The 144,179-nt window shown below is 39.5% G+C and overlaps 5 protein-coding genes across 5 annotated transcripts; 1 reads left to right on the forward strand and 4 right to left on the reverse strand.

The window, feature by feature from the left end:
• Nucleotides 1–241: 241 nt before the first annotated feature.
• Nucleotides 242–38,587, reverse strand: LOC144667350 (uncharacterized). Its single transcript, XM_078528738.1, is given in 12 exon segments — nt 242–316; nt 952–1,539; nt 1,570–3,270; nt 3,272–3,720; nt 4,624–4,629; nt 16,649–16,711; nt 16,833–19,091; nt 19,094–19,568; nt 19,571–20,558; nt 34,532–35,898; nt 36,019–37,264; nt 38,543–38,587. Coding segments are annotated over 11 exon segments (9,168 nt in total). The 5' UTR covers nt 37,216–37,264; nt 38,543–38,587.
• A 3,258-nt stretch (nt 38,588–41,845) lies between these two features.
• On the forward strand, nt 41,846–80,111 carry LOC144628883 (mediator of RNA polymerase II transcription subunit 1-like). Its single transcript, XM_078486994.1, has 21 exons — nt 41,846–41,975; nt 43,033–43,163; nt 44,865–45,004; nt 63,508–63,568; nt 63,797–63,859; nt 64,365–64,393; nt 64,709–64,780; nt 65,288–65,362; nt 66,912–66,979; nt 67,437–67,526; nt 68,366–68,492; nt 69,133–69,263; nt 70,317–70,369; nt 71,327–71,380; nt 71,710–71,850; nt 72,196–72,268; nt 73,227–73,325; nt 74,959–75,064; nt 75,377–76,299; nt 77,951–78,052; nt 79,003–80,111. The coding sequence occupies exons 1-21, from the start codon at nt 41,858–41,860 to the stop codon at nt 79,167–79,169; spliced, it is 2,823 nt and encodes a 940-aa protein (XP_078343120.1). The 5' UTR covers nt 41,846–41,857; the 3' UTR covers nt 79,170–80,111.
• Nucleotides 80,112–80,498: 387 nt separating this feature from the next.
• On the reverse strand, nt 80,499–93,449 carry LOC144628880 (peregrin-like). The gene is given in 11 exon segments (XM_078486990.1): nt 80,499–81,657; nt 82,412–82,551; nt 83,267–83,894; nt 83,896–84,214; nt 84,588–84,683; nt 85,097–85,198; nt 86,079–86,385; nt 87,133–87,261; nt 87,889–88,023; nt 88,811–88,970; nt 90,919–93,449. Coding segments are annotated over 11 exon segments (3,876 nt in total). The 5' UTR covers nt 92,460–93,449; the 3' UTR covers nt 80,499–81,338.
• A 3,124-nt stretch (nt 93,450–96,573) lies between these two features.
• Nucleotides 96,574–117,425, reverse strand: LOC144628885 (coatomer subunit gamma-2-like). The gene is made up of 27 exons (XM_078486995.1): nt 117,299–117,425; nt 117,160–117,212; nt 116,983–117,063; nt 115,934–116,005; nt 115,480–115,559; nt 114,683–114,707; nt 114,330–114,380; nt 112,603–112,695; nt 111,538–111,624; nt 108,924–109,040; nt 108,634–108,674; nt 108,373–108,427; nt 106,487–106,565; nt 105,861–106,039; nt 105,190–105,290; nt 104,419–104,491; nt 104,204–104,282; nt 103,802–103,966; nt 103,410–103,485; nt 102,698–102,801; nt 101,890–102,033; nt 101,045–101,116; nt 100,270–100,412; nt 99,462–99,633; nt 99,038–99,135; nt 98,060–98,198; nt 96,574–97,316 (listed from the first exon to the last, which is right to left on the reverse strand). Exons 1-27 carry the CDS (start codon nt 117,336–117,338, stop codon nt 97,087–97,089), a joined length of 2,649 nt encoding a protein of 882 aa, XP_078343121.1. The 5' UTR covers nt 117,339–117,425; the 3' UTR covers nt 96,574–97,086.
• A 19,547-nt stretch (nt 117,426–136,972) lies between these two features.
• LOC144628905 (uncharacterized) lies at nt 136,973–141,197 on the reverse strand. Its single transcript, XM_078487023.1, has 2 exons — nt 141,084–141,197; nt 136,973–138,449 (listed from the first exon to the last, which is right to left on the reverse strand). Exons 1-2 carry the CDS (start codon nt 141,151–141,153, stop codon nt 137,770–137,772), a joined length of 750 nt encoding a protein of 249 aa, XP_078343149.1. The 5' UTR covers nt 141,154–141,197; the 3' UTR covers nt 136,973–137,769.
• Between the last annotated feature and the right edge of the window lie 2,982 nt (nt 141,198–144,179).

Raw genomic sequence — 144,179 nt, forward strand, 5'->3', positions numbered from 1 at the left:
AGATTAAGGCCCGATTTTTGGATATACGAGAATAAAATGTCCAGTTACTGCCCCTCGCCGGGTTAACTTAACCTCCTATAACATTTTACCTTAAAACTACACGTGTCTCGCGCTTTCGATTCTTACAATATATTTTTGATTATTTAAAAAAAAATCATATTAGAAAATCAATTTGAATTCATAAAAGCTAAAAGACTATATGGACGTAAATGAAAATCAACGCTGTTTTTGTTACTTAACATTAATCGCAGAAAATCCTCAGCTCAATGCTTGAGTTTGTCTTCAATGGAATCCTCCAATGATTAGGTCTTTTTTTCTACAACACCAAAAAAGACAAACCATAATTTAAGTAAATTGATCGTAAAAATTACCTAACATAGTGCAAGAAATTTTCCTTTAGTCTTTTTAGAAATTAAAACAGTGCAAGTTCCAATGTTTCATCCCAGCTAGTAGTGCTGCCTAGCCAACAATATCCAAAACTACAAATGTAAGATGGCCCAAAAAGCGGACTGATTACTAGGGGCTATATCACGCAATTTTAGGCAATTTTGGCACTGCCCAACTGGTCATTGAATTACCGGAAAAATCACAATAACGGCTTGAAACTGTAAAAGAATTCAAAAGAAACACAGAAAGGCCAAAAGGGGGCATGGATGGGCAAAACCTCGCAAAGATTGAAACGGATTGCATTCGGGTAAACTTGAAAAACACCGGCCCGACTTTTTTCAAGTTTATCTCAATTTGTATGAAAGTGTCATTTACAATGCTCAAAAATCATCGTTGTTTGTTATGTGGCCGTGATTTTGCCAATAAAAAACTTTTCCTCAGCCAATTTGAAGTTTAGAGCTCTTAATTAACGAAAAAATATAGAATTACCTTAAAAACCATGACCTAGCCCGTTTAAGTACAACACTGTTTTGCTGAAATTTTGATTTCGCTACTTAAACTTACTTGTTTTCCAAAGTCAAATGTCACGTTATCTCCAATCAGCATAAACGGTGCCCACTCAGAAACCTCGGGAGTGTTGTTACCTCTCCACCACTTCTTATCTCTCATCCACTTCATGGCCCTGTAAAGTGATTCACTGGCGCTTTCCCCACGAACGAGGTGATGGTAGAAACAGCTCATGAACTGCTTTGTTGCACTGTCTTCTAAGGCCCACAGTGCCACCAACACTGAGCGTGCTCCGGATCCTAAGAACGCGCGAGCAATTCCAACAGCTCCCTCGGCCTTAATTTGTCCACGGCCACTGTGACAACAACTTAGTACTACCAGTTTAGCTCGCAGTTGAACTTTTGAAATGTCAGACATTTGCAAAAGGTAGTTGTCTTCTTGTGGAATCTCGGAAGTAGAGCCTGGAGGGGCAAGCGCAATTTCTCCTCTTTCAGCACTACCATGTGCAGCAATATGTATCAGACTCACTGAAGCTATCCTTTGAAGTACTGCCTGCTTCGTTGCGTGCTCTCCTATCAAAGGCTGAACGCCCAGCAGTCGTCCAATCATCTCTGCTTCCTTTCTTGCACCAGGCAATGGCACAAACTTTCTATTGAGACTTCCGCAGTAAATCACCTCACCAACATCAGGATCCCCCACTATCAGAGCACCAGTCTGACTGTGATAGTCTGCGGGACTCTCCTGAATGAGCTTGAGAGTCGTCAACGAAGGAATGACGCGGATCCTGAAGGACTCTGATAAAAATTTCCCATTTCCATCGAGTAAAGCTGGGAATGGAACACGGTACAAGTTGCGATCGGGAACAATGATGATTTCAGGCTCTTCAAGTAAGTCGGACACAGGATTGATGAGCATTTCGTGGAACAAAGTTAAACTCGGTTCGGGATTTTCCTCACCCTTTGCATCCCGCAAAGCTGCGTGGCTTTCCTCCTGAGAAGAATCAGATTCAGCCTGCTCGATGTCATTTAAAGATCGATCTTCGCAGACCTCCTCGGGTAAAATACCAAAGCTGCGGAAACTTTTAGCCATGATAGCAAAAAATTCATCCAAATTTTTAGCTGGCTGTGCTAATCTCTTGTGAAGAGTGTTTTTATGATCCACTCTCATTTTTCGGAAAGAAACGACTCCGCTTGTATTGACAATAAACAAAGACACTCTGCAACAATGATACGAAATGTACAGACAAGTGCAGTTGTTTTGTGCCGTCATGACATTTTCAATGCCACTCCATGATTGCGGGTTAGGCGATATATGTGTTTCAGCAGAATACTGAGTTGCCATCAAGTCTGCTAGGGCTCTAGCCCGTCCCATTTCTACAACATAGAGAGAACAGTTAGGATTTCCATCATCACAGAACAATTCACTGAGCTTCTCGTAGGGAAAAACATGCATATCTGCAAAGGATATGTTGATTTCATCGTTCCCTGTATTAAAACCTCGCAAATCTTCGCATTTTTCAATACTTCGCAAGAGGTAGCGATAAGCTTCCTGGAAATTTTTTTGCGCTAGCTTCATCACTGTAAGACTACAATAACAACGAAACTCAGTTTCACTGTGTCTAATATCTTTGCTTAATTGAAGTGCCTTCCCAAGATATTCTTCGGCCATGAGGTATTTACGGAGCTTGGTAAACACTTCACCTAGACACAGGTAAATTGCTGCTTCTTGGGTTCTGTTTCCAATTTCAATTGTGATTGCAAGTGCTTTTTTATAGTATTCTTCAGCCTTTACATTATCACCAAGAGATTCCGAAAAACTTCCTAGGTTTCTGTAAGTTATTGCTTCTCCGGCTCTATCACCAGTTTTCATACTGATCGCCAGTGCTTTCTCGTGATATTGTTTACTCTTTCTATATTGTTTAAGAGAATTAAACACAGTTCCCAGGTTTCCGTAATTTATTGCTACCTCCTTTCTGTCACCAATTTCCTTTTTTATCGCCAGCGCTTTCTCATGAAATTCTTTAGCCTTGACTTTGTCGCCGAGAGAATGAAACAAAGTTCCCAGGCTTGTGTAAATTACTGCTTCCATCTTTCTGTCACCAATTTCCTTGTTGATCGCCAGGCTTTTCTCATAAAATTCTTTGGCCTTGACATAGTCACCGAGAGATTGAAACACAGTTCCCAGTTTCCCGTAATTTGTTGCTTCTCCCGCTCTGTCACCAATTTCCATGTTGATCGCAAGTGCTTTCTCGAGATACTCTTTAGCCTTGACATAGTCACCGAGAGATTGAAACACAGTTCCTAAGTTTCCGTAACTTGCTGCTTCTCCTGCTCTGTCACCAATTTCCATGTGAATTGCAAGTGCTTTCTCGAGATATTTCTTTGGCCTTGGAATAGTCTCCGAGAGATTTAAACGCAGTTCCTAGGTTTCCGTAATTTGTTGCTTCTCCTGCTCTGTCAGAAATTTCCATTGTGATCGCAAGTGCTTTCTCATAAAATTCTTTGGCCTTGACATAGTCACCGAGAGAATGAAACACAGCTCCCAGGTTCTGGTAATTTATTCCTTCTTGCGCTCTGTCACCAATTTCCATGTTGATCGCCAGTGCTTTCTCATAAAATTCTTTGGCCTTGACATAATCACCGAGAGACCGAAACACAGTTCCCAGGCTTCCGTAACCTGATGCTTCTCCATCTCTGTCATCAATTTCCATGTTGATCGCCAGTGCTTTCTCATAAAATTCTTTGGCCTTGACATAGTCACCGAGAGAGTGAAACACATTTCCCAGGTGTCCGTAACTTGCTGCTTCTCCTTTTTTGTTCCCAGTTTCTCTCATTATAGTGATTGCTCTCTCATAAAGTTCTTTTGCCTCAATGTACTTATTTTGACTTGAATATACCTGTGCCAGGTGTACGCTGAAGTATCCTTCTCGGACAGTATCACCATGCTCACAGTAAATGACGAGAAGTTTCCTGCCATATATTATTGCATTTGTGTTATCGTGGATACGACAGTACGCGGTGAACATTGTGTGATAGATTCTTCTATAAATTAATTTGCCAAATTGCTTTTCTATACTCAGCGCTTTATTACTCAGCAAAACCAAGCTTTCCTTGCACAACTCGATAGCTTTTAGAGCACAACCGGTGTTGAGAAGGAAGGTGACAATAGCCAAGGCTATACCGATGACATTCATGATTTCTTCTATGTTGTTCATGACGCCTTCTTCAATCTGTGAATGCCAGACTGGTATAACTGAAAAAAAAAAATGAAGCTCCATGGATAGTGCTTTTTACTGAACTTTGCAATACAATGTTTCCGTTGTGATAAGCAGCAGGAATAGTAATCGTAGGATGGCCCGTATAAGTGCAAGGTGAATATCTTATTCACAACAAAATATGTTCCATGCACAATAAATTTTCTTTAGGCAGAACAAAATGAACTCACAGCAATATCTCATATCAATATAAAATAATTATAAACTCGCAGCAAAACCTATTAACTCACGTAGGGACAGGAAAATCAGTTCACGGCTAAAGAAAATCGACTCTCAGGCAAAAGAGTAACAACACGGCAAAAGAAAATTAACTTGCGGTAAAGAAGAGCATCTCGCGGATCAAAACACTGATCAACTCACGGTAATTTGAAAATCGACTCACGGCAAAATAAAATCAACAACGGCGGAAAAAACCGAAAAACATTGTCAACTGGCAATAAAGACGCACGAGGGACGGGTTGCTACATCCTGTCCCTGGGACATGTCCCCGTCACATTTTCTTGTGTGAGAATTGGCGTCCCCTTGTGCGAACAGTACATGATTTTGTCGCTGTGCATGTGACATGTCCCTGCATATGACCTCTCGTATGCAGGCAACTTAAGGTCGCGCAGGACCCTTGCAATCATTAGTATTTATTTATTTAAAGAGTATGCACGAACTTCAGGACGACTGAAGCCGACACGAAACGATATATTAATGAGAATGGTTGTTTTTAAACTCTTTTGTACAAGTAATTACTAGTAATTGTTCTCAGCTTTGTGCCACGTGCGCTGGAACATAGGAAATTATCATAATTAGATTCACAGCTTTGAATATATCACACGTTGTTGTAAACATTGACTTGGAAGGTCTTCGGAAGCGGAAAATCCTGCAATTTTGTGTCCAAGTTTTCTCCGCCGATATAGAATTTCAAGAGTTGATTCGCGAGGAACATAAACTTGGTGTACTCTATTGTGCTCTGGCTAGAGCGTATTTTTAAATTTCCTTCTCAAAATGAAGATAGCACGTTTCAAAGTTTAGATTTCACATTTTTACTCTCTTAGAAGCCATTAACTTGTAGCAGTTTTTGAAATCGAAAATTTCGTTCTAGTGGGAGCACAAAAGAAGTTACGATTTATCACTAGGCTATATAATCATTTAATCTGGTGCGCTGTGCTAGCTGAAAACTTGGACACAAAAGCGCATTATCTTCAGCTAAACTTTTAAGGGCTTGTAACATCACAGACAACATTTAAAAAGTAGACCTTTTTTTCCTGTGCGGAGCACCGCTAGATTTTGTCTATAAAATATTATTCCTTGATGACCAACACGCACACCGATTACCGAATTTGCGTTCAGGCCTTTAGAGCCTATTTTATTTTACTTAAAATTATTTCTCGTGGTAATAGTTGTTTCAATGTTTTTGTTCTTTGGCTTTTTAGTTTTGTTTGTATATCATATACTGCTTCCACCTTATGCAAATTCTACCAGATTCATCAAATACCATCTGAAAATGCTAAATTCTTTCTTACACCTTTGCAAATTTATAACCATTCAACAACTATGACGAATCAACCTACTTTTCCTATCTACAAATCCCCAAGAGGAATGTTGTCAAAGGTACATCATGTTTTCTGGTCTTCAAAAGATGCCATTGTTACTTTTTCTTTGGAATATTCACACTAAACCTGAAATGTCTCTCTCTTAATGTAAGAGGGCTAAATAAATCGATAAAAAGACGCTCCATCTTTAGGTGGCTTCACAAACAAAATAAGGATGTTATCTTTCTTCAGGAAACGTACAGCTCCAACGAAACCGCTAAAATCTGGGAAACAGAATGGGGCGGAAAAGTTCTTTTTAATCATGGAACATATCACAGCAGAGGAGTAATGATCCTATTTAACCCCAAATTAGATTACCAAATTGACGAGGTAGTCCGAGATAAAAACGGAAGGTTTCTTAGCACAAAGATCACTCTTGATGATTGTCAAATCGTTTTAACCAATGTTTACGCTCCAAACGACACTAACCAACAAGTTCTCTTTTTTAAGGAGATTCAAAAATCTCTCAGCAAGTTCGCGCAAGAGAAATTTATTATTGGTGGTGATTTTAACTGCGCTCTTTCACCAAGTGACAAAGAAGGAGGGAATCCTACTTCAAAAAAACAATCCGTCATTAAAGAAATCGATAATTTATGTCACCTTTACAGTTTGTGTGACATTTGGCGCTCCTTAAATCCGACTGCAAAACAATTTACATGGAGAAACAAGTCTTTTAAGGTCCAGTGTCGCCTAGATTACTTTCTAATATCGAAAGAGCTTAGTAGCACTACAATCAAATGTGATATTTTGTACGCTCCAAATACAGACCATTCTGCGATACAATTACATCTATTAAGCGAAGAGTTGAAACAACAAAAGGGACCTGGCTTTTGGAAATTTAACTCTTCCCTTCTTGAAGATAAGCAATACGTTTCTGACTTGCGCAAAAACTTAACAAACTTCATAGAAAAGTACCGAGACGTTGAAGACTTAGGCCTAAAATGGGATCTTGTCAAAATGGAAATTAGAGGTTTTACTGTCAAATTTTCAAAAATCAAAGCAAGAAGAAGACGAGATGAAGAAGTTTTCCTCCAAAAGAAAATCAACGAATTATTTACAAAGGCCGAAAAGAATAGAAACAACAGGCCAATAATTTGTGAACTTAATTCTACTCGAGCTCGTCTAGAAAAAATAATGGCACTTAAAACTCGCGGCACCATCATCAGGAGTCGCGCAAGATGGCATGAACAAGGAGAACGCAACAACAAATATTTTTTAAACCTTGAAAAAAGAAACCACTCCAGAAAGTTAGTCTCTAAACTGAAGCTACCGAACGATTCTGTCATAACTAACCAGTTTGACATTTTAGAAGAACAAAGTAAATTTTATAAATCGCTATATACCTCGCAACACGCGGAAAATGTTAAGAAACCGGAAGAGGGCGTTTTCTTTAATCCCAGCAACATCTCAGCTTTATCGGACCATGAACAGGCTCTATGTGAAGGTTTGATTACAGAAAATGAGGCTTTCAAAGCACTCAAAGAATTTGCAGCAGCCAAAACTCCGGGTACCGATGGTCTGTCGACTGAATTTTTAAAATTTTTCTGGCCTGAGCTTAAATCTCTAATTGTTGAAAGTTTTAATTATGCTTTTCTTAACGGTTCCTTGTCGATATCCCAACGACGAGGTATAATTTCGCTTATTCCCAAAAAAAATAAAGACAAAACCATCCTTGAGAACCTAAGACCAATATCTCTTTTAAACGTTGATTACAAAATTCTCACTAAAGTTTTGGCTAATCGTTTAGAAAAGGTATTACCTAAAATAATAAATCCCGACCAAACCGGTTATGTGAAAGGGCGATACATTGGAGAAAATATCAGATTGATCCAAGATTTGATGTTCCATTTGGATAAAGAAAATTCGCCTGGCATCGCCGTTTTTGTCGATTTCCGGAAAGCCTTCGACACAATTGAGTGGAACTACCTGGAGAAGGCTCTCACACTCTTTAACTTTGGGCCCGATTTCCTACAATGGTTCAAGACTGTATATTCAAATATTTCTAGCTGTATTCTCAACAATGGTCACGCTTCTCACTTCTTTTCTTTAACTCGTGGAGTGAGACAAGGCTGTCCAATATCAGGCCTTCTTTTTGTTATTGGTCTTGATCTTCTCGCAAGAGCCATCAAAAATCACGATCTTATTAAAGGAATTACAATAAGAAACCATGAAATAAAAACCACCATGTATGCAGATGACACCACAGTCTTTCTTAGCGATACAGAATCTGTTCCCCATTTACTCGAACTGCTAAACCAATTTAAGGTTGTCTCCGGCCTAGAAGTCAATTCCACCAAAACCGAAGCTATGTGGCTCGGCAAATGGAAAAATAGATGTGATACACCTTTCAATTTTAAATGGCCCGTCGACCCGATCTGCGCTTTAGGCGTCTTCTTTTCCTACGACACCACAAAAGCGGATAAGCTTAACTTCGACGAAAAGTTGCGAAGTATGGAAAAAGTTTTGAATATTTGGAAAAATAGGAAACTGACTTTAATTGGCAGAATAAATATCGTTAAAACTCTAGCCTTATCCAAATTAATTTTCAACAGCTCTAACCTCAGTTTACCAAAGGACTTGCCTGACACGATCAACAACATGATTTTTAATTTTATTTGGGAAGGTAAACCTCCCAAAATAAAGAAAACTACAGTCATAGGACAAAAAAACAAAGGCGGCCTAAAAATGATTGACTTTAAGGTAATGGAAACCGCTTTAAAAATCTCATGGATTAACAGGATACACCAAAACTCTTCCTCCTCCTGGAAAATTCTCATTGAACATTTCTTTAGGCAACATGGCGGCCTTTCTTTCCTATTAAACTGCAGATACAATTCAAGGCAACTTGATCTAAACAATGCACCACCCTTTTACCAAGTGATATTAAAGCATTGGCAGGAAAACAAACATATTATCTCAGAAGACAATATTAAACGGCAAAATGAAATTATATGGAATAATAAAAACATCTTAATAAACAAACACATGATCTATTTAAAACAATGGCACCAAAGCGGCATTACCTTTATTAGCGACTTGCTTGATGATGATTTTGGTTTCTTATCGCATACCACATTTCAACAAACTTTTCAGCTGAAAATCCCGTTCACAACTTATTATGGTCTAATAAACGCAATTCCACCAAGCTGGAGATGCGAAATCAAAGCAGCAAAAGACCAATTTGAAAACGAAAATGCGTCGCAAGAATCCCCTTTACGCAATATTATTAACACCCGTTCTGTTTATGCAGCTATTACGGATCATTACTTCCAACCTCCAACTGCTGAACAAAGACTTCTACGGTATGGTTTCTCCCAAGAAAGCCTAAAAAATGTTTACAACTTCCCTTTTGCAATTACAATCGAAACAAAGCTTCAAATCTTTCAATATAAAATCATCCATAATATACTTCCTACCAGGTATTCGCTTTTTCGTATGAATTTATGCGACTCTGAAACTTGTCATTTATGTAAAACGCAGCCGCAAACATTGCCTCATCTACTCTACCGATGTCCAAAAATTTCTAATTTCTGGACTGCATTTCAAAAGTGGTGGTCCGAAAAACAACAAAATACAATTACTCTTTCAGAACGCGATATCCTTTACGGCTGGCATGACAACGCCATACAAACAAAAGATATTTTAAATTACATATCACTTGTAGCTAAGTATTATATCTTTTGTACGACCCAAGACTGCGATGATGTACCTTTTGACGGCTTTCCTCCTTTTCTAAAAAACAGATTGGATACTCTACAACATATTGCAGTTAGAAATAAAACTATTAACAATTTCGAATTAAAGTGGAAAGACTTTATGTAAGCTTATTTCCTTGTTTATTTATTTTATATTTTTTCATTTACTTTATTTTCCTATGTACCTGTACCTTTATTTTCATATGTAAATTGTAACAGTTTATAAACTACGTAACTTAATTGTAACTTACGTCTGCTCTTTTTTTTTTTCTTACACTGTAACATTTGTACAATGTTAAAATGGCAATAAAGATATTAAAAAAAAAAAAAAAAAAAAAACATCACAGACAACGGTCATCTCTCAGTAAAAGGACAATCATGATGTAATTCCATCATCCCGGAGTATCCTTATTAAATTTTAGAGGAATCGATATTCAAAATATAGTGAATTAAAGCTTTACAAGATAGTACTCCAACAAGAAATTTGGCTAATGAATATATTAATGAGCAAGGGTCCTGCGCGACCTTAAATAAATCAAGAAGCACTTGTTTCTATGTGAAGTACTAGAAATTTAAAAGCGATACATTCATTATGAGCGAACTAGGAGTTGAATTTTTCAACTTGTACTGTGCATTTAACTGTATCGCACAATTGACAAAATGTTGCATGAATGTACGAGTCATTTTGCATGGCTTAACGAAATTTGATTAAATTGCAACTTCGTTTAAGTCACTGTGGCCAGGTCACGGAAAAGGCTCTAAATCTTGAAAATAAAATGGCCAATTTTTACAAGTTTGTTGCTCGTAATAATCCATCTTTTAAGATTAAAATCTTCCTCAGTTGTAAATTAGTCGTTAACCTGCATCTTTGTTTACTTTCGGTATATTGTTTTGGTGTTTTTTTTTGCTTTAGAAAAATCAGTTATTTTGAGGTTTCTTCCAATTTGAAACAAATTTTGTACATCAGAAAATGATGACTTAAAATATGGTAACAAAGCTCGTTTTAACGCTGGAGTGTGTGGATATTAACTGATCACGCGTAAAATAAGCTATTACAGTACCACGAGGTTCTAAGAACTACGAACAAATTTCACTAGTAATTTACAATAGTTAGTTTCATGTAAATATCTCTTGGATAAAAAAAATGACCTAGTTATTTGAAATTAAAAACTTTATACAAGGCATAAAAGCTTTACTCACCACGCTAACGTCAGTTGAAACGAACGGACTGATAAAGACCAACACGTATTCCTCAGCTTGTGTATAGAATGAGATTTACTGTGTACGCAGGCTGCTAAAAAACCGGATATCCGTAAATCTTAAACTGAAACAGACGTTCCTCTGGGTAGTTAGAAAATGAAATTTTGTAGTTAGATTTCATTTTAGATTTTTCATTTTCCAAAAACACTGAAATTTTGAGAATCATTTTTTTTAACCTGTATCACGGTTTGGTTTTGTTGTGTCGAGATCGGCAAATTCATTTTTTCCTTTCGGCTTTTTTACGCCAATGATCGGCGTTTGTTAGAGACTAGTCGATGTTGAATATGTAAACATATTCTGCTCTGGCTGCGCGTAGTTTCAAATCAAGCTCAACAAAGCGCTGTCTCTCTGAGGAAAAACAATTGGGAAGATCATGCTTGGGTTGTACATCCAGAAAGAAGCGAAACTCCCGGCTGCGAAATTTGAAATATTTGTCTTGAATATTGTTTTTGTCAAACCCGCGGCGTTTCGAACAAACGCGACGGAATTTTAGGCCGATGACAGTTTTCTTAAAAATAAAAGAAAAAGATGTTCAACAAAGATCACACGTGGGTGCTGGAACTCCAGTTATCAGTTTAAGCCCCAATATCGACATACAAATTCTCCTCACTGATCCCTATACATTAGCTCAAAGTGTTAGTTGAGAGAATTTGTTAAAAGATCAATGCAATTTGTATTTAGTGATCATTTTATTAATTCTCATAATCATTTTTTCATCACGTCCTGAAAACTGAGGAGCAATCATTTTAAAAAACGCGTCCTTTCTTAGCTGACAGTAAAAATTTTGACCACTTCTCAACTATCAGATAAAACTCAACCAGAGGCAGGGAAAAGTCGGAAAAACGATTTTAGAAGATGTTAAAGATTTTTTACTGCCACGAAATAAGTCACAACAACCCGTTTTATTTTTACTTTAATTATTACTTTTGAAACATTGACCCTAAGCAACAAGTCTATTCGGAAAGGCCGAGTTGATTACAACCGAAACATTTTAATACTATGCAATCTTTTATTTTCTCGTGAACATCATAATAAGGTTTAATTTGAAAACGTTTGTTCTATTACTTGTTTGCAAAAAATACAAGCTAAAATATAAACTAGAAACTGTCTTTTTTTATATTTCAATTTCGTAGGAAAATGAATGACCCTATCTATGATCATGTATTTCAAGACATTCCGAGGAAACAGGTTGTCACGTGACGTCGTGCTGTAAACACTTGTCTTGCCAACTCAGTTTGTAAGCAATTACAAGATAGAAATACTAAGTTTTATAGAATAGAGAGTGACATAGATTCTCACAGGATTTAGCCTGTGAACAGCAGACTGTTCTTCTCAAGAAAATCGATAAGGGGCATCTGTGAGTTAATCGTGTTATGTACAGCGTCTAACGTGACACGCAGAGTCAACAAAGAAAATTGCTGTCTGCACGCGACCCTCCCTTAAGTGTTTGATTTTGCTGGGCTATTCCTTGTAGGTATATTAGAGTTTGCCCCCGCAGCAGAGTTTAGCGGCGTTTGCCCGCGCAGACAAAAAATCCTACGTGCGGCCCTGCTGCTGGAGGTACTGAACCCTTTGACAGCTAAATCTGAAAGTAACGGGTGTTGTTACGTTGGGAATTTCTACGGTATGTGACTGATGTATGGAACTTGTGACGGTATGTGACTGATGTATGGAACTTGTGACGGTATGTGACTGATGTATGGAACTTGTGACGGTATGTGACTGATGTATGGAACTTGTGACGGTATGTGACTGATGTATGGAACTTGTGACGGTATGTGACTGATGTATGGAACTTGTGACGGTGATGCAAGAAAAGATATTTTAGTTCAATAGATTACTTTAGTTAGGTATTTTTATATTTTATTTTTATATTTTAGCATAGTGATTGTAAAGCGCTATGAAAGATTAGCTAAATAGCGCTATAGAAATGATGATGATGATGCGCTACAGAAGTGTACCAAACTCATGCCTTCAGCTACTTTTTTCACATTTTTATTGGCTCTTCATTACACAACTTAAACAATTACTACGTAGATATCAGATATTGAAGCTAGCAAAACATCAGAATAAAAAAGCAAAAATCTTTACCCACAGAAAAGAATTACAATTTTGTTTTAAAACCTGCATTCGTCTATGTATAATTTTGTCTAATTAAATCTAAACTTTTCACTCTTTTTAAAGCAGCTGCAACAATACTGCGCTAAATAAACAAGAAAAGGTCGCCACTTCCTGTAATGTGTAGCTTCTCTTTTGTTTTGTTTTTTTTCAGTTTTAATTAGTTCTATTTTGTATAGCTCTAAGTTTTAGTAACATCAAGCTCCCGGGAGGGGGAATCCCATATGAAAGAGAAGAGAAATCGATGGAAAAATTTGAATTAAACCCCTAAAGGAGATCAATTTAGGCGTGGTTCAAGAAGTCTTTTACCCCTAAGAGATATCCTTTTTCATGTCTGATCGCTCTAGAGCACTAACATATTGTGACGGCGTTTTCTAATTTCTATTTTCTAGTCAACCCTGAATGAGACCTCGACGGCTAAAAATATTGGTGTTCTGTTCTAAGCATCATAAGTGAGGCGGAAATCCCTAATTTGTATCCCTAAGTCAGACAACAGGCAGTCCTTTTCATATGAGAGTCCATCCTCTGGGTCGAGCTCTGCCCATCCTCGGAGACCCAGGGGCAGTTAGTAGAGGCGACGGCCAGCTTATCGGGACGACGGGATTTTAACTTTCGCCCGAAAATCCCGTCGTCCCGAAAATCCCGTCGTCCCGATAAGCTGCCCGTCGCCCCCACTAACTGCCCCTGGGTTTCCGAGGATGAGCTCCGCCTAACTTAACATCAACAATAATAAACAACTTGTTTCTTACAATATAAAAATTCAATTGCGGCCTAAAACTACTGCACGCTAAAAATCCGAGCTTTCGGCGATCCACGGAATCGTCCTGATGATTGATGATTCCGTGGATCGGCGAAAGCTCGAATGTTTAGCGTACAGTAGTTTTAGGCCGCAATTGAATTTTTTAATTGTATTTTCAATGCTACTGATTATATAACCTGTTCCTTGTAGTAAATATATAATAATAATAAACTTATTATTTTCGACCTTATGTGTCCAGCTAAATCTTTTCTAAACAATAAAAATTGCAATAAAAAATTCTCGCAACTCGAGATGCAGACTGGCGCCCAGTCGCTATTTGTATGTTTTTGTGCGAGCGAAAGCTGGATACGAGAGCAGATTAAGGCGCGTGTGGAACAATGGGAAGATAAGAAGGGAAAATAGCATCCATTATCCCTTGCCGAGAATCCTGGTGTGTCTCAATCCACCCTCGTATCCAATCTTCTCTAGCACCAAAAAGACATAAATAGAGATTGGTACAGGTGAGTGCGTTTCCTCTCTCCCCCCCTCCCCCCCTTTAGACATTTTCCAAGGTGCTCGTTTTCACATTTGAGACGGTTATAAATACACGGATCGGCTCAGATACCGTACACGTTTTAAGAACCGGACAGAAATGGCTCCACCTCCCCCCTCTCCCCCCCCCCCCCAAAAAAAGTGACTTCTTCGAATGTAGCGATAGGTGCCTCTCCGAGCTAATAAGGTAGGCTTTTTGGTTCATTGTTATCCGTATTACTTGTCCGGTCTCGAAGGCCCAATTGTTGGATTTACGAGAATAAAAGGTTCAGGTTAGGAACCGTTACTGTCCCTGTCCGGGTTAACGTAACCTCCTAACATTTACCTTAAAACCTCACGTGTCTCACGCTTTCGATTCTTACAAGATGGTTTCGAAATCATCGTAAAAAAAATCAGTTTGAATTAATAAACCCTAAAGATTATAAAAAAATGAAAATCAACGCTTTTCTGTACTTTACACTGTAATCGCAGACGTTCCTTCGCGCAATGCTTGATTTCGTCTCCACGAAGTCCTCATTTTAGCTTAGCTCTTCTTTTCCTACAACACCAAAAAATACAAATCAGAATTTAAGGAAATTGACCGAAAAAATTGCCTTTCGAATTCCATAAAGTAAAAGCAGTGAAATTTCCGATCTGTCATCCGAGCTGGTAGTAATGTCATGAGGCCTACACACGTCTACATATTTGGACTTGCAGCACTGTCCAAACCTTTAAATGTAAGATAGCCCAAACAGAGGACTGAACTGGACTAACAAGTTTGAAAAGACTGCATTTGTTTCATGAAGTTGTTTTTAAATAGATAAGAAACTTCCGAAAGATGTCACTTTGCTTTCTAGGCAGATCACAAGAATAGGCGATCTGATTACTTTACAAAAAAGAGTTTTGGCTTAAAAAATGTCCCAACAATATGAATTCTATAAAATCAGTACAGTGAGATTTTGGTCCCAACTCTGTGCCATTTACTTAAACCAAAAAAATCATAAAATGGTTTCTTCGCTATTTTGAACTTACTTTTCTTCTGAAGTCAAATGTCACGTTATCGCCAATCAGCATAAACGGTGCCCACTCGGAAACGTCTGGAATGTTGTTACCTCTCCACCACTTCTTATCTCTCATCCACTTCATGGCCCTGTGAAGTGATTCACTTGCGCTTTCTCCACGAACAAGGTGATGGTAGAAACAGCTCATGAACTGCTTGGTTGCAGGGTCTTTCAAACCCCACAGTGCCACCAACACTGACCGTGCACCGGATCCTAAGAACGCGCGAGCGATTCCAACGGCTCCCTCGGCCCTAATTTGTCCCCGGCCACTGTAACAACAACTCAGTACTACCAGTTTAGCTCGCAGTTGAACTTTTAAAATGTCAGACATTTTCAAAAGGTATTCGTCTTCTTGTGGAATCTCGGAAGTACAGCCTGAAGGCGCAAGGGCAATTTCTCCTCGTTCAACATTACCATGTGCAGCAAAATGTATCAGACTCTCTGAAGCTATCCTTTGAAGTACTGCTTGCTTCGTTGCGTGCTGTCCTAACAAAGGCTGAACGCCCAGCAGTCGTCCAATCATCTCTGCTTCCTTTCTTGCACCAGGCAATGGTACAAACCTTCTATTGAGTCTTCCTTCGTAAATCACATCAACCAACATCAGGATCCCCCACTATCAGAGCACCGGTCTGACTGTGATAGTCTGCGGGACTATCCTGGATAAGCTTGAGAGTCGTCAACGAAGGAATGACGCGGATCCTAAAGGACTCTGATAAAAATTTCCCATTTCCATCGAGTAAAGCTGCGAATGGAACACGGTACAAGTTGCGATCAGGAACAATGATGATTTCAGGCTCTTCAAGTAAGTCGGACACAGGTTTGATGAGCATTTCGTGAAACAAAGTTAAACTCGGTTCGGGATCCCTATCTTTCCATCTCGCAAAGCTGCGTGGTGTTTCTGCGTTGCGGCTCAGTCTTTCGTCTCCAACTCCCGGCGAAGTGGAAACGTTTAGCCATGAAAGCAAAAAATCCATCCAAATTTTCAGCTGGCTGTGCTAATCTGCGGTGAAGAGTGTTTTTATCCACTGTCATTTTTTGCAAAGAAATTACTCCGCTTGTGTTAAGAATCCACAAAAGCACACTTTGAGCATGATAAGAAATGTACAGACAAGTGCAGTTTCTTTCCTTCTTGATGACATTTTCAATGCTAATCCATGATTGGGGGTTAGCTGATAAGTGTGTTTCAGCAGAGTACCGAGTTGCCATCAAGTCTGCTAGCGCTCTAGCCCGTCCCAGCTCAACAACATACAAAGCCTTGTTAGGACTTCCAGCGTCATAAAGCAATTCACTGAGTCTTTTGTAGGGAAAAGCATGCATGTCTACAAAGGATATGCTTATTTGATCATTGTCTGCATTAAAACCTCGCAAATCTTCGCATCTTTTAATACTGCGAAAGAGGTAGTAAAGAGCTTCCTATGACTTTTCTTGCGATAGCTTCACCAATGCAAGATAATAGTAACATTGAAACTCAGCTTCACCGTGTCTTATTTCTTTACTTATCGAAAGTGCCTTCTCAAGATATTCTTCAGCTGTGAGGTATTCACGGTGCGAGTCAAACACTCTTCCCAGTTGCAGGTAATTAGCTGCTTCTCCTTCTCTGTCACCAATTTCAATTGCGAGCGCAAGTGCTTTTTCATAGTACATTTGCGCCTCGATTTTACCACCAAGAGATCGATGGACATATTCCAAGGTCTCTGTAAATTGCTGCTTCTCCGGCTTTGTCGCCAATGTCAATCTTGATCACTAGTGCTTTTTTCAGATTATCGCGGCTACGCTTTCTATACTTTTTTAGACCAAGATACACATTTCCCAGGTGTCCGTAAATTGTTGCTTCTCCTGCTCTGTCGCCAATTTCCAAATCGATCGCAAGTGCTTTTTCGAGACATTCTTTAGCCTTGGTATATTCACCGAGAGATTGAAACATAACTCCGAGGTTTCTGTAATTGCCAGCCTCTCCTGCTTTGTCACCAATTTCTCTTCTGATCACAAGTGCTTTCTCGAGGTATTCTTTAGCCTTGATATAGTCACAGAGAGAGTTAAATAATTTTCCTAGGTTTCCGTAAGATGTTGCTTCCCCCGCTTTGTCACTAATTTCAATTTGAATTGCAAGTGCCTTTCCGAGATATTCTCTAGCCTTGAAATATTCGCCGAGACATCGAAACACATTTCCCAGCTCTCCGTAATATACTGCTTCTGCTGCTCTGTTACCAATTTCCATGTCAATCGCAAGTGCTTTCTCGAGATATTCTTTAGCCTTGACATAGTCACTAAGAGATTGGAGTACAGTCCCCAGGTTCCCGTAACATGTTGCTTCTCCCGCTCTGTCACCAATTTCCATTTTGACTGCAAGTGCTTTCTGAAGATATTCCATAGCTTTGACATAGTCACCAAGAGACTGAAATACAATTCCAAGGTTCCCGTGAAGTGTTGATTCTGCCGCTTTGTCACCAGTTTCAATTCTGATCACAAGGGCCTTTTCATAATATTCTTTAGCCTTGACATATTCGCCAACAGATCGAAACACAGTTCCTAGGTTTTCGTAAACCGCTGCTTCTCCTACTCTGTCACCAGTTTCCATTTGGATCACAAGTGCTTTCTTGAGATATTCTTTAGCCTTGTCATAGTCACTGAGAGATTGAAAAACATTTCCCATGTTTCCGTAACATACTGCTTCTCCTGCTCTGTCACCAATTTCCATTTGGATCGCAAGTGCTTTCTCGAGATATTCTTTATCCTTGACATATTCACCGAGAGAATGAAACACAGTTCCCAGGTTTGTGTAACATGCTGCTTCTCCTGCTCTGTCGCCAAGTTCCATTTGGATCGCCACTGCTTTCTCTAGATATTTTTTAGCCTTGTCATATTCGCCGAGAGATCGAAACACATTTCCTAGGTTTCCATAACATGTTGCTTCTCCTGCTCTGTCACCAATTTCAATTTTGTTTCCAAGTGCTTTTTCGAGATATTCTTTAGCCTTGACATATTCACCGAGAGACTGAAACACGGTTCCAAGCTTTCCCTGAATTGTGCCTTCTTCCGCTTTATCACCAATTTCCGTTGTGATGTCAAGTGCTTTCTCGAGATACTCTTTAGCCTTGACATTGCTGCCGATAGATTGAAACACAGTTGCCATGTTTCTGCGATTTGCCGCTTCTCCTGCTCTGTCGCCAATTTTCACGTGGGTCGCAAGCGATTTTTCGAGATATTCTTTAGCGTTGACATAGTCACCGACAGATTCGAACACAGTTCCTAGGTTTCCGTGATTTGCTGCTTCCCCCGCTCTGTCGCCAATTTCCATGTTAATCGAAAGCGCTTTCTCGAGATATTTTTTGGCGTTGATATAGTCACCGAGAGATTTAAACACAATTCCTAAGTTTCCGTAATTTGCTGCTTCCCCGGCTCTGTTACCAATTTCCTTGTTGATCGCAAGTGCTTTCTGTAGATATTCTTTAGCTTTGACAAAATCATTCAGAGATTTAAAGACAGTTCCTAGGTTTCCGTAATCTGCTGCTTCTCCTGCTCTGGCACCGATTTCCATGTTGATCATAAGTGCTTTCTCGAGATATTCTTTAGACTTCACATATTCACTGAGAGATTTAAACACACTTCCTAGGTTTCCGTAACATGTTGCTTTTTCTGCTCTGTCACCAATTTCCATGTTGATCGCAAGTGCTTTCTGGAGATATTCTTTAGCCTTGACAAAGTTACTGAGAGATCGAAACACAGTTCCTAGGTTTGTGTAACATGTAGCTTCTCCTGCTCTGTCACCAATTGCCAAGTTGATTGCAAGTGCTTTCTCGAGATATTCGTTAGCCTTGTCATAGTCACTGAGAGATCGAAACACAACTCCTAGGTTTGTGTAACATGCTGCTTCTCCTGCCCGGTCACCAATTTCTTTTTCAATTGCAAGTGCCTTCTCGAAATACTCTTGTGGGGAAATTGAAACACTATTCCCAGGTTTCTGTAACATGCTGCTTCTGCTGATCTGTCCCCATTGTCCATGTTGATCGTAAGTGATTTCTCGAGATACTCTTTAGCCTTGACATAGTCACCGAGAGATTGAAACACAGTTCCTAAGTTTCCGTAATTTGTTGCTTCTCCTGCTCTGTCACCAATTTCCATGTTGATCGCAAGTGCTTTCTCGAGATACTCTTTAGCCTTGACATAGTCACCGAGAGATTGAAACACAGTTCCTAAGTTTCCGTAACTTGCTGCTTCTCCTGCTCTGTCACCAATTTCCATGTGAATTTCAAGTGCTTTCTCGAGATATTTCTTTGCCTTGGAATAGTCTCCGAGAGATTTAAACGCAGTTCCTAGGTTTCCGTAACATGCTGCTTCTCCTGTTCTGTCACCATTTTCCATTCTGATCACAAGTGCTTTCTCGAGATATTCTTTAGCCTTGACATAGTTACCGAGGGGGGAGATTGAAACACAGTTCCTAGGCTTCCGTAACATGTTGCTTCTCCTGCTCTGTCTTTAATTTCCTTGTGGATCACAAGTCCTTTCTCGAGATATTCTTTAGCCTTGACATAGTTACCGAGAGATTGAAACACAGTTCCTAGGCTTCCGTAACATGTTGCTTCTCCTGCTCTGTCTTTAATTTCCTTGTGGATCACAAGTCCTTTCTCGAGATATTCTTTAGCCTTGACATAGTTACCGAGACATTTAAACACAGTTCCTAGGCTTCCGTAACATGTTGCTTCTCCTGCTCTGTCTTTAATTTCCTTGTGGATCACAAGTCCTTTCTCGAGATATTCTTTAGCCTTGACATAGTTACCGAGACATTTAAACACAGTTCCTAGGCTACCGTAACATGTTGCTTCTCCTGTTCTGTCTTTAATTTCCTTGTGGATCGCCAGTGCTGTCTTGAGATGTTCTTTACTCTTTTTATATTGTTTAAGATCTCGATACACGGCTCCCAGATTTCCTTCACAATCTGCTAGTTCTGCTTTGTCTCCGATTTCCATTGCGATCTTAAGTGCTTTCTCATAACATTCTTTAGCCTTGACTTTATCACCGAGGTAATGAATCACAGTTCCCAGGTGTCCGTAATTTATCGCTTCTGCGTTTCTGTTACCAATTTTTATGTTGATCACAAGTGCTTTCTCGAGATATTCTTTAGCCTTGACATATTCACCGAGAGATGTAAACACAGTTCCTAATTTCCCGTAACATGTTGCTTCTTCTTTTTTGTGACCAATTTCCATGTTGATCTCAAGGGCTTTCTCGAGGTATTCTTTCGCCTTGACATAGTCACCGAGAGATTTAAACACAGTTCCTAGGATTCCGTAATCTGCTGCTTCTCCTTGTCTGTGACCAATTTCCACGTTGATCGCAAGTGCTTTTTCGAAATATTCTTTAGCCTTGTCGAAGTCACCGAGAGACTTAAACACAGTTCCTAGGTTTTCACATGCGACTGCTTCTCCTCTTTTGTTTCCAGCTTCTCTCATGATAGTTATTGCTCTCTCATTAAGTTCTTTTGCCTCAACATAACTATTTTGACTCTGATATATCTGTGCCAGTTCTATGCTGAGGTTCCCTTCTTGGAATGTTTTACCACAGTCGCGGTAAATGGTGAGAAGCTTCCTTCCATATGTTATTGCATTTGTGTTATCGTGGATTCGATAGTACGCGTCGAACATTGTTTTGTATATTCCTCCGTAAAATAATTTGCCAAGTTGCCCTTTGATGCTTAGCGCTTTATTTTTTACGAAAACCAAGCCTTTTTTGCATAACTCGATGGCTTTTAGAGCACGATCGGTGTTGAGAAGGAAAATGGCAACAACAAAGGCTATACTGATGGCTGCTATGATTTCTTCTATGTTGTTCATGATGCCTTCTTCAATTTGTAAGTCTCAGACTGGCGTAACTGAAAAAAAGGGGGAGCTCCCTAGATATTTATTTTTACAGAATTTAACTTTACAAAACAGTATTTCCATTCTGGCAAATAAGCAGCAAGAGCATTACAATAAAGTACAATGGCCCGCAAGTGCAGGATGACATAACAAAATTTGTTTCATGCACAGCAATGTAAAATAAACTTACAGCAAACCTATTAACTCACGTGGGCAAAAGAAAATCAGTTTACAGCAAACGAATAACACATCGGTAAAAGAAAATTAACTTGCGGTAAAGAAGATCATCTCGCGGATCGAAGAACTGATCAGCTCACGGTAATTGAAAATCAACTCACGGCAAAATAAAATCAACAACGGTGGCAAAAAAAATCATAGTCAATTGACGATAAAAATAAAATCAAGTATCAGCACACGCAAAAGGGAGGGGTTACTGCACCCTGTCCCTGAGACATGTCCCTGCTACATTTTCTTGTGTGTGTACGTTATGGTTTATATTTATCTTTGCGTTTAAAATTTTTCAAACCAGTTTGATTTTTATTTCCCTTCGTTTCAGATTTATCAACGATGTAGGAAAGTTCGAGCTTTTCCCGTGAAGTGGTAAGTCCCAAACGCCTTCAAAAATCACAATTTCAATATTCAGCTCGTGTCAGGGCAGGTTTGCACCACAAAAGCGTCAGAAGCGAGCAAATACTCTGCAAAACGTCCAATAATCAAAAGCTGGCGGCCAGATGGAATGGACATTCTTGTTTTAAGGCTTCAAACTCAACGTTGATTCGCAATTTTAGCCATTTCAATATCCTTTTGACGGTTTAAAAGAGTTGAATTTTGCTGTTGTTGCGTCGTTTTACTTCAACTCGATTCATTCAAGAATTCGGCAGTCACTCGTTAAACTTTTAAACCAATGAAATGATTTTAGCGTGCGCCATTGATTGTGCATGCAACTGGCTTCCTTTTCAGTACTCGAAAAAAGTCAAATAATAAATCCTTTATTGACCAAGCTTGTTCGGTCAAGAAGGCAGGATATTGGCCTCGTTCTTTTTTTGCGTGTTTATGGACCGAGACGAAGTCGAGGTCCATAAACACGCAAAAAAAGAACTTGGCCAATATCCTGCCATCTTGACCTCACACTTGGTCAATTACCCATATATATTATATGTGAATAACATTATACTACGAGATTCTTTACTGAATACGTACACATTTCCTTTGTAACTTTCAACAGCTAGTTTCCTGTATATATCTCTTGGCTAAAAGAGACTGCCCTATTTAGTTAAACTGATAAACATTATAAAAGGCATAGAAGTTTTACTCACCACGCCAAAGTCAGTTGAAATAAACGGACTGATAAACACCAACTCGTATTCCGCGGCTTGTATATGGAGTGAACTTTACTGTCAACTTTATTTTATACCTTTAGCTTTGGAAAGTAAAAAGCCGGATATCGTAAAATGTTAAAAACAGACGTTCCTCTGGGAAATTAGAAAATGAAATTTTCTTTTTATTCATTTTAGATTTTTCATTTTTCAAAAACACCGAAATTTTGAGAATACTTTTTTTACCTGCATCACAGTTTGGTTTTATTTCAATTTTCCTTTGGCCTTTTTTTTTTACACTGAAGACGTTTGTTATTGGTTTAGAGACTAGTCGATGTAGTATTTACAAACATATTCTTCTCTGGCCGCGTAGCTTCAAATCAAGTTTAACACAGTGCTGTCTTTTCTGAAGGAGAAAACAAAGTGGAAGATTATACTTGGATTGTACGGCCAGAAAATAATCGAAACTCAGGCGAAATTTGAATATTTGTCTCAAGTATTATTTTTGGCAAACAGGCGGCGTTACGAACAAACATGGAAGAATGCCAGGCAGATGACAGTTTTCCTAAACAAAATAAATGGCACGCAATGCATGCAGAATAGATGGCGTTTCATAAGGGGTCTTACATAATTTTGAGGAAATTTGTCAAAAACTTAACGTAAATAAAAATAGCTGACACGTTGTGCGTGAAAAAGACAGGTTACATTTTTTAAACATAAAAAGCAATTTTAACCGGATTGTATAAATAGCTTAGTTAGGATCTGATGGAATTCAAATAAATACAGTAGTTATGAATCCACAGGCCAAGGATGCAAATAATACAATTTCTTCGTAGATTTGCTCAATTGAACAACAGTAATATTTTATTTTATACATTTTTTTAAGATTTCCTTATGTTGTTTCAACACTTAAAGATTGCGTGCAAGCTTTTAAGCCGCGAGAAAGGGTCAAACGGTCTCTTTCTCACAGCGGCTTTGTATATTATAAGAATTAGAAATCTACTAAATCTAATAGATCCCATCATATATAATTAGTCTCTTTCGTTTATACATTGTAGTGTTCCATTCTAACTGCACTGGAGTATTTTTCTTTTATGTTCTACGCGGCGATTTCTTGTTATTTTTATTCGATCGCGCGAAACAGACAACGGAATAGAAGATCCTGTCGGCTGCCGCATAAAGCGATGACGTCATCACTTACACGTCATCGCTTAAAAAGGGAGAAGTACAATAAATATCACAAGAATATTTTAAGAGGGTTTGACAGTAAGGATGCTGGAGTTTCAGTTGTCAGTTCATCCTCTAAGCCTCAATATCAACATACAAATTCTTCTGACTGATCTCTTTACATTTTCTTGTAGTATTAGTTGGGTGAATTTGTTATCTCTTCGCTGTTGTTAGAGGGTCCTGAAGGGGTAAAATGGGAGCTGGGATTTGCCTCTTTTTCGGCTGGGAAAATGTGATTCGTGCACTGGGACTGGGATTTTACCACTGGGAATGGGACAAACACTTTGGACAATGGGAATGGGATTTCTCTTCTTTGTGAGACGTGCTACGAAAACATTTGGATGCACAAGATGTGCTCTTATCGCATTCGTTTAAGAGAATTATACGTGGTGTGCACGTATTTTCGAACTACCTACCAAAGCTTGCCAAGCACTCATGTTCCAATAGCGCAGTTAAGCTATCTGCCGCAAGAAGACAAGACGAGCACTGATCAGTGTTGAGCAGCTGGAATGACTGCCATGTCGAACTTTGTCGATTTGCGGGGTTAAGAAAAACTGGGCCCGAGCAGAAATTGGCGAATAGAACAGGATTTTCCGAGAATTTCGATTTTCCGGAATTCTAGGGCAACCTCCAGAAGTTGACCAAAATTTTCGAAACGAGTTTTCAGAAACTTTTTGTTCCATTCGATTTTGTACCGGAATTTCCAGAAATTTTGGTCCAATGGATCGCGCCCAGGATTTTCCGAGAATTCCGATTTGCCGGAATTCTAGGGCAACCTCCAGAATTTGACCAAAATTTTCGAAACGAGTTTTCAGAAACTTTCTGTTCCATTCGATTTTGTACCTGCATTTCCGGAAATTTTGGTCCAGACTTGCAGGCAAGCATTGTGGAGAATTGTGGAGCTAAAGACTCTGCTGCGAAAAGAGGATTTGGCGATTTTGGTATTGAATTTTTTAATGTGGATTTCGTTGAAGCGGGCAGCACGAAGAGAGCGCCTTTTGTTCTTAGAACGAAAGAACAAGTAGAAATGCTTCGAACCAGTGAATCCCGGTCACTACTGGTGAGGATCATCCAACGGGTTACGACATTTAAAAAGTCATCTATGAACATTGTGTTTTTTCTCAGGGTCAACTACCTCGTACAGCACAGCAAGTGCCGTCACTGACGCCGGCAAAATAAGCAAAGAAAACAAGTATATATTCAAATATCAACAGTTTGCCCTTTTAATTTATTATAGTCATTACATGGAAATGGGATTTCTTGTTTATTAACTGGGATTTCGACCAAAATTAGCCTGGGGACTGGGATTTGAAGCCTGTGAACTGAGATTTGGACCAAAATTGGGCTGGGAACTGGGATTTAGGACCCCCCTCTTGTTACTTAGAACTTTCGAAATTTCATAATCTTTTCGGGAGAAACTTGATTTTGGTCACTCTTGGGACTTTTTCAGCCCATTTCGCAACATCAGTTAATTCGAATTCTGCAAATCTTAGATCTCAACTATCAGTTAACAAACGCATCACTTCTCAGCTGACAGTTAAAATTTCACCAATTCTCAAAGAAATGACTGACACCGGAAACCGCGCAAGAAAAACCTCTGGCACCCAGGGTACTATCGATTAAACCTCATTCAGACCCGGCCTTATTCTTGGTAAGGCAGCGAAAGCGATTTTAAACGAATTTCATGTTTCTTACTGCCACGGAAGAACTCGCAACACCCCAAGCAACAAGAAAGCGGAAACTCTGAGTCGTTACAACCGAAACATTACATATTCAATCTTTTATTTTGGGCGAACGGATCTTGTTTGCAAAAAGCAAACTACAATGGAAGTAGAAACTGTTATTTTTCATGTTTCGATTTCGTAGGAAAATGAATGACCCTATCTACTGGATGAGCGTATTTCAGGACATTCCGAGAAAACAGACTGTCACATGACGTCATGCTGGAAACACGTGTCTCGCTAACTCAGTTTTATTAGCAATTACAAGATAGAAATATTAATGTCGATTAGTATAGAGAGTGACATACGGATTCTCACAGGATTTAGCCTATGAACAGAAGCTTGGGGTCAGGGGCGGAGGTGGTAGTGGTTATCGGGGTGGGGGGGGGGGGGGGAGGTTTGAGGAATTTGGAAAGCGAAAAAGAAAAGGAGGGCGAAAGGAGAGTGCAAGCACGAGCGGAGGGGAACCCAGGTGAAGAAACTACAGTCGACCCCCGATAACTTGAACCTTCCGCTAAGTCGAACAGGTCATTTTCTATATAAGTTTACCCTCGATAACTCGAACCATGTCTGTCAGTACGTGACGAGTCAAAACAAACAGTGTACTGTAGTCCAAAACATTGAATTTCTTTTGAAGCAGCCGTGTAATCTTTGTCCTTTTTTGCATTACACAAAAAGTGTCAGTCCTGTTCAGGTTTCGCTGGTTTAGGGTACATTTAGCTACAGTTCATTGTATCTTCATAAAGCGTTGATGCTTAACTCCTTGTTCAAAATGTCAATAAATCTCGTGTCCCTTGAAGTGCGCAGTGTGCATGGCACTGATTCATACAGTATTTAGAAATGAATTGTTCCATTTTCACTCGACTTCTCTATAGTAATTAAATTTAATTAAAATGTACAGTGAATGAATAGAAAAACAGTAAACGCCGTTTTTTCCTTATTTCTCAACTCCCGATAACTCGAACCTTTTTCAATTTCCCTTAAAGGTTCGAGTTATCGGGAGTCGACTGTACTACAAAACAAAGGGTGTTTGAATTTATAGTCCTATAATATATAGATTTAGGCAAGCCTAAAAGCGGAGCTTCACTGGAGCTTACAACGTTTTCATTCGAGTGAATAAGCGGCCAAAGTACTAATGTTTACGGTGGTTTATAGGTGCAAGACAAATTTAAATCGCTCACGGTCCGGTTAAACTGAATGTCTGTGGTACGACAAAAATAATAATGTTAAAGCAGGGCAAATGTCATTACTCATGGCACAAAAAATTACTTTAGAGTACAGTAAATTACCTGCTTTCTAGCAATAGAAAATAGTTTCGCGATCCTGTTATAGTTTCGCAGCAGTTAAGTAGACCCCTCAATATCTATTACATTGACATAGGATATATTCGTCTTACATCACTGAGCTTTGTCGGATTAGCTCAATCGAGAAGGTGCCAGTCGTGAGTTCAAATCCCAGAGGGGTCTGTTTTTTTTTTCTTTTTTTACCCCGTAGCAATAAAATGGTTTGTTTATTATATCGCTCCGTAGCTATGCATTGCAGAATAAAAGCAGCTATATGTAAGCAGTAAAGAAAATAACATATCAGAACATATAGACTGATTCAGGTAAAAATATACTTGTGCTGTTACATCTGAAAAGCTTTTCATTTTCTTGCGAACAAGCAGCCACGCACTCGATTTTAGCCAGTGCTCTGGTTTCTAGATAGATCCATTGTTGATGAAGCTTATGTGAAACCCGATTTAGCTTTCGAATGCTCCTTCATGTACGACGCTGGCTTTACAGATAGACACGAAAGTCATCGATCGATAATGGCTCTCAATGTCCATTTTTTGGCGGTCGATTACTTTCTACACGTAATTGTCAGCCACACTTATTTTTTGCTTCTTGTTTTTCTTTTCAAACGCCATTAAATTTTAAAGGGCGGCTTCACTCTTTCTATCATCAAATTATGGCTGCAATCTTGCACGATTCCGTCGTACGACGCGCGCGCCCGCGAACCATGCCGTTAGCCAAGATGACCATGAAAACTCAAATGCATGGATGTATGAGTATGGGGCTTTGCTCTGCGGCCCTTCTGGCCGCTGGGAGCTCCGCTATAACGTAATGTCTTGATTTTCCTTGGGCGGGGGGGAGCTGCAAAAAGCGTGAAAGTAGCGCAAAATTGTCGAGCTATGTGTATTTTTGCCATGACAATTTTCGCAATATGCCATGAGTCGCTTTAAAATAAACTAAGAAAAGCTTCCTGCAGAGAGGTGTTCGTCTTGTAGAGAGTCGAGGTAACATGACACCAGTAATTCTGAGACAATAAAGCTAAACGTTTGCATAATGTAGCAAACATTTGCAAACTGCAACAAGACTAAAATAATAAAAGGAGCGTATTCGCTTGTTAACGCAAAAGTTGAGAGCTTCTACAAACTGTAATACTGTAAGTAGAAAATGACCTCTTTAGTGCCCATACACATAAGCAGAGAAGTAATCCGTTAAAAGTTAGTAAGCTTGGTATACACGTATCGTAAGGGCGTTGTAAGGGCTTTAGGTCGATACGAAGTTTGGAAGTATTTTCGCTAATAAAACATGATAAAAAACACTTCTCGTGTGTCCGTTAATGATTTCTAAGTGTCCGTTGTCCGTCTTAGAGAGGTGTCCGTCTTATAGGGAGTTTGGTTACAGTAAAATGACTGAAAAACGGCAGGGACCATCAACAGGTGTCCGTCTTATGGAAGTGTCCGTCTTATAGAGGTGTCCGTTTAGAGAGAGTTGACTGTATTACAATTATTCAATGAGCGCGCGTTGAATATGAGACGCGCCTCGTTGGCTTTAACTATCTTATATCCAACAAGCGCGAGGAAAATAATTTTTATTAAAAACACCCAAAGAATTTCAATATTTTGAGCTACTCGGCTGTTCTCGTTAACGCGTGCACCTACAATATTTGTGGTCCATGGTATGTGAGCTCATTAACCATTGCCAGTTTTTAATAATATGAAAGTATAAATACATGTCTTCGACTACGTTTTGTGTTAAGAACAGGGATTGATACAAATGTGAAACGAATACTGAACATGATTTTTGTGCATTAAAAAGGCTAAGAAATGAATCTTGCTAATTCTCAATATTTGGTACTACTTTACTACTTGGTTTTCTATATCAGATCTTAGCTAACTTGTAATGGATAAATGTAAAACAATCCATGGATCACGGCTCGGCCAGAAATGTGTTCACAAGAATAAAATGCCTTATAGAATTAAATGGATATAGCTTCAGAGAAAAATTGAGAACACTCCTTTTAGGGAAAAAAATTGATTATTACATAAAGTTTAATTAAAAAACGATGATTTTACACGGTAAAATGATACAAGCAGTTGATTGCTCATGTTGATCTGTAAGCGGACCGGTATCATACCCAAATTAGGGTAGGGAAATTGCATATTTTGGTCTGAAATAGGGTGGGGTTTTCAGAAAAAAAAATTTGAGGGGGGAGAGAGAGAGGGGGGACTATATGTGACAGATGCATGGAACTTGTGACAGTATGTGACTGATGTATGGAACTTGTGACGGCATGTGACTGAGGTATGGAACTTGTGACGGTATGTGACTGATGTATGGAACTTGTGACAGTATGTGACTGATGCATGGAACTTGTGACGGCATGTGACTGAGGTATGGAACTTGTGACGGTAATTGACTGATGTATGAAACTTGCGACTGTATGTGACTGATGTATGGAGCTTGTGATAGTATGTGACTGATGTATGGAACTTGTGATGGTATGTGACTGATGTATGGAACTTGTGATGGTATGTGACTGATGTATGGAACTTGTGACGGTAATTGACTGATGTATGGAACTTGCGACGGTATGTGACTGATGTATGGAACTTGTGACAGTATGTGACTGATGTATGGAACTTGTGATGGTATGTGACTGATGTATGGAACTTGTGATGGTATGTGACTGATGTATGGAACTTGTGACGGTAATTGACTGATGTATGAAACTTGCGACTGTATGTGACTGATGTATGGAGCTTGTGATAGTATGTGACTGATGTATGGAACTTGTGACGGCATGTGACTGATGTATGAAACTTGTGATGGTATGTGACTGATGTATGGAACTTGTGATGGTATGTGACTGATGTATGGAACTTGTGACGGTAATTGACTGATGTATGAAACTTGCGACTGTATGTGACTGATGTATGGAGCTTGTGATAGTATGTGACTGATGTATGAAACTTGCGACTGTATGTGACTGATGTATGAAACTTGCGACTGTATGTGACTGGTGTATGGAACTTGTGACGGTATGTGACTGATGCATGGAACTTGTGACGGCATGTGACTGAGGTATGGAACTTGTGACGGTAATTGACTGATGTATGAAACTTGCGACTGTATGTGACTGATGTATGGAGCTTGTGATAGTATGTGACTGATGTATGGAACTTGTGATGGTATGTGACTGATGTATGGAACTTGTGATGGTATGTGACTGATGTATGGAACTTGTGACGGTAATTGACTGATGTATGGAACTTGCGACTGTATGTGACTGATGTATGGAACTTGTGACAGTATGTGACTGATGTATGGAACTTGTGATGGTATGTGACTGATGTATGGAACTTGTGATGGTATGTGACTGATGTATGGAACTTGTGACGGTAATTGACTGATGTATGAAACTTGCGACTGTATGTGACTGATGTATGGAGCTTGTGATAGTATGTGACTGATGTATGGAACTTGTGACGGCATGTGACTGATGTATGAAACTTGTGATGGTATGTGACTGATGTATGGAACTTGTGATGGTATGTGACTGATGTATGGAACTTGTGACGGTAATTGACTGATGTATGAAACTTGCGACTGTATGTGACTGATGTATGGAGCTTGTGATAGTATGTGACTGATGTATGAAACTTGCGACTGTATGTGACTGAGGTATGAAACTTGCGACTGTATGTGACTGGTGTATGGAACTTGTGACGGTATGTGACTGATGTATGGAACTTGTGACGGCATGTGACTGATGTATGGAACTTGTGACGGTAATTGACTGATGTATGGAACTTGTGACGGCATGTGACTGATGTATGGAACTTGTGACGGCATGTGACTGATGTATGGAACTTGTGACGGCATGTGACTGATGTATGGAACTTGTCACGGTATGTGACTGATGTATGGAACTTGTGACGGCATGTGACTGATGTATGGAACTTGTGACAGTATGTGACTGATGTATGGAACTTGTGACGGCTTGTGACTGATGTATGGAACTTGTGACGGTATGTGACTGATGTATGGAACTTGTGACAGTGTATGACTGATGTATGGAACTTGTGACGGTGATGCAATAACACAAAGAAAAGAAATAATATTTACTATTGGCGCTACAGAATGTGTATACAACACTTATGCGTTCAGCTACTTTTTTATCACATTTTTATTGGCTCTTTATTTCACTACTTAGACATGAACAACTACTTCTAGTTATGGAAACTAACAATAAACCAGAGCAGAAGGCTTAGCTGACAGAAAAAGAATTGCAACTTTGTTTGTATAACATTAAATCTAAATTTTATACTGTTTTTAAAAGCAGGTGAAACAATACTATGCTAAGAAAGACCAATGAAGGTTGCCACTTATCGAAATATATAGTTTCTTTTTGTTCTTCTTATCTGCAATTAGTTCTATTTTTGTATATAGCTCTAAGTTTGGTTTTAAGAGCGTCAAGCTTTCTGGAGGGGACGGAGAATCGATGGGAAAATTTAAATTAAACCCCTAAAAGATATCAATTTGGGCGTGGTTCAAAATGGCTTTTACCCCTAAGAGATATCCTTTTTCATGTCTGAGCGTGACCTCGACGGCTAAAAATGTTGGCGTTCTGTCCTAAGGACTATAAGTGAGGCGGAAATCCGTAATTTGCATCCCTAAGCCAGACGACAGGCATTCCAGTCCTTTTCATACGTGAGTCCCTCCCTGGGGTCAAGCTCCGCCTAACTTTACAACTTTAATAACTGTATAGTGATAATGAACTTATTATGTTCGACCTTATATGTCCAGCTAAATCTTTTTAAACAATAAAAAATGCAATAAAGAATTCTCGCAACTCGAGATGCAGACTCGCGCCCAGTCGCTATTTGTATGTTTTTGGCGCGAGCGAAGACTGGATACGAGAGCAGATTTAGGCGCGTGGGGAGCAATGGGAAGATAAGAAGGGAAAATAGCATCCATTATCCCTTGCCGAGAATCCTGGTGTGTCTCAATCCACCCTCGTATCCAACCTTCTCTAGCACCAAAAAGACATAAATAGAGATTGGTACAGGTGAGTGCGTTTCCTCCTCCCCCCCTCCCCCTAAGACATGCTCCAATGTGCTCGTTGTCACATTTGGGACGGTTATAGTACAAAGATCGGCCCAGATACGGTACAGGGTTTAGGAACCCGAAAGAAATGGCTCCTCCCCCTCCCCCCCAAAAAATGCTACTTCCTTTTTGGTTCTCATGGGACCTACTAACCGCATCACTTATCCGGTCTCCAAGGCCCGATGTTTGGATATACGAAAATAAAACGTCCAGTTTTGGAACCATTCCTGCCTCTCCCCCGGTTATCTTAACCTCCTATAATTTTACCTTAAAACTACACGTGTCTCACGCTTTCGATTCGTACAATATATTTTTGATTATTTTCGAAAACAATCATCTGAGAAAATCAATTTTAATTCATAAAATTTAAAAGACTATAAAAAGTTATGCCTTCAACAGGCAATAGACGTAAATGAAAATCAACGCTGGTTTTGTTACTTTACACTGGAATCGCAGAAGTTCCTTATAGCTCATTGATTGATTTTGTCTGCATGGAGTCTGCCTCCCTTGATTAGGTCTTTTCTTCCTACAACATCAAAAAAGACAAATCATAATTTAAGTAAATTGATCGAAAAAAATATCTTAACATCGTGTAAGAAATTTCCCTTCAGTCTTTTTTAGAAATTAACTGCAGTGCAAGTTCCAATGTTTCATCCCAGCTGGTAGTGTTGACTATCCAAAAACTATCGAAAAATTTAAATGTAAGATGGCTCAGAATGCGGACTGAACTGGACTTATAAGATTAAGGAGATTACTTTTTTACTGAAATTTTTTAAACCAAAGAATGACAGCTTAACTTTTGAAAGAAACACTTTTAATTTGGAGAAGGATCAATTGAAAACGAAATAATGCGATCTAATTACCTCACAAAGAGTGTTTGCCTCAAAAAATTCTATTAAAGCGCCACGGTAAGATTTTGGTCCTAACTTCGTTACTTGTAATGAAATGAGAGATTTAAATGAAACTGACACAGGCTACCAAGTTACCAAAGTCATGAAATGTATTCTTAAACTACTTACTTTTTTTCCAAAGTCAAATGTCACGTTATCTCCAATCAGCATAAACGGTACCCACTCAGAAACCTCGGTAAAACCGTTATCTCTCATCCACTTCATGGCCTTGTCAAGAGATTCACTGGCACTTTCCCCATGAACAAGGTGATGGTAGAAACAGCTCATGAACTGCTTTGTTACACTGTCTTCTAAAGCCCACAGTGCCGCCAATACTGAGCGTGCACCGGATCCTAAGAATGCGCGAGCAATTCCAACAACTCCTTCAGCCCTAATTTGACCACGACCACTGTGACAACAACTTAGTACTACCAGTTTAGCTCGCAGATGAACTTTTGAAATGTCAGACATTTTCAAAAGGTAGTCGTCTTCTTGTGGAATCTCGGAAGTACAGCCTGGAGGCGCAAGGGCAATTTCTCCTCTTTCAACATTACCATGTGCAGCAAAATGTATCAGACTCACTGAAGCTATACTTTGAAGTACTGCCTGCTTCGTTGCGTGCTTTCCTAACAAAGGCTCAACGCCCAGCAGTCGTCCAATCATCTCCGCTTCCTTTCTTGCACCAGGCAATGGCTTAAAGTTTCTATTGGTACTTCCGCAGTAAATCACCTCGCGGCCAACATCAGGATCCCCCACTATCAGAGCACCAGTCTGACTGTGATAGTCTGCAGGACTGTCCTGAATGAGCTTGAGAGTCGTCAACGAAGGAATGATGCGGATCCTAGAAGTCTCTGATAAATACTTCCCGCTTTTATCGAGTAAAGCTGGAAATGGAACACGGTACAAGTTGCGATCAGGAACAATGATGATTTCAGGCTCTTCAAGTACGTCGGACACAGGATTGATGAGCATTTCGTGGAACAAAGTTAAACTCGGTTCGGGATTTCCTTTATCATTTGCATCTCGCAAGCTCTTTTCCTGAGAATAATTAGATTCAACCGGTTTGAGGTCATTTATAGATCGATCTTCACAAACTTCCTCGGGTAAAATACCAAAACTTCGGAAACTTTTAGCCATCATGGCAAAAAATTCGTCCACATTTTTAGCTGGCTTTGATAGGCTTTTGTTAAGAGTGTTTTTGTCCACTGTCATTTCGCGGAAACAAATGACTCCACTTGTCTTGAGAACCCAGAAAAACACTCTTCGATCATGATATGAAATGTACAGACACGTGCAGTTGCTTTCTTTCGTCATGACATTTTCAATTCCAATCCATGATTGCGGGTTAGCTGATATCTGTGTTTCTGCAGAGTACTGAGTTGCCATCAAGTCTGCTAGGGCTCTAGCCCGTCCCAGCTCTACAACATAAAGAGCACTGTTAGGATTTCCATCCCGACAAAACAAGCCACAGAGCAACTCGTAGGGAAAAACATGCATGTCTGCCAATGATATCTTGATTTGATCGTTGTCTGCATTAGAACGTCGCAAATCTTCGCATTTTTCAATGCTTCGATGTAGGTAGGAGAAAGCTTCCTGAAACTTTCCTTGCGATATCTTTGCTAATGTAAGATGACAATAGCAATGAAACTCAGTTTCACGGTCTTTGATGTCTTTGCTTATTGGAAGTGCCTTCCCAAGATATTCTTCGGCCATGATGTACTTATTGAGCGACTGAAACACGGTTCCTAGTTTTTGATACGTCACTGCTTGCAATTCCAAGTCACCAATTTCAATTGCGATTGTAAGTGCTTTTTCATAGTACATTTGCGCCTCGATTTTACCACCAAGAGATCGATCGACGTTTCCAAGGTCTCTGTAAATTGCTGCTTCTCCGGCTTTGTCGCCAATGTCAATCTTGATCGCTAGTGCTTTTTTCAGATTATCGCTGCTAGCTTTATGCTTTTTTAGACCAAGATACACATTTCCCAGGTGTCCGTAAATTGTTGCTTCTCCTGCTCTGTCCCTTATTTTGAATTTCTTTCTGATCGCAAGTGCTTTCTCGAGATATTCTTTGGCCTTCACATGTTCACCGAGAGATTGAAAAACGGTTGCCAGGTTTCCACAATCTGCTGCTTCTCCTGCTCTGTCACCGATTTCTACTCTGATCGTAAGTGCTTTCTCGAGATATTCTTTAGCCTTCACATATTCACCGAGAGAATTAGACACAGTTCCTAGGTTCCTGTAATCGCATGCTTCTCCTGCTCTGTCACCAATTTCCACTCTGATCGCAAGTGCTTTCTCGAGATATTCTTTAGCCTTGTCATATTCACCGAGAGATTGAAACACAGCTCCCAGGTTTCCGTAATCTGCTGCTTCTCCTGCTCTGTCACTAATTTCCATTCTGATCACAAGTGCTTTCTCGAGATATTCTTTAGCTTTGCCATATTCACCGAAAGACTGAAACACAGTGCCTAGATTTCCGTAATTTGTTGCTTCTCCTGCTCTGTCACCAATTTCCATGCTGATCGCAAATGCTTTATCGAGATATTCTTTAGCCTTGACATATTCACCGAGAGACTGAAACACAGTTCCAATGTTTCCGCAGTCTCCTGCTTCTCCTGCTCTGTCACCAATTTTCATCCTGATCTCAAGTGCTTTCTCGAGATATTCTTTGGCCTTGGCATATTCACCGAGAGATTGAAACACAGTTCCTAGGTTTCCGTAACATGTTGCTTCTCCTGCTCTGTCACCAATTTGCATTTTTATTGCAAGTGCTTTTGCGAGATATTCTTTAGCCTTGACATAGTTTCCGAGAGATTGAAACACAGGTCCTAGCTTTTCGTAAACTGTTGCTTCTCCTGCTCTGTCACCAATTTTCGTCGTGATCTCAAGTGCTTTCTCGAGATATTCTTCAGCTTTGACATATTCACTGAGAGACCGAAACACAATTCCCATGTTTCCATAACATGTTGCTTCTCCTGCTCTGTCACCAATTTCCTTTTGGATCTCAAGTGCTTTCTCAAGATATTCTATAGCCTTGACATAGTTACCGATAGATTGAAACACAAGTCCAAGGTTTCCGTGAAGTGTTGCTTCTCCTGCCCTGTCACGAATTTCCATTCTGATCACAAGTGCTTTCTCGAGATATTCTTTGGCCTTGACATATTCACCGAGAGACTGAAACACAGTTCCCATGTTTCCGTAACATGCTGCTTCTCCTGCTCTGTCATCAATTTCTATGTTCTTCACAAGTGCTTGCACGAGATATTCTTTCGCCTTGACATAGTCACCGAGAGACTGAAACGAAGTTCCAAGGTTTCGGTAATCTGCTGCTTCTCCTGCACTATCACCAATTTCCATGTTGATCGCCAGTGCTTTCTCGAAGTTTTCTTTGGCCTTGGCATAGTCACCACGAGATTTTAGCACAATTCCGAGGTTTTCGTAATTTGCTGCTTCTTCTGCTTTGTCACCAATTTCCATGTTGATGGCAAGTGCTTTCTCGAGATATTCTTTAGCCTTGACATAGCCACCGAGAGACTCAAACACAATTCCTAAGTTTCCGTAATCAGCTGCTTCTCCTGCTCTGGCACCAATTTCCATGTGAATTACAAGTGCTTTCTCGAGATACTCTTTAGCCTTGACATAGTCACCGATAGATTTAAACACAGTTCCTAGGTTTTTGTTGTCTGCTGCTTCTCTTGCTCTGTCACCAATTTCCATGTTGATCGCAAGTGCTTTCTCGAGATATTCTTTAGCCTTGTCATAGCCACCGAGAGATTTAAACACAATTCCTAGGTTTCCGTAATTTGCTGCTTCTCCTGTTCTGTTACCAATTTCCTTGTTAATCACAAGTGCCTTCTCGAGATATTCTTTAGCCTTGCCATATTCACCAAGAGACTCAAAAACAGTTCCTAGGTTTCCGTAATCAGCTGCTTCTCCTGCTCTGTGACAAATTTCCATGTTGATCGTTAGTGCTTTCACGAGATATTTTTTAGCCTTGACATAGTCGCCGAGAGATTTAAAAACAATTCCTAGGTTTCCGTAACATGCGGCCTCTCCTGCTCTGTCACCAATTTCCATTTTGATCACAAGTGTTTTCTCGAGATATTCTTTAGCCTTGTCGTATTCACCGAGAGATTGAAACACATTTCCTAGGTTTATGTAATCTGCTGCTTCTCCTGCTCTGTCACCAATTTCCATATTGATCGTAAGTGCTTTCTCGAGATATTCTTTAGCCTTGACATAGTCACCGAGAGATTTAAAGACAGTTCCTAGGTTTCCGTAATTTGTTGCTTCTCCCGCCCTGTCGCCAATTTCCTTTCCGATCATAAGCGCTTTCTCAAGATATTCTCTAGCCTTCAGGTATTCACCGAGAGATTTAAACACTGTTCCAAGGTTTCCGTAATCTGCTGCTTGTCCTGGTCTGTTACCAATTTCCATGTTGATCACAAGTGCTCTCTCGAGATACTCTTTAGCCTTGACATATTCACCAAGAAATTGGAACACAGTTCCTAGCTTTCCGTAATTGCCAGCTTCTCCTGCTTTGTCGCCAATTTCCTTTGTGATCTCAAGTGCTTTCTCAAAATATTCTTTGGCCTTGACGTATTCACCGCGAGATTTAAACTCGGTTCCAAGTTTTTCGTATTCAGCTGCTTCTGCTTTGTGGTCAATTTCCATGTTGATCGCAAGTGGAAGTGAATTTTATGTTTTTTTCTCTTCTTGTAAACTAAAGTAGAACAATGTAACATAGGCAAATTTATAGCCCTGGAATTCACATGGAAACTTTATATTATATTATGTCTAAGTGCTTTCTATTTCTACCTTCAGTGCACAATATTAGGAGATTATATAATGTGCAGATTTGAAATGCCAATTTGCAAAACTTGCTTGTGTTACGCTCTCGGTCTGCGAACGAGTTGAGTTTCTCAAGTTGTCAGTACGCATTTTATTTTCGCTGCTCAATTTACAAATGATTTAAACTGAAGTACGAAGAAACTTTTGGCCATACATAGCTTTCATTGAGCAAAATGGAACCTCTTTAAAGGCGGTTGCGTCACCAAAATATGCTACATCTTGAAAAAAATGGCCAATATGTATAAGTTTGTCGTTCAAATCGAAATCCATCTTTAAGACTAAAATCTTCTTCAGTCGTAAATTATTCGTAACGCGCATTCTTGTTTCATTTTCGGTTTATTGTTATGGTATTTTTCGTCCTAGAGTATTATATTGAAGTTTTTTTTTCAATTCGAAAGTAATTTTGTACATCTGACGGATGACTTAAAGGAACTGTGTCACGGATTTTAGCCAAATTTAGGCATTGCAAATGACCGTCAAATTCAGTGAAATATACAAATAATCGCTTAAAATAGTAAAGGAACATTTCATTGACACAGCAAATACAGTAGACTAAATTTCAGACGTCTCTCTCTGGTCGCCCAGCAGGCATATTTCAAATTTCGCTTTTTTATGGATATACAAATACAGAAGAAGGCACTGATGGTCAAAAGTGAAGAAGATTGAAACAGATTGCGATATGGGTATTTTGAAATATTGTTGGGCTGAACAGTTTTCAAAGTTAATTTCGTTTGCTTGTAACTTTAAATTATAACGCCCGAGAGACACATTTGGCTGTAAAGAAGCTATGGGTGTGTTAGTTAGATCCATAGAGGTAATTTCTTTGCAAACATTAAGTTTCATAGCGATTATTTGACAAAACGTAATAAAATAAACTGAACTCAGCCGTAACACAGTCCCTTTCGAAAAGGTGACAGCTCGTTTTATCACTGGAGTGAGTGACTGTTCACTGATCCCACGTCAATAAGCTATTACCACGATGTTCTTTAGAACTAGGTACACATTTTTAGTTTCACTTGTTACTTACAACAGTTACTTTCATGTATATATCTCTTGGCTAAACAAGTTAAACTTGTAAACAAAATACCTACAATCAAGAGAAGCCCATTACTATTGGCTCCTGCTACAATACAAGGTAAGTTTTACTCACCACGCTGAGTTGCAGTTGAAGTAAATGACTGATAAAGACCAACGCGTATTCCTCGACTTGCATAGGACTATAGAATATAAAGCTTTACTCTTATTTTTTATACCTTTTGCTTTGGAAAGTAAAAATATATCGGATATCCGTTCTTAAACGTAAAAATAGACGTTTCTCTAGGAAATTAGAAAATGAAATTTTCTAGTTTCTCGTTTCAAATTTTTCATTTTCCAAACACTGAACTGAAACTTAAGAATCTCTTTTTCAACTTGCATCAAAGTTTGGATTTATTGTGTCGAGATGGGCAAGCGTAATTTTCCTTCCGGCCAGTTTTTTGTATTTAATTTGTCTTTGTTAATGGTTTAAAGACTACAGTCAACTCTCTTTTAACGGACACCTTTATAAGACGGACAGCTCCGTAAGACGGACACCTGGCGTTGGTTCCGTCTCTGCTGTTTTTCAGTCATTTTACTGTAACTAAACTCCCTTTTAAGACGGACACCTCTCTAAGACGGACAGTTGGAGCCGGTCCCGACGGTGTCCGTTTTAGGGAGAGTTGACTGTAATCGGTGTCGAGTGTGCAAACTTATTCTGCTCTCGCTGGGTAGTTTCAAATCTAGTTAAAAAAAAGCGAAAACAATTTAGTGGAAGAGCATACATGGGTTTTATATCCATAAAAAGTGAAAATTGAAATATTTGTCACGCGCATTATATTTGACAAACTTCGTCGGCCACAGTCATGGCATTCTTGGAGGGTTTTGAAAGGATTGCTGGAATCTCGGTTATCAGTTAAATTTTCGACAGTTTCTAAGCTATCAGCAAATTTTGTAGATCTCAAAGTTCTATCAGTTTATAAACACATCATTTCTCAGTTTCTTACTGCCACGACATTACTCGCAAAACCCGTTTTTTTTTTAATTACTTTAAACAAAACTGTGACGCTAAGCAAAAAGACTACAAGAACTCCAACTAGCCTACAACCGAAACATTACATATTAAATCTTTTATTTTGGGTGAACTGTCACAAAAAATGAAAGTTAAAATCACATTTTAGGGGCTGATAATAATAAGGTTCGAAAATGTTCTTTATATTACTTGTTTGCAAAAAATACAAACTAAAATATAAACTGTAGAAACTTTCAAATTCAGTAACAATTCAGCAAGCTAAAACAACGGAAACCATAACCGCAAAATAAGTAGTTTTTTAATTTTTATCTCTTTAGTTTTAGTTTCGATTGGGAAGGTTTATCAAACACTCGACAGAGTGTTTCATCGCATCCCAAAACATATCGAAGCTCTTCAAAAATATTCAACTTTCGTCGTGTTTTCAACTTCCTTTTCTTTGTTTGGAATGTGGTGAGAAATCAATTCACTTTCGGTGTGCTTGATATTTTACCTCGCCCTCGTGAGAAAAAATAGCAAAGACGCTCTCAGCAGCTAAAACTAAAATTAAGTCGTTCAATAGTATTTTTGTTTCGAAAACCTGAAAAGCTTGGGGTCAGGGTCGGCGACAGCGGTGTATATGGCGGTGGTGTGGAGGGGGGGGGGGGTGGGGGAATGTGGAGTGAGAGAGAACAAAAGAGGGGAAACTCGGAGAGTGCGAACAACACAATACGAAGGGAACCTGGGTAACGAAGTAAGCAGTAATCAAAATGTGAATAACTCACGCAAAATTATCGAGTGTATTTTTCTCAAGGACAATTAACGCGATAACAAGTTTCTTTATAGCTTCCGAGTTCACCGTGTTGAAATAAAGATTTTCTGTCTTTAAACTGAGAAATGTTTAAAGGAGTCCTGTGTAAAATGAGCTGCCATGTCATCGTTACTGTCAATATTCTTTATTTGTGTTATGGTAATACAAAATTATATTACTTTCGGTGTTAACTTTGGCGGGTTTAAATTTCGTCAACTTTTAAATAACGATGCATGAAAACATCGAAAATGAAACCCACATTTGTCATATTTATTGTATTTATGAAAGTGAAAATATGGCGTCGGCTGCTTATTTTGTTAATAGCAGGCAGGGATTGATACAAAAGTGAAACGAGCAATGAAGACGATTTCCGTGCCAAGAAAAGAAAAATGCTCATGTTACCAGACACGTCTGAAAGAGTTCTGGCTGTTCTGCGTAAAAAAGTAGTGTTTCTTAATCTTCAAACTTTAAATGCAGGGCTGTAGACTACTGATCAAACAGCTAGGGACTGATGTTATAAATTTATTTTGGCCCAATATTTCGGTTGAACAAAACCAACCTTCATCAGGGGCATACAATGCTAAGTAATAGTAATAGTATATCTTTATTGCGCCTTACTCTCCAAAGGGAGGTATTGGTCTGTTTACAACAAAGGTTTTCACATTTACTAATACATTTAAGAAATAACAAAAATTTGATTCTTATACAATTCATAATGTCAATATATGTAAAAATTAAATAAATTATAAAGTTCATTGTGCTTGTAAGTTAAGAAGCTCTTTCCTTTTTTGAAACATTGAATGTATATATTTACCTACTACTTTTGATGTATGTTCATTGTCAGCTCTAAGTAGGTACTTAATCCTCTCGTTCTCACTTAAATATATATACCTTACATCAACCTTAGAAATGTGAGAACATAATTCATGTCTTATGGTTGTAAATCCCTGGCAACACATCAAAAAATGCTTTTCGTCTTCTACGCAATTTTGTTTACATACCAAGCATGTTCTTTGCTCTACTGGGTATGGAAACAAACGGTAACAAAATTTAAATAAACTAAGATGAAAAACCGGTACGTGATAGGCTGATAATAAGAAAACAAAACAAATAACGGTAGAAGATAGAAATAGCATACAACTGACAAACAAAATATATCAAGTTTCATCCCGTCTATTTATGCCATAGGGTTCAAGTGTTTTCCCTTTAGAAATTAAAAATGCTTCTGTGGCTTTGCGGATGCTGTCTCTATGTGAGTTTATGAGTTCTATGGGGATAAATTCAAGGTTGTCCATTGAGTGTCCGGCGAGAGCGAAGTGGTCTGAAACGGCGGTGGGTTGATCGAGTGACTACAATATAATCACTTGCCTACAATATAATAAAAAAGTTAATTGTTTCTGGACCTAACCTTAAGTCTCCTTAGCAAGTGGACCTTGCAGTTGCATTTGCATTATCCAGGGCTATGCGAAAAAAGAAAGGCGCGGCGAACTAGAAAACCAGTCTTTTCCCGAACCTGTTTTACAATAAAAGTTGTAAGCCACCCGACCCTCGAGGAAAACGCGCTCGAGAATGAGCCTCCCCATCCTTTTGGACAGCGGCGCGCGCATGACATTACGTTCAAGAAAAACAACATGGCGGCTGCAGTGGAAGCAAGAACTTGTGGATCATGTTGTCTTAAATTAAAGGATCTGGTTAACAGTTACGAAGTGCAGTTAGGACTGAAAGGAAAGGAGTTCGATGGCACTAAGAGTAAGTACTCTGATGGTTATAGTAGTGTTGTTTTTTAATTGAATTTGTTGTCGATTCTTGGTGTATAAATCGCGATCACCGATGGAGATAAGCTTATGTCAGACAGCTGAGCTGTGTTTGACCTCGAAATGGCAAATTACCCTCACTGATTCACACTAGTTTCTTTCAAGGTATGGTTATTTTGAAGAATTTTTTGGGTGATCAAGCCAATGTTTTCATGTTGGCGATTGATTCTCTATGATCTTGTGATCAGTGTGCGTGACCTCAAAAAGTCGATCACTTATGAAGGGGCCACATTATGGAATTCTTTGAATAACGAGGCCCGCCTTAAAGAATCGTTGGCAAGTTTCAAGGGTGCTTTGAAAGTGTTAGGGATTTAGAGGCTGTGTATTTGCGTTTGTTTGGAATGCTTAGTTTGTAGTCTTTATTTGTTATTTAAGGGTTTAGTTAGCTTCAATAGTAATTTGTAAACACGACCACATCAGCTATGCTGCAAAACATTTATCGTGTATAAATAAAAGCTTTTTTATTATTATTATTTTATTATTACCTACATGCATTGCAATTGATTTGTAATAACGTAGTATAAGTGTCTGCGTTCGACCCTAGTGGCCCGTCAGGCCGGATTTTATGGCAATGTGCATGTACAGTAGTGGTACAAAGCGACTAGGAGTGTTTCTACTCCCCCTGGATGTGATGCTAGTCCGTCACAGGGTCACCTCCAGCAGTATGTTTGATGGGCAGTACCTATTTATTTACCCGGGTGGAGAGAGACACTGAGAGTGAAGTGTCTAGCCCAAGAACACAACACAGTGACCCTGGCCAGGGGTTTGAACACAGAATGCTCGATCCAGAGTTCAGCGCTCCAACCATTAGGCCACCATGTCTCCATTCCACTGATTTGTAACATACAAGGAAATAATAGACTCCGGATCTCCCTTTGAAATAAGTGTGTTAATTAAATCAGACGCTTTCATTCTTCTATCGGCTGTCTTAGCATTTAAATCTATCCTTAATATTTCCAGTAATGTTGTGTTATGGTTTATTTGTTTTACAGTTCATGTCTTTGGGTCGCTGAACTTCTACTCGGAACACAGCAAGTTTACTGACTTACTGAACAGCATCAGATCAAAATGTGAGAGCTGTGCAACCTGGCCTGATCCTGCTAAAGCAATCAGAGCTTCTCTGGTAAGGTTCAATTCACCCTTTAAACCCCAATATTAACAAACAAATTCTCCTGACTAATCTCTATACATAAGATTATGGTATTAGCTGGGAGAGTTTGTTTAAAGATCAACGCAGTTTCCTTTTGGCAATCATTCTCATAAAATTTTCTCTTGATTAAGTATCAGTATTTTAAGGAGATATTTAATATAAAGTGAAATGGCAACTTGGATAAAGTGAAGTAAATGAAGAAGTGTTCTCAAGTTGAAATCTCGGAAAAAAGATTTTCCGAGTACCCCCAACGGGAGTCGAACCCATGACCTTCCAAGATTACCGGTTGGACGCTCTAACCACTGAGCTATGGGAGACTCGTGGTGAGCGAGGTCATATTCTAGGTTCTTATGAGTGACACATGTCCTGCTAACTGCAAGGCTCAATATGTCGAAATGAATGTGGATAAATGTAAAGTGAAATGGCAACTTGGATAAAGTGAAGTAAATGAAGAAGTGTTCTCAAGTTGAAATCTTGGAAAAAAGATTTTCCGAGTACCCCCAACGGGAGTCGAACCCATGACCTTCCAAGATTACCGGTTGGACGCTCTAACCACTGAGCTATGGGAGACTCGTGGTGAGCGAGGTCATATTCTAGGTTCTTATGAGTGACACATGTCCTGCTAACTGCAAGGCTCAATATGTCGAAATGAATGTGGATAAATGTAAAGTGAAATGGCAACTTGGATAAAGTGAAGTAAATGAAGAAGTGTTCTCAAGTTGAAATCTCGGAAAAAAGATTTTCCGAGTACCCCCAACGGGAGCACTATTGGGAATAAATGATCATGGAGTTAAATCTCAGCTTACTGTGGTCAACAGTTGAAAAGCCAGCCAAGGGCAAAGATATCTTTAAATATTGAATACAGGTAGTCAGGAGTTGACATATTCAATTAAATGGTTTGTCACTGACTCTTTAAACATTGTCCATAGATGTTTTGGCTAGAAGTTAAGCTTTCTGCAGTAGTTTAAGTGAACGATTATATTACACACTATTTAAATTAAAACAAAGCAAGAGGCTTGGGTGTGTGACCGTAAGATAATCAGACCTTTTGAATCTCTTAATATGCTCATGCAACGCATTGGTATGCTTAGACTGAGATTTTTATGTGATAATACCCAGCATTTGGGTTTCCCTCTAGAATGCCAGGCTTTAAGAGGGCAAGGGACTTTTTTCTTGAAGCTTGATGAATTATTGAATGCTTTATTACTAGCAGAAAAGTCTAGTGGACAATGTTTAAAGAGTTAGTGACAAAACCATTTACATAATGTGAATGGCTGTTTTTATGCTAGAGACGTTAAAGCCGTCTGAGACGTTTAAACTGACTTGAGATGACATTTAATGTCTAGTATAAAAACTATAAATAAGACAGACGCCTTTAACGTCTGATGGCTTTAACGTCTTTGTGTCCAGTGTCCTCCAAGTGTAGAACCCAGCCTTTTTTATTTCTTTTTTTTCTGAAAAGCCGTCTACTAAATGCGTCCCGTTTTTATACCAGACATCTAGACGACTTTATCGCCTCTGGCATAAAAACGGCCAATAAGGGCAAAGACATTAGATCCTGAATGTCTCTGGAGTTGAAATCTGCAAAAGATTTCTCATGATCCAGTCATTAAATTTGTGAAATACTACTAGCTTTTGTGTGGTTACTTTACAATGCTCTTTTGTTCTATTTAGGAACGACAGCAGCAAGTCGAAAATCTTGCCCCAGTAAAAAATTATATCTCAGAATGTTTGGACAAACTACAGAGCGCTATGAAAGAAAAGTCAATAAAAGTTGTCGCACAAAGACTTGAAGCTATCACAAGAAAAGTTGGGTAAGAAAATTTATAACTAGATCCTATCAGAATTTAATAAAAAGGGACTTTGTCGTGGATTTTCCCTGGTTTTTGTACAGCCAAAATATATTTGTGTCAAAAAGGAGAAGCCACGAGCCAAGCGGCCCACACTGCCGGAGGTTATCCCAGTTTCCGTAGCATTAAGCGGCTAGGAATATTTCTACTCCCCCCTGAATGGGATGCTAGTCCATTGCAGGGTTCTCCCCAAGCATTATGTCGCCGGTACCCATTTTTACACACGACAGTAAAGGTGTCAAAGGAAACCTAAAAATGATGGTCTGTTTTTATTGAAAATTGCTATATTAGAGCACTGAAACTGTTGACATCCGTGTGGATGGCTCAGATGGAAATGGAATGTGAATGAAAAAATTTAGGCATACTTTTTCAAGTTTTTTATATTTATATACGTACATGTAGCTTGATTTTCTTGATCTGTAGCTTGTTTTCTATCTGCAAGTTAGGTTTTGTCTTCCTTTAGACGTTTCAAGAAAATGTTTTTCTTCTGTTAAGTTGCCCACCACAAATTTCAGTACAGTTTTGACCAAAAATCTGTGAAATCCGCCATGAGGTAGCCTGCGTTGCAGACGAACAAAACCCCGGTATAGTGCGTCTGCGAATTACTGCACAAAAGCTTGTTCCGGCCCCCTGCGTGTTACCAGGGATTTCTATAATACCGGTAACCTCTGATTGGCTTTTGAATAGGGCCGTTCTTTCGTGCGTCGTAATTGGTCGAGTGCATCATGAGAAACCATAGTTACGCTTTCAACGAAGACCAGATACAAAACAAACTTGGTGGCGATCACGGCAGATCGGACCAGATCGGTGAGAATTAGCGTTTGAAGCGGTAAAAAAGCAGCCGGTTCGAACTATCTGATAAAAAAAGAAAACAACGATAACGACAAGAAGCAAACACAACTGACAAACAAAAAGGTCATGGTATAAATGTTGAATAATCTACATTTGTCTTGAGGTGAAAGAATGTCACACAACGAACATCCGTCATCTGTGATGAGAAGCAACACACCTTGCAACACAATAAACAGCCGGACCCGGCATTAAAAATGCAGAATGCAAGTAGTCGACATCTTCACGGAAAATTTAGGACCAGAGGGAATATCTCAAAAGCTCAAAAAATATCTTGCAAATATGAATGTTCCAAGACTAACCGCGATAGTAATTACATATGACAAATGTAAAACAGAGGTGTCAAAATATCCGGGCAAAATATACAAACGGAAAGCCGTGCAGACCAATGTCTTATGGCTCTACTCAACTTTAAACGCCTCCAAATGATACAACTGACAGCATATTGTGCCCTTTCTAAACAAGTGAAAAGCGAATTAGATTGGATGACCAATTCCAATACAGAACGGCAAATTTACAAATTATATGACAAGAACGTTAGTGTTTTACTGTATCTGGTATCTGATATTCATCGAACGCGTAACTATGGTTTCACGAGATCCACTCAACCAATTACGGCGCACGAAAGAACGGCCCTATTCAAAAGCCAATCAGAGGTTATTATAGAAATCCCTGGTAACACGCGGGGGGCCGGAACAAGCTTTTGTGCAGTAATTTGCAGACGCACTATACCGGGGTTTTGTTTGTCTGCAACGCAGGCTACCATGAGGCAGTGTTCTCCCTAGCTTTCAGCACAGCAGGTAAGAAAACTTTTTAAACCGGTAAAGAAATTTCGGTAAATCCCAGCCGTTTTCTAGTTTACCTAAATGGAACAGAATGTTGTCCAAATGCTGGTCGAATTTTATTTCATGACAACTTTATTATGGCCTTGCAGACCTCTTTCGCCTGCTATACAGCCTAAGAAAAATTGCATAAAATCTTCTGTTGTTGTATGGATACATTTACTGTCGCTTACATGACGTACTACTTGAAAAATCGGCGGTACTGTTTCCTCTTTACTACGAATTGCTGCAGTTCTTTTTTTCTTTGCTTCGAATACTCAGCATTCATGACGGCATTGTTACAAAGTTGTATTCTGAGTGCTTCTTTTAACCTGTCGTCTGGGTTTTGTTTTAAATTCTTACGAACTTATGAGAAGAATTTGACATCGAAAGCTGCCTTTGCCTTCACCACGCGTCAGCTACGGTCAACTAAGCAATCAACTATTATCTGCATTTTGCATGTTTTTGAAAACTGAACTATTATATGTAAGTAATATTTCTCACTTCTGAAATTATTTTTACCTCTTTGCCTTTGTGATTGTTTTTTTTTCAATGGACAAAGTGAAAGGACAGCAAGGATTGCTGCCGCTTCAATGTGGAATTGATCGTGGAAACTGTGCATCAACAGATGTGCACTTGCCGCGAAGTGAGAAACACCAGCAAAACTTGCTCTTTGTTCGATACCAGCCCTCAGAGATTCGGAAAGCGAAGGGAAATAAAGAATATTGTATACTGGCAGAAATTCGTAAATGAATATTGCATTTGTCGCTGTTTATTTTCAATCTGTTATTTTATATTTTCGATCATGACTACGAAGGTGAAACAAGTGGTGTTACTTTGTTATTTACCTGTTGAATTTACAAGATATCTTAGCGATTCTAGGCGGTAAAGAGTCGTGTTACAAGCGGTAAATTTTACCGGTTACCGCCTACACACTTGCAATATGAGGGTTTTGGCGCAAATCCAAAAAAATGCGTTCGGGGCTTCGCCTGGCTCGCCTGCCGGCTTCGCCATTCTCGCCCCTCACTGTTTTTTTGGATTTGCGTCCAAAACCCTCATATTGCAAGTGTGTCGGGGTTAGATGACAGCCTTTCAACCCATGCACATGTATCTAGGCAAAGGCACCCTTTTAACACTTGTTGAGGACTGTCCTAAAACAAGTGGCCCCCGCCAAGCCCCAAAGAACAGGCGCGCCAGAATTATTTTTCAATTGAACAAATATTTTTTACTTTGTATATGCACCAAATGGCTGCTGCAAGATATTCGTCAGAAGTTTTGCAAGCTATGATGGAGGAAAACCTCCGTGAATTTCAAAGAAACCCGCAAAGAAATTTGTCTTTTTTACTGGCCAACACCGATTTTAACGATTGGCTCCGAGTATGGAAAATGGACATACCCGAAACCGAAAAAAACAACAAAGATCTTTTAATTTTTGCAAAAAAACACAAAAAAAAGTTTTATGATCTTTTGGAAAGTGAAATTGAAGAATTGAATGACATAAAAGCAAGCTTCGGGCTTAAAGTAAAATTTTCGATGAAAAGAAACGGAGTTACGCAACACATGGAGCACTATTTCAGAGAAAGAGAACCGCGTCTTTTTACAAAAAACACCAAAGACCGAATAAAAAAAGAGTTTGACGAATTTATTGACAAAGCAAAGGGAGAAATCGAGGCTTGGTCGGAGAGGGGCTCGGGGTGGGTTGTTGAAAGAATAACAAGGGCGTACACCTATGTTGCGCGTTATCGGCCATTGCGCGGAGGAACTTACTTGCCTTTGCCTCCCAAACTGGCAAACAAAAAAGCAATTATTAACGTGCAAAACAGTGACAACCAGTGTTTAAAATGGGCTTTGAGAGCTGCTTTATTCCCGCCTGCGAACGGAAAAGATCCTCAAAGAACAAGTAAATATCCCGTTGATGACGGCATAAACTACAACGGAATCGATTTTCCGACACCCCTAAAGCAGATTGACAGGCTTGAGGCGCAAAACAGAAACCTTGCAATAAATGTTTTTGGGTGGCACTTGAAAGACGGGTGTGTGATACCTCTCAGACAAAGCGAAAAAGAAAACAAAATACCCCGTATAAACCTTATGTTGATTGAGTCAGGATTGAAACAGCACTACTGTTTTATAAAAAGAATTAGCGCTTTGTTACACGACCAAACCAAACACAGTAACAAAAAACACTTTTGCATGATGTGTTTGACAAATTTTACAAGAGAAGACTTGCTTGAAAAGCACAAAAAGTATTGCAATGGGGTCAAAGGCAAGCCAACAAGAATCGAAATGCCAGATGAGGAGAAAAACACCCTTTCTTTTAAAAACTACCAAAAACAAATGAAAGCGCCTTATACGATTTACGCCGACGGCGAGGCATTGTTAAAAAAAGAGCGCCGAGAAACGCCCGAGAACCGCCAGAAAAGTTACACGTACAAAACAGAAAAGCACGAGGCATGCGGATTCGCTTACACGCGTGTAAGAAGTGATGGTGAACACGAAAAACCATTCGTTTACAGAGGAGAAAACGCCGTTGAAGTATTTTTGAACTGTCTTTTAATTGAAGAAAAGAAAATAAGATATGAATTGTCAAAGCCAAAACCTCTCCTTATGACGCAAAAAGACTGGGCAAACTTTAAAAAAGCCGAAAACTGCCACATCTGCGAAAAATCGTTGGTGAAACAAAACTTTTTAGACTCTTTGCCGGTTTGGCTTAAATCTAATAAAAAGGAGTTTGGTTACTTAGGACAGTTACACAAAAAATGCTATTACGAAAGAATAGAATTGGCGAATACTCTTAATAGCGGGAACCATTATAAGCTAAAAAAGCTTGAAAAAAAATCACACAAATTAGCCGCTGAAAACCAAAAAAACTGCCTAGCGTGCAAAGAGCCGCTTATCCAGCCGAACTACAAGGATGCGGTGAGGGATCATTGTCACATAACAGGCAATTTTCGAGGAGCCGCGCACAACGTGTGTAACTTAATGATGAAAATAAATCCAAAAAATATTCAAATACCAGTTGCATTTCATAACCTGAGTGGCTACGATGCTCACCATTTGATGCAGTCAATTTCGAAGATTTCAAAAGAGGCACAGAAAGAGGTAAAGTGTGTTGCAAACAACATGGAAAAATACATTACATTTTCACTGGGGGGTTTAAGGTTTATTGACACTTTGAACTTTTTACTTGGAAAGCTTGAAAAACTTGTAGAAGATACGCCGAAGGATGCATTAAATATGACGAAAAAGGTTTTCTTTGAAAAAAGTGAACTGTTGTTAGACAACGGAAAATATCCAAGCGAATACGTTGAAGTGTGGGAGGAATTTAATTATAACAACTTGAGTGAAAGTTTTTTTAAAGGTGGGGACGAAACTAAAGAAAAATGGCAAATTGTCAATAACATCCACATAACAGATGAAGGATACAAAGAAGCAAAAACCATTTTTATAGAAAAATTTGGCTTGTTAACACAAAAGGGGATTTATCCCTATGAATACATGGACTCATGGGGAAGATTTAAAGAAACAACTTTGCCGAAAAAAGAAAAGTTCTACAGTAAACTTACAGGCGAGCACATAACAGACAAAGAGTATGCACACGCGCAAAAAGTGTGGGAAACCTTTGGCTGCCAAAATCTTGGAGACTACCACGATTTGTATGTCAAAACGGACGTTACCCTGTTAGCGGACGTTTTTGAAAACTTTCGAAAATTATGCCTTGAGAAGTACAATCTGGATCCCGCAAATTATTACACGTCGCCAGGTCTTTCTTGGGATGCGCTTTTGAAAAAGACAGGTGTGGAGCTTGAGTTACTCACAGACTACGAAATGCACCTCTTCGTCGAAAGGGGAATAAGAGGCGGGATTTCGTCGGTAAGCAAGAGATATGCAAAGGCGAACAACCCATATGTTAAGGGATTTGATCCGAGTCAACCAAAAAAATACATAATGTATCTCGATGCGAATAACCTTTACGGGTGGGCAATGAGCAAGCCGCTTCCGAAAAGTGGTTTTAGATGGAAAAAGGTTATGCCAACAGAAAAAGAAATAATGACAAAAAAAGAGCATGCAAAAACTGGATGGATTATGGAGGTGGAGTTAGAATATCCGAAAGAGCTGCATGACGCTCACGACAGTTACCCATTAGCGCCAGAGAAAAAGAAAATAGACAAAGAAATGTATTCGCCTTACCAAAAGAAATTAATGAATGATCTTGAATTAAACCCCCCAAACACTGAAAAGCTTGTTTTAACGCTTGAAGACAAAACCAATTACGTCGTGCATTACCGAAACTTGCAGTTTTATTTAAAACAGGGAATGAAACTCAAAAAAGTGCACAGGGTTTTAGAGTTTGAACAGGAATGCTGGATGGAGCCCTACATCCGGATGAACACAGAATTCCGAAAAAAGCAAAAAACAACTTTGAAAAGACCTTTTACAAGCTAATGAACAACTCGGTTTTTGGAAAAACAATGGAAAACCTGAGAAACCGTGTAGACATAAGAATAGTAAGAAGCGACGAGACAAATAAAATAAGAAAATTGGTCGCAAGTCCATTGTATTCAAGGCACGTGATGTTTTCAAACGATCTTGTCGGAATAGACATGCGAAAAAGTAAGCTGTTTCTCAATAAACCGGTCTACACAGGCATGACTATCCTTGACGTAAGCAAGCTATGCATGTATGACTTCTTTTACAACCATCTGAAAAAGGAGTACGGGGAGCGTTGCGAGCTTTTGTATACAGACACAGACAGCCTTTTGCTTGTGATAGAAACAGAAGACGTTTACGCGGACATGGCAAAAAACATCGGCGAGTACGACACAAGCGACTACCCCGAAGAGCATTCACTTTATTCGAAAGAAAACAAAAAGGTGTTGGGGAAAATGAAAGACGAATGCGCAGGAAAACTGATTTCAGAGTGTGTTTGTTTGAGGCCGAAAATGTATTCAATAATGACAGAAGGTGAAAGCGAAAATGAAATCGAAAAAATAAAGAAAAACTTTCCTGAGGCAAAAATAAAAGAGTGCACTTGCGAAGGGGAAAAAATGCAGGTAATAATGGCAAACGACGAAGAATTGGTCAAAAAAATAAAAGAGAAACATCCGAAAGCAAGTGAGTCAAAATGTTGTAACACGCTGAAAGTGGACGAAAAAAATATAAAAAAGGCAAAGGGGGTGAAAGAGTGCGTGACGAAAAATGAGATAAATCATAAAGACTTCAAAGATGCACTTTTTCAAAACAAGGAAAGCTTTCACGAAATGCACATGCTAAGAAGCTATGCCCACGAGATGCATTCAATAGTGGTAAACAAAAAATCGCTGTCGCCATTTGACACAAAGAGATGGATAAATGAAGATGGGATAAACACTTTGGCATATGGGCACTATCGGATGGGTGCGGAGCACGAGAGCGAAGCTCTTGCAGAGAAGGGGCAAAAAAAAGAGCCCACCGCCCCATAAAAGGGAGTGAAAAAACTAACTAGCCGCCAAGCAAAGGTCTCTCTAGAGTGCTTTAATAAATAAAAAGCCACTCAGGAGTGCCCAAGGGGCTCAAGCACTAAGGGCTTGGTGGTAACTGTGTATTTGGAGGAATAACAAGCAATTCTTCACGCACGAAGCCGCGCTTTGGACCATCGTGCAAGTAATAAAGAACTGGCTGATTAGGTTTAGTAACAGACCTTTCAATGCTGTAGACTTTTAATGACCAAATCGGATCTGTAGCCCTTTTTACGCCGCCTTCCAGCTCGCCAGGTTGGTAGAGAAAGCGCACATTAACGAGAGAGGGGAGTTTTTTTTCTTTCTTGCCAACAGGTCTTGTATATTTTGAGGACGGTTTTGACGAAACAGCCTTTTCTTTAATTGCAGCAGCAGGTTTCTTACCAGTAAGACTGGTTACTTCGTTGTTCAGAGCGGCAACAACTTCGGGTAGCCTTTTTACCCACGCTGTCGACCGCTGGCCAGATGGCAGGTTCATCTCGACACCGTACTGATAACCAAACAGGCGCTTTGCCAGTGTTTGATTAAAACGTTCAACAATAGCTTGATCTCTGTGGATATTAACACGCCCGCGTCTAATATAGGTTTTGTGATTTTCCATTTCTTTGGTAACAGCCCCCATGAATTCGCGACCAGGGTCAGCTTGAAGCATCTGTGGCCATTTTAGTGCACTTCGCCTGTAAATTGTCTGAAAACCTTTTGCAACCTCAGTTGAATCTTTGGAGGTCAAAGGCTCGGCCTCTTTGTAACGGCTGGCAACGTCGACAACAGTCAGAGCGTATTTGTAAACTTTTCGCCCTCGCGGCAGTTTGTCGTGTGGCAGAAAAAGAAGGTCCGCCTGGTGGACCGCGTTAGGGGTAGAAACATCGAATTTTGGGCGAGGAACGTATCGTGGTGCCGGAAGGTAGATCTGCCAAAGGGCCTGCTTAACTAGCCACTTTTTTGCGGCATCTTCGGAAACCTTGGCAGCCTCGGCTAATTTTTTTATCGCAGCAATTCCCTTCCAATAGCCCTGGGGGCTATAGTAGACTTTTGAGATCTTTGCATCCATGCGTATACAAGAAAAAAAAGAAACGTTTAAAGAAACCGAAAGGCAGCGTACCCAAGAGCAAGAGCGCCTGCGCCAACAAACATCAGTTCACCTTGTTTCTGCTGCTCGCTTGGCTGATAAAAATCAGAGAACTTGGGTTCTTTCGGAGGAATCATTTGTTTGTCAGGATGTGCCTGGTTGTAGAGTTTGAAAGCGTAGTCTGTGTTCGTAAAGTTTTGTTTCGCTTGCTGTTTGATCTCATTGTTGGTTTCGATCCAGTCGAGAAGCTTCGTGCGGTCGCGAGAGTACTTCGCGTAAGCTGCCTGGTAAGCCTCGAGAGCTTTGTCGTGTCTTTCTTTTTCTTTCAAAGCGGCGTCATCTCCGCCACCCAAAGCTCGAGCAAGATAGTTGCCGCCAATGAAAGCAGCAGCGTTCAAGATAGCTCCGCCAGCCATAATCGCGACGCTTGCCATTTTGTTATTATACTATTCTAATTTTTTTTTAATTGGTTGGGAGAATTTTCTGGTCCTCGAGATACTGTTTAAGTGCAACGCTGCCAGCCATGACGGCTGTGAACTTTACATAGTTCATAAAACTGCTGCTTGGGTCGGATGTGAAGTTTTCTTTTACAACTTTTTTGGCAGCCCAGCCGATTCCGGCGGCAAGGCCAGTGAGAGTCGCGGCATCCATGAGCGTTTTCACGAGCTTGTTGTCGGACATGGCGGTTCAGTATAAAATAATAAAAAATATTCAATTGAAAAATTTTTTTGTTTATTCTTCACCGTTTTGCGAAGCAAAGTTTGCAACTTCTTCACCAGATTCAACTTCTTTTGTTTTTTTTATACCTCTTTTAAAAATTGTATCCTCATCCTTTTGCACCCGAATAGCGGTTTTAACGCAAGTTTTGGAAAATTCAAACCAAAGTAAAGCAATACCAGCCATAGCTGCACCTTTAACAAGGCTGTCAAGAATAAAACCAAGGGACATTGTCGGTATAATAAATGAAAAAGAAATGTTCAAAAGAAATTTTTTAATCCATCGGACGGATTCCTCTTTGTTTGCGAGGTCTAATGGCATTTTGGATTGTCGAAGGCGTGTCTGAAGAACGCGTTGCAACCCTTCCAATACTTTCTGCTGTAACTGGTGTGTCATCAGTTATAAGAGTTGGCGGAGCTTTAAATGTTGGACTTCTTTTTTCGTTTATAAAGGCTTTTATGTCTTCGCGTTTCACATAAGTTGTAACGGTTGCAACGCCGATACCAAGCAAAGATATCCATTGATTTGTGGTGAGACCGCTTGATTGCGGCTGAGCCTCGGGCGGAGCTGGTTCCGTTACGGCCGGTGGTGTTGCATTTCGCTTTGCAGCAGCAGATTTCTTTTCCTTTTCTTTTGCAATTATTGCAGCAGCCTCGACAGCAGCTTTTTTCTGTGCTTCACGAGCCTGTTTTGTTTTTTCAGCTGCAAGCTTGCCAGCAGCAACTCGCTTTGGATTTTTGGCAGGCTTTGTTGCTGGAGTTGTTGAAGTAACTTGTTTCTGTTCTTCTTGAGCGATCGGAGTTGGTTCGACCTCGGCCATTTATAATAAAAAAAAATAATATTTAAATAGAAAATTGCTCAGCAAGATTTTTTGCTAAGCAATTGCTAAGCATTGTTCAGTAATTACTTAGCATTTTCTTAGCATTGCTCAGAAAAATCTTCAGTAGTGTTTGTGTCCGCATCTTTGGAAGCACCTTTGGTTTCGCACAGCGAAGTGTGCGACTTTGTAGCTTCGTTTAAATCAATGTGCTTTGTTGTGATGAGCGCAGCATTTGCAACGGCAAGAAAGCGGCCGCATTTCAAAGCCAGACCGCCTGCCAAAGTGGACAGCTCTTTGCTGATGATGTAGTCGTTTTTGAGTTCCTTCTGATAATCATTGACGTCCTTGATATTTACGGCCATACCAACGACTTTAGTAACAAGAAAAATAAAGCTGTCAATCAAGCTGTCGGTTGTTTTGGATCCAACGTATGCCTCATATCTCTTTAAGTACTTTTCAACTTCTTTATCTGTCAAGCGCTTCACCTGCTCGTGTGTCAGTTGCACACCGATTGCTTCTTTGGCTTTTCCTGTTGAAACAAGGATTGCAAGCTGTTCACGCAAAGCAGGAATGTCAGGGCCTTGAATGAGTGCCATAGCGCTTTCTGTACTTTCTGGTTCAGCTCCTAGCAGTTCCATTACGGAAGCTAATTCTTGTTCACTTGCAGCGCCCTTGACGCTCTCGGGAGGAGAAGTTGCGAACGGGTCAGCCATTTATTACTCTAAAAAATATGTTCAATAAGAAAATTTTGTGCCGTAAGGGTGGCGATGAGAAATGACAAGATGCGAAAACTTATTTTTTTTTAGCTTTAAAATGATTTCTTTGTAATCCTCATTGGCAAGTTCGCCAGCGTAATCCTCAAAGATTGCCTTCGTGGTCTTGGCAGAGGGGGTGTAAAAGAAAACGATTGCCGCAACATTTTCGCGGAATGAGGATGTTATGCTTGTCAATTTTTGAGTTAACACCCATATGCTCAAGCCTGCGTGGCGAGCAGAGAAAGCAAGATTCACCAACTCCCCTGTTCTTCCTTTTACATCTTTCGAAGCAGCACAGTCGTCGAGGATGATAAGCGTGTTCGTACCCTCAAAAAGAAATCTTGAAAGCCTTAACCAAGATTCCACCTCGTGCTGCTCGCAAATGAAAACAAAAAATCGAATATCTTCCTCAGCAAAGCGATAATAAGTCTTGTTGTGCTCGAAAGTCGGGCAGATGAGCACGATGTAGTCAAACTTGCCTCGGAAAGGGCCACAAAGCTGATTGACCACGTATCTTGTTTTTCCTGAGTTCGTTGGTCCAACAATGAGAGCGTTGAAGGGTATATTGGCAGGATCCATGCTTCGCTTTGCGAAAGCTATATCAATACTCAACACCTTCTAATTCTTTATTTACAATAGAAAATTGTGCATCAGCGATAGCGAATATGTAGCATTTGACATTCCCTGATCCTGAGGCTGTTCTCTGTATCTCTAAATTAACGCCATCCTTTGTGTTCACCAAGCGGAGCCCGCTGCCGTGCATGTTGTTGTCGCTCATGGAGCGAAGGTCAATGAAAAGCCCGAACTTTTTTTCTGCATAAAACTTTGTGGCGTTATTAAACATTTTTTGGTCTGCGTTTTTGCCAAAGAACCTGAGAACTTCCTCCCACATGTCTCTTCCTTCAACGCCCTGACTGTACACCTTATTTGGAACGCCGTTCACGCTGATTTTTACATTTGTTATGTCAGGGTTAAAGAAAGATTCTGTATCTCTTGCACCTGCGGCGTGGGGTTCAGGAAAAAGAAGTAGAAGTCCCTTCAAGGAGCGCTTTGGGACGTTAATGCTTTCGTTTATTATCGTGTCAGTAGCTTTTTTTACTGTGATCGTTTTGTAATTATGCACATGCTCGTAAAAGAAACTTTTGCCGTTAATGTAAGTGCTTTCTACTTCTCTTGCAAGTTCTTTGTGATAAATAGCCTCGTATTCGAGTTGGATGTCAGTTAGCTCATACCCAAGTTTTGATGGATCTGTTCCTCTTACAACCACATTTGGACTGTTCAGTTTTATCTCGAAGACAAGCTCGTCTGCGAGTGCGCGCGGATAGAACACGCCATGGTCTCTCAAAATCTCGTGATCAAGCGGGATACGATACTTGCTTCCATAAACTTCTGCCAGCTTCTTTTCCGCGTCAACTCCTGATTTTTTTTTGTCACCAGCGTTTGAACGGATTTTGCATAAATCCTCGGACTGGATACCTTCAAGAAACATGTTGCTGCGCTTTTCTACCGGCAGAAAAAGGTCCTCGAAAAGTTTGTAGACGTCGTAAGCGTTCGTATCCTGCAGCGTTTCTCCAGCAAACTTGACCACCATCCTTGAGACAAGCGCCCGGGTGACGTTGTTTACGAGAAAGTTGTTGGGCTCGCCGCTCACCGTCAAGTTGAACACAAGAGCCAGGGAGCCTGGAACGAGAACGACGCCTTCTTCAAGCTTTGGCACAGCAACTCTCAGAATTTCTTCTGGAGACGCTTTATTCGGGTTAAATGTAATGCGATGTCGCACTCTGTCTGCCTTGAGCGCGTTTGGTGTTTTCTCTTCGAACGTTGGTCGGTGTCTTTCGCTGACAGCCATTGTATATTTAAATTAAAAAAATGTATTTATTTAATATAACATGGCGACAGAAGGTGGCTTTGGTGACAGAGATCCTCTTTTGGAACATACAGGCGACCGTGACGACCGTAATGACAACGATGACAGCGATACAACAGGCCCATTCCAACCTGGAGGGGCATCAACGCCCGGACCTAGTGAAGGAATACCTGGGAGAAGAACCACAATGAATAGGCCGGACGAAACAACAACGATGTTTCCTGAAATCCCCGACGATAGTGCGACAACAACCTTCACTGCTTCGAGTTATCTTGACAAAGAGTTTCCATCAGCTGACAAATCAAAGATTAAATACAAAATAGATGGAAATGGAAGGCTGCAAGTCGGGTTAATTAAACCAGGTAAGCCTTATTATAATTTAACAACCAAAATTCAAGGCAAGGAAGAATACCAGATAAATATAAGACTTCCCAAAGAAGTTTTAAAAGCCCTTGGTCCAAGTCGTCGATTAACTCTTGAAAATGAAATAAGAGGTCTTTCAGAAGGCATCAATAACAACAAAAAAACAGCAGAAGATAACAATGAAAGCCCGGAGGAAAGAAAAAAAGCTAAAGAAAGAGCAAAACTACAAATTGAAAGGCGCACTGATCTACAGAAAGAATTAGATCGGTTGAAAAAAGTAGAGTACGAGCCTGTGATTGGGGTAACAATACCTTTACAAGAATTCCAGCAACACGAAACAGAAAGGCTCGAAAGGGAAGAGGAAATACGACAAGAGAGACAAGAACAAGAAGATATTGCAAACGACGAAAACAGGCCACAAGCGGAAAGACAACAAGCTCGCGAAAAAGTTGATAACTTGAATCAAGAAAATAATGAAATAGTAAATGAAAGAGAAGAAGAGATCGAAAGATTGTCTTTAACAGACAAATTAAGAGAAAAGGTAAAAGCGATTTTCAAAAAATATGGCTTCACCGCCACAGCAGTTTTGCTTGCCGTTGGCACGACTATTGGCGTAATTCTGAGTTCTCTCTCAAACGGTTTAAAAGGTTTAGCAAAAGGTGTTGGTGACGGTCTTCAGACACTTGGCAAAAAAATTGCAAGTATTCTGCCGGGCCTCCTTGGCTCGATCGCCAGTTTTGTGTTTCGAACGGCCGGCCAGGTGATCAGCTTCCTCGGCAAGAATGCTTGGCTTTTGATTGTCGGTGTTGCTATCTTTCTTATCGAGCGAGTTACAAAACGAAGCGAGCGCTAAGCGCTAGAGGGAAAATCCGAAGGGTTTCCGGTGCCCCTTGGGCACCCTCAAAGAGCTCGGCTGACTGCAAACGCAACAATAACGGCACCAGCAATAAGGTAGGTCTTGTTTTTTTCGTGTGCTGTATCTTCAGTGTCTGGCTTCTGCTTTTCGTCTGTTTTTGTCACAGTACCCGCTGAAGGCGTATGTGGCGCCGGCTCTTTTTTTGCAGCTTTGTGAATCGGGTTTGACGAATGACTTGTTGGTCTATTAACTTTTGATGGCCCACCGCTCATACTTGTTGCGCCCACTTTTTTTGTAGCTTTATTAACCTCATCATTCACTCCTAATTTCATCCCAACAACAGCCTGCTTAAGCTGGTTATTGTAGCCAACAACGCTTTCTGTGTTTATCACCATACGAGCGGGCATCAGCCAGGCACCTGGGCAGACTGCAAGGTTAAGCCAAACCTTAGCTTCGTCGATGGCTAGTTGGTATCTTTGGACCGACTTTGCCAGATCAGGTTGCCTTATAGCGTCTTCAACCAACACGAGGAACTCACTTTGCGCTTCCTTTGCACGGCCGCCTGTTCCAAGTATGCTACTTCGAACGTTCACCTGCGAACCGAGAATACAGTAGACAAAAGCCTCTATCGACTGGTTTACTCTCGACAAACCTGCCTGAGTAAGACCTTCAGTGCCGTTAGGACAAAACCAGTCTGCCTGTGCATATGCAGCGTCGTCTGGCTCGATGTATTGAATCAAGTTACCTTTGCTTGCAGTTCCACCTTCATCCGAAAATTTATCGTAATCGGGGTATTTTGCTCCAGTTTTGTTTGGTCCAATGTTAGTAATCCAGATATAAACGTTACCAAGTCCGTGGTTTGCGCCTGTTGTGAAACGGAAATCGCTTGACGGGTCGACACCGAACTCAGCACATATTCTTTTGTACGAAGCCACGTCGTACTTGTTGTCGAACTGGCTAAACGTTGGGTCGCCAGGCAAGGCGCTTACGCTCTGAATTCCTCCCATCTGAAACAATATTCGCCTTATCGTGAAATAAACGTGAAAAAGATAAAAATTACGCACAATCGGTGGCAAGCTAAGAGCTGAGTGCTCTTCATCGAAAATATCTCGACTTATACCGCAGCCTGTTGTCGCGCACCATACCGCAAAGTTAAGTTGCTGTGGCCAATAGCCCATATTTTGGCTAGCAAGCCACCTTTTTGACTCTTTTCCTGATGTATGCTTCAGTTTTGTTTTTTGAAAAATCTCTCTTAATTTCGTTGTGAAATATTGGTCTGGTGTGACGTAGATGTTTATTTGGCTGTTAAATATTTTTTTCAAACTCGGTGCGGCTTCGTGAAATCCAACCGCGGGAATTGGCAAAGATGAGCCTTTTGCGCCGCTTGGTGACAGCTGTTGTGGAAAACCGCCTGAAATTTGATTCACCCCCAGTGCTTTTTTCATCTCTGGGCTCCAATATTTGCTGTCAGAGCCAAAAACATTTATCAAATGGCCTTGCCCTGCCTTGTAATAAATGTCTGCCGTTGCTGTGTGGTTGTACGCGAACTCAACCTGTGCAACAAATTTTGTTCGGTCAGCGTTTGGATATTTTGCAAGAAAAGGTTTCCATGCATTGTCTTTTGCCGCTTTAGAAATTGTAGTTGCTTCTGGGGTTTTCATCCACTTCATAAAACCTCTTGTTTTTGCATCCATGGTCCTCTTTTATATTAAACATTTTTTATTTTTATTTAATATAAAAATGGTTGTGCTGACTGTTACCACAAAAGAAAATCCGAACACTGTTTATTTTGACCAGCCTATTCCAAAACCAAGCTATATCCGGCTTTTAAGTTGTTCTCTTTACAACAGCTGGAATAGTTTGGAAAAGGATGGAATAGTTTTTTATAAACAAGTGAACAAGGAAGAGAAGGCGCGTTATATACGGCAAGGAAACTTCTCACTCGATGACATTGGGAGTATTTTTGAAAAAGGATTTCCAGAGAAAAACATGTTTTCTGTAACAAAAGGCATTGCAGGCCGTTCATTGATAATAAAAGCAAAAGAGCCCAATTTAAAAACTTTTGGACTGAATGAAAGTCTTATTAAGTTCTTTAATTTGCCTGGGTTTGAGAATTACGCAAGTATTGAAAAGGAATTTTTTGAAACAATTGAGGTAAATAATGTTTCAAATCCTAAAAATTACTTCATCAACTGTGACCTTATCGACAAGCAACAAAGCTTGCTAAATGGTAAGCCATCAAGCCTTTTAGCGTTTTTTGACATACGTGGAAAACCGTATGAAAAAGTTTATTACCAAAATACACATTTTAACGTCTTGCGCGACGTTTCTGCTGAAGAAAATGTATCATCTCTGACTCTTTCGATTAGAGATGAGAATGGAAAGCCATTCGATTTTAACGGCACAAATCTTACATATGAGTTGGAATTGAATTAAATTAAATACAAAAATAACTTTTATGTATACGAGACCATGTCATCTGCTAATGTTCTCCCGAGTGCCCCTGCTTATGGTGATCGCGAAGAAACACAACTTTATCCAAGCCTCCCAACAAATGCCGAGAATTTTCGGCTGACTGAAATAAGTAAAATTGAAAAAGAAATATCCGCTGAAGCTGAGCATTACAGGCTTGTGTTAAAAAAATATAAAAAAGTCCGGAAAGTTATTCACTATTCCGTGGTCTGTCTTGGCGCCGTGACGGCAGCTCTGTCTTCTGGAGCTGTTGCCACTTCACTTACTGGTGTTGGAATTGTTATCGGCGTTCCTGTTGCAGCAGTAGCAGGTATATCTGGCGCAGCTTCCACTGGCCTGTCAGTTATCAACAAAAAGCTTGAACGTAAAGTTAATAAGCACTCAAGAATCCTCGCTCTGGCTGTTGCAAAACATGACTCGATAAACAGCTCTGTCTCACAAGCTCTGAATGATAATCTTGTTTCTGACAAAGAGTTTCAACTGATCACACGAGAAATGCAAAAATATCGCCAACTTAAAGATACTTTACGCTCAAACTTTGCAAAAAAACAAACAAATTCACTCCAGCCAGACATCGGAAAAATTCGGGAAGAAATCAAGAGAGAAGAACGCAAAAGATTGGAAAAAAAACTTCTCGAAAGTGCCACCGACATTTCGAAATAAAATTTCAGTCCAATAAAACATTTTTTCATTTTATAAAAGAATGATTGTCTGCGCTCATCTTGTCGTTTACTTTGTGATGGAAGCATTGTCGTTCGAGTTGCAAGAAAATGTTCGAGACATCACAAGAGAGGTTGTTGTTTGCCTGAACGAGGCAAAATAAAAGGTTAAAGCGTGCTTAAAGTGACTTTCAGCCGAGTCGAAAGGATTAAATCTGAGTGTGCAAAAAATACAATTAAGTTGAAGCGAACAGCGAGAAATTGCGTGACCCACAGCGGCATGCAAATTTTTTTTTTGTGTTTGCGTGCGTGGGTGACAAAGTCGGGGTATTACCCGAATGATATTTTTAGACGGTGTAATATCATGACTCATCGCCAATGACAAACACCGGCTGTGGTTTTTGTCAAATACTCTCTGTACTACTGTTTCAATCAAGAGTCTTTTCTACCAATTTTTAATCTTTTGCCAGTTGATTCTCAATTTTTTTGCTTTAGCCGTTTAAAGCTTGATTAACACATCGGCTTGTTTACAATCATGTCGCTTTAGAATATTCTGGACTTCCGGTACGTCACACGCACATGCCAAACATGCCGATTCGCCATTGATTTTCAGCGTTTTTAAAAAAATTTTTTTTTCGTGAAAAAAAAAATCACAAGCGAACAGGAATGTGTGGTGCGATTTGGAATGTCCTTTCTATTGTGCGATTTGGAATGTGCTGTATAAGCAAAAATAATTTTACGCAGGATTTTTTTTTTTTTCACTTCTCTGGTTGTTGAAACAGTTCAATTGAATCTGATCTATCTTATAAAATATTATTTTTTGGCTTTTAGGTTCCAAAATTTGGTTATGGTGTTTGCTTAAAAAATACATCCCTGACGCCATTTCTATTTATCGGTTTATATTCTAAAAATGCACCCATGACGGCATTTCTATAACTGAGCTCTGTCCTCTAAAAACTCCTAAAAAAAAAACAACTAGATTACGTCAAGGGGGTTTTCCGTTTCTTGACAGCAATACACCCACGCAATCAAAGTCATTGTTGTGACTTTCTGTGTTGCTGCAATAATTTATGCACTCACCGGAGCGTGCAAGTCTTGTTTAGCTTGTTAAAACGTTTGCGACAACACTGCTGTCTAATTTTTTTAATTTTTCAATCACCTCGTCTGTTAAAAGGATTGTTATTTGTTTTTCATTTTCTTTAGTTTTTTTGTAGGTTGTAAACGCTTTTCCACGAGATCTTTTCAAGTTTTTCTTTACACTCAAGTTAATTTCTCCAGTTCTCCCTCTTCCCATCTTCGTTTACTCAATAAGAGCATTTGTTCAATTGAAAAATAATTCTGGCGCGCCTGTTCTTTGGGGCTTGGCGGGGGCCACTTGTTTTAGGACAGTCCTCAACAAGTGTTAAAAGGGTGCCTTTGCCTAGATACATGTGCATGGGTTGAAAGGCTGTCATCTAACCCCGACACACTTGCAATATGAGGGTTTTGGACGCAAATCCAAAAAAACAGTGAGGGGCGAGAATGGCGAAGCCGGCAGGCGAGCCAGGCGAAGCCCCGAACGCATTTTTTTGGATTTGCGCCAAAACCCTCATATTGCAAGTGTGTCGCCTGATAAGGAGAACACTGCCATGAGGTAGCCCCTTTAAAATTATTATTAGTTATTTATTTTATCAGTGTCAATGCTAAAATGACTTAATGTGACTTTTCACCTTATTTGGTAGGTTAAAGTTCATTGAAAATGGACGAGATTGCTTTATCAATTCAGACATGTTTTATGTTGAGGTATGAGTAGAGTATGTTTTTTCTCCCAATATAATGTTCATGAAAAACCCAGCCAACTGAAAACAGTTGATCCCTTTATAACACTACTTAGTATGTTAGTTTTCATTACTAAAATGGTCCAATATTTTGTAAACAACAACCGTGGACATTATCTCTAATTACATTAGTCTGAGGCAAGTATCCTAACTAAAGTTAATTTTGGGATTCTGTAATGTTTTACAAATGCAGGTTCGAATGGACACTGATGGTACAGTTTCGGAAGTTAAAGTGGCTCACACAGGGGATCCAGAGGTAGGTAAACTCCATAAGAACAAAGAGTAATGTTCACTGAGGCTGGAAAGTATTAGTAGTCTGTACTTGCTTGACTCTTTCATCCGTCATTGTAAAGAGTACCTGTTCATGAACAGTGGCAGATTCAAAGGTGCCGAAAAGGGGGAGGAATAGAGAGGGAGGAAGAAGAAGGGAGGGGGGGGGGGGGGGGGGTGTTTGGAGGGGGCTGGGTTGATGGGAAGTTGTGCCCTTTCTTGTTCAAAAATTGCATCTTGGTGTAGCTTTAGTTCCCACCTGAAGGTGATTCGTTATTTTGAACAGTACATGACTTGTATCATTGCACTCTTCTATTGTTTTTATTCTTTTTTTACTTAGATTAACATGATGCACTGTCCTTGTTCAATTTGTTTTGGGTACTTGAGTTTGTTGAGAGTGTTAGTTATTGAAACCAAAAAAGGAGTTGTTTTATTACTATTATGGTGAAATAGTAGTGTTTTTTCAACTAGTGTTTGCTCTTAATTCACAGAGTTGTCCTGAGTTAACAAGAGTCCTCAGGTATGTAATTTTGTGAGCAATTCCCACTTTGAAACACTGTAATATATTTAGCTGAAAAGCATGCAAAGCCTGTTTATCACAAATATGAAGCTCCAATATAAATTCTCATAACAAGAAGTGACTTAGAATATTGCTACTCCCTGTAAAAAAAGGGGGGAGGAGTCCTAGTTCGTCACACTGTAAGAATTAACATCCCCTGCAATGCAGTGACCAGCGCAACACTTGAACCAAACTTATTCTCTTGGTCTTGAGCCCACTGCATTTACCTTCCTGCCACTTAATAATGTTTCATTTAATGACTTATTTCATTTCCAGGGAGGGAGATTATGAGGAATTTCTATGTCACTTAAAAGGACTGTGTGATCTTTACCAGTTATCACGTGATACGTAAGTAATAATAAAACACTAGGTACATGTTACCTTTATTTTAACCTTGATGGTGTGTCATTTATTTTATGAGTCGTCACAAATTGTGAGGTGGAGAGGCATGTGATCCATTCTGGTCAGCCTAACTAGCACTTGGTTAGCCTAAATGGCACTCCAATTAGCCTAAATAACACTCTGGTTAGCCTACAGTTAGCTTATATTACTAGGTAGCTTGCGATTAGCCTTTTTATTTAGAGAAGGGATTTCTGCCTCGTATGCCTCGCTGCCTCGTATGCCTGGCTGCCTCGCATGCCTCACTGCCTCACCTCACAAGCCTTGCTGCCTTGCCTCGCAGGCCTCACACAGTTGTATATAAGACTCTAGTTTATCTGAGTGTATGTTTCACACAAAGATTAATAATATCAATAACTTTTATTTATAATAATCAATTGTAAATAATATTATCAACATTTGATTCATTCAGCAGGAGTTTCAGTTATTGATCATTTCGGTATTAAATTGTTTCAGGTTTCAGAAGCCAAAGATTCTTGCAGCTCTCAAAGCAGTGGAAACTGATATCAACACAATGGCAACATTGTTTGGGTAATAATTATTAAATATAAATATTTATTTCTCTGTTATTATATGTGTGCATATTTAGTATTGTACCACCCAGCCATGCCATGTTTGATACAGTTACATGTACTGTGCTTGTCTCTATGCCCAAGAACTGCACACTGATCATCTGTGTTCCATTTATTCGCACAAGAAACATGAACATCTAACCATCCCAAAAAAATTAAAGCAGATCTAGGAAAGGTGTCATCATTTGTCTAATCTTGTTAAATGCAAGGGCAGAAAGTGCAAGTATATTTTTGGAATAAAATTAATGTCTGTTATTTGAAGTTCCTTTTGTTGAAACTCATGTCCTAAACAGTTTATTAATTCGCAAGTCAAATGGCTTCAAATACATAACATGTAAACCATCAATCCATAAATTAAATACTTTTTTTGATATGCTGTTTTCAACTACAGTTGAACCCCTATTAAGCGGCCACCCCTTAATAAAGCGGCCAGTTAACAAAGTCCCAAAAGTATTCCCAGTATAATACTGTAAATATATAATACTGTATTTAGCAGCCACCTCTATCAAGTGAGCATGGTCACCTTTCGGCCGTCTTGATGAGGATTAATCCATTGTTTTTACCTCTATTTAGCGGCCACCTAGAACTTAAAACATGTAGTTTGACCTTGTTTTTAACAACCTAATGTCAAATAAGAGTCCAAAAATTAATTTAAAGTGACAATTGATAAAAACATTCAATCATACGCTTTTAATCGTCTTGACCTGATTCTGGTGTCTCTAAGCTAAGTGATGACCCTTTGATTTTCTGGTAATGAAGTGTAATAAAGTGTTGTTTCAAATTTCTAATGAACCCCTATTAAGCAGCCAACCTCTATCAAGTGGCCGCTTACCATTTCCTCAAAAGCGGCCACTTAATTAGAACTTGGTTTTCATGTTACGTCATAAAATTCTGAAATCAAAATTCACTAGGCCTACTAAATTTTCGTTGTCATTAGACGTAAGATAAACTAAAAATATATCTTTTTGCAAATTTCCAGATCGATAGTGTCATTCGTTTTTTTTCTTCGTTTTTTCTTCGTCGTATGTGACATCAAGCTGAGTGCCATGACAAAGCTGTTTTGTTTGAAAAAAGGCCTTTCCTTTCCGTTTTCAGCAGATTGAACATTTAAGATATAATAAGTGGTGTTTATGTGAAACTGTACTAGCTCATGAACCAAAGAATGCCGCTGTTGTAAACAAAATTGAGTTCCAGATGGTTTCTCTGACACCACGGCTGCCATATTTGTGTTCCACGGAAGGACACAGTTATGGCATCTCCATACTAAGCTTTATAAATTTGCATGGAAAGGTTCGGCAAATAACTTGCGAACGGTACACTGCACAGACCTGAAACTTGGAGAAATTGTTTATCTATTTATCGTCTATAATATTTGAAATTCATAGCTTCTGTAGTTAAATGGTTTCGAATTTATTTTTTGATTGCGTGACAGTGAAAACCAGCAATAGGGGTATGACTGTAATTTTACGTTAGGTCATTAAAATCTGTTTATTATTTGATCTCATTAGAACAGATGCAAGCTCCACTGAAGCAATAACACAATGCCCAGTTGGGTTTGTCACTCCAAGACAAGGAGGTTTGCCACAAGTCTTTCTTTTCATGTGAAATTTAAGCCGGACCTGGATTTAAGTTCTATTTCAGCTGGTTACCGGTAAATTAGCCGGCAGCTGGCCCTTAGCAACATCCCTAATATTCTGCTGTTCCAGAAAATATACCCACCCCATGGAAGATGATTGGAGAAAAGTGTAAAAATGTACTGAAATCAAGATAATTGTTGAAAATTTCGAAGAAAAATGGTCAAATTTAGGTCATGGAAAAGTTTGAAAAGGCATGGAAAAGGTCATGGAGGAATTTCTGATCAGAAGCTCAAAAGAGTACAAATCCTGCTTATTTTCCTTGAACTAGGGACAAATTATGTTGTAAAATTTACATAAACAACAACCCATAGCTGTCGTTAAAGAGAATTTATATACAGGATTAATTCAGGTTTGTTTATGTATATGGGCTGTGTACATGTATTTTTATTATGTTAGGTCGTCGAATGCGTCTTGCTTATTTTGCATCACCATATGAGCTACTGGATGTTAAAAGACCAGGACAGGATCGTCATTTCACTAGGGAAGGTAATAATATTAACAAGAGTTATATTTAACCAGGGAGCAAAACTTGTCAGTCATTTTGATACTAAGTAATTATATTTAACCAGTGGCAGGGGTATTTTGCAGAACGCAGAATGATTGCAGTCAGCGGTTTGCTTGCGGTAAGCTTTCACTGACCTCGCTTTCACTTTGGTTTGCTTGTGGTTAGCTTCACCCCGGTTTGCTTGGGGTTAGCTTTTATTTGTTGGTTAGGGCATAATACTATTGCCGTTCTGTCATTCCACCATTTCATCATTCTGCATTCTGCGTTCTGCGTTCTGCAAAATACCTCTACCATTTAACCAGGGAGCAAAACTTGTCAGTCATTTTTATTTAATATCTAAGAAAAAAGGAATCTAAGGAGGAAACTAAATAATCAGCTGAGTAGGAAACAGACCAGACATATAACATCATCAACTGTCAACAATTCACTTGACTCTAAAGATGACTTCCACCCTGGTTGTCAAAACATCAGTCAACAACAACAGTTCTTTTCAGAACTACTGGTACTCTCACATGGATGATCACACTATACAAACTAAGTAATTTTTCCAAGCAAAATGAACCCACATCCACCCTCCTGAATCATCTGTTGAAAGAAACCAGAAAATTATTAAAGCTGGGAATAAAAGATATGTGTTAATAATAAGGAAAGGTTAATATATAGCTGCACAAAAAATGATACCTAGCATTACATGCATAAAATGCGTGCAGAGGATAATGTAACTGCAGCCCTTTAATTACACGATGGGCGTAAGGTGGTGAGTGACATAGCTCTGATTCTAGGTACGGGTAAATTATTGATTTGATCTTTTTCTGTACAGACCCTCCCCCAAGAGACTTCGGTTATCAAGTGTATGTGTCTCTAGAACAGTCGCAGAAGTCGTCATTGCCCATCAGCCCTCTTATTGCGGAACCTGCGGGTTATGGCATGTTGGGATTAGGTTCAAGGTAAGATGATTTACAATGAAGCAGATACTGGATACTGTTGCCAGTGCAGCAGACTCTTAGAGGAATGGAAAGTTAAGAGGTGGGGGAGGGAGGGTTTGGGGAAGTGAGACATCATTGAGTGTCAGACACTTATTCTAAAGAGATACTTTTTCAAAGAGATCAGAGCATAAAATAGTTCATGGCCAGGTTGTTCAAAGCACGATTAAGCTAATCCGTCCAAGGTTGGCATGAATTTTAATTTCAGTTTTTTTTTTTTTGCAATTTTTCTTGGACAGGGGGAAAGGTGCAAAGAGGTTCTAGAACCGATGTGAAGCACCAACCCTTCAGGCCAGACCACCTTCAGTCACATTTTCTGTTTATTTTTTCTGTCCTTCAGTTTTGACATCAACTATTTCAAACTCCACAGAACATAAGCAATAAAAACACACTTAAACAAGAGAAATGATTTTTTTTTTTTTTAAATCAGCTTTCGTACAACCTGACCCTGAGTGTAGTTGTCTTCTTCTGGGGAGTATTTGATTTTTGGCCAAGTCAGTTGTGTTTAGATTGATCAGCATCCTCATTCTCATTACTTGCCTGGTTTAAATGACAATAAAATTGTTATGAGAAATTATAATTCGATCAATGCTGTGTGTTTCAGTATCAAGTACCAGCCACTGAATGACAACAACAGTGAGGAATTCCATGCATCCTTTGTGCTGGAACTTTGTAAGCCATTGCCAGCCGCAGTTGAGATTGTACGCAAGATTTATGAAGTTGTTAATAAAGCAGGTAAAATGGCAGCATACTTAAGCCAGCCACACACTAGAGCATCTAGCTAAGCTAACTGCCTCGCGTGCCTGTTTGCTCAGCAAAGTTCTCTCGTGTGCAGACATTTTAAGCGAGAATGTTACCTCACGAGGCCTTGAGGAAAATATCTATCGTGTTTGATATTTTTTGCCCAAGAGGAAAAATCCTCATGGTGTGCAGGCGACGTGAGCTACTTGCTCAGCCAGAAATATCAACTGACCAATAAACACACTCAGAATGCTCACGTGATTCAACATGGCGGCTTCCAAATCAAACTTGCTAAGCACTTTCCTCACTGTCTGCGGTAAAATGTGCAGTGAGTAAATGGCTGAGCAAACAGGCATGTGAGGCGAATAGGTCAGCTAGTTGCTCTAGTGTGCGGCTGGCTTCAGGTTAATATCAACACAGCTATTTGCATAAAAAATTGTAATTAGTTCAGGGGATGCTCTGGACTTAGTAAACTCTGATAAGATGGCAATTTTGTTGCAAAATATCAAGGAAGGCCAAAGCTCAAGGTTGTCTTTTCAATTATGCACTTATTGTAATCCATTTTCATCCTTGCCATCATTATTTTTATTCAGCCATTCTCACTTTGTTCAAATGGCTCCAGTCATTTGCTGAGAGCTCTCCATTATTTAACTAGCTTTCTTTACTAGTTTTGGTATTAAAAATCGATTTAAAAAATCACACACTGAACACCAAGCGTGTGGAGTTTATTAGTAGTAGATAAAATATTTGCGTCCAATCTGTATGGGCGTTTACAATGGCTCGCCGATGAAAACAATAAATTGAATGCGAAATATTGTTATGCGAATCAGTAGAGATCTGTATCAAAAGTTAATGAATACTAATTAGCTGAGCAGGAGTTTGTATCAAAAGTTAATTCTATTGTTTGATTTGTATTGGGGTTTACAGTTGTGTACATGTGATCTGAATATGGTACTGGGATTGGTTTGCACCCGCATATGAATATTAATGAATTTTACAATGGAAATTAAAAACTTCAAACTCTAATTCTATTTTTATTCATTTCAGGCACTTTCACTCATTCCTCACGAGTACCAATCGACAGCCTCATAATAAAAGAGGTAAAAACAATTTATTGATGTGGCTAAGAATATGGCTTAACTGCATAACATTTCTGGTACTTGCCTATGCTGGTCGTTACAAGGTGCAGTTTGGTCAGTTTTAAGGTATCATGGAAGGAAAATTGGCATTTTCGTTCCAAGCGAAATTGTGTGCAAACCATCAATGGTAACCCCAATAAAGTATATATTTTCTAAAAGCTTATTGAATAAAGATTGTAATTTTGGATTTTGTTTTGATCATATAGACCATAATAAGCAACGTCAGCATTTTGTTTGCAATTATGATGTTGCGCAACTTTAGGTTTATTTGAGAACACATTTACATGAGAGTAAAAACTTTTATGTGGAATTTGATCCTAAAAACGCCATTTTTAAGTTTAAAAATTTATAAAAAATTAATGGAGCAAGAAAAGAAAAATCTGAGACACCGTGTTTTAGAGCAATATATGTAGATCAAATTCCACATAAAAGTTTTGGCTCTCATGTAAATGTGTTCTCAAATAAACCCAAAGTTGCGCAACATCATAATTGTAAACAAAATGCTGACGTTGCTTATTATGGGCTATATGATGCAAACAAAATCCCTCATTAGAATCTTTATTCAATAAGCTTTCAGAAAATATATACTTTATTGGGGTTACCATTGATTGTTTGCACACAATTTGACTTAGAACGAAAACGCCAATTTTCCTTCCGTGATACCTTAAAAGAGTTGTGTTGATTAGTGACATGTGAAATACATGAACTTTAGATTCTAAACATTCGGCACTACACGCGCTAACTTTTCATTGGATGATGAGAATCGGAACTCTTCGGGGTTTTTTTTCGGGTTTTCCGAAAACGTAACTTGATAGTCAGACAGTTTTCATGTGCTGTAGAAGCGATGTTGTTCTTCACTTTAGGAAGCAAGTGAAATGGGTCGACATTCTCAAATACACATGTACTTTTATTTTGCAGTGGTTGAAAGAAAAAGGCATTTCAGCAAGTGAACAGGGAAATACATATTACGCGGTATGTAAAAATAAATTATCCATGGAAAGTGTATAAATTTACGTACCAAAGAAATTAGATCTGAACAATTGCAGCAAAACCCAAATAACGCAGAAGACTAATTAGATATGAAAGCTAAACAGGGCCATAGGCAGGGGGTGCGATGGGTGTGTCCGCACCCCCCATGGGTCACAAAGGTCCACCTAATAGGGGAGAGAGGGTTTTTAAAATTTCTAAGGGGAGTGTATTGGTGATTGAGTTGGACAATTGACAAGGTTTTTTGAACCAATATTACAAGTGATCACTCCTTCATGGCTAACGTTTTTCTGTTCTTTATTTTATGGTTGCAGAGTTTGCCTCAACATTACCATGAGTACCACGTGACAGAAAACCAATCCACAGCAGAGGAGCCCGTGCAGTCTTCTGGGATGGGACTGCTGCTGTACAGGATTGGCTTCACACATCCCCGGCAGATCCCTGAAATAATACCGGTACGGTACCACACACTTCCCTCCCCCCCCCCCCTTCCCTTCCTCCCTTTTCCAAGAAATGCTAGCAAGAAAACATAGCCTGACTGCTGAATTTTGAGAGTGGGGAGGGTGAAATATTAATTCGTCGCACATATTCTAGCCGGAATCCTGTATCAGAGAATTTATTGAGCCCGCGGTTTTCGGCAAAGTGGTTGCTTAGTTACATGACGTATTCTGATGACGTCAAGCTGACATGACAAATTCGATGTTTTCGTAATTTCGCAAAAGAAAGAGAGAAACATTTTGGTAAAACGTCTTAAATTTAAGATATAATTTTATTTATTACTGTGTATCTTTTCATTGCAGTTACTTCGAAGACAAGCGATGTTCAACACGTTGTTAACAAGCGCATTGAGAAGCCACAAACCTCTCAAGAAAAGTAAGTATATTGACGCGTCACGAAATCCTCTTCTGACAATCTTTCTAGTCACGGATTATTCGTCACGCAGTCTTTTTTTCGTCGGAGCGAAAATATGGCATGGCTAGGCGAGGGAACATCCATGTTAGTGAATAATAATAGCTTTGGATGATCAAATACAGTTGGCACCCCGCCAAATACGGACACCCCGATATTGCGGATAGTTTCGTTTGTCCCAACGAAAAGCTCAAATATTTTCTCTAAAATTAACCCACTTATTACGGACACCCGTTAATACGGACAACGGACACTTTTCTGTGTCCCGAGTGACAAACTCTTATACATCGTTAAACCCGCTTTACGGAAACTGTTTATCTGTGCACGTTGTCGAGTTTCAAGAATAGTAAAGTAATTTTAGTGCGAGACTATAAGTAAACGAGCGCAAGGTTTCCCCAGTTTTAACTTGTCAGAATTATAGTTTGAAAAGAAACTAGACAACGTTTTGTTGCCGATAAAATGCCTGCTTTATTCCTTGTATAAAGTAAAGTCGCAGACTTTTTCAAATGATTCCACTGTTGAGTTTTAAGAACAGTATAGTGATTATGGTCAGAGAGTATGAGAAGATGAGCATAAGGGTTCCCTAGTTCAAACTTGTTACAGTTACAGAAGAAACAGAAACTAAACATCGTTTTGTTGTTGTTAAAATGTTTGCTTTATTCCTTGTAAAAAGAAAAGTCACGGACATTTTTATCTAATTTGAAGAGCGGTACAATAAAATTAGTTTTATTTATAGAGTATGATCAATGACCATAAGGTTTCCATAGGTAAAACTTGTTACCGTTACAGCACAACTGAACAACGATTTGTTGTCGTAAAAATGTCTGTCTTCGTCTTTGTGTCGACACTTTGGCATGTCCCCTTGGTGTCCGTAGTGTTCCACTGTAATAGTAAAACGCTTTTTTTACACATTCTGTTTCAGAACCTAACAGTGAGGAATTCCTGTTTGAGCTTAGAGCGTCAGAACCATTCACTTTGACAGTGGCCTTTGAACATCCCTGCACATCCAGCATGGCTTCCAGTTAGTAAAGCCAAAATATCCACATACAAATTCTCCTGACTGATTCCCATACATTTCCTTAGTGTTAGTTGGGAGAAGTTGTTAAAAGATCAAAGCAATTTCCCTTTGGTGATCATTTCGTGAATCTCATAACCTTTTCTCTATATGAAGTATTGGTATTGTGAGGAGAAATTCGATGTTGGTCACCCTCAGGACTTGGGGTTAATACTGATAAGCTCTTAATTTCTCATAAGATTCCAGTTATAAGTAGAAACTGATCGCTTTGTGAAACTAAGTGGAAATTATTGTCAGAGTATGATGCTGGCAAGTTTCTACACAGGGCACAGAGGAGTCAAGTTTGTCCGCAATTCAAAATCTCTACCGTGCAAAACGACCTTCAAAAGCTTTTCAAAGCGATCGTGTAAGCCGTACGCGCAACAACGCCGTCATGCGATACTTAATAGGGGCCTTCAGATCGGACTACGAGTACGAGATTGAGTACGAGTACGAGTTTTCAAACCAAATTCGTGTGCCTCCTATAATCACTTATCACACCAATCTTATCCCTAACGTTTATTTATGTGTTAGTCAACAACAGGGAAGCGTTATAGTTTGGGGGGATACAATTGCGTAGAAATTCCAAAGTCGTACTCGTACTCGATGTCGTACTCGTAGTCAAATCTGAAGGTCCCTAATGTTTACAGATCGTCTGGTCTGATGATATCGTATTCGTACCCTCATGCGACATCCGCAGACAGCGGGGCTGTATCACGTACGCTTTAATACACGATCGCTTTGAAGGTCGTTTTGCACGGTAGAGATTTTGAATTACGGACAAACTTGACTCCTCTGTGCCCTGTGGTTTCTACTCAGTTTGTTGTGCTTACATTGACCGGGAAAATATTCTTCACTACACTTCACGACACGGATTTTAGCAAAAATTGGGCTTTGAAAATGGCCATCAAATTCGGTAAAATATAAAAATAACCACTTAAAACAGTGAAGGAACATTTGAACAACACAGCAAATACAAAGAAAGTATTATTATTATTATGGATGGTCAAAAGTAAAGAAGATTGCGGATTGCGATATGGGTTTTTGAAACACCAGTATTGGGCTGAACAGTTTTCAAAGTTTATCTCGTTTGCTTGTAACTGGGAGGCGCGGTGGCCTAATGGTTAGCGCGCTCGACTTCGAGTCGAACGGCCCGGGTTCAAGGCCTGGCCGGGGCGCTGCGTTGTGTTCTTAGGCAAGACACTTTACTCTCACAGTGCCTCTCTCAACCCAGGTGTACAAATGGGTACCGGCGAATTTACTGCTGGGGGGTAACCCTGCGATGGACTAGCATCCCATCCATGGGGGAGTAGCAATACTCCTAGTCACTTAATGCTACGGAAACCGGGATAAGCTCCGGCTGTATGAGCCTCATGGCTCGGACACTGACTTTTTTTTTTTGCTTGTAACTTTAAATTATAATGCCCGAAAGACATATTTGGTTGTTAATGAAGCTATGTCTTAGTCATTTAGATCCATAAAGTAATTTGTTCGCTAACATTACGTTTCAAGCAAGTATTTGGTAAAACTTGATAAAATAAACTTAACTCAGTCGTGACACAGTCCCTTTAAGTGGATTTGTTTTTAAATACTTTTTCAGTTGATTTTAACGTCTCTGAGGATCACACTGTGAAAGCTACTCTCACCACAGTACCTGGAAAGCCGCTGTTTTGCTCTAATGATTACATCTCCAGAGTTATTCAGAGGTGAGTTGATCCTGAGTATTTTATCTTTTCCTGGGGGATGGGAGATCATATATAAAACGGACGGGGATTTTCGTCAAAAAAGCGTCCCCCGTCTCTTTGATATTGTAGTTTCCTCCGGGCGGGGGGGGGGGGGGGGAGGAGACGTCTTCTGGGATCTTAACGTTTTTCACCTGATTAAGTTCCGTTAACCCTATACCAACTTCAATGTTTCTTCTTCCCTCGCTTTCCTTGTTTGTGCAAAAACAATTTAAAAACGTGTTCAACATGCTGCTTTGTTTTGAACGAGCTATTGCTCTCCTGTTTTATTGACAGGTGTCTATCAATCCCAGCTGCAATGCGTTGCATCATAAGAAAAGCACAAAGCGTCAAATTAGAGGAACTTCCGGTCAAGGCCAGCGATGAACTTCCGCTTCCTGTTGGCACAGGGCAACCAAGCACCAGGCTAGCCAGCCTAACACTCCCTCCCAGTTCCGCTCTGTTTGGTACGGCCGTGGGGACTCCGTCCAACCCTAACACTCCAGTATTCCTAGGGACATCACCTTCGTTCACAACGTTCACTCTAGAGACACCGTCTCCAACATTCAGCGCGTTTCCGTTTTCTTCCATATCTCCGACGTTTTCTTTCTCTACCGCGGAAGTAGCGGCTGCCGCGGCAGATTCTGCCTCGACGGCCGCCAAACAACCCGAGAAGAAACCCGACTCCACGAAAACGCCGACTCTCCCGAACTTGAAAATCACGCTCAAGCGTAAACGCGCGGATGAATACGTGATTCAGAACTTTCAACTGCCTGAGGAGGTCCCTAAGAGCGGGGAGCACTTGGCAGGCGGTCAAGCTACGTCTAAAAATAAAGACACAGTGATGCCAGAAACAATGGAAAGCGATAACTTTTCCTTTGATCTTGCCGCTGTTTCGGCGGCGAACTTCACCATGGGAACATCATTCGCGGATATGACAGCCGGTTTTGACGGGTCAGCGGTAGTTTCCTCTGGCAGTGCTTCGGCTGGTCAACACGTTTCTATGGCGGGCTCAGACTCTATAGCAGCTGCGAGCGGGTTAGGGATCATTTCCGCGGGAATCGAGGGATTACCCGCCACAGCAGATTTGTTTGATATTGGAGCCGCTGGTGCGGACGGGACGGATTTAGAAGGAATTCTTCAGAATCTTTCTGGGGCGTCTCACCTCCCCCCAGGAATCGTTTCAGGCGGCTCGGCCCTGGATTTCGATGCGGGATTAGGTATGTTTACTTCATGTAAAAACGCAGCGTAGAAAGATAAGTGGAATTGGGGGAAGAAAATCATCATTTGTTTGCAGCTAAGGCTTTCCACAAGTTGCTCGTCAACTTTTTGGCAACTTTTCATATTTCGAGCAAATTTTTTCTTTGTAAGCAACTTTTTTCTTTTCGAGCAACTTGTTGCATTTTGAGCAATTTCTAGACCGAAGATCTCCGAAGATGCCCGAGTGTTGTCCGAAAGCCATACGAACGTTTCCGAAGATTGACGAAGTTTGCCGAAGATTTTCGTGGAACATCCGAAGACGTTTCGACATTCGACTCATTCACCATTAAAATATTACAAAATTATTCAGCAAACATGACGTCATCGATATCTTCACGTTTTCTTCTCAGTAAAAGAAATCCTTGTAATTCAAAAAATTTTGCCTTTGTTGGAGTGATATTGCATGAAACACTTCTTAGAAATTTTGCTTTCAAAGGGAAATTAGCCGATATTTGGAGAAATTGTCCTGATAGAATGCAGCGTTTTTAATTTTGGGGGGCAACTTTCGAGCATCTTTTTCAATCAAAAGCAACTTTTTCTGATTTTTGGAGCAACTTTAGAGCAACTATTTTAGAAATTTCGAGCAACTTTTTGAATAATTTCGAGCAACTTGTGGAAAGCCCTATTTGCAGCTCTTTGCGGCAGAAAAAGTAGAATAGAACTATCTTTGAAATGAGTTATTATTGTCTGTACTACACAATTGAGGGCTAATGCATCCAATGGCGCAAAAAGCACTAATGTACTCCACAAATATCGCAAAGTGCAAAAAACACAGACAATAATAGTAAAATATTATAATTAGTTTGGAAAGTTACCCGTAAACTTCTCTTAAAGATGATTTCTAGTCCGTATTGCGCAATCTCGCCTGCAATGTTTATGCGAGTCTCTCACGAAGGAATGTTTACTAACTCCGGGAAAAAATTATTTTTTTCTTCATTATAAGCACCAGATAGCCTTGCAAAACAATAGTAACGACTAGAAGAACATCGACGTTATTCCAAACCGACGTTTCAGCTCATCGAGCATTCCTGAACTAAACGACTCGTAATGTCGGACTAAAAACCTCATGTACGCTATTAACGAAGTGTAACGTATCAACGAATTCAAAACAAAAATATAAACAAACTCCGAGATTGCGCAGTACGGATTGGAAATTACCTTTAAACGAACAAGTGTGGAGGGGTGCATGTCTACCGCGGTCAAACGACAGAAATATGCAAAAAATATGAAAAGTACTTCAAAGATAAGGTTTTAATTTTCACAGTACATGTACAAAGATTGGTTCATTACCTCTATCCTGACGATTGACTAAGTTTTTTGGAGCTTTACTAAAAAAATTCTACGTGTTTGTAAATAGTGACCTGCGGACTTGTCGGCGCCATTTTGTCAAAGCACTTTAGTTCGGATGCCGAACATTTAAAAAGTAAAAATACTCGTTTACCTGAGGAAATGGGAATATGTTTACACTCAGCAACTATTTTATCTATCCTTTCTCATAGTAACACTTCATTATGAACAAAATTCGCCAAAATAGAAAGAAAAGCTGCCTGAAACGGTTGACCGCGGTGAAGGAGGGGTGTTTCACTAATCTCGTCACGTTGTTTTTGTTAGGCGCTGGAGTTCCAGGACTTGACGTGTCGGATCCAGGCTTTGACATTGACGCGGCCATCGATGCCAGTGCTGCTGCTGACCCAAGTATTGCAGGCACTGCAGGTATGAAAGACTTTTCCCTTGCCGGTGACCGGTGTACCTTATTCTTACTAATTTTCGCGCGTACTTAATTTGAAAATTTAATTTGAATTTTCGGAAACCGAATTTCGCGAGTATTAATTTTAGCGATTGCAAAAAAATTAGAGCAAGAGGATTTTAAATTTCGCGATGTTGTCAGTGTTTTATGGATCAGTTGTCAAAGGCTAATATATAAAGGTCTGGCTCAATGTAACTTCAAGGAGCTGAAGAGAACAGTAATCAAAGGAAGGGTGCTATTCGAAAACAAGACGGAGATATATTTTTTATATATATTTTTTCAGACCGGGGGGGGGGGCGGATTCCGCCCCCCTCCGTAACTTCCAGAATATTTAAGCAATCACAATGAAACTTACAGGATATATAGTATGTCCGAAAATCTATCTTTTGGTATACGTCACGTGGGATGATACGTCACATCACGTAACAATGACATCATAATGTCAAAACAGCCGCCATCTTGCATCCGCCATCTTGGATTTCAAAATTTTTCCAAAACGTCAGAAAACCGCCCAAAATTACTGGAAAGTACTCAAAATCACTAAAACTGTGCTTAAAACCCGTAAAAAGGTGAAAATAATTGCATTAAAGTTATTTTTCATTAATAGAAACACGAAAATTACAAATTTGGGAAAACATGCCTGTCAAAATGTCGTTGCCATGGTAACGTCAAGTTCCTGACACAGCAACCTATCCTACCAAATTATTCCCAGATAAATTTTAGATAAGTCGGAAAGTTTGGCAGCGTTTGGATGAATATTGAAAAAGTTATTAGCGTTCAAAGTCAGCACGGGCACTTTCCGCCCCCCCCCCCCCTCCCCGGTCTGGATAGGGTTAAGGTTTGGATAAAGCTTTTTAAGGAGAAATCAGACACTGATCAGATTATTGGTTCAACTAGTTTTCTTTTTCCTTCCCAGGTGCGTTTGACGTCGACTCCGCGCTGGACTTTGACCTCGACCATCTTACCGGCATGAAAGGGCTCCCCCCTGACGTCACAGGCACGGCGGATCTGCTGGCCGTTAGTGGACTGGGTGACGAAACTGTTGACATTGATATGCCTGGAACATCTCAGTCGAAAATGTAAACTTTGCGTTACAGTTTTTAGATTTCGTGACAATACGAGTACGTGACAATTAGAATTCGTGAAGCTCAGGCATTTATGCTACTTAGGCAAGTGTTTCCAAGCGAGAGTACAGTACAAACCCGCGAGTAAGAACATGCGTTTTCCCAAGTTAGCCTAAACAAGTTCTGGCACAAATGGTAATTAGCACAAATTTAGGATATTTAGGTTTTTTAATATCGATAATATTATATGATATAATATTATATGATTTTCAACTAGGCGTCTCCAAGAATGATCCAGAATGTCGATTATCTTATTTGCCTAAAAGTAAACATTTTAAATCGATTTTAGAAAAGAAGAAACTTTATCTATAGACTTTTATAAAGGTGTCTAAGTGGCAAATTTTAGCCTAACAGGTTCTTAAAAACGAGGTTCTAACTCGCGGGTTTTTACTGTATTGTAGCCGAAGTTTTTGTTTCGACAAATCTTTTAAACGTGATGCTTTTGCAACGCTTGGAGAATGGTGAAAAGCTCAGTCGGATACAGGTCACTTAAGATCAAAATATCGCAAGATGGAGTTAGCGATTCCAGAGATCAAGTAGCTCAAATACAAGAACAGTTCAAAAGTCACGATGGAAGAGAACTCTCATGAGAACTTGGTAACTCTACAGAAAACAGTGTTTATGTTTTAATATCAGTCAGCCTGAGAAAAACCAAAAATAATAAAAGAAAACAGAAACAAAAGTCTTTTTATATTAGACGTTTCAAGGAAGAGCCATGGTAGGAAAAACAGCAAAATAGCCAGTGTGTAAATAAAGGTAATTTATATTGTTCATAGAACAAACAAAAAAAGAAAAAAAATATATGTATATTTCAAGTTCTGCAATTTACATTATATCTGTTTTATTTTCTCTCGTACTGTAAATAGGAAATAAACCTTGAACATGAGGTATACCGACATAATCCCGCTTCCGTTTGTTGGAAAATCCAGACGATATCGTTGGAAATTACGCATTCTGGGTTGGGGGGGGGGGGGGGGGCTGGGGATGAACTACGTCTGGCAGGATGGACGATGGTTTGAGATGAAATATTTGCGGTCTTTAGATTTGACTACGAGATCGAATACGAGGGTACGACTTCGATATTTCGAGACAATTGTATCCCCGAGGCTATCTTCCGAATGTGATGCTGACTAACACGTAAATAAACGTTAGGGATAAGAATGGTGTGATAAGTGATTATGTGAGGCAAACGAATTTGCTTTGAAAACTCGAACTCGTCTCAATTACTCGTAGTCCAATCTAAAGATCGCAATTCAGTTCCACTTTGTTCACAACTCAACACAGCAAATCTCTCAGAATGGACGAGTTTATTGACCCTGGTTTGCAACGATTTACAAGATAAACGCACACGAATGAAGATAGAAACACACAAAACACAGTCAGGATTATTTCACAGGTGTCACTCGATTTTTTAAAAAACAGTCATGTCTCAGAAAAAAAATAGCACAAGATTTACATATCGATTTTTTTCTTCTAAGTATAAATACAATTGTACAGTTCATATTTCGTGTGCAACATTTTAAAAACGCTATTTATTAAACTTACTAGATACTTGACCTTGCGAACAATTTCTTTATTGAAAAACCCCTTTGGCTTTTTTTTCTTTCCAATTTTATTAGCTATACATCGGACGAGCGGCTAAAAACACGTCAGAAAGTACGCCAAATTCGTGAAAAGTTTTATTTTGTGGCATAAAAATGTGTGTTAGCTGAAATTACGGGTGAGCTTGCCATTCCCGTCCCAGAGGCGGCCATCCTTTTGGTCAACACCAAGAATCCGGGACCTCTGGCCCACCTCGACTTTCCCTTAAATCTGATTGGCTGGTAAACGAAAAGCGAAGGGAGTACTCTGCGCAAGCTCAAAAAGATCGGGCAAACACGATTCTTGGTGCTAACGAAAATCATTGCAGTCTTTGTGGACGACAACGTCAACTTGCTTCATGCGAAATTTAAAAAGTACCAAGTTATGTTTGGAGCTCTTCGCCCGAATTTTGTCGAAATCTCAGAAGTATATTTTGTGTCCGATGCGAGTTGAATCAAATTGGAAAAAGCTAAGAAACCCATTAACCATTGAACTAATATTGTACAAGGCTTAGCTACTAACTGTCCTTGCGATAAAAAAAACAGCTCTATACAAATCCATTTTCCTCCAGAGGATCATGTTCATCATCCTCGTTGTCGCTATCTTCGTCTTCCTCGACATCGTTGCCATTCTCGTTGACTCGTTGATCTTCGTCGTCGTCGTCGGCATCGTCGTAATCATCTTCGTCATCGTCGTCGGAGTCTCGGGACCCACCCCTCTCTACTTGATCTCTGTGGAGGATAGCGCGCTCGTACGCCTGCATTACAGATTTTCTCATGGATGTCTTGCGGCCCTCTTGCAACTTGTTCTCGTCTCGTTCTTCGTGTTGCCCTAACGGTTCGAGTTTGTGTCGAGGAAGCCATTGCCTGAACAAAGCAAATGACAAACGTTAAATTTAAAAATACCCTTCAACTTTAGAGGTATCTACAGTCTAAAAGATGTAGGGCGTCCTGATTAAAAAGGACCCTCTTGAAAACCACTTTTAGTGAAAACTGGTGGCCTCTTCGTTAGATATTAGATATGGGTCGTTAGAGATACGACAAACCCTATGTCGAACCCCTCCTTGCCTTTATTACGAACAGTTTAATTGGTCCGAAAGAGACCAAAAATTAATGTAAACTGAACCTCTATAATACCAACACTCTTTCCTGTCGCTTTGGTGTCCGTATTCTAGAGGTTCGACTGTTATCTAAGTGCTTATCGTTGGCTACCTTATTTTCGCGAAAATGGAACGGGCGTATTTCGCGGAACTTAATTTTCGCGATTTGGCAAAAAATACGTAGTTAACTAAACATAAAAACTACAATAGAAAACTTTTAAAAATAAATTTTCGCGGGTCTTTAATTTCGCGATTTTTTTGAAAATCGCGAAAATTAAGTACCGCGAAAATAAGTAACAATAAGGTATAAGAAGATAACTATTAATTTTATATTTTGATGAATAAATGTATTTTTTGTAGGTTTCTTAACGTACATCTCATTCGCCTCTATAAAAGCTGTAACTCAAATGGATTTTTATTATTTCGGTGATCTGATCCTCTCTAGAAAGTCCCCCCACAGGCGCCAACCGAATTTTATTTCAAAATTCGCTACAAAACCGTCATTTTATAAGTTCACTTACCAAGTTCGCCTGGTGTCAAAAAACAGCACAAGATAAAGATGTTCTTCTGTGATGGCTCGCTCCTTCAAAACATCCTCAGGGGGTACAGGGATGGGCACGCCGCGGTGAAGAAAACCTTTCTTGGTTCGAGGATTTATGATCTGTTGAGGGAACGTAAAATATGCTGAGCCTACAGTCAGATTACACAGAGGTATTGCTTAGCAACATCAAGCAGCAATCTGATGCACTTGATAACGTAACAACGAGCTTTGATAACACGAAAAGAATTGGAGATTTCCGAGTGGTTAACGAAAATTTGTCAAAAACGACAATTGGTTCTTGCAATTTTGGGTCTCGTTTCGAAGTGGAGGACTAAAAGCTTTATTTTGAAGAATGAAACACGTTACATTTGTAACATGGTCGCCAAAGACATAGATTTTCAAAATTCCATGACCTTTCCGTGACTTTTCCCTGATAAAAATAAAATTTCCCTGACCAAATAAATTCAAGATGTCAAATATAGTAGCGGCCTTTTTTTCAAAAAAAGAAAACCAGATCGCTGAGATCACATTGACTTGAAAAGTTTCTTCCAGCCATTAATTGTATAAAATCAACGGTGTTATATTCCAATTTTCTCTGACTTTTCTTCAAAATGTCAATTTTCCCTGACTCAAAATAAAATTCCCCGACTTTTCCCTGACCTTGAAGAATTCTATTTTTCCCTGACCATTTCCTGACCTGTGGCAGCTCTGGCAGACAGCTGAATAAATTTGCAACAATTTCTATACGATTTTCTCCGTTCCGAAACTAGAATACCACTAAAAAATACCACTACAATCATAATGCGCACACAAAGAACAGTAAAACAGGACTTACCAACGCTGGATAAGACGGATATCCCCGACATTTTGCCCAAACCAAATCCAACGGCTGCATGGGAGGGAGGTCGGCGATCTCTGAATCCGACGTTGTTGTCTTTCGAGGTCTGGGCGCAGCTTTCTTCTTCCTCCTCCCGTCCACTGGTCCGTTAATGGCACGATTTTCAGCCGAACTGTTTTCGGTGTCAGTCGTGCTGAGTTCGTCCTCGGACAACGCCGACAATTTCCGACACAGTTCTCGGGACGCGCGAGTGCCATTCATTCTTATATCGCTGATATCCGATTCCGAACCGCTCGTGTACGAACGATACGAACGCTGCCGTAAACCGTTCGTGAACGAAAAGTGATTGTTGAGTCTGTCAGACGAGTGCGTGTCGAACATTGGTAACGTGGCATCTTCTATCAGCTTGCCCAGTTCGGTTTTGTACGTCTTCTTCGGGACGTAACACCCATCGTTGTTGCCTAAGCTGTCAGTAGACGGCCTCTTATGCGATTTCTTGTCGTCTTTCGGTGCTGGCTGATGCCTTTCCTCGAAGACCACATCATCATCTCCAGCGTCTTCAGTGTGAAGATTCTCCGTGACTTGACACTCGGTGCTAACACCATCAAACGTTCTGTCGGAATCATGTTTTCAACACGTGATTCACGGTCGGTAGGATGTCGAAGGGAAACTTATCCGCCCCTGCTGACAGGTTCCGCCTTGCTCGGTGCCTACCCTTGTTGAACAGGATGCCGCTTCGCCGGCTGGTACCAGGACTGGGGTTTGTAGTAGCCCTGCTGTTCAACAGATTGTCTCCTGCCAAGCGATGATCGTCAGTGTCCAAGTTCTTGGTTGGGTGTGTGTCGCCGTTGAGGACTTCATTCTCGTCAATGGGCCTGAACTTCTTCAGTGGCTGCTCGCCGTCCAGTGGTGACAGACAAGGATCATTGCCGTCCATACCGCCAACTAAACAAATAAAACAAATGACCGGTCAATATTCTCCTCACCGTTTTTCATACATTTTGTACAGCCCCTTGGAAGAATTTGGTTTTCAATCTGGCGAAAGACTTTTTTTCCAGTGAAGCTCAAATTTCTCAGCCAACTGGAAGTAAAACCAAAACCAATTGTGATTTTTCGCGCACGTTTTCCCGCGCTTTGTGCCAGCTACACGTATCTGCTTCGAGTTTTGATTGGTTCACTGGATTGTTTGTGTTCATTGTGATTGGCCAGAGTGATTACGTTGGTTGTGGTTTTACGACACTCAAATCGAAACTCGCCCTATTGTGTAAGTCTTCAGCCTAAAACAATGAAACTAACAGCTAAAAGGATGCATACGTACCACTTGATTCTGAAAGTTGTCTCTTCTCTTGGTTCAGCTTCCTTCTAACCAGAGCGATCTCTTTACGCAGCATTCTAACTCTAGTAGCTCTCACACCTTATGAATGACAGAGTATAAAAAGGAAAAATCAAATAAGTTTTTTTACTAAAGAGCGGTAAAAGTGGCTAATGAAAGATCTAGCTGGCTACACGGGGTTGTACTCTTTTTGAAATTTCACGACTTTCCATCCATGACCTTTTTCATGACTTTTTATAGTTTTCCATGACCTAAAATCGACCATTTCTCTTCGAAATATTCAAAAATTATCTTGATTTCGTTTTTACCCTTTTTTCACAAAAAATAACCTGCCTAATTTATTTTGTACAATCAATACCATTTTCCACAACTTTCCATGACCCACAAATGCATTCCATGACTTTCCAGGGCTAGAAAATGTAATTCTAAAATTCCATGACTTTCCAGGTTTTCCATGACCTGTACGAACCCTGCTACAGAACTACATAGCTCACCTCCATGTTTTATAGCCTGGGTCATGTCCAGTTTATCCTGCAGATCTTTCAGCTGTTCTTCTAGTGTCATGTCTTTCCTCTGCTCATCTGTCAGGATGAAATCTAAAAGAAAACAAATACGTCTTTTATAAGCATTTCTGTTGCGTTGCATTTTTTTTTTTTTTTTTTTTTTTTATTTTATCTGCAAGATGAAGAAACAATTACAAATACAATGTGCAAAGAAAGTCTTGTGTGATAACCCAGGGCTGGTAGATTTTCTTGTCGAGCTACGGTTTATATATCATTTGCCAGATGAGCAAATAAAATTTTGACCTTTTCATTGGCAGAAGAAGCGAGGCCATTGAGAAACCACTTAGGGCTAGCACTCAATGGTTTGAACTCTTTCAAAGGTCAACCTGAAATCCATTTTCTTGGCACCCTGTACAGTATTCTGTCAATTTTCAAGTTTAACCAAAAATACTTATAAAGTTTTGCTTTTAATGTTTGCCTGAGCATCAATCCTGTAAAATATTGTGATATCCTACTTAAATTAAAAGTTTTCACTGCAGGTAGTTGAGGTTGATTTTCTTGGATAAAAGGAAATCACATTAGAGAGAAAATTGTACTAACTCCTCGACTTTTTTCCCTTCGGCATTTGCAAAACATCTTACTGTTGACAAACTTTAAACGAGTCTTACAACCAATAACATAATGTTCAGCTTAACTGACCAAACAACTTCAACGGACCAGACTTACAACATCATCGACTGACAACAACTTTTTCACTTGACTCCTCTAAAGATGACTTCCGCTCAGGTTGTCGAAACGTCAGGTCAACAACAACAGCTCTTCTCAGAACTACTCTCACCCAGACGGACAATCACACTATATCACCTATAGTGTGACCTACTGATACTCCTGGGTTCAAACAATTTACTAAATTATTTACATCAGTTACTAGAAAATATCATATCAAAATTTTAAATCAAAGGCAGCAGCCCACCTTCTTCAGTAGGTTCTCTGTCAGCAAGTGTTGGCGGTTCATCAGTGTGCAGTCCTGTGACAGGGTCAATACCAGCACGCTCCACTTGTCGTCTAGCCGCACGCACAATAGGACGTCCTTGGTCTCGCAGTTTGAGTGCTGCCCGGTAGTATATGGTGTCTGGTGCATTGTACCTCATGCAATTGCCGATGACCAGGTTGAAATCGTGCTCAAACTGCTCCATAGCTGTGTAGTGATTGTCTTCAATGCGCTTTGAGATGGTTGAGAAATCCATGGGTTCGTCAATAACATCAAGATAGTCTGTGACCTAGGAAAAATAAAACAAGTCATGATACATCTGGGAAAATAGTCAAGCCAATAGCTCTTATTGCAGTTTCCAGCGGTTTGACACATAAACGAGGCGAAAGGGTCATTCTGCATTGTTTTAATGATGTATTGACCCTTTCGCCTCGTTCGCATACATTCTCAACAAAAGAATATATTATCGCAGGCTCAACTACAATAACAGCTATTTGAATTAATGGTGCTTATAGACCAAATGAACTTATAACTAACACACAAATTACATAAGCTCAACTGTTCAAAGTGAAACTCAACATATTATAACTGCTGTCAGTGTTACATGTATAGCTTTCTTTCTACATTCATCTTTCGACATCGTCTTTTTATGTGCTATTTAATGGCATAAATATGCACACCAGTGTTGGTTTCATGCAAATAAGCCCAAAGTTCAGAAGGTCATGCTGGTGCTGTGATTGGCGGATTTTGATCTGTCTTGTAAGTTGTTTGTTTAGCACGTTGAAAAATGGATGTCGATAGAAAGCCGCTATGCAAGTAACAATGAAAATAGGAAAGCCTAGAGCCATGCGGCCCATACTGCAGCATTATACAGCTAGGAATATTTCTTTTCCACCCTGTTTTTCCACGTAACAATGAAAGCGCCCCCCCCCCCGGTTTAAATTTTCCAACTGTTGCTATACACTTTGTCTTAATGTTAGTTTCAAGAATTTAATAGTATATCAAAAAGTTTTTCCTTTGTCATTTCCAGGCTCACCTCTTCAGTATCAACAGGTTCACAGAAGATCTCGCCAGGGTCTTTAGTCTGCAGAAGATCAAGAGTTTTCCTGAGGACGATGTTGAGTGGCTGCAATTGCAGGTCCACTACATGCTGTTTAACCTTCACCTGATTAGTCAGGAGGGAGGAAGAAAATACAAAATAAAAAAAAAATAACTATTTTCTTGCTCTTAGAAATGTTAATATTGCAGTTTTCATAATCAAGGAAAAACAACTTTTCTCAACTTTTCTTTCTTTCAACGGGATAAAAAATTTCATTTATTTTTCTGTTTTTTTTTTTTTTTAATTTTGGGGGAAAGGCAAGATCTTTTCTTGCTATTAATATTGTGCTTGAAAAACATTTAATTCCCTGATCCAGGATCGTGGACTAAATTGGTGGTTGTTTCAATCCAAGGGCCTAGTGATGAGCCCTAGGCATTAACCATTACTCAGAACTTTGTGGCTGATCTGGTGGTTTTGAATGCAAAATCTGCCTTTTCACAAGATTTTCCCACAAATCCAGTTCAACACAGTGTATAATATTTCTGCATTGACTGATCTGACATGACAAATCTGACTAACAGAATAGAATTCTCTTCTCAAATAAATTAATATATATTATACAGTTTAGCTGATCCAGTTCTGACTAATGGTAAGTGCCCCTAGTTTTGTTTTGAAAAAAAAAAAAACCACAAAAAAAATAATCCCCATTTCATCTAACACAGAGGATGTGCAAGAAATCCTAAAGATGTTTACCTGCTCTCGTTTAAGCTTCTCCCTCTTTCTGATCAGCTCAACCAACAGACGAGCCCTCTCCAGATCATGCCGCAGACGCTGCCAGAAGTGCAGTTGCTCCTTCATGGCCTTGATTCTCAGTGATCTCTCACTTGACTGAGGAGCAAAGGTTATAAACATTTACTACTGACAAATAAAACTGATGGTATTTAAATCAAGAAATAAATACTGTATACATCCACTACATAGTTCACAAGTTTTTGTGAGATTGTTTAGCTAAATGAATGAATGATAATAGCGCCTTTACAAAGCTCATGTCTCACAATTAGTTTTTTCAATATTCAGGCGCCTTTGGCGCCGCTTCTTCTTTTTTTCTCTCCCCCCCCCCCCCCCCTTTTTTTTCAACACACCCGGGCTCCCTCTTTTGGGTTTCCCCCACAAAAAGGAAGGGGGGGGGTTTTTTAAAAATTTTCAAAGGGCGCACGGAGAGGAAATGTTAGACCGGGATATAGCTAAGATTTCAACCTGGTGAAAATTTCTTTGCTTTAAGTGGGTACTTGTCCTTGAGGAAGCTTCCAAACCTACTCAATTTTTCAATTCCTAGCCTTCAAAGGTGGTAAAATTCATGCAAGATGGGTATTTTTCGTGGCCCCGCTTTTACATCCCTGTACAGCCAATTTACACGGTACATTTTGTTACATGCAACAAGCTTAGGACACACCTACTACAGTCGTAAATGAGTTGTAGGTTGATTTACACCTTACAATTCCTGTCATAGACCTGTCATAAGCATGTCGCATGCAACTAAATTGTATCGTGTAAATCAGTCTTTAGACTGTTAAGGCCAAACAGAAGCGGGCGAGTTTCGAGTTTGACACAGAAAATTGATACTATGACAAGAGAAATTAAACAGGCCACATGGCTTGAGGGAATTTTGCTTTACCTCATCAGCTCCAGCTTTCTGGCTCTGGTGGCTGGCCTGAAGTCTTCTCAACAATGGAACTCCATTCCTTGACTGTCGCTTCAACATCCAATAACTCTGAAGGCTCTGGATAAACTGAGCTTTTCGTGCCATAGCTACACGACCCACAATCTTACTTAGCCTGTTAAAACAGAGAAAACCAGGGAAACTATCATCAGGAGTTTAGGTGCCAGTATAAGGTACATGTATTGTGTAGAGCTCTCAATGAAATTTAGATTTTCTAAAGGCCTCATGATTGAAGAGTTTGAGCATGCCAATTTTGTTCCTGAAAAATCAATGCCAAAACAACAGCACTCACACACAAAAAACTTACTCTTTAGCCAAATCAGTGACCTTGTATCACTCATTACCCTTAAAAACTGTCTTCAAGATACCTAAAAGTCACATTTTTATCTCATTTCTAATAATCTTCTGTCATTTTTTTTTTCTATCCAAAACATTCACTGCAAATTGGCCTTATTGTAGAATGCCATTTTGAAAGTTAAATCACACACTCCACATTATTGAAAGCAACATCTTTCACACAATAATTACTTGTCTTGGTCTGGGTCATACATGAATTTCTTTTTTTATTATTTTTACTTTTTCAAACATTCATTATTTTTAGACCCTATGCACTACATTTGAATTTCTGCCTGTGAAAGGAGCTATTATAGCCACACAAACACTGAAAATGAACAGAAAAGACAATTTTTGTTTTATAATTCATTCAATAAAATTTTACATAATTTTTCTCTTATTTCCTGACAAGGAAAGCTCAATATTCTAAGAAAAAAATTGACACCACGAAATTTTTGTTTTTAATAGATAAGTCTTAATATGTGAAAAGAATTGGTAAAAGGCCAACTTAAAAATTAATTTGCTTCAGGCTAAGATGTTTATTATTAGCACAAAAAACAATACAAAGCTACTTTGCTGACTACAATTTGGCCACTGTAAATGGCTCAAAGTATAGCAAATATCCTTAACCCTTTGACTCCTGCACCGGCTTAAACCGGCCGCAAAGGATCGGGGCTTTTTTCCCCCTTTTCGTTTCCGTTTCCCCCAGAAAGGCGACATTTTTTATTTTTGAAGAAGAAGAAAACCTTTCCATACCTAAACCCGCGCAATTTATTTTATGGAATTAAATTTCCCCAAAACTTTAAATTTTTTGAAAAAGAAAATCTCTTTTCCCCTTTTTTTTTTCTTTTTCGATTTTAAAAAAAAGCCGAAAAAAGAAAAAAAAAAAAAAAAAAAAAAAAAAAAAAAAAAAAAAAAAAATTTTCCACACAAATTTAATTTTTTTTTTTTTTTTTTTTATAAAATATAAAAAAAAAAAAAAAAAAAAAAAATTAGTTAATGGCAGAGTAACAGGTGCACATAGATTTTAATGTTTTGTAGTAAAACAACCTGCTTCTTTGAGGAAATTTCAATAAAACTTTTCAAACTTTAGACAAGGTGCTGGTGAAAAATCTTGAAAAATACTGACATCAATTTAGCAATAATTAACATGTCTGATAATGTGTAAGACATCTATGAATTATTAACTTTTGTTGGTCAGTTCCCAAATAAAATTGTTCCATAATTTCATGGTTGATAATAGCAACCACAGACAGGGCAATTATTTTGAATTTTGATAAAAAACAACAAAGTGAAGATAGTTAATAATGCTCTTGAAACTTCGGATTAATAAAAAAACTAAGGATAACCTCATTGCCACATTCACTAATTTGCTAATTGCACAAAGTTTTTCTAATGTAAGTTCATTTTTATATTTTCACATGTAACTAAACCAATATTCAGACACATTAGTGTGTGAGTTACAAGTAGAGGATATTTATCTTGTTGCTCCGTAGCTTGGTAACTGTCAACCACTTTTGCTTCTCCTTCACAGAACAATGTTAAGTTGTAATTGAATATCAAAACAAAACAGAACAAGACTTAAGACTTCTAACGGTTGCTAGGAGACAGTTGTATACAACCAGCATTCTTGTAAGGTGGCAGTGATAAAAACAGAAAGAAAAAGTCAATATTGTGTACCCAAAGAATTTATATCTACAGTATTTACAAAATTATTTTTAAAAACTTACCGATGAGCAGGAATAAATGGAATGTTAACAATTGGAACTGCAGTTGTTTTCTTCTCAGCCAAAAGTTTCCTAAACTTCTTGATGCTGCGTTTGGATTTTGTAGATTTTGCAGACTTGCTGCTTGCTTTTGCAGGAGTCTTGCTCGTTGTCTTACTTGGCGTCTTACTTGGCGTCTTGCTCTTAGAAAAGTTAGTTTTCTCCTTAACTTCTTCTTCGCTGTTTTCTTCCTCTTTACCCGCTTCCGAGTCTGTGGGTGTGTGAACATCGCAAAAAGCAGTCTTGCGTACAGTCAGCTGACCATTTTCACCTTTAACGGGTTCAATCTTCATGTACAAGCCTGCTTGCTGTGCGCAAGTAACATGAAATGCTGTGTAGCAGTTTGTTTTAAAGCATTGGATGCATGCGCCGTGCCTGCGCTTACAGATGTAGCAAGTGAGTTTCCACCTTGCTTGAGGGATATTCTCAATGGAGTCAATTGGTTCCAGAAACACCGTGTTTGCAAAGCACACTTCAGGAATCCATAAAGCACACACGACATGCCCCCACTTGCCGGTATCAGTCTGTTTAAAAGCACCAGTTTTGTTTGGGCACAGGACACAGTCCACGGCCCTAGATGGAGACTGTAGACATCGTCGACAAAGCCACTGTCCCTCGGGAATGTATGGCACACCATAACACTCTTGATGGACAGCCAAATTGCACATGTCACAAAACAAGATTGCGTTACTATTTTGACACTCGCCATCATTACAAATACAACACACCGCATCTTCATCAATGTACTGGTTCGGATCGCAATTCGTTTGGCTCTCAAAGTAAGATTCTTTCTCCAATCTGTCCATGAGGGTTTCGAAGACTTCTTGAGATACCGGCGCAATTCCTTCGCTCTTTCGCTTCTCGTTTACAGTGTCTAGCCAAACATAATCTTCTTCGTCCATATCATATTCTACCATTTCGTCCAGTTCTTCAGTGGTTTGCTCGATAAATCGAAAGTAAGTGGTAGATCTAGCCGGCGCATCTGGTTGTCTAAATCCCGATTCCAGCTTTTCGCCATATTCAGCTAAAGGCAAGCTCGCTTTGTTGTTGTTTTCGCCCGATTGTTCATTCTTCGATTTTGTCTCTGTTAGCGGCTGGAACGCCATCATTTCAAACGTTTCCTCTGGTTTTTCTGGCTCCGACGTGGAAATTTCCTCGCTATCCAGAATGTCCAGTTGATCATTTATATGGATTCGATGATGAAATCCTTCGATTTCCACTTCAACAATCTTTTGCGCTTGAGCGTACGTTAGCGTCTCTCTGGGAACGCTCACCGTTGGCGGCGATGGCGGCGGTTTCTTGTTTTTAACGCTCTTTCGTCCTCGACCTTTTCCTTTTTTCGAAGATGTCGGTGGTGTTCCAACAACGTCAGTGCCATCGTGTTTGAAAACACGCAAATGATATTCTATTCCGCTGTAACTCTTGTATATCTTCTGACACAAAGGACATTCATATGGCGGCTTAGTCGCCCGAAGGTTGTCGATTAGTTCTCTGATGTTCACCATAGTTCGCTTACGATACTAAAACATATTTCTCCAAGAGATAAATGTTAACGCAGCTTCTTTGGGAATATGAATAATTATTTCGCAAATGAAGTTTTCGTGGTCTGCGTTTCTCGTAAAGAAAGCCGGCGCGTCACAATCAAAGGAAAGTTCTCAAAACTGAAGTCCTCCAATTTCGCTTGCACGATTTTCGATTTTCCGCCTTCAGATGTGTTTATTATCGCTCACGGATGAACGACGCCTCTTTCTAAGCAAAGCGAAGCTAGAAATTTCGAAATCCAGTGAACTACGAAGCAATCTGACCACACCAAGGCAGTTCGTTAAAATGGCGACACCGAACACGACAGCGCGGGGCGATTTTCGCTTTGCCGTAAAATGTCAGTGAAACCCAACTGAAATACTCCCTTCTAGACGAAAATGTCCTCTTTAAAGTTCTCTGGTACAAATCTCCGAGAAGTATCTTTGAACTCCTTTCGTTTTCAACTTAATTGTTTTCATACCAACGCGACAACGGCATGAACTAAATCCGGTTTCGCGAACAATGGCCAACCGATAATGGCGTACCGGATAACTTGAGCTGTCGAATTTCTCAAAATTCACTCGACGCAAAACCACTTAAGGCCACTCTGAAATCGTCCTTTTGAAACGTAAACAGAATCGCTTGGTATCCCTCTAAACACTTCGTAGATAGCGGCTCTTCTGTGCCCTCAGCTGAGCTGTTTCTTCTCCGTTGAATGGACTCGCCTTCGAAACAAACGCTTTCACTTCACCGCGAGCAATGTGCAAACAAAGGAGGGCATTGAAAGCATAAAATCGCTATGTTCCACGCCGAATCTCAGCGAAAGCTCATCTTGGCGGCTAAATGAGGTCTTATTCTAAAACTTCTGCTTTTCGACGATTTCTGTAAACCTACAACGAAGCCAAAAACGAGAACCAACTTTGGCGAGGTTAAATTCGCTACGAAGAAGATGGCGCCAGTTACTCTCGTGGACAAGCTTCGCCCCTGATTATTTCCCGCCACGCAGGGACGCCCCCGCATATTGTGTAACATTTAATTTTGGCAGTGAAAAAACACATGCGATCTTGTTCTTTGCATTTGCCACCCTCAGATCTCGAAAAACAACGTTTAATTTCGATCAAAAGAAAATAAGAAACACCAGAAAATGGCATTAACAAATGTCTTTGTAACCAAGGAAAATTCTGCCTGGTTACCGCTGTAAACTAGCATGTTATTTGCCACCATGTTCTTGTTGGAATGCGTTCGTACATGCTCCGTTCATGTGACTGTAGAAAAAACGATTTTGAGGCGAAAATGAAAAGAAGACAGCTATTTTAAATGCCATGGATCGATGATTCAAAAAGATTTTCTTCAGGAGGTCATTTATCGCTAAAATCTTGCGAAATATATAGCTATTATAGAGCCAAATGCTCGGAAAACGGGCGCTCACAAAAAAATTGATTGTCGAAAGTACGGACACTGAAATTGATACTAGACGTCGTCCGGCATTATGTCCCCGCGAATCCAGCGAATCCTCAACCGCAGTGAATAAGTTTGTACCAAAAAACGAAAAGATGGATGTCCTTGAGCCAATCTTCAAATGGAATATGTCGCCGTGAAATTTTTTCTTTCCGTTAAAAACTAAAGTGAGCGACCCAGGCATGTACAATTTTCCGTACTGTTTCGGGCTACGATGTACAGTAGAGTCATCTTGGCGGCAAAAACACAATTCTCTGTGCGAAATAGGAACGAAAATATGCCCGTGTTGCAGTTTGCCAGGAGAAGAAAATTTTCCACACTTCTATCTCGCCGGCTCAAGTCAAAGCAACAAAAAGCGTGGGATGAAAAAAAAAAAAAAAAACGTCACACTTCTCGACGATCAACCAGCCCCCGCACAACTCAACACGCGCACGGGAACTCAAAAACATCAAAAAAACTCACAGTGATCCGTTTTAGTCATATCACGATAAATAGACACACGATTTTATATTTATTTACTTTTCTGTCGCACTTTAAAGTTGTAAACATACCAAGATTATTTTAGTCATTTTCCCGATGTGTGTTATTTATATTGTAGCGGCAAATTTCGACCACAATTTTATTTTCAATCCGTTGGTATTGTCGATCAAGTGGTTTGAATTTCCTCCTGTGTGTGCGATGCGAGACTATAGTTCACGATCGTTTATTAAGCTAAATAAATTAACTGCTGCATGAAAATTCAAAACAAACAAATCAAAACACTTATTTGCAGAAGTTTATTCTTGTAGACTTGTGACGCAGGTGCGGCGGGCATCCTTGGCAGAGGGGATTCCCCTAACAAGCCAATTAAAAAAAAGTAACAAAGTGTTCTTTTTTGTTCAGAGACTCGCATCATTGAAAAGTACACAAGTCCAATATAAATGAAGTCCATAAAAGTATAAGACAAGAAAAAAATCGCCAAAACGGTCAGTTCTAATATTTGAGGGCTGTCAAATTGATGAACTAGTAATTCGTGCGACAATGCAAGTCTCTGATAACATCGTCTGAGCCCACGGTTTTCAGCGGTGTTGTCGCCTAGTAACGTGACGTATCTTGTTGACAAGAAAAGCATCAAATCTATACGAAATTGCAGAAATTGGAACGATTTGCTCACAAAACCAGTAAACAGTTGTAGGTCCCTCAACACTCGCTTGGCCTGCAAGACTTTTCCTTTATACCTTATTGTTACTTATTTCCGCGGGAACTTTATTTCGCGATATTTCGCGGGACTTAATTTTCGCGATTTGGACAAAAAATATCAAATGTTTATACGTCAAACAACGCTAAAAATACGTTTTCACCGGTCTTAAATTTCGCGATTTTCAAAAGTTAAGTCCAGCGAAAATAAGTAGCAATAAGGTATATTGCTTTAATACACGGAAACTCCTTGGGAGATTTTATATTTTGCCCTTGGGATAATGGAAAAAGATGGGGAATAGATTGAGGCAGCAAACAACAAAAACTAGACAGAGTATGAAGTTGATAACTGTAGGACATAATAGCACTGTGTATATTTTTAAAGCCCTTTTCAGCGTAAAAAATAAATAAATGGCATCCTGGGAACAATGCTGATAGATTTGAAGACTTTTAACTTGAGAAAAGTGCCAACGGACAATACAAAGAACCGGATCCTGGTGGATCTGATCAGCAAATTTGTATAAATACGAATAGTAAAACAGAAAGGCTGGCCGTAGGTCATGTACGGTAGGCGGATTGAACTTAGTTTATTTTCAGCAAAGTTTCCAATATTTCGTCAGGCACGGCCTGACTTCATCAGGGAAAAAGAGTAAAAAGAAGTCAGGCCGTGCCAGACGAAAACTTGGAAAGAAAATATACTAGTTCAATCCGCCCACCGTATGGTCAACATTTCTGTTTTACTTTCCGATAGATTTGACAATATTTTTAAAATTTCACATTACATTACCAATACAACATTAAGCTGACAGGTGATGAGAATGACTAAAATCATCAAAGACAATCTGCAGCTCATTTAATCACTTTGATTTTGCCATTCATGCTTGATCAACAATCTTTTCTTTTACTGTCTTGATGAACTACCAAATTCTTGGAACTGACATTGAAAGAAATGTATGGAAATCTGTCAGGAGAATTGCTATTTTGAGTTTAGACACAATGAGGGTTTAGAAGCGACCAGCTCATATTTCCCAGGGTATCTAATCGAACGTAAGGCAATAGAACCCAATCGAAGACCCAATCATTCGATTGGGTTCGGTAATCGAACATAATCGAACTCGTACTAAAATTTGGTCAATCGAACACAATCGAACGTTCAATTACGTTCGTATTAATTAATTAATTGATAACAATCGTATTCAACGAACGTTCGATTACCCTACTTTCAGGGGCTGAGAGGTGCATTCCGAACAAAGTCGAATTAAGTTCGATTGGTTTGATAATCGAACACACAGCAAAGTTAAGATGTTCGATTTCGTTCGATTACCGAACCGAATCGAACAATTTGCGTTTGATTGAATTTTGGTTGGACTTTGTTCGATTAGATTCCCAGGGATATTTTAAACTCTTCCGCCAGTGCTAACTTGTGGTATACTACATTAAAGGAAAAAGACAAAGGAACCAGGATATATTGATCAAGATGTTTATTTGAAACTGTGTAATGTTTACTCTTACATTGTAATAGAAGCTAAGGGAAGTTTTACAATAATTCTGACTGATTCAATTTTTTGGAACACAAGATGGGATGAATGGCAAAATCTGAACTTGCTGTTTCTGCAAAAATGCCATTTTAAATGGCGATTCCGTGCAAGACATTTTTTTTCCGAAAAGTTACCAAGACGCACTGTATTTTTAAGTCACTAAAAGCAACGATAGGCTAAACTCTTTTGAGCCCTCAATCCACCTTTACTCCTATCTTGTGACGATAAAACTCAATGTCTAAACCACTTTTGAAACCTTAGTCACATTTCTACGGATTCTTCAGGAAAACAGAGGAAGTTTGAATCATTTTCAGAAATCTTCGAAAGACAGAAATTTTTGAAAGGCCCTCAGAAATCTTTGAAAATTTTAAAGTGATTTAAAAGTTCGATTTTTCGCTAATTCTTTCAGCCAGCCAGGTCCTAGTGTACAGCAAACGCTTTATCCCACAGCGGACAGCACGACTTCACTGACCACCGCGTCATCACTACGGACTGTGATGTTCATAGTGACTCCCTGATCGAACGCCAGCCGGGCCCGGACTAGGACATCGTGTCCCCCTCGGAACACCCCCGCTAGTAACAGGGCGTGGGAATTCCGTTCCGTGTTTACTTTGTCGGATCGTTCACACGGCTGCATGCCGAGGTACTCGATAATTTGCTTGACGGCCTCTGTAAGTGAAAGGCAAAAAACAACATCAGCAAACTAGAAAGTTTATTCACTCTGAAGGGTGGGCGCGGTGGTTTTGGTTAAGACTTGAGATGGGGTAGGGGGGGGGGGGGAGGGACGGGAACTCGCCGGACAACTATTGAGGAAGCTGCGTTGAACGCCGGGAGTGGATGGACTTGCGATGGACTAGCATCCCATCCAAGGGGAGTAGCAACACTCCTAGCCGCTTAACGCTACAGAGTAGCAGGATCCACCACCAGATTTTTAGAACAGATTTTAGAACAGATTTACGAACAGATTTACGTTACAGTATTAGTTTACAAGAAAGCTATCGGTGTCTGGATTAGTTGAAGCGCGCTCCGAGTGACGTATGAAAAAAACTGCCTTTAGTGACTATAGAAGCAAGTGTTGCGTGATAGTCTTCAAATCAGATGTAACGCAACGTGGTAAAATCCGATGCTTTAGACCAGCACAGAAGTCTCCTTTGAAGCTGCTGTTTAAGTTAATCAGAATAATAAAATATTTATATAGCGTCAATATCCTCAAAGTTCTAAAGCGCTTTACAGGCGTAACGTTAAAAATATTAAAACACTAGCTTGTCACGCAATGCCCATCATTGCGTGACGAGCCCAAACAACTGCGGCGAAGGAAAACAAAACACAATACACAATTTTAACTGTCTGCTTTTCATTATCTTGCAAGTGAAATGGAAAAAAGGAGGAAAAATGTTTAAAAACATGTTTACCTTCAAGACTGTTCATCTGTGTAAGAGCGTACGTGTCTTGCATCTCACACTCGTCACCAATCTCATCCCATGACGCCAGGAAGTTGGTCTTGTGAACGCGCTGCACGTGATCGGCGACAAGAACGTCTATGTCTTCAAGCTTGGGGGTAGGGTAAGGCAAAACTTTGTAAACATCGAACAGTCAGCAAACAAAGCATTCACTCAAGTTACATGATTGTCATGCAATTTTAACATGTTTATATATTTTTTTTTTTTTTTTTTTTTTTTTTTTTTTTTTTTTTTTAGCCTCTGGCTCGGATACAAAGGGCAACCTCATCCCGCGCCATGACATTAATAAATTGATTGATTGATTGAATTGAACTTGAATAAAGTCCTCCATACATATCTCTTTCATTGACAATACTATTCCTAGCAGTACCCGGACGTTTGTCACATTTGAAACTAGTTATATGGCCTAGCTCCCACGAGTCTCCCGTAGTTTAGTGAAAGAGCGTCCGAACGGTGTTCGGAAGGCCACTGGTTCGACTCCTTTTTGGAAAACTCGCATTTTTTTTTCCGAGTACGGAGTTGTGTCACTGATTGAATAATATCTTTCTCAAAGCAATAGCTATTATTTAAAAGGTGACATTACGATTCGAAAGTCAAAACTAGCGCATATTTTGAACGAAAACAAACAAACATTAAAAAGGTTTTCAATATTTGTTTAACCCTCAAAACGTTTGTTGAAGCAAGCAAGAAAAAACAAAAATAAAAACTCGCGTGAAATGCACTTTAGTTTTAGGTAGAGAGTGGAGCGGAAATTTCAACATTTTATGCAAGGTCGGCACCATCTTATCATCCACGCACCGGGGTGCTTTCCATTCAGCCAAAAAATCCGGAAATCTCGATTGGAAATCAAGTGGCTCATTTGATCTTTTCCTTCTTCTTTTAAGTACCGTTGTCAAGGGAATATAGAATGAAAGGGGGAGAAACACATACCACATATTCGTCCTCGTATCCCTCTTCATCAGGCTCGCCTGTGCTAGGGTCGCAGTCTTTAACCACAAACTTGAGCGTGTTGGTAAACGTACAAGTAACTGAAAGAATAAACAAAAGCAGTTTTAGAAATAACACAGGAACCCGGGTGTTAACACGTGAAGCGAACACGCGCGCGTCGCGCACGCACGCACGCACGCAGGCAAGCAAGCACGCAGCACGCGCGCGCACGCAAAATGACCAACAAGTATCACACGCGAAATGTGGACACTTCCCCTAATATTTCTTTCAATGTTTGTTCTAAGAATTTTGTGATACATCAAGACAATATTCTCTAGTTGATGATTTCCTATCTTCTCATCACCTACCTGCTTGACATTGTATTGATATTATCAGGAGAAGTTAGTTATTGATCACTGTTACTAACCTGATGAGGCGTCTTCAGGTAGTTTAATCAGCGTGTAAGTCGTCCCTGGTGTGTTGTAAGGTAGCGAGGGGCGTGGCACATACGCCACCACCTCAAAATCAGAATCAGACGGCTCCATCTCTACCTTGACGTTCTCCAGGATCTGATCATTCAAGGTGTTCGTACAGTCAAACTGAAACAATGACAAAGTATTCATTCATTCCTACCTCGATTACCTTAAAATAATTAACAGTTATCCTGCGAAATAGCGCGGAATATCGCCTGAATGGCTGATAATCAGCTGCTGAGGCCGTAGGCCAAGTGGGCTAAAATCAGACGATATTCCGCAAGATTTAGCAGGATTATTGTTTTGTTATTCAACAAATTGTTAACGAAACGCAATTTATAGCGAGAAAACTGTGGTTCTGCAGCGCTTTGCAAGAATCAGGACGAATCTTGGCAGCCTACGTATATAATAATAATTATCTTTTACTAGGAAGCCATCATTCACTATACAGTGGTTTTCAGAAAGGTCCTAACTAAGATTAAAAATACTAAATAAATAATATCGCAGGATATCTGTTTTGTACATATAACGGATAACAATTTTTTTTAACCATATATGCACTTGGCGTGCAAATTATTTTGCTGAATAACAACGTAATATTGGCTTTTTAATTATAACGGATGTTGAAAGAAAAAACAAACTACAAACTTGACAAATAGCAAATAGAAATGAGAAGTCACAGGAACTCGTCTGCAAGTGAGGAAGACTTTAGACGGCGAAGATAAAAGAGCATGGGGTAACGGTCTAGCAACATTCACTCACCTGAAAGACAATGTGATCATTGAACACGTGTTTGACACAGTTCACAACATACTCTGTCTCGGACTCGGTCAGTTCTACAGGTTTTGGCGAGGACCTGAACAGTGGACCAAGCTTAGAGAACTGAGGAATGGCTGCTAGTTGCTCTGGAAAGATGGAAAGAGAGAAAAAAGACAAACATCACCGAGCTGCAAATCTACCATCTCTCATTTATTACATATATCATGCTTTCGACATTGCTGATCCTAGCAGTATGCAGGACGCGTGTCACACATATCAACCTAGTAAATGGCCCAGCTCACCACGAGTCTCTCGTAGCTCAGTTGGTTAGAGCGCCCAACCGGTATCTGGGAGGCCATGGGTTCGATTCCCATCAGGGACTCAGAATTTTTCTTTGTCCCACGCTCGCGTTACATTTCATATTTTCTCATTAACCTTACCATACAATTTATCTTCAACCACTGGTTTTCAATAGCATGAATTTAGTATTGCTACTCGTTCTGTATGGAATGCTCGTTCATTGCCCCTAACACATTTACCAATTAAGGACGCTGGACAATTTGCCCGGCATCGGTTCGCGTCCATTTTACTACATAAACTTTTAGTAGCCTAACAGCTGGACTCAGTTTAAAATTTTTGTGTCAAAACATTTGCGAGTCTTCTTCGGGAATCTTCAGTGGTCTTTGGACAAGTTCGCAAAATAAATTAAATATGTTCGTGTTTCAATCTAGACACACAAGGAAAATATTTAATATATATTTTTTAATTATTGGCTTACCAGCATACACATCTTGCCTGGTGGCTGCCACGGGTGCTGAAGCCTTGGTTGGAGCAGAAGGCGTCTCAATTGCTAAAATAAACAAAATACAAACGTAAATCAGGGGTCTCATTAAAAGTTTGAAGTGGGAAGACACCAAAAGGAGAGTTGGGCAGAAACGAACGTGTACTGACTCTTGTGTATCCTGCAAGACGACCATCCTATATATATATTGTTCGCAAAGTGCCACGCTTTCCTTGTGGTATCTGAAACTTATTACTTTGCACTAAACGCATGCGCAGATTAGTCTACTAGATACTCGATGCTCGATATTCGATACTCGATATTCGATACTCGATATTCGCGATACATTCGCACTTCATAGTGAGTTAGCAAGACGACCATCCTTTATATATTGTTCACAAACTGCCATGCTATCCTTGTGGTATCTGAAACTAAATACTTTGCACTAAACGCATGCGCAAAATCTCAAACCTTACGATTTCAGACCTGACTTTTATTCACATATTGAATATAAACAGAGGTTCCCTTCATACAAAATTTCAGGCCTATACAAATAACTAAAAATCGCTTTATGGGGCCGAAAAGTTATAGGGACTTTTGAGAACCAGGCTCCTCGTACTGGTACAGTACCTGGTTCCCGCCTTCTAATGAGAACCATGCGTAAATGAAAACCTAGTACAAAATTAACTTCAAAACGATGGCATCTCAAAATATTAGTTTATTAAGGTAGAAAAACACCAATAGGGAACAAGGCCGGATGGTTAAGATTTGGCTAGATTGATTACGAACGATGAATTCCATTCTGTTCTAGAAGAACAAGACTGAGAGTAAAGTGGACTTACCTGTTTTTCCAGGTTTGACAACCTGGTCCTGCATAGGCGTGGTTGCCAAGGGAACAGTCTTCAGATCAAAGGGAGCAGTGTGGGAAGCATCCTTTACATATGCGTACAGAGCTCTCTCCAAACCAACAATGGACACCTGAAGACCTATGGAATGCGTAAATGGTAATGTTTCTTGTGTAGCGCATTTACAAAGCTCAATGCACTTCACAGTTAGAGTTATGGGACGAGATCGGACATGCATGTAATGATCTCGTCCCACCCCCAACCCATGGATACATGTGAATAGGCCAGACCACAACACCGGGAACTCCGTGCCCTGCTCCGTGCTGTGCCCTGAAGGTGCTTAATCATCCCGTTCTGACCATAATTATAACACTGAAGATGCAGAAGACGAAGCATACAGGTTATTGCCCTTATCCGAGAAGACTAGTCAGAACATCTAAATGTAACAATAGGATCAAAGAGTAGTGAGTAGCTGTCACTCGTTTCACTTAAAAACTTAAGGATGGGTAAGATTGCAACAAGGGCAAGAAGTACATAATAATTGCATAAATGTGGAAAAGACGCTTACAAGTAACTCAACCTTGTGACATGTACTTCAGCACTAACTGCAACATGTACTATAAAATTATGTTACTATGTTAGGACACAGTTACGACGTTCTCCGTACTTTTTCAAGTTGTAGTAAACTAGTCAGACGTTTTTCCTACTTCCCCACCCCAAAATTTCCAGGGTATACCAACTTTTGTGTTTATATCGTATTCAGTGTGACTTAAGTTAGAGTTCACTGTTTGCATTGGCTACGTACCATTCAAAATATAGCCCGAAGACAACGCTTTCTCTTTCTCCTTCAGAATGTTCACATAAAATGTCGCCCTGTCTCGCACTTCATCGTCGGTATCCAGCAAACATCTATAATAAAAAAAAATTAACACGTCATAAGAAGATTAGAGAACAAAAAGCAAGTGGTGTTTACAACTGAAATCCAGTCTCCTGAGCTAGCAGTTCTCGGCGTACACGTTCCCGCAATATGACGTAAGTTGGTGACGTCATGGAGACGTGACAAACTCTGAGAGTAACCATGACTGCTTGCGCCATTGTTGATTGGACGCGAATCATCGGAAACTATCGGAAAAGGGGCTAAGTAGAATAGGCTATCATGCAGGCGCTGATTAATATAAAACATCAGAAGATCCTGGGTTTGACTTGGTGTAGATTACTGTGCTATAAGTAGACTGCTTGCAGTCTGTTTTTCTCTCGAAATTTAGTAAGGGAGTGCGAGGCTAGGGAGGGTTTAAGACGCGCGAGGAAGGATTGGGGCGAGATAAGAGTGCGCGTGTCTTTTCTCGTCTCGCCCCACGCCCCTTCTCATCCACCCGCCAGTTCAACCAGTTTGCTCGTTCCTGATATAACCGCGCGCTCCGACCCTAAGAGACCTAAGAGAAAAGACAGACTACCAGTATAAGATATGCTATAAGATAAAGCGAAATTACGACAAATGAGGATGACCCTCAACCAACCTTGAAAGCAGAACCAAGATGCTTGAACACAGACTGTCACAGTGAGCTCCAAATTTGGCAAGAGATGTCACGGCAGCTGTAGAGTAACATACAACAAGTTACTTTCAAAATTATTGGTTAAAATGCACGAGTACCACTAGTTTGTCTTGAGTGTCACGCAACACTCTGTGAAGAGGCTCGTTGCGTGACCATCCAAACAAAGCCTTTAGAAGAAAACTAAGTTGCCTTGAAGAACACAAGTTGTGCTGTCTGTCATGATAAGCTGTAGTCTCCTTCGCAGCTGTCGTTTGAGCTTGTCACGCAATGTTTCCGGTGGGGAGAAGCTTGCATGACAACCCAAGTAACAGCTGTGAGGCAGACTAGATGAGCTGTTGCCTGTATAATATTCTTACCGGCTCTCACAGCAGCGTTTTCCAAGATCACTCTGTTGTAGATGAACCGGATGTACTTAGATGGGTTCTGGCTGCGTGGTCCTTCACGTCCCAACAGATGAAGAATTCTTGTGGCAAGAACAGTGTGCTCACAGTCTTCAATGAACTCACACAGATGGCCCAGGCCTGTTTGGGGGAAAAAAGTGTTAACTCGCTTTGGCAATGACACTCACAGGCAAAGCACTATTCAATAACAGCAGGGATGCCACTCATTAGAACCCAAAACATTCCCTGACTTTCCCCTGACTTTTCACTGACCTCAAAACAATTTTTACTGACCTTGAATTAGGTGAATTAACAAATAAGCTCAACCTTTTATTTACATATTAAATTTTGCAAAAACGGCTACAAAACTAAAATTACCTGCTTCTTTAGCTTCTGAATTCTCTTCAATGATGGTGATGATCGTGTCCACAATGGCTTTCTTGTAATCAAATCCTCCCTAAAAAGATCAATGACAAGAAAGCAAATACTCTCGCATGAAAACCAACCAACTTACGATCGACTAGAAGAAAGAGAAGACCATGTGCATACTTTGTACATTTATACCGCAAGAAAGTTTATTACGTAGTACAAACCTCATCTCTTAACATGGATGACAAGAAGTTCATCATGATGTGATGCTTCCTGGGGAACTTGAGGCACAAGGACCTGGCATGTACAAAAAAAGCATTATTTCTTTGCTACAAATATCATTATTATTCAACCTGAATCTTGACTTAATTAATGCCTTGACCTCAAGGAAGGAAAACAGGCTCTAACAAGTGAATCTGAACACTCGAAAATCTGTCGGTTTTCGGTATTTTTGTCTGCTTGAAGAAAAATTCATCCACTGAAAACTTAGTACAGTAGAACCGCAGTAACTCGAACTTGGATAACTCGAACAACCCCGCTAACTCGAACTAAATTCCATTTCTCTTGGATTTGACTCCACTTTTCAGTCATTTTTACTCAATTAACTCGAACTCCATAACTCGAAAACCCCGCTAACTCGAATTAAATTTTGTTTCCCTTGAACAAAATTTGAGTCAAATTACCCCGATAACTCTAATTTCGGTTCTTGCAACTCACCACGGTTAAATAATATATAAATAATAATAATATCGCAAAAGCTGCAACACTTTCCCCAAAACTTGGCTATACAAAAATTATTATCAAGCTTCATAGACCTGAACTGTGTACAGAAAGGTAGATAATATTGTCAAATTTGTTGCATTATGGGATTGTCTTTTTCTTGGTCCATACTATCATCAGCAATTAGTTCTTGTAAGTTATAAGCATGCAAGAATTCTGCCAGTAGATAAAAAATAATTTTAATGGTGTGCGCCCATGTTTTTGTATTAACTGACCTGATGGCATCAACAACAACAATCTTGAACTCATCCGAGATCTCAGACATGAAGGATGAGATCTGTTTCATAAGGCGATCAACACTGCTTTCATTACCAGTCTGGAAAAAAAAATCAGAACATCAAGTTACAAAAGTCTCATATCCACAGTCATACAATAGGCAAGACTACACAACCCTAATGAAAAACAACTGCTGATACAGTCAAACCTTGATTTCAGCAACCTCTATCTTATGAAGTCCTCAGTATAGCAAACAATTTTCTTCACTCCATTTAGAGTAAAATAATTATATTGACAAAAACCCAAATACAATAAATCTTTGCTACAGCAAACATATTTTGCCAGTCCCTCGGCCCTACATTATATCACAGTTCCAATGTACTTAACTCTTGTTTTTCTACTAAGCATGGAGAGAAAAGGAGTTTTGCTACTTCACTTGATGAGATGCTAGTCCATCACAGGTAATGCCAATATTTTGTTAGGTTGTAACTTGTTGTTACAGTTTGCTGGTGCCCATTTTGTATACATGTACACCTGGGTGGAGAGAGGCATGCAGTGACCCCAGGCAGGGTTCAAACCTGGATGGCTCCATCTGGAGAACCAATGCACTACCCATTAGGCAAACATATCTCCCACACTCTTAGCATACTGTAGCTCTTTTTCAACTAACCTTCAGTAGAGTAGTGATAGCCAGCGTAGCAATGCTGCGGTTGACATCTGTGATCAGATTTTCAAGATCCAAGTTGCACGTTGTCACAGACATGGGTTGGGTCATGGCCACCTTATTCAATGTGCGCACTGCAGCAAACCTCAGGGTGGGGCGTGGTGAGCTCAGGAACAGCTGTAGCACTGTGGAACAATTGCTTTATAAGTGACATCATGTGATTTTATTATTCGTTTCATGTGCCGAGCTTCACAGAAAGGTTGTGATCAATAAGAAGAGGATTACATCTTAGCGTAAAATATATAAAAAAAAAAACGTTTAAAACGGATCTTTAAAATATAAGAGTCTCTAAATTTTCGACTGCCTTCTGTGGTCTTCATCAGGGAATGATCATGGTTTTTGCGAGAATCACAATTTGAATAAGCTAGGTCGACGTTAATGTTTGTTGCCCCCTTGGGGAGCAACCAGCGATGCGTAAACCCTTGGGAAGGGCGCCCTTTCATTTACAGTGTTTCTGTCTAGGAAAAAATGTAAGGATTCCAGAAACAGTCTTTTGTTCTTGCTACTTACACCTGTTTCAAGAATTTTGGCGTAACTTGGATGTATGTCGTGACTTCATTTTTGGTGCCTACCTGAAATTGCTGGACATAGATCTCTGGACTTGAGATTTTTAAGGTTCACAAGGGCACGAGCAGCTTCATAGATAACCATCTGTGTAAGGCACAGATTAACCAGTCATTAACATTAAGCAACAATCTACTTATTTTTGGAAACCATGTACATGTACTATATAGGGTAACCTTTGGGTTAAAATGCTTTTTAACACCTATCTAGCTGACAAACAAGTTTGGAATACGGGAAGGTTTCAAAGAAACTTACAAAGAAATTTGGAGTTAAGAGGAGCGGTAAGGGGTGTCTTCATTTGTAACCCTAACATAAAACTTGAGAGGAGGGTCGTAACTAAGTCTTACTGCTGTGCAATACAGTGCTGTAAACACAAAGTAAAGAAGGCTTACCGTAATGATTCGATTTAGCGCCCGGAGCGCTTATTTACTTTTGGCACCTCAAGGGAGGGCGCTTATTCGAGACAGGGCGCTTATTCGGGACAGGGCGCTTATTTAATTTTTTGAAAAACAATCTAACAATTACAGAAACTGTAACAGTTAGAAATTATTATAAGTTCAGTTACTTTTAAAATAATTGTAAATTTCAGCAGTAAATATATACATGAACTGTACGGTGAACGGTCAGGAGTTTATCTAGTTGGCGTTAATGACTTCAGTAGGGGCAGTTATCCACAATCGGGGTACTTATTATTAAGAATAGGGGTGCTTATAAGAATGGGGGAGCTTTTTGGAATAGGGGCGCTTATTTTCAAAAACACATTCGAAGGGGGGCGCTTATTTGGAAGGAAGGCGCTAAATCGAATCATTACGGTATTGCACATGTGACACTTTATAATGCCTGTAAACTACATTACCGTATTTACCCGTGTATAAGTCGACCTTTTTTCACCTAAAAATCGGTCCAAAAAATCGCCCTCGACTTATACACGGGTCAAAATTTTCGACCCAAGCACCAGTTAAATAAATTCTGCACAATTAGCATAACAATTGTTTTATATGTCAAACAAACATCAAATAAACAACAGTACAGGTTACGATGTCCTTTCACTTTGCTATCTTTGTCGTTAAATTGGCAGTTCAAGTCGAAATTCATTACGATTTATCCGCTTAATATAAACCTGAATGTTGTAGAGACTCACTGGCACAAGGTTTGAATAAAGAGCTGACATTTTACACCAATAAAGCTGGTAAATCCACTCGAGAAAAACATCTTCATGCATGATCTTTCTCGCTTCGAACTTCGCTACTTAGTAACCTGGCATGATGCAAGCACGTGTAGTTATCAGTTACCAGTACCTCGCCGATTTTGTAGCTTGGTTACCAAGTTCCCCAAGCAAGCTTGACTTTGTTTATCGAGTGGGTTTCAAAGTTTTCTGATGTTCCTTGGTGTTTTGCTTGTCTACTAAAGCCGCTACTATCTCTCCGCAATTAGAAAGGTTCGTTTGAAATTAGTGTGTTTGATTTTATAAGGCTGTTTCAAACAATAATGGACAAAATGCCTGCATAAACATGTGTTGCTAAAACGCCCGCGTAAGCACGATAATAAACTTCACATTGAAACTTGCTGTGTTTTTCATTAAGTACTCTACCTGGAGGGAAATTCTAAGAAACACAAGGTTATTTTTCCAAAAAAAATTCTTACCCAGAAATGAAAAAATCTTAGTTTATGGCCTCAAAAATAGGGGGTTGACTTATACACGGGATCGACTAATACACGGGTAAATACGGTACAAAAAAAAAGTAAAAACCCCTGGGGCAAGTAATTATCAGGGAAATTCTAATGTTCAAGAAGTGAAAGGATTACATTTCCTCAGTAGTTTGTAATAAATTAAGATTCTGTAAATAGTTTTACAGCATGTAATTTATGCCCGATAAAACAATAATAATCTTACCTCACTCTTGTGCCTCAAGCAGCTCTCCAGAAAATCATACACAGGGCTGTCAGCACTAAAATCACAAGAAAATATCAGAATTATTCCCCTGCATCAAGGTCAGTGGCACCGTGGAAACACAGGCACTGACAAATGAGTTTAGAGGGCCATGTGGTCATAGCCCTCTGCACGAATTACTGACCTAACTGCTAGGGAATATTATTGGCAGGTACATGTAGAGATCTGTCAGCGATATTTACGTGAATCTCACGAACTACTTACACTTCAGGCTCTTCATCAAGGTACTTGGATGCAATGCGTATCTACCAAAACAAATAAAGAACATCTGTTTGTTCTTTCACTGATAATGACAACTACAGAGAATGTTCTGCAGGGAAAAAATATTTGGACTACAAGTCGTGCATAGAAAGCAATTCTAGCAGATTCATTTTTTTTTTCTTCGGAGGGGGAGGGGGAGGTTTCACCATTTTTTCCTAGCCAGACCTCATAGAAAATAATATTTCAAAATTTTTTCATGACAGGATAAGTATAATATGATATTAAGACCTTACCAGCATGCAGACGGCATAAGGAGATCTTAGAGACTGCTTGATGTACTTGAAAATAAGCTTTGACACAGCTAGCCGATCTGTCTTCTTTACATGGTACAAAAGACCAAGGGCGTGGTACTAGGAAGTAAAATATTAAAAAGAGTAATAACCAAGTCACCCAAAGACAAAAGTAAGCTGCCTGTGGCACCAAGGCTCTGCAAGCACCTGTCAGCAGTAAAATACTATTTACACTGTATTTTAAGCATGATTTTTGAAAGTTAGAAAAATTATTAATGTTCCTTAAAGGGACTATGTCACGGGGATTTCACAGTTTTTTGTTCAAACTGTTCTGAAATAAGTGGTAGGCAACTTTACCCATAAAAAACATTATCTTTGAACATCTAAAGGAAGATATAACCTTAATTTGCGAATAGAAATCAAGCTATGGTTATAAATATCGATTTTTTGAATACGCGCGGAAACAGTTTGAAAACGTTTGCCTAACGTTTTCAAATTGCAATCCGTTTCCATCCGAGCCATCCGCAGCCAAAGATGCTAGTTAACAGATATTGTGCTCTTATATAGCCATTTTTTTATTAAAAATGGACCATTACATGTATGTACTTTTAAGTTTAATGCTACATAAATATAAATTTTGGCGGTTCAAAAATCTGGTAAAATCTGTGACATAGTCCCTTTAATAGTGGAGACATAGTTTTCCAAGAGGCTCCATAATCTCTTGTGTTGCTAGATGAATGAATCATCTAACAATTCAAGAGTTCAGGTGCCTCTCGGCAGTAAAAATGTCCCTCAAGACATGAAGTACTTAATTGAATAGTAAGACCCATGTATCCAGACATCTATCTTAAGCAAGAATATTATGATCATAATTTATTATGTCATTAAAAATATTCAAATGTAATAAAAAATATTTTCCAAACAGTTTTTGCAACTCTTGCACTGTTAAACAAAAGAATCATCTGACGATGCAAGAGTTCAGAAACTGCTGGTAACAAAACTTGATGTCCACCAACTTTCTGAAAGCTCAAAAAAGTACCTAATTAACCCTTAAACAATTACTGCTTATATAGTCCATGCACAAATATTGACTTGTTTAAACTAACAGTACAGTACTAAAACACAGGTTTTTTTATGACAGGAAAAAAATAAGGTCGGCAATGGTGGATGCAAAAAAAAAGGAATTGCCCACCTCACAGGACATATGACCTAAGTATACAGGGCTGTCACTAATTTTTCAAGTAGGTGGGGAAATGAAAAATGTAGCCGGGGGACAAGATTTTTCTAGTGTTGGCTGTTGATGGGGGGCGGTGAGTGTGTTCTAGGAAACAACAAAATTGTTCCCAATATGAATTGGTTTTTGCAATTTTTACACCACTGTAACCTACTACTTTCTCTTTCTCTACGACATTTGACAAGACTCTGACAAGTTTTTGAAAATTATCCTTTATTTTGGGATTTGAAACGGCCTGACTTGTGAAGACTGGGAATGAGTGAAAATAACTCGTGACCAAGAGCAAAAAAACGTCGCGTTGGGAACGTGTTGGGAATGTCAAAATGGTTTGTTTTTGCTTGCTTCTCTTGAACCAAAACCACTGCTTTGAGCAATTCACACAACCAAACTTTCTGCACCTATGTAGAATACGTGGACAAGCCTAATTTTTGTCGGACAAAGTAATAACTGTAACGGATATACAATCCCTGTGCGACTGATCTGTGTTTATTGACGAGCAGGCGTAGCATTAAAACGGGCAAGAGGAGGACAAGAGGACACATGCATAATGTTGGAAGATTGCAGTTAACTGATCGCCAACTTTTTTTGCGTGAAAAGTGTTCATTGTTCAACTATGGCACGTCCAGATCATGTGCAAATTCGTTTACGGCTCATCCTCGTGATCTCAAATGATTGATTTGAAAGAGAAATGCTGAAGCCCAAACTGTTTTTTCTTCAGGTAAACATAATCTTACCTTGAAGCAAACCAGAAGATAAGAAGGAATCCAGTTTTCTTCGTTTATTTAAATCACTTTTGCCTTCCGTTTTTTCGATGACATTTCCACGCGGAACCAGAAACTCCGACAACGAGAGAATCCGAATGAACCTAACACGTCGTAAAATCACGTGCTTACAAAGGAAGATTGCAATGTTCGTCATTTACGCGTTTTCAACCACAGTATTGCATGAATGGTGAATTGCTCTCTTTAAAAGGTGATAAAATAAGTAGTACTAATAAACTATTGGTTTGTTTTTTAATTCACAATTTTGTCATTTGATGTATTTTTCACTTTCCAATGTTTTGGTTTTGTATCAAAGTAGCCGGGGCTCAAAGTCGTTGTAGCCGGGGAAAATCCCCGGCCCCCGGCCCTTAGTGACAGCCCTGACTGTATATGTTTATACTTAGGCCGCAGCGGTGTGTGAGAAAAAAAAAATTCCCATTTTGTTTCACTTGGCCGGTGAAAACTATCTACGTTTGTCTCAAATATAAAAATATTATAAATACAAATCTACATGATTGTAATTTTTACTTGACACCAAGGAACATCAAAAATATTATTAGTCAAATAATGTGTCATCATTCTTGCTAAAAAAAGATAAATCATAAAAAAACCCTGCACTTACTTGGACCATGGTGTTATCGCTTGACACTGCCTCCTGTGCCTCATTCACCCAGCGCTTTACCACATCATAATTTGGCTTCATAAGATGCTTGAAGAAAAGTATAAACTGTGTTAGTCATATGAAATACTTTAAAGTATTTTTTTAAGGGAACCGCAGTGGCCTAATGGTTAGTGTGCTGGACTCCAGACCAAGCAATTCCGGTTCAAGCCCTGGAGGGGTACTGTGTTGTGTTCTGGACTATAGTGCCTCTCTTTACCCAGGGGTATAAATGGGTACCAAAGAAATAATGCTGGGGGAACCCTGCAATAGACTAACATCCCATTGATATCCAGGGGGAAGAAGAAATATTCCTAACTAGTCCCTACATGCTACTGAAACCGGGTTAAGCTCTGGCCTGATGGGCTACAAGGCTTATATGTGTGTGCACTTCACCCTAAGTTTTTACGCTGAGAATGCTACTACAAACTAACACAAAACGCCACGCCGATCGAACTACGAACAACAAACGCAAGCACATGGGATAGCTACGCATGTACCAAAGGGAAACACTGCTGGACCAGACTCGACCCAGCACTTCAGCAACCATGTGAACACCACCAGAACGCTACTAACAAACACAGCCAAACGCTTAACGCTATAAACGCCTGAAACACTAGAAACATGCTTACCTAATGACTTGCTCCTTGTCGTTAACTATGATTACATTTAACTGTATCATAAATTATTTCACAAATTTCAGGGGCATGTGGCCCCTGGTATTGGGAGAATTTGTTAAAAGATCAAAGCATTTCCATTGGACCTTTTTTTAGGGTTCTCAATAGAAATTTCAGCAGCTGTTGCTGTGTTGTTTTTACCCGTATCAGGGAACTACATGGCCAAAGGCTATGTAACTTCAATCTATTGACTGCAGTGCTTTGACAGCCGTAACACTTTCAAGTGACACTCGTGACAGGTGTTATGGGTTACGGGTTTAACTGAGAACCCTGATTTTAGCAATTCTCATAACTGTTTCTATTGATGAAGTCTTGATATTGTGAGGAGAAATTTGATGTTGGTCACACTCACCAAAGCAGAAACCAAGGATGCACTTGAAACACTGGCGTTTTTATCAACAATTGCTTGCTTCAAGTAACGTTCAATTCCTTGCAACATTGTGCTCTGCAAAAGAATATTTGTCAAAGATAAAGGCAAAGACCAAAACAATAACAACAAGGTTCCACAGGACATTGTTGGTTCAGGGGTGTACGTCTGATTTAATTACAGTGCACAGAGCCTCGCATGTACCAGCAGGGTCCGAAATTAACTTTTTTACATCGGCGCCAGCTGGCGACCGGACCGAAAGTTTTAGTCGCCAGATGTCAACTTCTGGTCGCCAATTTTTTCGATTGACTTTCTTTTACACTTAAAGATGAAACACTTGTTTTTCTACAGTGTATTTTTGGCCATTAATATACTCAAAAACAGCTTAATTAAACCACAAAACAACGACGATATCAAAGCCAGTTCAACAGACCGTAACCACTCAAAGAAATGCTGTACTTGCCTATAAGTAGAGTCTTAAGAAGTCTTCTTTATCGAATGTTAACTCTCTAACATTTAAACGGAAAATACTTAACAGTCTTACTCAAACATTCCGCTCTTAAATATAAAAAACATCATTTCCACCAACTTTCTGACATATTTCAACAGGTAGTTTTTCATTCAACACAGTGACAAGAACATGTTGCGTTCGTGGAACGTCGTAGCGAAAGCACATTGCTCGGCGCGCCCGCAATAGCGTCATAGGGAAAACCGCTGAGTTAAACAACATGGCGGCTCGCAATGTTTGAATCGTGTTGATCGCAGCTGTTGGCTGAGCTGTTGGGGAGTTTATACATTATGTAGCGAGAAATTTACTTCAGTGTTATTTCAAGGACATCGCCAAGATAAAAAGTGAGTCAATAAATTGTTAAAAAACGGCTCCGAATTTTATCGTTAATCAATTTCTCTGAATACTCTTACAAAGCAACTTAGTCGCCAGCGGGCGATCAGTTGCAAAATTCTGGTCGCCAGCTCTCAATATTTAGTCGCATTGGCGACCAGGAAGGCGCAATTTCGGACCCTGACCAGACACTCAATATCAAGCTTAACATTGAAACCTGACTGTTAAATTACTTGCTACCATTTGGATGTGATGGAAACCAGACAATAAGCAGAACACAGGTCAATATTTTTGGTACTGCCCAAAAGGATCTTGGCCTCTGAGGCCAACAATGGAGAATTAACCATAAGCCATTTAGGCATAATTATTTATAATAAAAAACTTAAGATGGATTCCGCTGAAAGTTCGAGCAATGAGTGCGAAAATTAAGTACCAAAAATCTACTCATTGCACGGCAACATTTTGTATACTATTTAAAAGATCTTATCGAAATTCATTTGTCTTAGTGAACCCGCAATTAAATTCTAAAGCATTCTCGAGAAAATTAAAGTCAAACCTCGAAAAAATGTATTAAACGCGCGCCATTTTGTTTTGAACTGGCGCAAGACGTCCGTTTTAACTGAAATAAAGACAACTTCAAATCCATTTTTCTCTCGCGGGGTCAGCTTGAGTGCTAATTTTTGGCAGGTTTTTGTTAGCTGTACTAAAACTGTTGCCATACTAAGAGGTCTTTTTGGTAACTTTATTTTTGCCTGTATTGCTCGAAAATTGTGCGGAAACCATCTTAACATGATTGTTGAAAGGGCTGATTTGTTTTAAAGGAAAAAAAAAATTGAGTAAATTTAAAATAAAGAATAAGGGATTAACTTACATCTGTGATTTTACAAAGGGCTCGGATAGCACTGGCACGGTACAATTCCTCCTGAAGAACAAAAGAAAAAACATTGAGCATTACTTTATGCCATTCCTCACCCAAAACAGACTGTAGAATTGTATCTAGAGTTCAAATTACTTGTGAAATAATAATCTCTATATTCAAATGCTTAAAAGAGATAATAATAATAATACAGTGTATGCCTGTAATAACCAACATTTTGAACTATTTTCTTTGAGACATACATGTATATCTTGATTACATGTAAAAAAGAGATGAAAAGAACTTAAGAGCCAGTTCCTTAAAACGCCAGTAGAATTGCCAAGATCATTAGATGAAAACAATTATACCTTTCCAGTCATGTCCTTGGTCAAACTGTGGAAAACAAAAAAATAATCAAAATTAGTGTACAAACAATGACAACGTTACTAGGTAAAGTTTGTTTTAGAGCCTGGAAGCCCATCAGACCAGAGGGGTATCCCTGTTCCCATAGCATGAAGTGACTGAGCATTTCTACACCTCCCTGGATGGGATGCTAGTCTATTGCAGGGTTAATGTTACCCCCAACATCAAATTTGCTGGTATTTATTTGTTCAACTTGACTGGGGTGGAGAGAGGCATCATGGCATCAATGCATCAAGTGTTAGAATGCTTGATCCTTCACCGCGGTCAAACATCTGAGGCTGTTTTTGTTTTATTATTTCGAGAGAAATCATTCATGTTAACGTGGAAGCATCTGTAAGGATATGTAAAATAGCTGCTGAGGGTAAATATATTTTTCAGTTCCCTCAAACGGGATTCTTTACTTTTAAAATGCTCCGCACCCTAACAAAATTGCATTGACAATGGCGCCGACAGTCGGCATTTTGCGTTTTCAAACACTTAAAACTTTTTTAGTAAAGTTCCAAACAATTTAGTAAACCAGGAGAATACTTGTTAAGTATTGAACTTTGAACAGTGGAAATAAAAACCTTATCTTTGAAGCAGTTTTCTTATTTTTTACGTTTTACCGCGGTGAAGCTTGATCCATGGTTCAGCAAACCCATCATTACACTGTGATAGCTCCCAATTAAATTACTACATGTATTTAACTGTTTTTGTTCACATCATTTATTTCCACAAGAATACAACATATTTCACTCATTACCTGCTGGTAACGATGATGACGTCTTCAGCAACATTGGCTAATTCTTTGATAGACAAGTACACCATTCTACGGAGCATCACCTAACATTCCAGTAAATAAAAAAAATTCACAAAATTACAAGACTAAAAATACATGTATATTGCTGTATCATGTACACCGAAAAACAACATTATGTCACCATACTTAAAAATAAAGTAAGCTTTTTGCTAAAATTCTTGTAAAATCTTGTGGCAGATAGTAAACTCCCTCTTTAATGGACACCTTTGGGACCACCATTTGGTATCCGTAATACAGGAAGTCCGTATTTTAAGTAATTCTTATTAGCCGGGATCTTCAACTCCTGTCCGTAATAATGGGGTGTCTGTAGCAGCGAGGTGTCCGCAAGGCGATTGTTGACTGTAGCCAGTAGTTACAAATTTTTTAGCGCTCTCAACTGGTAGAAAATCCAACTTACATCTTTAGACTGAAACAGCTTTGTCATGGCAAAAAATGCCTCTGTAGCTTCTGTTGTACCAAGATGATGTCCCTGCAATAGAGTAATAGTTATTTAGAATGAAACATCAACACACAGACTCTCCCTAGCCTTAGCTTGTGGTCACCATATTACAGTAGAAGTTGGGAGAATTCGCTTGAAGGACAATTTCTTGGTGACTTTCATACATTCTTGCAACTTTTATATATGTGATTACACACTGATATCATGGGGAGAATTTTAACGTTGATCACTGTTAGCATGAGTTCATCAAAAGTCAGGCAATGGACTTGTGCCACCATGCATTCTGTTCACAACATGCCAAAGATAGGCCAAGGTTTTTTATTAGTCTGTATGTCAAGGTTCTTGATCCACGGTGAAGATCTTCAGCTTAACCTACATGGAATATAATGAAGCCTGGGACTTGTGGTGTTAGAGGGTGATGAAGTTAATAACAAAAGTATCCCAGGGTACTACACGCACTCCATGTTAAAGGTGTCCAATAAGATGGAATTGATCCATTCAACTCTTTATTGCGGTTTTTAGTGATATGCAAACTCTGAAATTCAATCCTCAACCAACAGCTTATGCTATCTGCTGCTGTCAATCATCTTAGTGGATGTCTCGGGAAACAGAAGTTCACTTCAACCAGGTCAAAAGGTCACGTCTGTCAGTTTTGATTGGTGGATTTCAATCCATTTTGTTTGTTTCTGTTTTCATGGTTCGTTGGCTGTCGTCATAATTATCATTGGCGGCAGCGAAAAACGAAAATTTCAGAGTTCGCATATCACTGAACACCAGTACTGCAACAAGTCTAAGATCAGATTCATAAATGTGGTGGGCAATCCCCACATTGATGATTTTCTTACAAGTATTTTTTTCCCGTCACCTGACTACCTGGCAGTGTGTCCTTATTGTGCATGTACATGAGTAGAAATTAAGACTTCAATAATTAATAATTTAAGTTTTAGACACAATCATTTCACGATCCGCGCACATAGAACTGTCAGGAAAAAAAATGCCGGTCTTACCTGGTTCAGAACGTACAGAATCTTCGTCAAAATATGAATACATTTCCGTGGATTTATCGGCGTTTCGTTGAATGTGCGAGCCTAGAAAAAGGGAAAGGTGTTAAAATATGAGACAGGTTTAAAACGGAGAAAGAAAAAGAAAAAAATAACAAGAAACAAATGATATTTTAAGCTTACCTCTTGAAGAACCGCACTTTTGTCAAGGTTCTGAAATGGATTCGATTGCGATCCTAAAACAAGTAACAACGTGAAATCGTAACTCAATTTTTTTCAATGTTTGAGCAGGAAGTATAAAGAAGCCATAAAAATCATTTACCGTCTTCCTCGTCCTTCTTATCTCGTCGTAAGTACTGCATTTTGCCTCAGAAATCACCCAAATCTCGCCAAAATGGTGACCTTCAAAATGGAGACGTGGCAGAACAAAGCAGGACGGGAAGTAATCGTGGCCTCATAGATGAACAGCGGTAATCCATTTTCTTTACCAGTCTTCGCGCAATAACAGCTAGTGCCCAGTGTCTTTGAAGCTTTTTGAATCCAACGGGGGTGGAAGCGGAATCATTTGACTATGGATATTCATGATTCCTGTCTTTTTTGCCCCGATGATTCATGATTCATTTATAAATTTTATTCGATATTCATGATTCATTTTTCATTCTTTTCATCCAGCTTTCAAAATAACGTGTTATCAGTTTCTGTTGTTTTTCACTTACAGGCTGGTTGCGCATTCCAGTTCCCTGCTTAGAGATTCTCCTTTTCCAAGTGGAGACTCTTCTGGCATGGAATTATACCGAAAAAACGATGTTAAATATTTTCAGTCGCTAAATTATTTCTAAATATTCACGGTGTGTAACATACTTGATCACTGTAAAGTTAGTAAAGGATGAAGATGTGAAGGCAAGGGTACATTCGTGTTTCCATTGCTTTCGTTAGGGGGGTCTGGGGGCATGCTCCCCCAGAAAATTTTGAAAATTAGATGCTCAGAAATGCGATTTCAGGCCATTTGTGGAGTACATTTTTTAAGAATTTAGTAAAACGACGCATCAGTTTAATTGTTGTTACATTCTATATTCCCAAGCCTACAATATCGATGGAAGCATTCATTTGTTATTCATGATTCTTTTAGTCATCTCTTGTTATTCATGATTTCCAAGTTTTAAACACAAAGATTCATGATTCCTACTAATTTTACAGCTACGATTCATGATTCATGATTCCGCTTCCACCCCCGAAAAATGGCAGAACTTCAAACTTCAAAGGTTGACCTAAAACAGATTTTTGAGGATCCTACATATATAAGCAGGAGAATATAACCCTGAATTACTGATTGCACAACCGACCTTAGCTCACAATATCATAATTTTTGGTACAAATGAACCCGGACTAATAAGAGCTCGAATCGGTACACGATTGTGACCGCTTGAGTCCGAATCGAAAAAAAAAATCGAATACTTTTTATTACTGAATTCTATCAACCCAATCCATTACTGAACTAAACGAGGGGTCGAAGTGTTCAAGTTTTATTTATTTTTTAGCCTTTTTTTTTTTAATTTCACCTTTTTTGTCTAGCATAAAGTGTTATAAAACCAAATTGATTGCAAGGCTGGTACAACGGCAAGATTTATTGGCCAATATTTCAACTAGCAGAGCTAGTCTTCTTCAGGGCCAGTACTATAATATAAGGAAAATAACGGCTGTAAAATTTGAATTTGGATAATACAGTATGGGTTAATGTTTAACTAATACAGGCTATATAAAGATATACGGTGACAAGATATATAATAATAATAATAAAATTGAAAAAACCAAAAATGATGAAATTGTCAATGTTCATTTCTACGGTTAATACCATTAGGCGCAAGTGTTTGGCCTCTGTGTATCAGGTAGGCCTCTCTAGCCTTTCTGCGGGATGCATTATTTGTCGGTTGGAGTTCCAAAGGAATGAGTGTCATGTCTTGGATAGAGTGATCAGGTAGATTAAAATGCGTAGGTACTGCTGCTGAAGCGTTAGCGTGTCTGGGATTGTTCGTGGCTTGTCTATGTTCAGCGAATCTTTCACGGATACTACGTTTAGTTTCCCCTATGTATTGTTTCTTACATTTGTTACATTCTATCATATAAGTTAAGTTTGAAGATTTACAAGTATATTGGCCAATAAATCTTGCCCTCCTGCCGTTGTACCAGCCTTGCAATCAATTTGGTTTTATAAGCACTTAGAGTGACGTCTGGTACGAGCATTTCTTGAACAAGAGATCCGGCAGCAGAGAAGCCAAGCAGTTTTTTCTGGTCCCCTGCATCCAAACTGTTAAAGTGTTATGTCCGTGGTCTGACAACGCTGGCTCGGGTGATCTGCCGTTCCATATGCATGTCGCCAGATTCGGCTCAAATCAGATGAAAATACATACTTCGAGATGTATTCATTAGCGTTCTCGACTTATGTGAAAATTGAAATGATTCTTTCTCCGTACTAGGCGTTCCGTGTTTTCGTGGCGAAAAAAGCTTATTTTAAACATAATACTCTTTTTAATCAGGCGGTGATAAAGAAGAGTTGCTCCTTACCGCCCTAATTCATTTGGTTGATAATTAATTGACAACTAATAGTTTAATAACTAATAAGTTAATAATTAAATATTTTATTTAAGGTCATTTAATATTTTTTTTTAGAAAAAAAAAAAAACAGTAAAAAACAAGAGAAGTTTACCTTGAGGTTTCGGGATTCCCCGGCTCGTAGCACCTATTTATAAGCTTTAGGAATAATCCGCGGAGGGTGAAATTTGCAGGTTGCAGGTTGCAGGTTGCAGGTTGGACTTATGCTCTTATTAATGTACGTGCAGGCTATGTATGAATTATTTGCACAGATCGTTTCGAAGAGTTATCTTCTCCCATTTGATTGGTGCATGAACAAATTATATAAAATAGAGTTGATTGGGCCAAACCTTTCCCTATAATTTTAGTTGGTATCGGCTAGATAAGACAGAAAACATGAAATAAAAACGTCAACTTAAAGTTTATTACATTTCAATATTTACTTTGTAAACAATCGGCATTAATTTGACTACCTTAGAACTAGGACTTGTTATTGAAAAAATAGAAGATTCAAATTCACGATAATAATTGTTGCAACCTGCAACCTGTAAAAAGGTAAAGGTAAAGCAACTTTATAAAGCTAGAAGCTTGTGGGGCCGTGTATATGAAACAAATATAATATATTAAATAAACATAACATGGTTAAAAATTCCAACTGGCAGGAGGCAGACCAGTTGGCTATTTACAAGCATGACCGAGGATTTGAACTCGGGACGACCAAGAACAAATCCAGATAGTGGTCAGAACGGGACTTGAACCCGGGACCTCCAGATTTCAAGTCCGGCGCTCTAACCACTCGGCCACGCTGCCTCCTTCACCTGTAACCGGCAACCTGCAACCTGCAACCTGCAAATTACACCCTCCGAGGAATAATAACAAATACATTTCGTTGCATGGGCTTGGGCAGCCTGTGACCGCTCTATAAACACAGGGGGAAAGGGAAATGCACATAGAATCATGGTGATAGATTAGAAAACTTTATCGTCTGGTCGTCAAAATCGAGAGAAAAAAAAGCGATTGTAATATTTCTTTTGCATCATGAGAATCCGCTAGGTTTTTCCACGGTTCAAACTTTGATGGTGGCCCATGAAAACCGTGCCTATTCTCATTCATAATTATGACGCGGAATTCAGAAGTGCGTGGATTACATAACCCCATTTGTTTATAGATAGTTGTGTTAGGTAATGCTTAATCACCACGTGCACAATCGCCGTATTTAAAGATCCCTTTGCTTAGTTTCGGGGCATTTCGAAAGAGATACGCAAGCCGGGAAGTCCGGGCGAATTTTCTTATACTCTCGCGCTACGTCGCCGAAGCCCAACCACGTGCTTTAGTTTGTTTCGTCGTTTATTTTCTCAAGTTCATGGCTGTACCTACCCTGCCTCTGCTGTTTAACTAGAAGATTTACACTGCATGTCCATTCTCTGCCGCTTCGCAAGTTCCACATCATGCCGGAGTAGCGGGACAACGCGTACAGCAATAGTTTACTCGGTATTTTAAAACATTTTTATGTGTTTTTCTTTTTCGCTTGCTTATCCGTTTGTTTATCCCGTAGTGTGTTTTATATCTACGTAGTTCTGTTTATAGCAATTTATTACCATATGTGTTACGGCTGTAGTAGCTTACGTTCGCTCGTGTGTCGAGCAAAGATTGGCAAACGCCGTGTGTCGGCTGTAGTAGCTAAAACGTTCGCTCGTGTGTCGAGCAGAGATTGGTAGACGCCGGCGCCGTGTGTCGGCTGCCCGGTCGGCTGTAGTAGCTATAAAACGTTCGCTCGTGTGTCGAGCAGAGTTTTGTAGACGCCGTGTGTCGGCTGTAGTAGCTAAAACGTTCGCTCGTGTTTCGAGCAGGCACTGGCAGACGCCGGGTGTCGGCTGGTAATAGCTTAACCGTTTGCTCGTGTGTCGAGCAGAGACTGGCAGAGGCCGTATGTCGGCTGCAGCTAAAACGTTCGCTCGTGTGTCGAGCTGAAATTTGCAGATGCCGTGTGTCGTGTGTCGAGCAGAAACTGTCAGATGCGTTTGTCGGCTGTAGCTAAAACGTTCGCTCGTGTGTCGAGCAGAAATTGTCAGATGCCGTGTGTCGGCTTTACGTTGCTCAATGTTTGCTCTTGCGTTTAGCACAATTTGTTACACGCCGTGTCGGTTTTAGTCTAAAGGTTGGCTCGTGGGTCGAGCTTAGTTGGCAGGAGCCTTGTGTCGGTTTTGTTTAAAGTTTGAACTGTGTATTGTGGGTATTTGGCAACAATCATGTATCGACCATTCCGGGGAGGGGGGGGCACCCTGTATTTTAACTGTTAGTGTGCTAAGTGTTTCGTTACGGTATATCTGGCTGGAATTGTTTTGCTTGCATGTCAAGAAAATCAAGTAGTTGCCGATTGATGGACATTTGTTTCAGAGCTTACTGGTGTCAGTAAGAGTGTTAATGAGCTTAGGTTTAAAGTGTTTACGAGTTGGTTACGTAAGGTTTGTTACGTAACCCATCCCAGTGCGGAACTTTATTGGACAGGTATCACGCATGTTTGTTTTATGGATCTGTGTATCTCTGTAGGTTCAGTGTTTAAATTTTCAAAGCTCGCCGGTTGGCCGTTTTCATCCACGGAGTTTAATGTTTTATCCACGTTTAGACACGAACAACGTGGGATATATGGAAGTGATGTTTATCCTTTATTTTTCCCCAAGCTAGAAGTTTTAAAATTAAAATTCAAAATATTATTTAAAAAAATAATTTTAAACAGTCCACCCCCTCCACTGGCCTTGTCGCGATCAGAAGGGTAATCTCAGTTACGCCCTATAATCCGTTTACGACGGATTCCTGGTCCGGCTTGGCTAGTGGGGTTTTTTCCCTTTTGTTCATTTTTCGTTTGTTGTCTTACGTTTTCCTTTCTGTAACAACAATGGTTTTGATCTGCCCGCCTTAGGTATTGGCGATTTCTTGAAGGAGTTTTTTCTTGAATCTCCTACTCTCATTATAAACCACGATCGAAATACATGCTATGGTGTAGGGAAGTAACCCCACTAGCCTGGCCGGGCCTCTCGCATACCGGTTGGGGTTTGAGGGGATTTTTGAGTTTTGGGGAGAAGGTGTATTTTTGGGGTACTCTTTCCTATAAATGTGAAGATCTTTTGAGTTTGTACTGAAGCAGCAAGGTGCGTGAGCAGCCGAAGGCCACAATCTTTCCCCATACCTTATCCACGCCGGACAATGAGCGGCATAATTAATGAGTGAGAATGGTATACTATTCTCATTCATAATTATGACGCGGAATTCAGAAGTGCGTGGATTACATAACCCCATTTGTTTATGGATAGTTGTGTTAGGTAATGCTTAATCACCACGTGCACAATCGCCGTATTTAAAGATCCCTTTGCTTAGTTTCGGGGCATTTCGAAAGAGATACGCAAGCCGGGAAGTCCGGGCGAATTTTCGACCCTCCCACCTCCCCTTCGGCGACGTAATAGACAACTATAGTGCTTTCTCACCCTGTCACTCATTGCCTCGGCCACAATCTTTCCCCATACCTTATCCACGCCGGACAATGAGCGGCATAATTAATGAGTGAGAATGGTATACTATCGTTTGTAGGTATGTGCCCACAGAGAGCACAAGGTTTTGTCCTTCAATTTTACCGTAAACCGGCAAAAAGTTTTAATTAATTAGCATACTGAACCAAAGAACAGTGAAATCCCGTGCGGCATTTGATGGCGTGAACCAATCAGATACCGTCTTTAGTCGAGGGCGTGCATTAAAATAGCTGGCGCTCAATTCAAATTAGATATTCGGCTTCTACATGAGATTTTATGAAGAGCATGGCTGATAGTTTGAACACTAAACGGCCAAAAGCTTTAACGTCTTAGCAAACCAAAGAATAAATAACTCTAAAGCTGAAAATGTTCTTACTACAGAACCGCAAGAAATGATATTGGCCGGAAAATGGTAAGTATTAATAAGATGTTTCAGTTTCGATTCGGAAAATGAATTGTTTTATTCTGAGAGAGCTAAACTCAATTCAACTTCAGACCAAATATTTTCAATGCATTTTCAAGTACTTCGCCAATTAGTTAAGTCAGTTTCTTTCCCCCTTCATTTCAGAGGCTGGCGACCAAAGAATTTACTCATTGAAGGCAAAACAAAACGAAACGTGTTCCAAGCAAACTTCGTGGAATAATCATGGTGCCGAAATGTGGCCGTTACGGTCTAAACGCCGATATTCATGCCAGGTACATTTGTCTGTTTATTTATCTCCTTCTTAAATTATTTTTCAGCCGTAGTTCGATGCATGAGGTGACCTTTGTCCAGCTTTTTATGTGATAGACAACTTTTGATAAATAATATTAAAAAGCGTAAACTGATAATTTAGGTGGAAGAAAGGCGTGAAATGTTTTAAATTGTAATCAAATGTCACCTTTTATTTTTCTTTATTTTCAAATTTGTTTGAGGAAAATTTTCGTAAAATCGTATTCAAGATTTGAACAGGTTAAACAACCCAACAAAATGTCGTGGATCCGGGCAATATTTTCAAAAAAAAACGTTATATTTAATTATGCATGTCTCGATCGTCATGATTTCGGTTCGTGTGTAACTGAATAGTATAAAAGAAACTACAGGTGTAATTAAATGAGCTTTGTAACGGATTTTACTAGATTTTGAACCATTTTTTTTTTTTACCTTAGTCCTTTTTTTTATTAAAAATTGATATACAGTATAAAGCACTGAAGCTGTTAACTAGCGTCTTTGGCTGCGGATGGCTAGAATGGAAATAGATTGCAACTTGAAAAATACGGCTTAACTTTAATTTGCAGTTGTTTCCGAGCGTCTTTAAAAAATCGATATTTATAGCCGCAGCTTGATCTCTATTCGCAAATTTAAGTTACCTTATTATAGGAAATTAACGCTTCATGAAATTAACGCGAATTTAAAAAATTCGCGTTAATTTAAGTCGCGTTAATTTTTGTTAACGTTAATTTCCGTGCCGTTAATTAAGTGGAGCGTTAATTTCCATTATTTTGGCCCTAATTTCTCGATACAGTCCAGACGTTTTTGACTCCTAGGAAAAGGCATTATTTCATCAGGGTAAAAAAATGCCGGTATCACTGAATCTGTGAAGAACACTCAAGGCGGTCAGATTCCTTCGCTTAAGCCATACGTTTAAGATTAGACGCCTAGTTTCGATATAAACCTGTTCCTGTTGTTTCGACAAGTCGCGTTAATTTCCTTCATTTCGAAATGATACCCCCTCTTTCGCGTTAATTTCCTTTATTGGGAAGTAATTTTTCCTTCAATTCGCGTTAATTTAAGTCGCGTTAATTTCAGATACCTTAATTAACACAAGCGTTAATTTCCTATAATAAGGTATATCTTCCTTTAGATGTTCAAAGATATTAAACGTTCTTCGTGGGTTAAGTTACGTTCCACTAATTTCAGAACAGCATAGCCCCAAAATCTGTGAAATCCCCGTAACGTAGCTCCTTTAAGTATAAGGTTATATACAAATATTTCATTTATAAGTAAAAAATGACTCATAGTTTTTCTTTTTTCTGTGGTCTTTCAGTTTGGCTCCTCCGGACCTCGTCAAGCAATCAGTCCACTGTCCTAAGTTAAAAGTCCATGCCAGTACAATGTTCTCGCCCAATGTTCTCAGCGTCGTCTTGGCAACGAAAGACACAAGTTCTTCTCGGTAGTGGTTAGTGTGGTTCTTTGTGGGTAGGGATGGGTGGGTAAAAGTTAGAGCTCTGGATGAACCTAGCACTCGGCTAATTTTCGGCTTACGTTCGGACTATATTCGGCTTATTCGACTGTTTCTGCTTAAAGTAATTTAGACAGTTTAGTTAGTGCTGGGTGGGTTGGGTTTGGGCCTCCCCCTTTCCTTTCCTGGGTTTTCCAATTCGGCTTCGAATATTTCATTCTGTCAATTATTCGGCACTAGGTTTAAGTTTCGGCTTTTCTTCGGCAAACTTCGGCTTTATTTCGACAAGACTTCGGCTTCACTTCGGCTTCTGCGCAATCTCCCGCTTAGTGTTTTTGTTAAGGTTTTTTTCTAAGCTAAGCTCCTTTCAATGACAGCACTTTCACTGTTATTGACTGGAACTTTATACCTTTTAATGTCAGCATCATCGTTGTTATTAACAGGGTCGTTCAAAGTTCAAGGTTCATCCAGTTAGTTAAATGACTAATTAATCGATTAGTTAATTTATTTAACAATACAACTTAGGAAACTAGAAAATGACCGCTTAACACGGGAATGAAGACGGTTTTGTTTTCTCCTGTCACGATAAGTTGTCAGTTTTCAAGTTGCAGGTAGCCAATTAGTGTAGACTCGCCCTTGCTTTAAGTAGTTAGCTGGGAATCTGGGACAAAGCACACATTCTAGTTAATATAGCTTACAAATTTCAGCGCAGGCAGCCTCCAAAAGTTAACTACCGGATAATTCACCAACAAGATGCATCCTATGAGAAGATCTTATCATCCATCTAGACAGTGAAGAAACTGAGAGCATAGCCCAGGAGTTACTTCTAGCTACTTGAGAGGCTTTTCTCTCTTACAGGCGGTGTTAGCAACCGGACATATTACATGTCTCTTTGTTAGCGTTGCCTTGTGGGACGAGTCTTCTCAAGGAATCCGCTTGCATTGCACCTCGCAGGCGCAGGAAGCTTAGACCGTCTACAAATTGTAAGCTTTGGTAGTCTTCACTTCCGGCCGAGCAAATGAAGTGCCTTGGAGACTGGATATACAAAAGTTACTCGATAAACAGTTGTTAAGACCTCTTAAGTCATAAGATACAAAGGCCTGGAGAACGGAGAGCCAAGATCGACCTCGTACTTTAGCAAGACAGTATTATAGTAAATTAGCTAGGTAAACGCAACATCGATGTGCCAAGACAAATCAGGACAAGTGAAACAAGGAGATAACATTGGAAACACGCAAAGATAACGAGGACACATGGAAAAAACAACATCCCTTTTCACTGCATCTGAATTGATAGACAAGAAAGTATAGATAGCATAAAAATAATTATAAAACCAGTATGAGCCACACTGATGAATATTGGTTTGATTTCGGGCGCTTTGATTTTCCAAATAGTCTAGCTAGCAGAAAAAGCGTGCTTAAAGATTTTCAGTTAATTAGCAAGATTTCGCGAAATATATCTAATTCACTGGCGCGTTCACCTTTATTCATTGATGTGGTGCATACTACAGCAATTATTCATTCTGGGGTCGGTGAATAATTGTTTATTTATTTAAGACGTTGTTAGGTAATATAAATTAATATTTATAAAATAATAACATGAAGGTAATCGTTGTTGTCTTTGCCACACGCGTGACACGCGTGGAAAGCACGCGCGGATGAATGCTGTAAGACTTTGGAAGTGCAACACGCGCTCTTCACCACAATGTTTGTTTCCTTTGAGAATCAAACCTCAATTGTCTGTTGTTTGAAAAACAAAATCACTATATTTATTACAGAACGTACAAACAAAGTCGAAGCAGATATTGTGGACTGCAGTGCGGGTTGCATTCCAGCGTTATACAGCATAGCCTCGCTTCGGCTCCGGCTCCGGCTTGGTGAACGTTTCGGTTCGGTTTCTTTCGGAACGCTTCGAACTGTGACCGACTTTCGGCTTTCGACTTTAACCGAGAATCCACGACAAGGGCCTGGTATCGCGTTTTTCTCGATAGCAGGCCAAATGCGAGCCCCATATTAATGTCCGAGCAGCCCTGTGTGTTCCACGAGCAGTGTCAAGTTTTACGGACACAGGAACATTCTTGGTTTCTCTGGGCACTTTTTTTTTCAAATAGGAGCGCACCCCCTCATGGATTACTTTAGGTCCTGTGAAAAAATGTAAGCTAACGGTACCTAGAAGTATTGTAATATTCCTTTAAGCATAGTAGGGACTAACGTTCATGACTAGTGCTATCTGGCATTTTAAACCGACTGTTTGTTTTGTTTTGAATATTTATTCATGTAGAAGATTTATAGTTAAGATATTGTTTTCCGTCGGGGCTCATTTTCGGGAGCAGAAACGACTGGCATGAAAAAAGAATTTGAGAATAAAATCTACGTTTCAAGTAACAGTGTGTTTGGTTGTTACTTTTGTCTGTTTCTTTTGTCTGGATGAATAACTAACTCTAAATCATTTTTTTTTTATCGGGGGGGGGGGGGGGGGGTGAATGAACGCTCACCGCCGCTTTAAAGCTATGGGGGTGGGAAGGGATTATGTTTATATTGCAAACGTTAACTTGTCCACTTTCGGGGACGTCTGTAAAATCGTATCTACCAAACGCTTTCTAGTGTTAAAAATGGTACGTTGTAGGCTTTAACAACGCTTTTAAAGATACTTTCCGAAAACTGCGCTGAGTAGCAACCATATGTAAAGTGCTATGTCGTCCATTTTCGGGGACGTAACGGATTTCAGCTCCGTCTCCGGTTTATAAATATATTGTAAGAACTAAATATCTGAATGCAATTCCTGGCCGGCGCTCAAATTGAAAATAAAGATAAATGTTACACAAAAAGCTTGCTTGGTCGTTATTTTGTGTTGTCTTTTTTCTGATTACTGTCAATAACTTTTCGCTTTTCGTTTTCAGAGATTTGAACGCATTCCTGTCACATTTTTATTTCATCTCAGCTTCTATGTTTGGCTGGATTTCCGTTCTTCAAGCGTCCATTTTCGGGGACGCAGAACAGCTTTATAAACACCGTCAGCTGGAAACGTAGGTGGTCCATTTTCAGGGATGATTTGATGGAGCCGTTAATTTCGTCAACTTCGCGTTATCTCAGGCCAGGTCCTAAGTACGCCAGTTTTCGGCGGCGTATACGAAAATCGTGTTTCATTTGATCGAGCCGTTAATTTCGCCAACTTCGCGTTATCTCAGCCCGGGTCCTAAGTACGCCAGTTTTCGGTGGCTTATACGTACAAACCGTGTTTCATTTGATCGAGGCGTTAACGTTTTGAAATTCGCATTATTTCAGGCCGGGTCCTAAGTACGCCATTTTTCGGCGGCGCACAAAGTAAACCGTGTTTCATTTGATCGAGTCGTTAATTTCACGTTAATTTCGTCAACTTCGCGTTATCTCACACCGGGTTCTGAATACGCCAGCTTTCGATGGCGTTTGCGTAAACCGTGTTTCATTTGCGGGTACAACGAATTCTAACAACCTACAGGTTTAAGTTTTTTTACTTTATTTTTAGCAAAGAAATAACAAAGCAACGACGTTTACGATCAACACAAGGTAAATGCCAGTTTAACGTTCTTCAGCTCCATCTATCAGGTTTAAAGCGTTTTGTATAAAGTGAATATCTGTACTGTGTGTAGTTAGTAATATGTTCAGCTTAAGAATAAATAAAAACCTTTTTTCTTTTGTGTCACTTTGTTCTAAATACTGTACATAATTTATTAATGATAAATGATTTGCACACAACCATCTCACAATCTCGTTTTACTTCTTCTCTCTCCGACTTGCTCCTTATCCTTGCAAAATATCTTGATTACAGTGAAAGGTTGCTGGTCTCTGTCACTTTTTTTCTGGCGTCCATTTTCGGGGACATAGTAATTCGCTTCAACTGTATTCGTCAAAGAACTTTTTCCAGTGTTTAGTTTGTCCATTTTCGGGGACGACTCGGACGAGTTTGTCAACTCGCGCGCCGGTTCTGGTGGATTCTGGCCACGCCCATTTTCGTCGGCGTATAAAACGTGGTACCGTACAATATATGTCCATTTTCGGGGGCAAACGAATTCTCGCAACCTGAATTTTCGTTGGCGTTGCTTTAGTTTCTTGCTAGCGTCCATTTTCGGGGACGACTCGGACGAGTTTGTCAACTCACGCGTTTTGATGGATTCTAGCTACACCCATTTTCGTCGGTGTAAAATGTGGAACCGTACAATATATGTCCGCTTTCGGGGACAAACGACTTCTCGCAACCTGGTTTTTCGTTTGGCGTTGTTTTAGGTAAAGAAACAACGAAAAGGCTGTTGATCGTTAGCTAACACGAGGCACTTTCTCAAGATTGGATCTGAACGACATCGCACCTTTAAAGACTGAGGTAAGCTGCTAGCTGCACATTGTTATGTTTATGCAAAAGTTAACTCGCATTTTCATTCCGTTTTCGGTGTGAAGGACAGGTAGATAAATCACGTGCGATCATCTGTAACTGACTATTCAGCACGCCACACACCTTTCCTTTTCTGTTTAGTAAAGGAGACTTGGTAAGTATTGCTCTGTAAAATTAACCCTTAAATGTATCCAAAGAACTTTTTTCAGTGTTTAGGTCGTCCATTTTCGGGGATGACTCGGACGAGTTTGTCAACTCGCGCGTTCTGGTGAATTCTAGCTACGCCTATTTTCGTCGGCGTAAAACGGAGTACCGTACAGTATTTCTGCTTTCGGGGACAAACGAATTCTCGCAACCTAGTTTTTCGTTTGGCGTTGCTAAAGGAACAACGAAAAGACAAATTTTACCGTCAGTTAACACCCGGAGCGCAGAAGCGTTCCCCAGATTGGATCGGAACGACATCACGCCATTAAAGACTGAGGTAAGTTGTTAGCTGTACATCGTTATGTTTATACAAAATTAACTCGCAATTTTTTTATTTCCTTTTTCGTTTTGAAGCACAGGTAAAAAAACCACGTGCGACCATCTGTAACTGACTGTAGAGCACTCCACACACCTTTCCTTTTCTTACAGGAAAAAGAGACGGTAAGCGGTTATGGTAAGTATTGCTCTGTAGATGTAAGTCTTTGCTTGCTTAAATGTTTTCTATTTCAAATCATTTGAGAGTTTAGTCTTTGTCTGAAGAGTTTTTTTTTCGTATCTGCATGTCAACGCATGCTTTGATGTACAACAGAAAAGTAGTCAGCCGCCCTAACCGACAGTAAACCGGCCTCGAGGCAAGCGAAAGTAAGCGACTTGAGTCATGTTTTTATTGTTATTAACTCATCTCGAAGTTTAGTATTTACAGGTTGTTTTGGTGGCATGGCACCTCAATGAAGCCAAGACGATAAACAAGCGGTTGAGCCATAAAGGATGGAGCTTTCCCCAATGATGCTCGATTCGGAGTACTATACGGCTACTACACGGGTTGAATCTAGATATAACACCTTTCTAAACAAGCTAGAAGAGTAAAGAAAACATATGAGGTTCCTGTGAATATTTAAGCTATTAGTTGAGTTTAAGCTAATTGATTCTTATTTGGCATTTTTCATTTTTCTCTTTTATATGACAATGTTATTGCAATTGAGTATATTTAACTATCTGCGACATCGTAGAGACATTCTTGGAAGATACTTTAATTTTGTGATGTCTACTAATGCATCCATAAAGTTTTCTACAAGCCCGTGCAGGTTACTACATCCGACATCCTGCCCATTGCAGTACAAAAAGAACTCTTGGACAATCAGCTTTTTACCCTGCCACTTTACCAGTGCTTTTACCACATCAAAAACTGAGCAGAAACTGAGCAGTCCAGCTTGAGTCTGTGACGACCTCGTGTTTGTTCAGAGCCACATCAGATCTACACCATTAGAGTTAGTCGGGGATCCCTCGTGCATGGACATTGTGCCTTGGTCTCATAGGAACAATATCAGGTTTGACCTTGTGTTCAAACTCACATGTCATAGGAGCAAATTTGTTTATGCAGGGCCCCTAAAGATAACACTGAATCATTGCAATAATCCTTATATGGGCCGTAGATCTATTATCTGTCAGGGGAGATCCGAGGGTTCTTCTGTAGGTCCCTGAAGCTTTTGAAATGTCAGAAGAACATTCTTTGACCAGTCAAGCTTAATTAAAGTTTCCAAGAACAGTAATCGTAATTCATGGAAACTACCTTTGAAAACCTGATTACATCGTGCTTTGCATATTCGTGTGGTCGAAACTTAAATTTAATTTGAGTCCCTAGTCTACCCGGGTCATTCGAGTTTTTTAGCATTTAGTTCCAAAAGGCCCCAGTTTTAATCATCTTTTCCCCTATTTCAGCCTTAGACCTCGTTCTGTCTCTCGTCCCTGGTTGTTTATCTTATATATTCTCAATATATCTGGGATATTTAATGGCAATATGCAGTTGGGTAGTACACTTTATATCTTGCAGCTTTGTACGTAACCAGCATCATTCCGACTATATCACCAGTGCAGTATCCCGGGGGGGGAGGGGGTACTCCCATAATTTTTGGATAGGGGTGTGCCGCCAAGGTTCTTAAACCCTGACCCTACTTAAGGATAAAGAAAGAGAAAATTGATACCCTTTTTAAGGCCCAAAACCGATAAAATGACACCCTATTCAAGGGAAGGAGAAGCGTTCCGTGACGACCCAAATAACGGCTAACCGCTCACGGCAAGACACAAATCTTTATAAAATCGCTTTTCTAATACCTGAACAGAAATGTCAGTTTTGAGATATCTTTTTATCGTTTAGCTGGGCGTTTATTTTAGCTAATAGAATTAATGTACCTTATCTAAGGATCACACCGGGAACACATTGCCAAAAGGAGCAAAAATGGTATCCTATTTAAGGACCGAGAACATCAAAAACCATACCCTATCGGGCGGCACATACCTATATAGGCCACATATGGGAGTACCCCCTCCCCCCCCGGGTGCAGTATATGGCATCTCAACAGATCGGCTGTTTGGACATTTACCTGAGAACGCGATCACGTGTAATCTAAAAACGCGAACTCATGCAGATTTACACCAGAATGACATAACAACAATCTTTGTTCAGACAACTTTCAGCTCAGCTATTCAGCGGTAATAACGACTACAGACTTCGTGCTCCGAGGACCACATGAACGAGCTCTGCTGATCAACCTTCCCGTCGCCAAGAAAGCATGCCGATTCTTCCTGTAGACTTCAGGCTCTGCAGACGATCCTCTCCGCCAAATGACAGTGTCGATTCTTCTAGCCACCTCGGAATCTGAGGATCATTTCCCTTCCACCAGACAAGCCTGTCAATTCTACTGTTTCAGCATTCCTACATCGTTCAGACTACGGGCTCTGACGATCTTCTTCACCGCTGATGCTTACTATTACAGTTAGCAGGTCTCCTTTGCCTCATTATACAGCCAAACTTTAGACCAGATACACTTCAGCCTGATGGTTATCCAACGGAAATATAACTGATGCTTAAAGACGTCAGGTATAAACTGTCGAAGTTGTTCGTCCATCGACTCCAAAAAAACTTTGCTTCTGTTTATAAACAACGCATGCGTAAAGATCGTTTAAAATGAGGCGTTTCCCGTGATGTCACGGTGGTCATATTGACGTTCCAAAGGTGATATTTTCAGTCTTCTTTGATTTATGAGTTCTGATAGTCTTTTCTACGGAAACATTTTGAAAACTGATTTTTGGCGACACTGGTATGGCCACCGTAAAAACACTCATTTGGCTCAGTTGATGAATATTTTTTATAGAAATAGGGATAGCGAATGATCAAGGCACTTTCTGAGAATTTAGGACTACATCACGAAAACACTGCTATTTCAGAGAATATAGTTACTCGTTGTTTCACTTCGTTTGTTCAGCACCTAATATATAGTAAGGAGAAATAACTCTTGATCAGTCTAGTTAGCTTTCAGGATAGGATCCCATTCTTGCAGGCCCATCCGCTGCTCCTACAAATGGTATGTATGTTATTCAAGAGTGGTTTTACGTATGCCGTGAAATAGATCCTTGAATAGTATAGTTTTCACGCATTCTGTTTGGGTCACGGGCTAGGAAAAACCACTTCTAAAACGTTGTGTCTGATATACAGTTTTATATACAGTAATCATAAGCTCGGTGATAATATAAGATATTCGGTATTTGAAAGAAATCGAATAAGATCATTTCAAATTATGTGAAGCCATGTTCCTAAAAATCTTTTCATTTCCAATGATGCTGTACGGTTTGCAAAATTATTCTAAACATATATTCTTAAACTGTAGTTTCATGATTTAAACAATTTTCTCCTTATGGTATGGTATGTCATTATATGTTGCTTTCACATAATTAATTACATCATATGATTAATTTCATCATATAATCGTTATATCATAATTCGTTTATCGCACAATTCATTATATGAGATAATGAATTTTATGATAATTGTTATATCATAAAATTCATTGAATGAGATAATGAATTATATGATTTTTATCGATATATCATATTATTAGTGTATGATACATCGAAGTTATACATCATATGATTCATTATAATTATCATATAATCAATTGCATAAACGAATTATACGATATGATTTATTATATGATAAAACGAATTATATGATATAATTAAGTAATTAGTATGTAAGACTTATTTAAATATATTTCCTCCATCAACCGTTATCAATAGAGGCCCTCATAAAATTTAAAAAGTCACACAAATGTACATTTACCTATTAAACATAAAATTAAAAAAGATAAAAAATATAAAATACTAAAATAAATAAAATAAAATACTAAATCTGGATAATAAAGTTGTTAATATTATTAATTAATTGAATGAAAGAAATGCGTTTTAGGAAATGTTTCTTTTTTTTTCAACTGATATAATGACATTGCATACGTTGGGCGAACATTTTTTAAATCACGAATCTAAATTTCAAATACACGATTTCGATAATTTTGTAAGTCGTACTGTATTTTTCTGAAATAAGAGATTTTTTGACGAAGATGGTTTCACATACTTTTGCAATGATAGGTTTATTGTTTTTTTTTTTAATTTGTACATGGCGCCCAATATAGTCCCATAAGGAAATCCTAGTTTAGAAAAAACAGTAGACGTGGTGTAATATATAAGGGTGACGTAGACTTGGTATCGAAAAATGGCATATTAAAAGTAAGATTAAAAAACAGGAGATAATTACCCGTCTCGTTGTGTTGACAAAGATATGATTAAATAACGTTAGGCATTGAACTGGTACGTGGTGATTTTTAAATACTATAGTTAACAATTATTCACCGACACTGAGGTGAATAATTGTTTTAGAATATACCACACAAGTTGAATAACTAGCGGACCAACATATCACTTTCGGTAGACAACGCGACGCGCGAAGACAGTTTGTTTCTCTTTAGCTGCTCGGAGGTGAATAGTACTTTGCTTATCACCTCCGAGTTAACCAATCAGCGCGCGCGAAAAGCACTATTCACTTGTGTGGTATATACTAATATTACATATAACATTGCAAGAAGACGGTAGAATTGAGACTGCTATAAATGAAAGAAAACGGCAGAGGTCTCAAAGGTATTGGAATATACAACAAGATGTTGTGACAGATGTCATCCCTTTTATCTTACAGCCCTAAAAAATGCCCTTAAGATCTAGACACGTTAGAATTTACCAGCTCGTGGCCATACTGAGAGAAGATCGTATGCTTTGTCTCTGTGCAAGGTTGATAAGAGACTTATTGCACGACTTAACGACTGAGGATAGCAGTTACAAAAACTATACTGGTCTTACACTTAGAGTGTATTGGACCATGACTCGTCTCCAGTCGTCTTCAAATAGCACGCGGTAAAGGGAGAAGCACGCGCGCAAGCTGGAGGAGTAGGGGATGATGAATTTGCGCTCCCTTTCTCAATACCCATCTCTCCCTGCGCTGTACCTTTGCCGCGTGCTTTATAAAGACGACTGGGGACGACTCAGTATTGGACCAATAATAAAACATTCTGATCGATTGACTGATTTTTGTACTGAATTAATTCGTTCATTCTTGGTTTCGTTGTGTAATAAATAGGCCCATTTGGTAGGTAATAAAGATTAAAATTACACTTATTGTCTTGTGTGGTTCTTTTGTCATGAAAGTCTGTTCCAGGCTCTCCAATAGACCATATTCTATTCTGCAATGGAGGCTAATGCCGGAGAATATCATTAAAACAAGCTTCATGGCATTTGCATTTGAAAAGATTTCCCGCATTTGCCTCCAAGCTAGTTCCACTCCAATACCGAAAATACGAATGTGGTCTATTGTGGGGGCCCAGGGGGGGGTACTCGGGACTTCAAGTGACGGAGAAAATCGAATCGGGGCAAAAATCAAGACCCGAAAAAATCCCTAGGGCTTCCAACGTAACCCCAAAAAATCCCTAGATAAAAAATTGACCCCCTCAAAAACCAACAGCAAAACACGTCGTTCATTCGCAAAAGTACGCAGCCAATACACTAGCATGAATCTTCAGATTGTTTTTAATACCCAAAAACATCCCTGCTTAAATATAGAAAATACCTGCCAAATTTTTCCTACCCAAAAAAATCCTGGAATTGAAAATTTCAAACCCAAAAAAATCCTTCGATCATCCCCGTCACTTGAAATCCCTAGTACCCCCCCCCCCTCTTTGGTGTGGGGGACAAGCGAACGAAAAAGGAAACATGAAGGAGAACGAATTAGGGTGGAAAGGAAAACGAAAAAGATTGAAAAAAAAAAAAATGGAAGAAGATTAGGTAGCTCCTCGGTTCCGATTCGAAACTTTCCTTTTTTGTTTGCGCGCCCAGTTTCCCCTTCCCTTCCCACAATCTGCAAGCCTAGAACTTCCAGGTTTACATGCACAGTTTGCATGGAACCGACGCTACGTAAAAGAACAAAATTCTGAGCGTTAAGTTTGTCCCGGAAACAAGCTGGAAAATCATTATTCTGTTACTCGCGTTATTGCGAATAAATTACATAATCGTCATCTGAGACAGAATAAGCATTATAAAAAGACACGTTGCATAAATTATGCTCTTTAGGCTTTTAAAGCAAGGAATTATCCGGATTATCAAAAAAGGAATATTACTTAGCTTATCAATGCCGTCTACTCAGAATTGAAGGCCATTCTGTCTCATCGTTCGTGGTTATGCTTTTCACATTGTCAACGTTTCTTCAATTTGGTTTTTACATGAACTACAATGTCGTTGAAAAAAAGAAATTTCAACTTGACTCACTGACAGAAAACAGATTGCTATCAATCAATGTATATTTTCAACTTTAAGAGCGATTTTCACTTGAGTGTCGAAAGTAATTCACCTTTGCTTTGGTTTTGCATTACTACGCTCAGTGATGGTTTAAAAAAATCACGCCACTTTCTCGCCAATTAGAACAATGTAGAAGTAAAACCAATGGTGACTCCCTCGCGCACGTTTTCCTGCGCTTTGCGCCAGCTACATGTATTTACTTTGAGTTTTGATTGGTTTAATGCAATCAATGGACTGTCTGTGTTTTTTGTGTTTGGCCAGGGTGTCTTCCAATTTTATTTTGGTTTTACGACACTCACATGAAAACCGCTCTACTTTCTCATGACTCCGATGCTGACGTTTAAATGCGTGCCATGCGCATTACAGTGTATGGAGCTCCAGTCTCCTCCCCCAGGGCTACTCGTTTTTTAAGTGTTTCCAGCTTTTTCCGACCACGTGACCAAAAGAAACGAGGACACAGGAGACCAAAATGTATCGTGTGCTACTGTTTTAATATTTTAGTTTCATGCAACGTACTGTTCTTAACTGATGAAAATAATGACAAAAACCAGTAGAAGCTATGTTTTTATGTACAAAATTTCTTTTAAATTGAAGGAAACCTCGAAGTAATATTTCTTAAATAGAAAAACAGAAGAAGTTCTATTAAACCGAAAATACATAGGGCTGGTTAAAGGGGCAGTGTCACCAAAATTTAGTGCTACTTGAAAATCCAATGAAAGTGTTGGTATTAATTAGAAATCCACTAATAGTGGCCTGGCTTTGCTAAATTATGCTGTAGTAGTCGTAAAAATCGGTAGAAATGGGTGTGGCTACGGACTGGCGAGAAATTAGTGGCCCAACACAAAAAGGTTAGGCCGACGTCTTCAAGATTGACAGTTTCACTTCACTCACTGCCTGCCTTTACAATGGTGTAGTGTGTTTTATGCTTTAGCGTTTCTGGAGAAGGAAAAGGATTTTCCTTCGTACGAACGTAGTGAGGGAGAAAGAAATGACAGTTTCACTTGGAAGAAAATTTCTTTAAAACCATTGGTCATGGTTTACTCACATCTTAGAGAATGAATTCATGCCTTTCTGTTGCTTTCCAATTTTTTTTGTTTTCTCCTGGTGCATCCTCATAATTCTAGCATAGTTTACTCCAAAACGAAGAAGACCTCTCGTGACATTGTCCCCTAAAACCTAAAAAGCATCAGGAGACTTAAGACAGATAACGAAGGAAAAACTTGGCCATTGTTTTCAAGATGCAGTCCAAAAGTTTATAGATTTTTCACTTGCTACATTTATTTGAAGTTGATTCCTGAACCCAAAATCGTCATTAACAGTAAAACTGGTAATTGAACGTAGATTCTTTTTGTGGAGCCGCTGACTGCTCTGACATGGACCGTTGGCTCAAAGGCGGGAGAAGCACTGCTAAACATGGCTTCTTGACTTTTTGCTGAAGTCCAGGATGTGACCGCTCTCTCAAATGATGTTGAACTCCGTATTGATGGGGCTGAAGACGTCATATTTATCCCGGATGTTAACTCTGGAGTGCGTGTTGCGTTGTTTGACATAGTCGCGCGTGTGGCAGTACGCGTGATGTTCGCGCGTGTGACAGTTTGCGTGACGTTCGCGCGTGTTTCCACGCTTGCGGTGCTCCCGCGTGTTGTAGAGTTTGCGCTATTCTGGATTGTTTTGTTATTACACAGATCTCCGGTGCAGCATTGAATTGAGCAACTGTTGATTAAGTTGTAGACGTTGTTGCACAGCAAGCTTTCTAGAAACGAGCAATCGGCTAAAACGGAACAGTTTTTTAACACCTCCACTCGCCTGCCAAATACAGGGTAGTCCATAACTTTGGTCACGGTGTAACACGAATCATAGACAACCTGTCCGTTTGAAGGACACTCAATTTCAGTTGTTACGCTCTCGCATTTTGTGTCGAAGATTCCTCTACAGGAGAAGCATCTGAGAGACATTGCTGTACAAATAAAACAAGAAAAAATAAAGTAAAACATATTTTTAATTTAAGTCACACTGATCCAGGCTAGACTGTCCACTGCCTCTTTATTTTTCACCCCCCCCCCCCCCCCTTCCGTTTTGCGCTGGCTACCAGTTCTCTCACCGTTCTTTCCCCGCGCTCGTCGGTAAAAAAAATACAAAAAAAATAGAGGGCTGTGAACAGTCTAATCCAGGCAACTCACAGTGACTAAAAAACACTGTAGTGGCCGAAGCTTTTCGATCCCCCCGGCGGGGGATGACCCCATAGTGGGAACAACCTGTATATGGGAGGAGGGGGGAGCTTAAGAGACTTTTCTCTTAGTAAGTCTTTATTTTTTCGGAAAAAGTGGGGGGGCTAAAGCCCCCCCCCCCAGCCCCCCCCGGCTCCGCCGTCCCTGGACGAGTTGGAGTATAGAAAAGAATAGGAAAACGGTCATTAAAATATTTCGAGCAGACCCAGCGAACGTTTGATTGATGTTAGTTTAGAAAAGTTACGCAGTATTCCTGCCGCGTTCCTAGCCATGTGAAAGGGTACCATTTTCTTTCTCCCTTTGCCTCCCCCCTTCCCCTTTCGACGCCTGCCATGCACGCAGGCTAAGAGCACGCAATTTCTGTGACTCGTGTTTTCAAAACTAAAAGCGTTTTGGGTTTGTATTATATTAATTTATCTGATCTCAAAAAGTCAACTGTTTAAAAGCTATGGCGCCTACATGGTCAAACAATAAGTTTGATATCAATCTGAAAAATTACAATTCAGCTTGAGCATTATCGGCCATGTGATATCTATCCATGAATAATGAAATGCTTCTAAACATAACATTATTTTTTGTAGCTTTCTATCCTAATATAATATACTATTATTTATCGGCTTTAGTCCGGCAACACATTGAAAACGTTGATTCCGCAACAGCAAAAATTCTTGCCGTTTAGTACCGTTGAGACATGAAATATATTGCATGACTTCTTGAAATGAGTTTCATCTATTGTGGTTTCCGTTCAAATAAAAGCAAAATCCTTTAGGTTAAGATGATTCGCACGGAAACCGCAACTTGTGTACGTAATGCTTATCAAAAAATAAATCCCTTCAGTTTTTACATAATATACGTTCGCATTGTTTTTGCATGATTGTCTCAGAAAATGAAAATTTCTGCGCAACAATATGAGCGTAACTGTTGCCGGAATCGAGTCTTACAAAAATCTTGCGCGCGCACAAGACAACGGAACGCTTCTTTAAACTGTTGCAGTACTTTTTAAGAATAGTTGTAAGATGTAAAAGTAACAAATCATACTTAAGTGATTCCTGATTGGTACAAAATCATCATTGCGTTCGCTTACAGACTGTCGGCCAAGATCTATTATTTTTCAGTGAAATTAAAAATTGGTGCAGATTAGGGTGTCACTCAATTTTCAAACCATATTTTCTTTCTGCGTGTTTACCGAGGAATTAAGTAAGCCACGATGAATGGTTTGTTGTCTTTAATAGATTTAAGAGTGCAGCTAATGAATCTCGACTTGTTGTAAAAGAAAAACAATTGGTAGACAAGATTTTGTATTGATATCGATGAATTAATATAGATGAATTGTAAAGAAAGAAAGGTATTTTTTTTGCCACGATCGTTTGTCGAGAAGTTCACCAATGCAAAAAAGAATTTACTTTTTACCAAAAGAGATGAAAAGATGTTTGGTTTCAACGGGTCGGTTAATTGGCCTTTGGCTCAGACGTTCACATGATCGACATTTGATTTTGAAGTCAAGTTTTCATTATTCAAGTAAGAATCTTCCAAAAAATCAGGGGGCAAATTTAGCAACCAAATAGACGGTGTAGCAACAAATTGCCTCTTGCAATTAAACTTACATAAATTAGGCAGATCTATTAAGAAAGAAGCATATAAGAGATCTACTTTGATAAAAAGACAACTGATCAAATCAATATGAATAATTTAGCTCTATTACTTGCAATAACTCAGCTGCCATTTCACTAAACGTTTTTTTAAAGCAAGCGCTTGCAAAAGGCAGTTTTGACCAAACATGTTCTTATTAAACACCAAAAACTAATCATCAAAGAAAGAGAGGTCGACTAATCTAAAAGATCTTTTTATAACAATGGAAATTATTAGAACGAAATAAGTGCTTCGGTAAACACTTATGTGGCTTTCACATGGTGAAACGAACTTTATGCAAAACCGCCTTGGTCACTGATTTTCAATGAAATTTCTGTAGGCGTTAGTTTTATTTAGCTTAAATTGTTTTGCAACTAAGGAAACTGATAAAAACGTCGAGCTTTAACAAGTTTTTTAGCAGCACTGAAAAAGTGTTCAAAACTGGCCAAAGGGAGGTCGAGCGAGCCTAAGGCATTTTTAAGTAGGAAGTAATCCGAAATAAACCATTATTGCACAAACAAAAAGCCAGCTTCGTTGTCAAAATTTCAAATTAAAGGCGCAAATGAAGAAATGGGTAAAAAAGCGAAATTTAACCTCGACAGGCCAAAGGCACCAAATTTTCGCGAGATTAAAGATGCAAAAAGACCTCGTTGAAGTTGAATTTGCGTTGTTGAAATCCCATTTCAAAAATAACACAGCGGCTTGATTTCGTATTTATAAGAAATGGAGCTTACCTGGGCTGTAAAGCCAAATACAACACAATAAGCAGAGCTTGAAAGCGTGCGCCATCCAAACTCGCGCCATCGAAGCAATGTACTCAGCTTACACAAGACTCTGTGTGTTTCAGCGCTTTCAGCTTGTTTTATCAACAAACCGCCCATATGTCAAGGGGGCATGTTTGACGTAACGCACTTGATTCTTCATTAAATAAGCTCTAGATTTGAACTGACATCGGTGTAATTAGTTTATAAATGAGAGCGCTTTGATGGTGATTATGAACATTGCATTGAACATCACCTGATACAACGCAATACCGGAAGAAAGGGATTAACAATTATTTCTGACGTAAGACTGGAGGTAAAAAATAAGTTTTTTAATTAAAAAATAAAAGACCAGCGTAAAAACGCTAGCTTAATTTAAGCTACCCCCTGTTTAAGGGGTAGCTTAATTTAAATAGAGGCGCGGTGGCCTAATGGTTAGCGCGCTGGACTCCGGATCGAGCGGTCTGGGTTCGAGCCCTGGCCTGGGTCATTGTGTTGCGTTCTTGTGCAAGACACTTAACTCTTACAGTTCCTCTCTCCATCCAGGTGTATAAATGGGTACCGGCGAATTTAATGCTGGGGGTAATTGCGATGGACTAGTATTCTATCCAGGGGAAGTAGAGATACTCCTAGCCTAGTCGCTGCAAGCTACCGAAACCTGAATAAGATCCGACCTGATGGGCCACTAGGCTAGAACGCAAACTATACCTCATCATCTAATTAACTGCGCTGCGCAGTTCTTGCTCTGCACGGGGTTTATTTTTCGTCGTTTTGTCGGTGACCTGTCCCAAGCCTCCACTCGGTCAGGCTCATGCCACGCGATGTTTAGAAGCTACAAAATCAGTAACAAATAGAAACATTTTCTTATTTTTTGTCTTTACAAAGAATGTTTAGTGTGCAATACAGTCAACTCTCTCTAAGACGGACACCGTCGGGACCGGCCCCAACTGTCCGTCTTAGAGAGGTGTCCGCCTTATAGAGAGTCGAGGTAACGTGACACCAGAAGTTTTGAGATTATGAAGCTAAACGGCTATGCACAACGAATACATGTCTGTTTTAAGTCGCTTACTTTAGCAAAACCTATAAAGTGAAACAACAATAATATCAGAAATTCGACTCGTTTGTTCATTACAAACGGTAATACTGTAAGTAGAAAACTACCTCTTTGGTGCCCATACACTTACACAGAGAAGTAACACGTTATAGCGGATTGTTTTTGATAAGTTTGGTATTCTAAAGGCGCAGACTTAATATGCTATATGTCGATACCAAGTTTTAAAGTAATATTCACTAAGAAAATAACTTTTTGTGCGTGTCCGTTGGCGGTTTCAAAGTGTCCGTTGTCCGTCTTGGAGAGGTGTCCGTCTTACAGAGAGTTTTGTTACAGTGAAATGACTGAAAAACGGCAGGGACCAACACCAGGTGTCCGTCTTATGGAGGTGTCCGTCTTATAGGGTGTCCGTTAAGAGAGAGTTGACTGTATTCGATTTTGAAGCGTTTTATTCAAAGGAAATTCTAAATTTTCATGCGTCGAAAGAAAAATATATTTCAGCGCGCCAGAATCTGAGAATAAATACCATTACGTTGGTGTAAAAGAATGTGCTGACATGACAAGTTTCACTTTCGATCGGCTTGACCTCGAGTCACGTTATTTTTCAAAGCTATTATCAGCTACCTTTCAAATCTTTGCGAATCCATTAATCTTTACTTACAAAATTCAGTGAGAAGTATTTTGAAGCGTTTGAATCGAAGAAAATACTAAAATTTCACGCTTTAAATAAATACGCTTTAGCTGGCAAGAATTTACATTTATTTACATTACGTTTGTGTCCTGGAATTTCCCTAATGGTCGCGGGTCGCGGGTCGCGGGTCGCGGGTTTCAAGTCGCGTGTCGCGGGTTTTAAATAAGTCGCGGGTTTTGAAAAAGTCGCGTGTTTTTAAAAAGTTGCGAGTTTTCGATAGGAACTATTTATTTCTCAGTAAAATTCATTCAAACAAATGTAAACTCCTTTTTTTGGGAACTACGTTACAAAGTAGCCAATTACTTTGCGGGTTAAACAATCAAATTACGAACTTCGGAACAAACTCCCCAACTTTGGTCCGGCTAAACTTCCCAAGTTTGCAAGTTGAGGAGGAACAAGACATGTTGCTCTAAAGTCATGTTAATGTCGGAAATTCATGATCAGGTGAAGAAAACATGGCAGCAGCGGTAACGTTCCAGCGATTCCAGTGGCTAGAGTTACAAAATATTTGGTTGAAGTTGAAGAGCCTGACGTCGTTTCGCATGAGCGATCTGCCGATAAATAAATTTTACGTCGGCTGAAATTTGGTCAAATTTAACTTTTTATATACAGCAAATACCTCTTTAAAATTTTTGTGAGGCTCTAACTTCAATGTCAAGTCTTCTGCGTTTGTAAACCGAATGAAACTGGACGGCTTTACCGATCTTCACGTAAAATTAATTTTATACAAATGCGAAAGAGTCAGACAAATTTGAATTAAAAGTCGCGACACGTTTACGGCTCAATTCTATTTTTATGGTACGTGTTTTCTTCCGATGGTTTAGAAGGGTTTTTAAAATCTGCGCCAGTTAAAAATATTTTAAAGAGTTTTTGCCACAGAATACTAGTAAAATATATTTATCAACCGTACGCGTTCAATCATGAATACTTTGGTTCAACTTAATGATCGCTCGCGCGCAACGTTGTTTTCAAACTTAAAAGCTTGATTGCAAATCATGCAATGTTTGATACCCAATTTGAACATGTTTTTTTTTTTTCAGGACGTGATGCAACGGACGGTATATGTAATCCTTTAGCTTATACTTACTGTGGGTCAGAACGTTGATACCGACGCCGTGCTTGTTCAAACAACTATTTTGAAACTCGAGCAGCTAGAATCGCTGAAATATTTCTGCCACCACTTTGTAACGTGTCTCGTTCCTCCTCAACTTGCAAACTTGGGAAGTTCAGAAGTTCAGTCGGCAAAGTTTGGGAAGTTTGTTCCGAAGTTCGCAAATTGATTGTCTAACTCGCAACGTTACTTCGTAACGTAGTTCCTAAGAAAACG

This window comes from Oculina patagonica, chromosome 10, assembly GCF_052425735.1.
Source record: "Oculina patagonica isolate OP01 chromosome 10, crgOcupat, whole genome shotgun sequence".
Taxonomy (NCBI): domain Eukaryota; kingdom Metazoa; phylum Cnidaria; class Anthozoa; order Scleractinia; family Oculinidae; genus Oculina; species Oculina patagonica.

Bases quoted from the DNA above. Each gene is read 5' to 3' on its own strand.
- LOC144628883 (XM_078486994.1), top strand. From the start codon at position 41,858: ATGGCGGCTGCAGTGGAAGCAAGAACTTGTGGATCATGTTGTCTTAAA. The intron at 66,980-67,436 runs GTTTGCCACAAG...TTATTATGTTAG, and splicing joins TGTCACTCCAAGACAAGGAG to GTCGTCGAATGCGTCTTGCT. The intron at 78,053-79,002 runs GTATGAAAGACT...TTTCCTTCCCAG, and splicing joins AAGTATTGCAGGCACTGCAG to GTGCGTTTGACGTCGACTCC.
- LOC144628885 (XM_078486995.1), bottom strand. From the start codon at position 117,338: ATGCAGTACTTACGACGAGATAAGAAGGACGAGGAAGACG. The intron at 102,034-102,697 runs GTACGTAGCCAA...CGCATTCCATAG, and splicing joins TTCGGGCTATATTTTGAATG to GTCTTCAGGTGTCCATTGTT. The intron at 99,634-100,269 runs GTGAGTGAATGT...TCATTGTTTCAG, and splicing joins ATGATCACATTGTCTTTCAG to TTTGACTGTACGAACACCTT.
- LOC144628905 (XM_078487023.1), bottom strand. From the start codon at position 141,153: ATGGCGCGAGTTTGGATGGCGCACGCTTTCAAGCTCTGCTTATTGTGT. The intron at 138,450-141,083 runs GTAAGCTCCATT...TTATTTGTACAG, and splicing joins TATTTGGCTTTACAGCCCAG to CAATGTCTCTCAGATGCTTC.